Source organism: Polyodon spathula, chromosome 20 (genome assembly GCF_017654505.1).
Source record: "Polyodon spathula isolate WHYD16114869_AA chromosome 20, ASM1765450v1, whole genome shotgun sequence".
NCBI classification, from domain to species: domain Eukaryota; kingdom Metazoa; phylum Chordata; class Actinopteri; order Acipenseriformes; family Polyodontidae; genus Polyodon; species Polyodon spathula.
This window is the reverse complement of record NC_054553.1, coordinates 1,769,605-1,892,890: the sequence shown is the minus strand read 5'-3', so window position 1 is coordinate 1,892,890 and position 123,286 is coordinate 1,769,605. Positions and strand designations below refer to the sequence as shown.

At 38.9% G+C, this 123,286-nt stretch overlaps 3 protein-coding genes across 7 annotated transcripts; 2 read left to right on the top strand and 1 right to left on the bottom strand.

The window, feature by feature from the left end:
* Positions 1–4,737: 4,737 nt before the first annotated feature.
* On the top strand, positions 4,738–62,583 carry LOC121295505 (stAR-related lipid transfer protein 13-like). Of its 5 annotated transcripts, XM_041220196.1 has the most exons (16): positions 4,738–4,935; positions 7,854–8,506; positions 18,416–18,449; positions 48,566–48,637; positions 50,490–50,571; positions 52,849–52,912; positions 53,398–54,713; positions 55,057–55,230; positions 55,335–55,494; positions 56,075–56,273; positions 56,632–56,842; positions 58,248–58,362; positions 58,742–58,963; positions 59,590–59,807; positions 60,232–60,408; positions 60,493–62,583. In XM_041220196.1, the coding sequence occupies exons 2-16, from the start codon at positions 8,060–8,062 to the stop codon at positions 60,608–60,610; spliced, it is 3,609 nt and encodes a 1,202-aa protein (XP_041076130.1). In that variant the 5' UTR covers positions 4,738–4,935; positions 7,854–8,059; the 3' UTR covers positions 60,611–62,583. The 5 variants fall into 5 exon arrangements, with proteins under 5 accessions (XP_041076130.1, XP_041076131.1, XP_041076134.1 ...); XM_041220197.1 differs by lacking the exon at positions 4,738–4,935 and having other exon boundaries at positions 7,722–8,506; XM_041220200.1 differs by lacking the exons at positions 4,738–4,935; positions 7,854–8,506 and adding an exon at positions 15,636–15,821.
* A 65-nt stretch (positions 62,584–62,648) lies between these two features.
* LOC121295857 (relaxin receptor 2-like) lies at positions 62,649–93,651 on the bottom strand. Its single transcript, XM_041220958.1, has 19 exons — positions 93,561–93,651; positions 90,639–90,644; positions 84,086–84,232; positions 83,526–83,597; positions 82,919–83,024; positions 81,043–81,114; positions 79,865–79,936; positions 79,440–79,511; positions 77,959–78,030; positions 76,312–76,386; positions 75,896–75,967; positions 72,649–72,720; positions 72,091–72,162; positions 71,416–71,487; positions 70,779–70,850; positions 69,838–70,067; positions 68,922–69,332; positions 67,085–67,300; positions 62,649–66,386 (listed from the first exon to the last, which is right to left on the bottom strand). The coding sequence occupies exons 1-19, from the start codon at positions 93,649–93,651 to the stop codon at positions 66,193–66,195; spliced, it is 2,196 nt and encodes a 731-aa protein (XP_041076892.1). The 3' UTR covers positions 62,649–66,192.
* A 5,152-nt stretch (positions 93,652–98,803) lies between these two features.
* On the top strand, positions 98,804–114,676 carry steep1 (STING1 ER exit protein 1). The gene is made up of 7 exons (XM_041220923.1): positions 98,804–98,991; positions 103,256–103,373; positions 104,786–104,827; positions 107,002–107,146; positions 109,349–109,438; positions 110,682–110,774; positions 112,221–114,676. Exons 1-7 carry the CDS (start codon positions 98,868–98,870, stop codon positions 112,281–112,283), a joined length of 675 nt encoding a protein of 224 aa, XP_041076857.1. The 5' UTR covers positions 98,804–98,867; the 3' UTR covers positions 112,284–114,676.
* Positions 114,677–123,286: the final 8,610 nt, after the last annotated feature.

The window sequence follows — 123,286 nt, the reverse complement described above, 5'->3', positions numbered from 1 at the left end:
TCTATTTTAATAGTTTAAACTTCGTTGGACCTAAATACTGGTGCTCTAAAACTCTTAAACCAGATGTTTTTTTTTTTTTATTATTGTGTTCTTCAGTGTTGTTTAGGGATCTCCCAAAAACCATGAATGAAGGGGCAGTCTTTTTTTTTTATTTTTTATATATTTTTTAATTTTGTGGGAATGTTCGTGATCACAGAAAACTATAGTAAGTGCATGTAATTTTGTGTCACCAGATGTCTTGTTGAGCTGCGGCATTTATTTTTCATCTTGAAGACTGGAGATGCAGCAGGCTGCAAACTGCCCTGGGAATATCTAGCTAGGAGATATGTTCTTTCTATTGCAAAGCAGAACTCTTAGGTATGCAGAACCTAAAGGTTAAAACATTGAATAATAAAAAAAAAGGTTATCTGTTTGGATTACCTTTAGAACGTCATCACCCCTGAGTTACTGGAACACAGTGTACAGCTGATCATCCATCTAAAATGGTGCCTAGACAAATCTTGATTTAAAAAAAAACAAAACTTTTATTTCTGATGTAACATATTTATACTGCTTTGCCTTTATCACTGCAGTTCTGATGGAAAGATTAAGAGCACCTAGGCAATGCCAGACATATATTTTAACATTCTGTGAAAGCTTTTCAAGGATTGTATGAGGAAGAGCCAGTGCATGGCACATTGCCTTAAAGACTAAGGTCCTGTTTTCTATGTTTGATCGTACTATTGTACTAATTGAAGCTTAAATGGCCTCAAACTCTTTAAAACATTAATTTTGAATAAATACTTGAATACATTTACATTTGGAATTTGATTTTGCAGCTGCATACAAACCAGAGACATAGGCAACTTCCCTGTATGCTGCTCTGCACAGAGTGCAAGTCTTTATTGGAAACTGATTTAAGAAGTGTTTTCTTGCTGAAGCAAGATGCATTAGCCAGGAAAAGAGAGCTAGTATGTGGGAGACCCCACAGGCCTGCAGCTTCCCGTGCAGGAAATGAGATTCTCCCAGCTGTCCTCAAAGGAATGCGACTTAGCTGCAAAACAAGTTGAAACTATATTTAAAATAACATATACAGACTGAATGTTAAAATCTGTAGCTTTGAGGCAATTTTGTATGTATGTATGTATGTATTATTATTATTATTATTATTATTATTAAATAATTTAAGTGTATTTAAATGATTCTTGCTTTTATAACCACCCCAAGACTTGCATGATGCTTTCCATGAACCCTAACGATCCTTTAAAATCCACCTAAAAAAAAAAAAAAAAAACCCAAAAAACTCTAAAGTGGAGTAATCTGCAAAAACCAAGCAAACAAGCACATTAGCTAATGGCACATTGGATCTAGCTTCAATAAACTCTCAAGTAAACAGCAGTGGATGGTCTTTCAGTGTACTAGTGTACTGAGTTCTATGGGTGTTAATGAGATTGACGTGAAAGGATCATTTATTATAGCATTTCTGTACCATGCTCTTAGATGTTAGTCGCTGTTTCATATTGCATGCATCTCTGAGAGGGACTGAACTCTTCTGATCTTAAAGCCTTGGTGGCTTTTATTGTTGTTTAGCAGATGGGATTCCATGATGTGACAGACACCAGGAGATAGAATTGTCCCGGATATTTGGAATCCTAATCTAGTATTCCCTGGATGATTATCGAGTTTCTCTGAAAGCAACCCTTGTTTGCAGCGCTGTCCTGCCTCTGAAGTGTTCCGAGTCAGGGAGGCAAAGCTAAAGATTTCAGCTGTGAGAATGTTGACTATACTGCACAGAAAGCCTATTCCCCTTGAGGACTGGAGTCACATCACTTATAAGCATTTTTGTCTAGTTTTGTAATTGTATGTATTCTGAGTCCACAGTGTCCCAGTAGAACACATACTGTAAGGTGTGTTCAGGATGCTATTATGTGTTTTTTAATTGATTTTGGAGTGGAAACCAAAAATGAAGGAGTTTCTATTTCTATCTAATACAAGACACACAGATTGACAGTATTTTGAGTTAAAAACACCTGAAAATCCAGCATATAAACCAGGAACACTTGAGCCTCAAGCAAGCTTAATGCAGTACCCAATTTTCCAATTTCATACCCATTTTAAAGGCAGTGGATGATGAAAACGATGCCCATGTTAGTCAACTCGAATCAGGGTTTGTTGTGTGTTGATAAAACAAATCTTGATTTACCTTCTGCAATTCAGGATTTCGTGCTCCTGGCAAATTCCTCAAGATAACCAGGAATGTGCTTCAGTGCTTATCATTGCATAATGGCTCTTGGACCTATTTAAGATCTGTGGGGCAACTGATATACTTTGACTTCTTAAAGCTAACAAAACCATTTGTTTTCACTTTCTTGAAGCCTTACTTAATGTGCCCCTCCTAATAAATACAAAACTGTTCTTTCAATTTGACAGTGCTTATGTTTCAGCCACTGGTGTCTTTGTTCAGTTTGCATTAAACTTTTTAAAGACCAAAGGATTTAAAAAAAAAATCTTTATAACAAACTTAACTGAAGGTCACTTGAGATAATTAAAGACAATTCCATGTCCAATACCTGCACCTGTTATAATATATGGACAAAGGCACACATCTCACAGAGCAGCAATCAACGCGCTCACTGCTGGCAACCTGACACGCTCAAATGGCTTAAGACAAGCAACTGTGAGAAAACAGAAAGATGAAAGAGGCTGGCCATGTACTTTCATGTCCTATAATGTAATCAACGGATGTCATCAATATCACCACTTATGAAGGCGATCAATGTTTTCTTCATTTCCTCTTTGTGCCTCTTTAGTCAATAGCACACTGCATGGTTTCCTATAGGGCCAGGCTGGCACTGTGCATTACCCAGTTAGGTCATGTTCATCATGAATTAAAATGTGTGCTTTCATGATGTTTGATGTAATATGTGCACAGTGAATTATTAAGACTCAAACCAGCTTTGCAGATATTCTTTTGACCCTTGAAAAGCATGCTAATATAGTCAAAGCAGAATGTTAATTAAAGGACACTGAGATCCTTTCACCAAACAGGCCCTGCTTTGAACCTCTAGCTGTGAGATGTGATTAAACAGTGCAAGCAGAGATACAATCTCAATAGCACAGTATTGACTCTTCCACCCTTGCACTGTCTCTGGATGTTCACAGTCCCGTGCCACAGGCATGACAAGGTACATGGTTATTGTTTAATCTGCATTAGGTTGTTACTGATGCTTGTTAGTTGTAAAGTAATACATAGCAGAAGGAGCTCGCTTGTTAAAACTCTGGACATGCCATGTTGATTCTGTAACTGTCCAGGACTGCGATAAAGAGGAAAGTGTCTAATTACTTTCCTGTTTCACTTTCTCAGGTAAAAATATTGGTAATAACGGTATGTAAAGGTAGAAGCCTGCTACTTTAACCCTATAATTTATAATGAACACATAATGTTCCTAATTCTAGTCTATCCATGGCCCTGATACTAAATGCCAGTGCCAGTACCACAGCTTTTCAGACTTCAGCTTTGGAAATGGGACTTTTGCAAAGGTTCCATTGATCTGCTCCGAGATAAAAGTTTTGCCCCATCTGACTTCCTATCCACTATACACAGTGTTTGTGTGTGTGTGTGTGCACGCGTGCGTGTGTATGTGTGCGTGTCCATGATGTAAATACCTTATTTGTCTTGCAGACCATGTCATTCTCTGGTACAATATACAATACTGTTAACAACATTTTAATTTCTGTAGTTGATTAACATGATCTAAGTACATGAATTTTGTCACAGTTATTCACGACACCAGACAGTAACAGCAAGTAGCAATTAATTTCCAATTTAACAAAAGACTAGAAAGGAACTACGAATTGCTTAATGCATATACTACAAATATGTTGACAACAATACGTCTGTGCTAGCTTGTCAAAGCCCAATTTGTGTGAGTATATATATTTATATTTTAAATCCACGTTTTAAAGAGTTGTTGTTAAACATGTTACTGATTTTAATACATGGTATTGGATGCTACTTTTAATAACAGTTGATTTTTTTGTTTTGATCAAGGGGCTTTGAAATGTCATGATCCTCTGCAGCCATTGCATTTCCTCTTCTCGTCTGTCTTCTGTCTCTTCTGACTCCATGTCTATCTATTTATCCATCTATTGAACATGCGCATGTCAGTGACATACTGTAATACTAACAGTCCAAAAAAAGTTTAAGTAAGTAATCAATCTTAGGCCAATGACAGCAACTGTGGTACTAAAATGCATTACTGTTTTTTTGTTTTCTTCTCAGTACTTGTTGGCTGGTATGGTATGTACATACCATGACCTCACTGGTCTTGCCAATGCTTACCTATGCTTTTTAATGTTTTCATTGTCCTTTATCACACTTTGATATGCTTTTACTACAAGGGAACTTTAATGAGGGAAGACCATAAATACAATACAGTTAGAGATTAGAAGCAAACAATATGAAATCTTATGCACTTCAAAAGATTATTAGAACTAAATCATTAGGAAAGGCCAGATGGCACAGAGCTAAAATGACACCGCTAACATTTTTGTTTCGTTTTGTTTTACCTTTGATCTGAATTGAGTTAATGGTTCTTTTCTCACCCTTAGCAGCACTCTCTCCGAGAGAGGTGATGTCATCAGTGTTTAGTGAACAGACTCTCTGTTCCACATGTGATTTGACTCTGAAGGAGAGAGAGAGAAAGAGAGGTAGAGAAGGTAGTAGAGGTTGAGAGTGAGGGAGAGGGGGAAAGAGAGAGAGAGAGAGAGAGAGAGAGAGAGAGAGAGCGCCTTGGAACACAGCCAATGGAAAACCTGGCCTTTGAGCTTGTGTGTCTTGACTTGCGCACACACCGGGGGAATTTAGTTACTCCTCTGCTGTTTAAGCCATGTTTTTCCACATCAGCTTTTCTTCAATGAAGTAACTTGGTGTACTCTGTACTCGACAGAATCAAGGTATGTTTTGTTGTTCTTCTTTTTACAGTATGTAGAGCTCAGTTTCAACTTTTCTGCTTAGCCTGTCAGCAAAGCTCTCCTGTGCACTGCAAGACTCAACAGTTCTCCAGGAAGACTGAGTGTGTGAGGTGCTGCTCATTGCTCATGGAAAACACTTTCAATGTGCAACTCGTGTCCTTTAACCCTTTCCTGCTGCGGCCAGCTAAAGAGGTCATTCTATAGAAAGAAGATGTTTAACAATGTACAATTACTGCTTCTACAAGATGAGTCAGGGCTTTCATACGAAGGGCTGTGAACAGATGTTTACTTTCATTTGTTGTGCTATACTGATTTGAGCCAGCATGGGGCGTTTAACATTGGATTTAAGTTTTGCAATCAGAAGGGGACTGAAAACAATTTATCGAGTTTTCAGAAAGTTTATAGAGATTTAAAAAAAAAAAAATCATGAATTTGAGTCATGACTCAATGCTAGTTTGGAAGGAGTTTCTGGTTACAGGTTCACAAGTTTAACTTTGTTTTATTTCTGGGTGTGTTTTATGAATGAATCAGACACATACTAACCTGTAACTGATTTGATTAGTTTAGACATGCTTTACCGGTATGACAAGCACCTTAGTCCAGTGATTTTTTGTGTGTCGTGTCTCCATACTCCAGAGCGTGTGAGAGATTAACACAGTGATCCTGGCATATCCTCATCTCCAAGCCTGTCTGACGAGAGCAGGGTGAACCATGTTGGCAGGCATTGAATGGTGTAGTACCAGACAGATTTCATTCACAATGTTGGCAAAGATCTTCGAAAATGAACTTCAAAACGTCACCGTAGCTTAAGTTTGCCACCCACAGTACAATCAAACTAACATGGCTCCTGTGCAGTTAATACAGAGGATGAATTGTGCAGTCCCTCTATTAAGACGGCTGAAGGAAAGGAGTTATATTTCGTATTGCTGGTCCTAACTCAGGGAGATTATCAGATTGAAGGGGTAGATTCAAAGACAAAAAAAGAGTTAGGTGAGGGAGCTATTTGATTTAATTTGAATTGAATCCCAAAACCTTTACCTCCATCTAAGCTGACTTGACCCCCCCCCCCCCCCCCCGCGTAGCAAACAGTAGTTTTGATGTTTCCACCACTTTTTCTAATTACCCTCATACATTACCCTTATGATTATCATCCAGTAAAAAAGCCTGCATGTATCTCTGTGCGTGTGTGTGTGTGTGTCTACCCTGACACACTCAGCATTGCTGAGCTGTTCATCTCTGTACACAAATTTTGTCACAGTTATTCACGACACCAGACAGTAACAGCAACTAGCAATTAATTTCCAATTTAACAAAAGACGAGAAAGGAATTACGAATTGCTTAATACTTTGTAACACGTTGGTCTCGGCAGATGAAGATGATCAGATTGCAAATCACTTCTTTTTTTTTTTTTTTTTTTTTTGCTTTTGCGGGCGCTGAGATCTCAGCTGTGATGACTTCTCTTTGACTTTTGAAGTGATATGTGGGTGCCTTTTCATGCCTTTGATGTAAGGAATGTGTGGTCCACAACCCCTTACACAGGGTTAGTTTATACGCAGATTGAAGTACAACTTCCTAGCTACAGTGACACTATATGGGATTCTCCAGGACCTTTGATTTCATTATGATTCCGTGCCCATTATTTTTAAAAACGGTAACATTTTTACATTAAATGTCTCTAATTATTGTGCATTTACATAGTAGTTACTTTGTAAATACATGTGCACTTATTCATAATTACAATGTCATTATGCATAGCTACAATGAACTCAATGTGTACATCTTTTTACAAGTATACAATTGTATCAGAAAAGGGTTAAGGTTAAGATTTGCAAAAAGATTTACACGTTAAGTAAATTGTAACTATGCATAATAACACTGTAAGCATGTGTATGTTCATGTGTAAGTAACTATATAAATACTGTACACAGTAAATAGAGACACTTAATTTACAGTGTTACCAGAAACATAATTTGGAATTTACCCACAATATTTGCATAAAAAATTAATTAAAAGTAAAGCCCTTATTTTATGTTGATAAACATTCAGCTGAAACAGGGCTGCAGTATGTATAAACCAATGCAAACACCTCGATGAGGAGATTTACAAGGCTTTTTTAAGGCAAACCCATTATAGTTCTTTACGTGCTATTGATGGAAAGAAAATTAGAAATAAATTCAAAACAATTCCATAACTCAAAGGTATGTAAAAGTTTTAAGGAATTTCCCCCAAAAGCTTTGTAGCTACTTGTAGCATTTTCTATTTTCTGAGTTTTCAGAAGAACAATTCTGAAAGGATCCTCAGTTTGTATTGCGATGGTATCTTCAAAGCAGTGTGTCTGTCTGTGGTATGGGTAAATATTATTGATAGGGGCTTGATAAGCGTGCCCAAGCAGGCACCATAGCTAACTGGCTCACAGGAATACCAATCATACTTCCCTAGCTTTTTCTAAATAATCTACGTTTTGGGAATATATATAATCTATTGATATACACAAGACCGCTATAAAAAAAAAAGATGAAAGCAAATTACTGGAATGAATTTGATTCCAGTGTTCAATAGCACAGGTAGATGTCAAAATCTTCAAGCAGGAAATAAACATGCATGAGTGGGAGTGACTGACACTATAGCTTTTTTACTTCTCATAAACCTTGGCAACATTACTATTGTTGAATTTTTTCACTTGTATTATGTGTGGTATATGCTAAAAAAGAAAAAAATAATAATACATCAGACTATATTTAGAAAGATCATTGCCTTGGGTTTTACTGCTTTATTACTGTATGTTTGTACTGTGCATGTCTGTATATGAATATACTGTATATTGTTGTAACCAGCTCAAGATGAGAGATTGGAGTCTGTTTAGAGTACATCAACAATTATTTTTTCTTTTGTTTTACAGAAACAGCAACTCAGCAACACAAGATGCTGTGGTCCAATCAGGTTAAGTAAATGGGATTAAAAACTTTGTAAAACTTTTAGAACCCAGAGGATTGCCTCCACAGCTAAAGGGCGCAACAATGTAGCCAAAACAAGCCAATGGCAAATACAGACTCAGTTTTGTCTGCAAATGCTAAGCCGTTCTTTCTCTGTTAAACTGCTTCAAACATGGGGGATCCTGAAGAATGGGAGTATGGAGTCCTCTTTGCAGCTGGAAGCAACAGTGATGATGAAGACCCCGATTATGCTTCCATTCCAGAAGACTACCCCATCGTTTTGGAGGATCTGGTCGATGGAGCTAGGCCCTTTCAACCCAAAACTGCCCGAGTTATAAAGCACAAGCCCAGCGCCATAGCATTCTCCGAAGACTGTACTTGGGCAATGGTGGAAGAAACCATTGCCAAGAGGTATAGCAAACCTTTGATTTCTAACAAAGCAGGTTTCCCTGGGCGTTGGGTTCAGAGGACCTGTGAACCGATTAATACAGAGTCTTCTGTAAAGTCCAGGGAACATGCCAAGGAAGGAGTGAACATTTCTGGACCCAGAGATGAATGGTACATGTTGATTGAGTGTCTTGAAGAAAACTATGAAACAGCCACTTGTCAATGCTGCCTGGTAAGTTTTCAATCATACCCGACGTGCTTAGAAAATGGAAAATATAATATAGTTTAGATTTCCTCTCTTGCAATAATTCCATTAGAGACAAAAATATGAGTTAATATGACTATACTTCTGATGCTTTGCTACTGTAAATCTACCTGGAGCTTAGACCTGCTAAGCAACACATCTGCCCAGTCTTTACAGCAATAAACCTTGATGTCTTGTTAAATTAAATTTTCTGCCAAAAACTAAAAAAAAATGTACATGGAGTAAACTGAGGGGGTTTACATTTTTCCTGTAAAGCCATGTTTCTTCAACACACTTTCAGGCATTTGATTGTTCTTGCTGACTGAAAAATTGCATGTTATGAAATGCCAAGAAAATTTAAAACCTGCTTGCTGTGAGGAGATAAGAGATTTGGAAAGGAATTGCTCTTCAAGGTATGTTGCCGAATTTAGCAATATCAAAACCAATCATCTGCCAGCTGCTATAATATGGACAATAAGGTTTTACTTAAAGGAACTGAGAGATGTTATGATTGGAAAGCCTCCTATCTGTGTTCACCACAGCCAAGCCCCATGTGTGATGAGGTTTTGGCTGAATCCCAGATTTTGATGTGCAATTTATTAAAATCCATACCTGTCAAGTGAGAGTTTCAGGAAGCCTAATCAGGATTAAAGAGGAGGAAGCTGTCATGAAGAATCTTTGTCTCCAGCCATCATGTTGCTCCCACATGCATGAAACAGTATGTTTCAGTTTCGACCGGTGCAGAATAAGGGTATGGTGTAATGATTGCTTATAGAAATCCGGTTTTCCTTGCTAAGTTGCATATGCTAAACCTCTGCATTGCTTCTTTAAGGAAATGCGAACATATCTACCACCCTGTTATGGACAGTACTTTGGTCCCGGTTAATAAGATATTGTGGTACTCAAGACATTCTGTTAAAGATCAGTAGAAAAATGTCAATGTTACACTGAACTATAAAGGATGCTAGTTACTAAATATTCTGTAAATATTGTGTCTCCAGCTGCCATACTATTGCTAATCTAATCATCTGGGCTAGTGTGAGGGTGAGGGTTAGGGTTTGGGGTAGGGGTAGGGTTAGGGTTAGGGTTAGGGTTAGGGTTAGGGTAAAGTTTAGGGTTACAGAATACTTTGCAAGTGCCGATTGTATGTCTGTGTAGACATTAGTTAACCACGGATTTACACATACAAGCATTATTGTAAGCTAAAGAAAAACATATATCACTGTAATAGTTGCAGAAGTCATTGAAATCACTGAATATTAAATTACAGTTTATTTTCTTTTGTTACAGGCTTTCCTGTTGAGATTATATCATTCTTTACTGTCTGAGTGTTAAAAGTTCTGTCCATTTATGTAATTAGTAGTCACTTAACCACCTGGTTCCTATCACAACCTGCCAAACATCTGGCTCATTCTTTGTCTTGTTTGGAACAATTGTATTCTTTCTGTGGTATGACAAGACGCTAAAGTTAAATTTAATGACAGCCTGGCTTTGAGTCTAGAAGTCATGTCTGCCGCTCAGCAGAAAGCAATGCACCACTGTAGTGTAGCGTAGTGCTGGGTCTGTGGTTAGACACCTCGAGGGAACTGAAACAGGTATTGTGAAAGTGCATCGTGGTGTACAAAAACTAAACACTGAACATCCATAGGCACTTTTTTTTTTTTTTTTTAATTAGCCCTGTTTTTGGAATCGATAGCCGCTTTTTTTGGAAATGATAGTGAGTTTTAGCGATAGCTTGGTTTTCCTTCACAGAGTTTTTTTCCTTTTACCTAGAATGTGCAATGTCTTCACCTTGTGTGTATGACTTATAATGAAACTCACAAAACTCATTTCAATGGGTACTGGGAGTTTTACCTTTCTAACTGCAGTCAAATGTATTTTCCTGAATATCCAGCTGATACTTTGAAAGGCTCATTACGTTTCGTTCCTTGTCAATGTAGAATATAGAGCAGTTACAGAGATGACACACAAGTAGTGAATGCCTCGTCTTCTCACCTTCCTTCTCAGATAGAAACCCCAGATTACTCTCTCTGCAGACTTGATGCTGTCAGCCGGGTATTTGTGGCTTTTCTCCTTGCCAGCCTAATCTGTCTGTATCAAACCACAACACTAAATTAACAAATGCTTTTTTTTAATGGTGTCTAAAACAGATTACAGACTGGAAACAGTAGCTGGGAAAGAAAACCACACTTTTTTCTTATATTATTCTTTATATGAGTGGCTATTGATTACTATATGCATGCAACTGTGGATCCTGTCTATATCTGCTGTGTCACTGCCTACTCTAACATTTATACAGCTATTAACATGACGGCTGTGTGTATGTCTTCTACTGTATGCTTATAGTATCAGATATATTAAAAGTGTTTCCAGAATTATTGCCGCTACGTTAGGTGTATGTGTTTCGTTTTTTGGTTGTTTGTTCTTTAATGGAGTACGCAACTGTTTACTTAGCTGTTTACTTACTTACCTCACTGTCAGATACTGTATTACTGTATTCATAACGTCAAGCGATGCCACAATCACACCTTCTGTGATTACACCCTTTTCACATGTTCTTTCTGCCCCTCATTTATTTCCATGCGGCATACCCCTGCAACATATAACTTTCTGATAAGTTATCTTGAGTGGTTTGTGCATAACTGGCATAACTGTTATTCAACCAACATAAATAAATAAATACATAAATCGGACAGAGAATGCAGTTAGAATTCCACATAGCATGACGACGAGCACTTTGCTGACCACTCAAATAATATTTATGTTGCACAACAAACCTGCACTATATTGTACTTACATGATACTGCTGTGTTTTAAATCTTTGTTTAAATCATCTTCTGATATCTGCCTGCCGATCAGTCTGTGTAGTATGTCTCTGTCTGCTGGACTGTCTCTTTAAACGCTGAACATATTTTACAATGTAATAATTGTACGAGCAACAAAACTTAACAAACAGAACACTTGTAAGGATTTTCCCTGGAGTAATCAATCATACCTTTATCTTGCCCCATGAAAGTATGAAAAAATATGTTCATTTGTTGAGAGTTATGTTTTAAAACCCAAACTGGCTTTTTTTTTTTAAATACCAGCTGCAGGATTTATACATGTCTCCAAGAAGGGGAGACAATACAGCCTTTTATAAGAAATGTTCCAGTAAGTCTTGGCGTGAGTCCTGTTGTTGTGGGTAGATTCTAAGAAAAGCAGACATCAATTCTATAAGGAGTTCTTCTAGGGAGAGAAGCTCTGTTGATAAACTGACAGGAACTAGCCTATAAGCATTATCAGAATATAAATCAGAACAGCACAAAGACATGCCACTTTGGCTGGGGGGATCATTGCCTGGAGTCTGAGAATTGTAGCCAAGTGCACGAGGTGTGTGCCAAAAAGACTTTGCATTGAATTAATTCTGAAGTGTTAACGATTTTCTTTGCTTTTACTTGTTACAGCGGTATCCTATTTTCCAGTCCAAAACACATTTTCTTTAGCTACAGGCCTTCTGAAAAGACTCCTATAAGCTGATATTCTGAAGCAAGGTGGTTTCAGAATGGTTCTTCACTGTAGTTTCTGCTCCCTTTTCCAACTACGAAAACTGAAAGATAATAAATAATAAAACCTGTCTCTGTTTAATGATAATTAGAGAATGATGCAGAACACATGTCAAAATGACATTAAACAGATAGATAATTATATATACTGAAAGTGGAGGTGATCTAGTCTGTTGATGAACCAGCAGTTTGTTAACTGTAGTTCCTGCAGGTCACACACTACAAAACTACCTGTTCCTTTTAGATAACTTGTCGTTTGTGTTAGACAGTCACAACAGTGTCTTACACAGTCTTGGATGGAGGTCAGCTGTATTTTTGGCTATAAGTTTGACAGCATTTGATTACTGCTTGTCTTGAAAATCACTGTCTTAAAACTTGTGACAGCACCTTTATAAAAATGTACCACTGTCCATCTGCACTGTTTTTATTTATTTTATTTTTTTTGCATTTTTACACTACTTTCTGCAGGGATGCCCTATGCATTTACAATAGTTCACCAGCTTTATAAATATGCAATTATCATATCTCTCTGGGGACTTTACAATGCTTCCCTATGCTTGACCATGCTTTCACTATGTTGTATTACACTTTTTTGTGCTTTCACTATGATCAGTGCTTGTAAGGGTGCAATCAAAAACACAACGTGAATTTCCTTCTAGCTTTCCCCTCAGAATTAGCAAAACATTATCAAAAGCTCTGAACCCCTAACAAGATGTGACACTGCCTGCAGTGTTCTTTTACAGCTGCTATTCCCATTGGTTCAGCTGCTCCCTCACATGTCATTTTTATTTTTGTCAAATCAGCTGTTGGGCTTCCCAGAAGGGGGCTGTTTTAGAAGCAGGGTTAATATTATTATTTTTTTTAAAGTAACAGGTTGATTTTGTTGTTGCTGTTTCATGGCAAAGGGGCCAGCAAGCATGTAATTGAGGATAAATGAACTCTTTATTGTACCATAAGTCTGTGATACCAAACTCCTCAGTTTATTCACATAACCCTGGTACAGCACAGGCAGCGACAAAGCACGGTCTCAAGCATGCTCTGAAGGGGGCTGTCCCTTTATCTGCAGATAACTTGTTAAAAGCATGGCAAAGTACCCTAGAGGTGGGTGAACACACAGTAAAGGCACAGTGAAAGACTCATACTAAACCCACGGTAAAGTGAAGAATCATGTAAAAAAGAGGTTGTGTGGGTAGTTCAGTCATGGACTGGGTGGGACCACCAGGAGCTGAAGGGCTCAACAGCCACCTGACCACAATCCGGTTTTTATCACCGCTACCCTGGGCTGCTGCAGTGGAACTGGCGTTCTAAAGAGGTTTCATATGTGTATTCTATAAGAGGCTGCGTCTGATGGAAGTGTCCAATTTACAATAGAGGGTTTAATACTTAATGTGTCCACAAGGAGGAGCTAGAAGTTAATCGTCAATTCTAAAAATAAAAGCAGTAAAGAGTCACTCGGTTTACGTTGTTTGCTGCATTTCCTTAACGTCAACACCTGTTCCAGGCATGCCCTGAAAAAAAAAAAGTGAAAGCTCTTTCAATAGGTTATTCACAGGTACAGCCCCGGGGGGGGGGGGGGGGGGGGGTTGTGTGCATCCAGTTTATGAGTGTCTGACAGGGTTTGTGCGTATCAGTGTCTAGGAGGAGACTGACAATGGGCTTTGTTATGTATGCTTAATGGCTCCTGCACAAATATACTCAGCTTCTATTGTTGTGTATTTAACTTTGTTCGTTTTTTGTTTGCTTATTGCGTTTTTCCTACGACCAAACGTGAAAGGAAAAGAAATGTGACGTAATAAAACCAGCAGCGAGGTTGCTGTTGATCTGAGCAGCTGGCACTGTGCGAATCCCATTGTAATGAAAGAGCAAAGGTGAGGAAAAGAACAATCCATTGAATAAACATGCTGCCATTTAGAACGGGCAATCACATACCTATACAGTAGAGAAAGGGGTTGGGTGTTTAAAAACGTCAGGGAACTGATTCCCGCTTGTAAACATGCTGCCATTTAGAACGGGCTGTAAATATATAGATATATATATATATATACTATATATCTATGCCCGTTATATATATATATATATATATATATATCATCTCGTCTCATCTCAGAGTCACAATCAGTGTTAACACAACGTTGTGTCTGTGATTTCTAAAGGGTTTAATGACCCCCCCCCCCTCCCGGCTCCCCACCCTGTTGCTGCTCCTTGCTGGTGGCACGTGTAGGGTCAGTGTTTTCCATCTCATGGTTTAACCTCGGAGTTCTTTTCCATGAATAGATTCCAGGAGTCCCAATAGAGAAGGTCATTTTTATTTGTGACCATTCTGCCTTGATAGAGAACATACTGTGTTATTAGCTGAGCTCTCTGCTCTCTGACCTCCTCCAAACCCACGCACTCCTCCACACAATGCCCTTCCTGTGTACAGCCTGCTCAAATCAATGGCATTGTTGTTGCCTGTCCCTGGGAGTCAGGCGAGAAGATTCATGGCATACGTGTTCAGCTTTCGATAAAAATACACATCAGTTGTTAAATTATTTCCCCATCATCCCTGTTGGAAACCTGACTAGATGCCATGATGTGACATGTGGCTTGCCCTTCCCTTCTTTGGACATCTGATTTTATTCCCCACGTGTTGTAATTCTCTCTGTGCGATTTGCTTTTTGAGTTTGCAGAGATGTGAGCATTGTAAGTTAAGTGTCTCTGCCAAGCTATCAGAATAATGTTATTGAATTAATAGTTATGCAAATCCTGTCATTAAGTAAAATTAAAATTCATTTCTCATCAGTGCCTCTTGTTCTCTGAGTCTATTTTTTTTAATTCACTTTGGTGTATTGCTGATCCTGTCCTCCTGCTGATATTCAGCATTCTCTCTCTCGCATAGCTGAAGCACAACATTCTTTTGAAACTGCATCCAGACCCTTGAGCCAAACAGTTTCAGCCTTTGTTGAAATGGACAACAGAACACACTGTGTGGGTGCTGCTCCATATTTCAACCGCATTGGGAATGCAAGGAAAATGTGACTACAAGTTAATAAAGGCAGTACAAAAATGTCAAATCCGAAATCCGCCATTCCGTGTCGATTTGACCTTGGTAGAAGTTAGGGAGCGTGGTTAATAATGCCTCCTCTGGTAGCCTAGAAACACAACTTTGTATTCCTTCATAGGTTTGTGGGCTCTGGTACTGAAAGTTCTCAGAATAACACAGTTTGGAAGAAAGAACCCCTTTTCCACAAATACTATAGCTCCCTAGATAACAGTGCTAGAGACCTGCATTTGAACATATGGAATCGTACGTCAGGACAAAGCGAGGTCCTGGGTTAAGCTTCAGCAGTAACAATGTTCAATTTATACTTCGTTGCAATATAAAAAGGTTAACATGGCTTTGAGAATAATCTAGCATGCTCAGCATTGGACAGTGCACAAGCAGGTTATGATGCATGCAATGCCATCAGAAAGTTCAGTCCAGCATTAGTATGCGAGGAGCATCTCTGCCTGCTGCCTCCCATTGTGAACAGCAGAGAGAGGCATGCTAGTCCCCTGCCCCGCCTCCTTCCCACATCTGTCCTCCATCCATCCCCAGCAGACGAGCAGCAGCAGCAGCAGCAGCAGCAGGCTCAGGACAGTGTATCGACTCACAGGTCCCCCCCCCCCCAAGGGGGAATGGAGCAGTGAGCTAGTCCCTGGAGTCCAGGACACCCCTTCGGACTTTCTCCACCATGCCGTTCCTCAGCTGTTTGTGCTCACTGTTTAGGAGGGCAAAAGTAAGTAGAGGCTTGTGTTTACTGCTGCTGCTGCTATGAATCAGTGCTTCGTCTGCTTCATCACAGGTTATAGTTCGTAGTTTACAAACAGGCATTTTGCTTTGTAGAATACATGAATTAAAAACATGCTGTTTAATGTATTTTATTTGTCAGCTTGTAAATTAAAGCTTGAAAAACTATGACAACTACAATGCTTTTTTTCTGTAAATGTGTAGTTTTGCAATAGTGCTGCTCATTGAATTTGAATGAAATCTGCAGTAGGGAATCTATAGTAACTTTTATTAGAAATATTTAAGCTCTGGTCTTAGTGTGGTCTTTTATAGAGGCGTGAAACTGGCTTGTTGAAATCCTGAGACACAGAAGCACTAAGGAAAAAAAAGTGCTTTTTTTCAAACTGCACAGCGTTGCACAGACTGTGGATCACGTGACTCCATGAAGTAACTGACATTCCAGGCCCTGTGCTGTGGGTGCTGGAATGGAGTGAATGATGAATTGTTCCACGGGAGCATGCTCATAAAGACCTGGCAATCAGGCCATGCTTACTATTAACAGGTCTCGTATTCCAAAGCAGACTTTGGTTTAAATTCCATTTGAAAAGACAAGTCATACCTTGGTTTTAAAGAAAAACAAAACTAATTAAAATTTTTTTTTTTTTTTAAAAAACCCTTCATGACTTAGACTTGCACACTGGAAATGTTGCAATCCACTACCTGGAAACTGTAAAAAACAAACAAACAAACAAACAAACAAAAAAACCCAGCATTTCAGAACAGTTGCTTCTTTGTTGACACACAACTGGCACAAGTGTACAGCACAGTACAACGCAGCATGTGTATATTACACAACGACACAATGACAGTTTGTGAAAAGAAGAGGGTGCTGCTTCTTTGACATTCCTCGCCTGACCAGTCACATGTCATGTAAGGCTAAGTCTGACAGATTCCTTTGTTTTTTATTTCTGGGAATTTATAGCAAAGGTTAATTCCTTTGGATTGGAAAGACCTGCCTTTGACGTCAAACACAAGCTAGAAAACGTGGGAAAATCGGTCTTCTATAAAACGGGATCTAAAATTAACCCTGGAATCTGTGGATGTCATCCAAGAAGACATCTGTTTACAATTGACGGGTCAGAAAAGCACCAGAGGAGATCAGAAAGATCTCCACTGTGAAGAAATGGAACAGTAATATAATACAATATTACAAAATTAAACGTTTCTTTTATTCTTTTACATGTTTAACATTTAAGAGGTAGATAAAAACAGAAAGATCATGAAACATGTTTGTCTTTGCCTGTGAGGTGCATGAACTGCTGTAGTTTTTTAGTATGAAGGTATTATTTAGGATAATATTGAAGAGACCTGTATTGTGACATTGTCCACCGCTGGTAATTTAAAGATACAGAACACACAAGCCCGAGTTTAACAATCTCAATATATATACATATAAAAATACAAAGGAGCTCCATCTTAAGATTGTAAAGGCTCGGAATTTACCATTCCAACTGGGATAATGAATCCTAAAGGCTACCAGACCACACGTGGAGTTCTTAGCAAACCGCTAAACTATCTAAAGCTAGCGCTGCATAAACTCATGAGTAAAAAAACAAAACAAAAAAGTTAAATATCACTTTGTTTAACGCAGTTATGGTTCTGTTGCTATGTGTTTTTGTGTGTCGTGCCAATCTAGGGGGGTGAATTCTGAAACAGCTCAATGTGGCAGAGTATAGTGTACGATTTACAGTCAGAAAAAGAAGATTTAAAAGAATACTACAATGAAGATGTTTCTAGATATAGGCATGGGTGTCTATGGAGCTGGCTTCAGAAGAGGCGGGTTTGTGAAATCATTTTTGTGAGCTGTTTATAAATACTGTTATACAGAATGTCTGACCACATTAGAAGAAAACAAAACTCCAAGCACTGTAATAAAAGATGTGGGATGGGTGGTACTGAGACACCCAGTGAAAGTACTAAAAATAGACACAATGGTTAGAGTAAGAGCTCAGTGAGCTGCTGGGTAGAATGCTGATCGTATCAGTGTGAGCAGGAAGGTATCAGCTAAACCACAGGGATACCGTTCAAACAAGCCATGCAACTGGATCAAATTGAAGCAACACATTACAGCTAGCCGTTTATTCACAGCTGCCACAACAGACACTGAAACATCTATGTTTCTGGGTTTCTCTTTTTCAGTTATGGTGATGCATAACATAAAACATCAGGTGTGGTATGCAATTGTCTCTAAAAAGATTAAAGGGATACCCTCTGAATTTCTCTGTTTTATTAACTCATGATACACGCTTTTAATTGGTTTCTCCAGTTGATATATTTCATAAAGTTACCGGCATATTTTTTTTCTTAGTAATAAGGCTAGTAAAAGAATGACCACTAGCGGTACACTTTGGGTGTGCACCAATAATGTCCTCCCTCGGAAACAGTGAGGGTGTGAGATATTTTTTCACAAAACTCTTTTGATGAACTCACCATTTCAAGGGGGAAGAGATCACTGATATGCACACCAAATCGTAATTTTTACAAGATTATCAATACAAATAAAACCAGGGTGTCTTACCGCGTTCTCTGTGTTTGTTTTTTCAGGGGCTTCCTTCGCTGTGGGATAGAAAAGATGCCGGTGAGTAATTGTCTTTCTCCACATGGGGTGGAGGGTAGAGGCTGGGAATGGGGCTGGTGGGGATGGGGACCTGTTCAAGGTGTTTATGCTGCTGCTAGGCTGCCGTAGGGTTGCTATAGAAACTCTTTTTTTTACATGTTAGAGGGGGTTTGGGAATAAATCCTGATTCTGGCCTGGTCCTTAAATGGTTAAAAATGGTTTTGTGGGAAACATGTGTTTGTTCTTTATGCCATTGTATGGGCATAGAATAGTAAGATTCTCAGCGAGAGGGGGTCATTCCTGCTCATCAAAGCTGGCACCCTGCATACAGTGTATTCTGAAAATTATTTTGAAAATGCTGGTTGTGTCAGACAGATATATGGATAGCATTTTTATATGTTTAAAAGATAGGTACAGAGTAAGTACTCTTCACTTGACATTAACAGTGTGTTGTCACTGATTCTTAGGGTGGAATTAAAAGTTTGCAGACAGCTGTTGTGTAGCTGGAGATCAGACGCCTGTTGGTTTTGTTTTAATGAACATTTACTGTCACCAAACTTTGGAACAAGCTGTGTTGAAATCCTTAAAGAAGGGCGATACTGTGTTCATGTTCCTGGCTGGGGATCAAAAAGGGTGTTTCTGCTTCTTGACTTCTGACTGGGGTAATGGAAACATTGTGGTCAATGGAAACATGCAACAGCCCAACAGTGGGGTAACTGTGTTTGAAGAATCTGCTTTGGTTTTTCCTCTCACATCACTTGAAGAGTCAAGTACATGTTTAAAATGGACACTGTATGAACCATATTAAGGATTTCTTAATAGACACCCATTTGAATTCTAGCACTCTTGAAAATGAGTTTCACAAAATGCATGCCTGATGTTTAAATTGGCATTTACTTTGCTGCTGTGATTATATAGTGGCACTTACTAATTAGCAGCCACGTGCTCAGAAATGTTCAGAGAAGACTTTGTGGGGGGGATTTTTTTTTCCTAAATAAACACCAACACCCTGTTGAAGAAAGAGTGAGAGAGGTAGAGAAAGAGAGAGAACAAGAGGGAGGGAGGGAGAGAGAAGAGATTGAGAGAAGGAAATAGAGAGAGAGAGAGAGAGAGAGAGGGGGGGGGGGCATTTTTAAATGCATTTTAGTTTTTTGTTTTTGCATTTGTTAGTTATTTTTATAAAAAGCACTTTGCACGTACTGAGACTCTTGTCTCTTGGGGCAGTTTTAAAATCAGAATTATTTCTTGGCTCGACATGGACATCCCTTCCGTATTTCCAGGGGTGTGGGTAGATATATTTGTTTTCCACCATGAGCTTCTGTCTTTTAACACAGTGATGTATTGGGGCTTATCCTCCTACATCTGGAAGTGCCACAGAGCTGGGATATTGCAACTCATAAAAGCATCTGTGTTTCAGGACTGAATCCACCTCCTAACCCTACTTCCTTCAGCACTGCTAATCTGATGGGTGGATAGATTGGGGTCAGGGAGCTCATGGCCTCTTAAATGGCACAAGTCAATGAGACCCTTTATTTAAATAGAATCGCGTTTATTTTTGAGCACAGGAATTGGTGTCATGGTCCAAACTCTGACCTCCAGGCATTTGCATTTAGATCTGAGTGCTGGAAAAAAAACCCCAAAAAAACAAAAACAAAAACATTTTGGACTTTTGTGACTGGTTCTCTTTCCTCTGGGAAAACCAGAGGAGTTTGTCTTCAGGGGCCATGCATGAAAGAAAAAACAGGAAGCAGAATAACCCCTGAATTCTTTCTTGGCAAGTATCAGTGGGGCTAGCTAGGTCACTTGGCAATGCCTCTGTGGAAAATCCCATTCCTGGCTGTAGAGTAAGGGGGCTGGAGAGGGTGATGGGCAGCCACAGGGCGTTAATCACTTCACTACTAATGCAATTCTGAAACTTTACTGGCGTGAAAGACTCCAAATGCACTACACTGATTGTTCCCTGAAGCTCAAGCTAATATAGAACAAGGTTTTGGTGTATTTCTCTTTTTAAGGTACTGGATTTGACTAAAAAGTCAGTTTGCGTAGCTTCCACTCTGCATCTGTCTTCAAACAGATCAGTCATTCGGCTTGGCTACAGGATGCTGTCTATTATATACCAGTATTTAGTAAACATATGTAATTTGTAATATGGTAAATTGAGTACATATAGAAGGCACCCTGAAGAATTCTCCTTTGACATCAAATGTCAAGAACGGAGTACCTTTGCACAACTTTTGAACTGGCTGTCTGGGACTAATGACTGAACATTGCTCTGAGTTTGAACAACATGAGCAGGAAATGTGTTGCTTTGTAAATAGCTGTACAGGGCTGGAGGAGAGCTAATATGATTTACTTTTTTTGCCTTCATCAGAATTTAAAAGACTAGTCTGCTTTGAAAGAGAGGAAAACAGACAGAGCACTGTGGGCTCAGAAGCCTGTAGGAAGGATGTGGCCCCTCTTAGCCAGGTACAGCTCATGTAATACTGAAGCCAATGAGATCTCCCCTGATGATGGACACACTTGTTCCAGCTGTGAGGCGCTTCAGCAGGAAAGTTCGATGGAAGAAATCAAAAGGCTTGCGCTTATCCAGATAGAAATTTAAGTATGGAACTTCTTTACCGATCATACAGCTTGACAAAATGATTCTAAGGAGATTGAGAAGAAAACAAATAACTATAGATGGTGAATGAACTTCTTCTTCTGTGTTTGATCTATAAATATCTGTAGAATATCATCTGTTAGTTCACATGGCATTGCCTAGACGTGCTATATAGTCTTGCTTGTTTATGCTAAAAAATGTAAACGTAAAAAGTGTTGTCAAATCGCCTGTACACAGCAAAGACTGAATTGTTATTGGTGATTTTTTAAATTGTTAAGTGGTATATGTACAGTATGGATTTTATATTATTGTGAAATCATGTGATTCCCCTGTGGCTGAGAAGTAAAAACAAACTGCTGATACCATTGTGCAGAGGCAGTGTGGCTGCTCTAGGGGAAGTGAGCTTTCATTGAGGAAGCTGCTTGAGTTTTCATTGCAAATGAGGAAAAGGATCAGATCAAGGGCTGTGTTTTCATTTACCCTGAGATTGTCTTTCTGCAAACAGTGCTGTTTCAGAAGAGACTTCATACAAAACAAAAAGGAATCCCAGATATGAGGAACAGGCCTGGCAGACTTGTCAGGCTCTCATACTGTCTTGAATTTCAGTTATGAGAAATTAAGAAGCCTTGTTCTTACTGGGAAATTAAATCTTATTCTAAATGAATTGGGAAAAAAAGAACTTTAGCATGTTATTCACATGGGAGCCTGGTCAGAGATTGGGATCATGCTAATTCGGATGTGACTGGAGATCCCAGAAGATTCCTGGATCTTCCTGTTCTAAGGGTGGTCAACAGAGACCCCTCTGGATTGTGTCAGACCTGTGATACACAGGCAAATCTCGCAAGCTGCTGTAGGTTGTGGTCAACTGTTTCATTTAGTCACAAGCCCCTCCAATCTCCTCTTATTATAATAACACTCAGAGAGCCAGGGGAAGATCCCTGGTGAATAATTCTAACCCAGTCACAAGCCCCTTCAATCTCCTCTTATTATAATAACAGTCAGAGAGCCAGGGGGAGATCCCTGGTGAATAATTCTAACCCAGTCACAAGGCCCTCCAATCTCCTCTTATTATAATAACAGTCAGAGAGCCAGGGGGAGATCCCTGGTGAATAATTCTAACCCAGTCACAAGCCCCTCCAATCCCCTTTTATTCTCTCAAAGCAAGAGAGGCACTCCAGCAATCCATTTCCACTCAGCCATTGCTCCTGTCCGAGTACCCAGAATTCCCAGCTCTTTGTCCGCAGTCTGAAATCCCAGACATGTGACACAGGGCATTTCGAGACTGCAGTTAACCTTGCAACAACTTCCTGCCCTGGTGAGGCGGAATCCACGACTCCATGTTTGTATTGTCCAGACTGAGACCCCGAGGGATGAACCCTCAATGACTGGACTGGGACTGCCAGGAAACAGCGCACTGACACACTGTCTTGGGAATCTTCTCACAGAGCACTGAGCTCTAGTGTTTGATTAGAGTCATTCAATTGCCTGGCGAACTAAGTAAGAGTCCTTTTAAAAAATAACCCGACACTGCTGGCCAAGCCCAGGAGAGATAGCATCACCACCAGGTTAAACTGTAACTCACAGCGGAGCTCAGAACAGCTGCTGGAAAAGGAGCAGTTTGAATTTATTCAGTATGCTCCTCGGTTTCATTTTGCATTTGTGTTTTTGATGCATAATTGCTGAATTTAATTTTTTTTTATTGATTACAATTATGTTGCAGTTTATTTTTTCAATCTGACTTACGTGTCAAAAAAAAAAAGAAAGTCAATTATTAAAAACCATTCCAATCAACCGTATACATGACCTAACTGCGAATGAACCAAACCAAATATTGTAATAATGAGGGAGCATTTCATAAAATAGAACTGTACCTATTGGGGAGATTAACTTTCCAAAGTCACAATATCAATTTATTTTCCACTAGAGGCATTTATGGCCACACCCTCAGTGTCCTGCCCAACTCCCTCCAGTCCATGCTGCTTGCTCCTTACCTGCATTCAGCGATTGTAGTTACAGGTAGATCGATTGACGTCCTTTACATGCCACATTCCTTTGCATCTATTGCCTTCCCCTGTCAATCTGCACTGGTTTCTGACCACACACAGTCAATCACAAATCTCTAAGGGTGGTTGCCATTCCTTACAGCCACCTGATGCACAAGCCCTTGATTTCTCAGTTGCATTTGCAGTCTCGGGCACAGATGATCCGAGCGCCCATATGCATTCCCCTTTCCTAATGCTCCCTAATTAAAGTGGCCCCTATAAAAATCATACATATACTTGATATGTAACCGCACCTAAAGAACAAGCGAACCCACTGTGTCTCCATTTCCTTAGCCTAGTCAGTGGAAGCCTGTTGAGAGATATGTGCCTCTCTGAGTGCACAGCCCTGACCCAGGCAGCACTACGAGGAGTCGCAATGGAGTTAAACTACAAGCTGCTCTTCTCAGGTCTGACTTTCACTTAGACTGTTGTGAAACATGGAGCTTTCTGTGTATGTATCACCCAGAACAATCAGACACAGAGTCCAGTGGATATTTCACAGAACGGGCTTCACAATATCACACCATGTTGGCAGAAACACAAAGAAACCTTCTGGCAACTTTTCAAGCACCTGGTTGTAGAAAACAAATATTAATTGTTTTAAAACAATACTCCCCATGTGAATATCTTTTTTTTTTGTTGTTGTCAAACTTTAATGAAAAAAGACTTTAAAATATTACATTTAAACACGTGCCTTCACATTGCTTTATCTTAAAAACAGAACCAGGCCATTCTGTTCAGCGTGGCGGGTGTGCATGTGTGTGTGTTGTGTCTGTGTGTAGGGTTCTGTAAAGGCTCCTCTTATGCATATTTATAGAATCGCAACACAGTGTAACTGACTGCCAGCACATGCTAGGAGTTGACTCCAGCTCCCAGGTGTCCCATTAGGGTATTGTTAAAATCAGCTAAGTCCCACCTGTCAGCACTCATGGTTGTGAATGTGTGTTGATTTTCCACAGCAGCAGTGGTAGGTGGACAGATGACTTTGTAGACACCCTCCCCCCTCCCCCCTCCCACCTGTAGTGCTGCCAGCAATATATACACAGCTTGTCAAAAGTTCCCTGGTACAACAGACTGCTTGGATGTCATACATATCATGTGGCATGGGGGCATGTGACACGGCATTGTGGTTAGTCACGTCTACTCATGACATACAACAGAACTGTTGTGGGCAGATCCCTGACTCCCACTGCACTGGAGAAATATCTTGCTTACTGATTCCTCAGTTCCTCTTTGTATTAGTTCTGCACTGCTGGGATGTACTTGTGCTGGCCTTGACCCAACATTAATAAACTAAACTAAACTAAATCAATGTTACGGCCCTATCCTCTTCAAGACACCATATCCTATCGTAATACCTTTTAAAAACTGTTTTTAAACTTACATTTCAAATATTCAAACAACAGTATATGTGTTATAAAATTAGTCTGATTGGTCCACTAATTACCTCTTTGCTGCTTCCCCTATTATTATTATTATTATTATTATTATTATTATTATTATTATTATTATTATTATTATTATTATTATTATTATGTTAAAGATATTGAAAACTATGAAGGAAAAATATACAACAATTAGGAGAATATATAAACTGATCATTAGCAAGAAAAAAAATTGTATCGTAGTAATGAACTCATTCATTTTCTGTATGAAAATCAGTTTAAAAAACAATACAATAGCTAACTCAAATGAATTAATTAATAAACAACTATATATATATAAACATCTATCTATTTATTTATTTCACCAAACAGTATACATAACAGCAGAATCAACATAACCCAATTCAATCCTATCAATGATATTATCAAAGGCTATTATAGGCTAACAGGGACTACCAACACTTACAAAAAATGATTCAATAAAGGACTGTACTGTGTTCCGATGATGGAAATAAAGGACGTGGTGTAAGACGGGAAAAACTCAAAATCCCACAAGCCGCTGCGATTAGTGTGAAGGCAAAGCTGCTGGATTCAAACCGCGGTGTGTGTGCAGAGGAAGCGCGTTAGAATAGAAGTCGAGTTTTGGTTTTGCACTATACTCGGGGAAAGAACGATACAAATACTGAGAAATTAATTTACTTCTTATTATTGGAACAAGTGAGCAATGTTTAAGTGAGTTTTTCAAGATTACAAGCGATCATGAGTGTTGTGACTGACACTAGCCCCGTGTATGGAGAGCGCTGCGCTGAGCTTAGAGAAGAGCAGGGAAGAAAAGTTTGGTAGAACTTTTAAATCATGGACCGCAGGAACTGGGAAACGCTTCGGCCAAGATCATTTACTGTCCATCTCAGAGATTCAACTTACAAAGCACTTGGGATATTTAGGAGAAAGTTAAACCACCGGCAGATTGCAGGTAAGGAAACTAGTGGAAATGTGTGTGTTTTTATCGTGAGATCCGCTACACAGTCGTGACAGCCTGCGTGTGAGAAGGAAAGCTAGTATAATTTCGCTTAATACATGCTGTACTGTGCTGTACTGCCCTGCTGCTGCGGACGTGTGCAGAAAACGGATGCAGCACAAATCGTGAAAAGTGGAAAATGCCTGTCAGTGTTCTTTTAGCAATGTTTAGAATTTAACAATATATTTTAAGTACGATTTGCAATGGCTTAATATGTACATGGTGCATTGTAATACTCTGTTAGATGTATATGTAATCGAAATATGTTGTTCATTTGTTGAATGCCATTATTAAAACTGTGCATTATTAATATTTGACCTCGTGTTTTTTGACAATAAAATGGCAAACCTTTATTAAAACTACACGGAAACGCAATTTCCAGCCTCCTCTCGTTTAAACTTTCTTATGTTCTTATGTTCTTATGTTCTTAACTGCTGTTTTATTTATCGGTTGTCATGTCGTATGCTGGAAGCCTGTATTATCTCAACGTTAGTGCTTCGCAGGGCTAGGGTTATTTAGGTGAGTATGCTGATGGCAGAATGGGAGATGCACGCATAGGAATATACTAGTCACACAGTGTGGCTTTGCGGGTTTCATAGAATCAAAGTTTTTAAAAACTTAAATGAAATCATGGCTCTCCCACGGATATCCGCTGTGCGCAATAACGATGCACCCTCCTTAAGGATGATTAAGCTCAGATAGCGCGTAAGTTATTTCAATTAAAACGATTTACTTATGTGATCGGGATACCTTTGAGCGTACTGTTGGGATGGTTAGCCAAGCTGTACGCTTCAAACTAGACTAGTGTACTTGCATGCTTCGACAAGGAACGGAATGACTGAGCAGCATCGTATGCAGGGATACGGACACAGAGACGCGCTGTGTGTTCATTTTAAACGCTGTGTATAGAACTGTTTAAATATACGCCACGTCTTTAAAATAGCTTTTTATAAAGTTGAAACATGTAGTGCTTGATAGTAATAAAATAAATAAAAAATAAACTTACTGATACGAGTATTGTAAAATATTAATTGCTGGTTGATACCACAAGAGGGCAGTATTAGCAAGCACCCAGTGCTGCTGCTATAATAATAATAATAATAATAATAATATAATAATAATAATAATAATAATAATTATTATTATTATTATTATTATTATTATTATTATTATTATTATGTTTCTTGTACTGTATATGTAAACAATGATCTTTAACAAATTAGAAGTTGTTAATGCTTTGCGCCTTGCCTTGTTAGTGCATAATGGAGATGGACATTTTTCATTGGCTAATGACTTTCAATCCAGCGATTAACAGACCACTCTGTTTAAACCGCTGCTGATCTTAACACCCCTTTATTCATGTGCTTTGTCCTCCAGTCACCGTATGTGTATTGTAACTGGCGAGGTAATACATGTGAAAACACCAGATGGGTCAATAGAGACTTGAATAGGGCAGTATTTAGATCAGTGACTGTTTAGATCATTAAAGTCGACTCCAATGTACACCCATAAACAAAAAAACAAAACAAACAAACAACAAACAAAAAACCCTTTCCTGCCGAGGTTTAAACTGGTTACACACTGCAGCGTTTAGCCTGTTCCGTGGGTCAGTCGAGCCTGTGTTGGTGTTCCCTGTTCCAGAGTGTAATAGATGCCTGTGTGTCTGCAACAGTTTCCTCAAGTGTCCCACAAAAGTCTGGAACTCTTTGAAAGGGAGGGGAGGGAGGGAGGGAGGGAGGGAGGGAGCGGGGTGGGGGAGCGCTTTCTCGACCGCCCTAAAAGGGCGTTGGGAGTAGGGCGTTGGGAGTAGGGTGTTGAGAGTTGGGAGTTGGCAGTGGCCAGGCTCCGCTCCCCACACTGCCCTGCTTGTTTTTTTGCAGTGTCAGTTTCAGATTCACAAGCTGGCAGCCATTCCCCAGTTATTTGTTCTGAACTATTAATACCCAGCGATGTGTGGCCCGGCTCAATGACCCTATTGATAGGTAGCTGAACCCCAGTGATTCATTCACTTTTATGACAGAGCTGCCCTGTAGCCAGTCTAATTACACAACAGACTTCCCACCCACGGCAATAAAAAAATCACTTTTGCTCCTGTTGGGTGACGGTGTTTTTCCTTTATTATTTTTCCAACGAGACGAAGGAAAGATTCATTCTTCCATGACCTGGAGCACTGTTCATTTTGCCCATTCAAGTGCACAAGCCTGTCTGCAGTCCTGAGCTGATGTGCTTGGGGCATTTTTCAAATTTGTAAGTGCCGTACAGGGCACAGTGTAAAAGGCATTCTGTTCAGGCTGTGAAAGAGATGGTGTAACCAGGGGCAGCTGGGCTAACGGTTTTGCAATGTGAGTCACTGGCTGGGGGTGTATGCTTCCTAAAATAGAAGTTACCAAAGCCTGTTCTGGCTGCAGCGCTACGAGACTAATAAGATAAGGTTTATTTTTCTTAACTAGTTTCTTAACAACTACTGATGTGTTTTCCTTTGGCAAATTCAATAATCCGATTTGATAAATAGGGGTCAACTTGTTTGTGTGTTTTTAGGCAAATTTGATCAGTCTTGCCTGTTGTCAGCGGCAGCTCTGTGTGAGTGAGTGTTTTGTGAGGAGTGAGACGTGAATAAAACTCAACATATGGATGAAGGATCGAGAGAGTGCTTTTCACAGCAGCTTCACTTTGGTTCAGGATTACAGAGCTAGCCTTTAGGCATGTTTTCCGTTCAAGTTTTTTTCTTATTTTCAGCTTGAGACTCACATTTTCCGCAAAGGTGAACTGTACTCGTTGTGTATAGAGCTATAACATTCTTCAGGGAGCCTAAAACTGCTTCTGTCAGAATCAGTGGAAAGGGAAGCAGATTCAGAGTCAAGCCCTCAAGTTGTCTGGAAAGCAACCTTTGCCACATAATTGTTTCAAGTGTTGGCAACAGTCTCTCTGAAGAGCTTGTGGCTGCAACCTGAGTCATATTTTTAATAAATGCCGGGAGATTAAACAGATGGTTATTCTCCTGCCCTCAGGACACTCCCAGCAAGACCAATTCCCGGCATCAACTGACAGGTCTTTCTCATCTCACTGGTGCGACTATTTTTAATCAGTCATTTCAGGTATTTTTTTTTTTTTTTTTTTTTTAATTTAATTGAATTTAAACCTTATGCATCTTCTTACAGCTTCTTGGAGCAAAAGATAGCAAAAGTGCATCAAACAAAACCTGTAGTGTGGCAACCTGTACCCAGCTTCACTCTTAGCCAGTGCGTTGTAGGGTATTTCAAACCATTAAACCAGTATAGACCAGTGCATTCCAGTTACTGAGCTATTCAAAAAGGCCACTCTGCCCACGGTGATTGCAGATTTCTTGGATAGCAGGGAGTTGACCCTTGCAAGAAGGCCTATGAAATTCAGATGCTAAAACCTTGTGTGTTTTGTACCGCCTCAGACACAACAACTTTATCTTGCCTTGCGTTAACAAGGCGGCTGGCTTTCACTTGTCCTATAAACAGTGCCTCTATTTATTTCCACAGCTTTCACAGGTCCTGTTACTAAGGAAGTTCCCTGTTGCTGAGCGGTGTGGTGTGAATACAGTTCTTTTTCATCACCGAGTCATTTTAAAAGGAACAGAGTAAGCGTTGTTCGTTGAGTAGAAGTGCAGAATGCTTTCACTTTCTCTTTCAGTGAGGTGTCTCTTCAGACGTGTGTATTTCAGTATGTGTGACAGTGACATGGCAATGGTTTGTCAATTCATTGTTTTTTTTTGTTCGTGCAGTTTCTCAAAAACCCACAATGAACTGTGACCCCAGTGATGCTTTCAATCGCTGAGGTTCTCCTGATTTAATAAAGACGCTACATCACACCATCAGGGGCTGGGAGAAACAGACAGCTTGATGGAAGTGGGTACTGTGGCAATACCCAATCTTTGTACTTGTGCAGGTCTGAATGATTCATCTTATTTGTCTGGGTCTCTTTTTGCATGGTCTGGAATTAGCCAGGTTTAGTTTCAGTTTCAGTTTAGTAACTAAACGGTTAACCTAAATTATGATATTTGCCATCCGATTACTTCAGGAATTGCTTTGTTGTTACTTGAATAGTTCATTTCAGCGCACTGAGCATTGCTTATTAAACACAAAGCCGTTGTCTTTGCGCTGTAGGGTTGTGGCAAAGTGGTTTGTAGTGCTCCGGTGTACAGGTGAGTTGAGGTGCTCCAACAAAGGACAAACACAAAGTCTACCGGTCAGGTTTCTTTTAATGCCCTTTTTAAACCGGGTTTCAAATAATAAAGCTGGCTCTACCCAGCAATGGGTATTGCCAGTGAAAACTGGACCCAAAATAATAAAGCTGGTTCTACCCAGCAATGGGTATTACCAGCTACAAAACAAAGGGGTTGCAGTCCTGAAATAATAAACACAAAAACACGTCTCCAAACTGGGTGCTCTGGTGCAGGTGCGGTGCTCTGAGTGCTGGTGCTCGTGCGCGTTCAGGTCCGGGCTTCTCGCTGCAGCTCCAGCTTCGTATCAGCCGTCTGGCAAAACAAACACAATACTCCTCAATGAACCCACACTTCATTCAAGATTCCGTCCTTGTCTCCTCCCATTAACCACAACAAAGGAGCCGGTTACGGCGTCACGTCCCCCTAAAGTACCCTAAGCCCCGCCCCCTCCGATAGCTAGTTCAATCACGTCTCCTCCAATTCATGACTGAAACTTCGCTCACCGTACTAGAGCGATGACTCCGGGTACCGTAACGCCGCTCTCTTCCTGAATGGCCGGCTCCCGACTGTCCCCAGGATGAACTGCCCAACCATTCAGTAGGAAGCCCGCAGCTCCTGTTGTACAGTGCCCTCACTGGTCGAGAGGGAGATTTTTGATTCGGATTCATTCGCTCTCCGTCACAAGGGTTTAATCACCCAATCTCTCACTATTCGTTTGACTTTTTAATTGCATGGGCTGGTCTGTGTGGATTGCACGTCTTCTTTGTGGGTTTGATGTGTTAAACAGCACTGCTCTACATTTTGTACACATGTACAAAGCTCTGGGAGTGATAGCTGTAAGCTGAGAGCTACTTTGAGCCCCCTATTGATTGTGTGACCCCTCACGGGTCCCTGTACCCCCGACAACATCTCATTACCGCCTGCCCGCCCGCATTCCAGGCATGACAAACATTTAATGAAACAATGTTTCTTTTTTTCCCATCTAAGTTAAGAATTCGTTGTTGACAGTGCACACTTTTACGATTTAATAACATGTAATTTCCATTTCTTTTCCATGCCCACCTATAGAACCCGGGCACGTGTGCTGTCCTTTGTTACCGAGTGTCTCCAAATGAGCCACATGCAACCCTGTGCAAGTTGAATCTTGCAGGTGTTGTACCGTATGATTATACCCCTGTAAATAGTCACACGTTATGATGCAAAAAATAAGATACAGTAGTGATTCAAACCAAAGAATTATAATCTCACTCCATGACTTTTTGAATACTGGCACTAATGCACAGTAGATGCATTTGTATTTCCATCAAACACTGAAGAGGAGTCTTCCTCTGAAGGAATGCTGTGACAGCTTGACATCGCCTACAGACATGTTCCCCCAGTGCAGTGCATGGGCTCTGGTGTACTGTGTGATACTCAAATATAACTGGGGCCCTGCTGTCTTTACTCGCCATGTTTACTCAGGGTAGCCCAACTGTGTTGCTTTATCATTCCTGTCTAGTGTCAGTTTTGCAGCTGGGTGGAGGTAGACAAAAAGAGGCCAAGCGACTTTTATTTATTTTATTATCTTACGGAAGATGTACCAGGGAAAGGCCAATGTTCTTCCACACAGTTCCTGGTGTTTCCTAATGAACAGAGAAACCAATACGTAAAGACAAATATAATCTTCAACAAGGAATATTGAGATGCCTTGACGTATGCCCCAGGTTCACAGGGAAGGTTAAAGGAAACTTCGAGTTACTTCTGCAGCAAATGAAAGATGCCCCCCGTTGACATTGTTAGTTTTGAGGGCTGAATTTCGCATGGACTCTTTCTGAAGAGGCCCACAAGCCCTGGCCAGCAGGGATTGTGCATAATTCAATTCACAGGGACTGCAGCCCGATAAACAACATGACAGCCAGGGAAAACAGTCGTGAAAGAATTGCCAGCCTGTTCCACCACACGGATGACCCTTACCGCATGAACTCGGTGTAATAGCTGTATTAGAAGATAATTACTACCTCAGTGCCGTACAAGCCCGTGCTGTGGGGAGTCTGGAGGGATCAGAGCTCACAGGAACTGCTCACAGTGAACCTGTGTGCAGCCGCTTCCCCTGTGTTGTGTGCTTCAAACATTCCACAGGGAGCGACATCTGGTTTGGAGGCCGATCTGATTGGCTGTCCTGTTGACTGGAAGGGGGTGGAGTAGAGCCAGTGTTTCAAGCACCATGCAGGTTACCTGCCTCTTAGTTCAGCAGGACCATTGACAAGAGCGTGTGACAACAGCTAAGAGTATAGACAAGCTTAGCTGGCAGTAGGAACCTCAGGGGGAAAAAAGATATTATCAAGAGAAGATTTTAGAGCCTTTATTTTTTGTTTGTTTTTTAAAACTTTACGGAACATTTTTTATAGTAAAAGAAGTGCACATGAAGAAAATACAAAGAGCATTGACCTTGTCTCAAGGTAAAATATACATGCTTCTCTTTTTATATACAGTAGGTAGTAACTCTTGAGTCATCAATGAATGTGGGAGTTTTTTACCGAATTTGTGAGACACTAGGAGTACCGTGAGGTTCTAATGTGATTTCCAATGGCATATGTTCACATACGGCACTAAGGGACCTTGCGGTCTCGCCAGGACAGAAAGGGTCAATAATGAATTTTGTTTAGGCCATCGTCAGTGCAGTAAATTGTGGAAATGGATAATTATCGCATGGACCAGGGTCTTCCCTGCATTCCTGACAATTGTTTTGTGCTGTTTTTTTTTTTTTTTTTTTTTTTAGTTAACTGTTTTATTTTTATAAATTAGGATTAGTGGTTTCCTTGTTTCTATGATTTATATAAGTAAAAATAAAGCAGCACTAGAGTACATGTAGACAGATGTTTCACTGAAAAGTGTTTATATGTTATGTAATAAGAAGCAACATTTGTCCTGCAATGTACTGCACCACTGTATATCTTTGACTAAATTTTAGAGCACCTAGCAGCTGTGACTACATTTCCTATTTCAATTGTTTTATATGTTTTCCTTTATTGTTAAAACATATACAATGTATTCAACTACGAAAACTACAGGTGATTATTTATTTATTTATTTATTTATTATTTATTTAGTATTTTTAATTACAATGCCCATGCTGTTGCTGGATGGAGGCTATTACCGACTGACAAGTTTAATTTCTCTTTCTATTTGCGCTAACCTTTGCACTTGGCTTGAATACTTTACCATCTCCACTACTACTCCCTGCCGAGGGAATGAGTTGGATTCCAGTAGGGACGGGGGACGTGGTTAATGATTCGTCACAATGCTTTCATTGTGTTTTGCACAGAAAGAGGCTGGTGTCTCAGGTTTTTCATTAACTAGATTGGTGGTGTTCTAAACTCATTGCTGGGGCTCGGTACTCACAGCTAGCCTACTGTCCCGCCTTCTGTGGATCTTTCAAATATGCAGTGGGAGTTTTATAGTGTGCAGTACGCGGGCATTGGAGAGCACTTAGCCTGTAATTTGCATGTGAGGGCTGTAGATGTGTTATTGTTAGCATGGCACATACACATCATTCTGAGCCTGTTGTAGCTGGAGTAAGCGCATCATTCTGTTAGTAAAGCGCTGTTCTGAATGTTGTGTTTGCTGGAGGAGGGTGGTCAACCCAGTAGATGCTGCTAACACTCATGATCAGATCAGCTGCGTGACTTGAACGTGAAACGTCCTTTTTGGTCCTGCTGTGACCTCCCCAGATGGTTTATCTGAAATTCCCGTAAACGTGCCAGGTTTTAATGGGTAACGTATTTGCTAAATGACCCTTGGCGTTCCATTTTTACGCAAGTCAGGGTCCTTGCTCTCGCTTCACCACATTCCATGTGTTCAGGATCCTGCAAAAACTGGAACAGTGTAACCTTGCTAACTGGCCTCGGTACTTTCCCAATAACAAAACACTTTTAACCTTTTTTTTTTTTTTTTTTTTTTTTTTTTTTTTTAATATAATCAGAGATCTGAAAGTACCCTACTGTACCTTCCACACGATTCAGTTATGTATAAGAAGTGACAACAAATTGAATGCAATTACATGAGGTAAAACTATAAGAGCCAAGTAGACTGACGTTTTGGCAGGCGCCTTCTTCTGTGTGAATTATTTTTGATGAACGTTTCACAGGGTCCCCTTGCAAAGTGATTCAGAAACGTGATCCTCTACAGTACTGTAGATCAACCCCTTGTTTCCCGTTCATGATTGCTGTGCTGTTTTGGAACCTGCTTTTAGAACTTCAGTTAAACTGCGTAAAGATCCCTGTGGTCAGGCCTTGTACTCAGGTGTTTGGAGCTAAATTAAAAAGTCACTCAAGGATTTGTTCAGCCTCCTCTCGGGGGTGAAGGCGTGTCCGGGTTTTGGGGGATTATCCACCTGTTGCTCTGGAATTCTTCGTCATTGTGTTGAAATGTTAAAGCCTTACGCGGGCCCTGTAGGCAGTACCTTATGCCAGCTGATACTGCATGTGATTCAAAAGCAAGCTCAGAGGAGACGCTGGGTTGTTGTTAGGGTTCCTGTGTGGGCTCAGGTGCCCACCTTGCGTTTGCAGTGGCTGTTCTCTTTTTAATTTGTTCTGCAACACCCTTGAGACAAAAAAATCCCCAAACCTCCAGTGTGTAATGCATGTACCGTGTCTGCTATACATATCTGTACAGACCTTGGAGTAGACACAGTTCTTCTAAACTGTGGTGGGTATTTAATATGAAATACTAAAAAATTCCAAACCTGTCAATTTACTTCTCTTTTAAAGACAAACACACACTAAAGAGCCTCATACATTGTTCTGCTATATGTTATTCCACTTCTTATAATGACTTAAACAGCTGCTTTATTTATTATTGAGATCTGCCAGCTAAGCAGACCCTGTTTTCTTTTAAATCCCTTTTAAAAATATGGTTGGAAATAATTCAGATTCCTAGCAGTTTGACCAGCTCTGCACAATTCATATACAGCAGAACCACAGTAGTGACCCAAGCAGCTCTCCACAATGAGGCCTTCTCCGAGGAAGTTAGAGGGTTACTGGAAAAGGATCTGAAATACTGCTTGCATTGTGTGTACACGTAGTTAAAAATAGGGTTAGGAGGGATAGCTTTCCTTTCCGCTGCACAGAACATTGCATTCCTGAACTGAACGCTGTTAACCTCTTGAAGAGCTCTTTGCACATTGCTGTCCATGCCACTGCTTCAGCTTACACCCTTGCCAAGTCATGCTCCTATTCCCCCCACTTTGTTTAATTCTTGCTTAAGAGCAATACTGAGCCAGATTGACTAGTGGTCCAGAATTCTCCCAGTAGCACATCCTAATCTGTCCCTTCAATGTGTTTAGTTCCGAAGCTACACACTGTGCATCTCTGCTGTGAATATGCTGCCGCATACAGCATTCAGAGAGTCAGGTTCATTAATATCAGTCTCTTATGTGTTCAACATGGTTTAAAAACCACAATATCTAACACAGAAGCACTAAGGCAAGCAGGCTGATTCCATTGGTTTGTGAAGTAAAAGTCCACACCACAAGCTTATGGAAAGAACTATGCATTTAAATAGTGTATTTACCCATGTCTTACAATCTGAACTGCTTTTCTGGGGTCCATAATAAAACTGTGAATACATCTGGGGAAATTTTTCAGCAGCCTTTAGTTTAATTCAGCCTGCCCACATGCAGATGTTGAACAGACTGAGTACTCAAAAAACAGAATGCATTAAACATGTGGAAAATTTAAGAGATGTGACCCACAGCCCCAGTGCCACACTGTACACACACTTCAAGTTCAGCCTTCAACTTCACTTCAAGTTCAACTGGTTTTATTCTCTTTTTTCAACCAAGCTATGCAACATGTTTTCATTAGTGTGTGCCTTTTAGTGAGAAAGATTGTGTGAGAATGTAAAAATGTGTTTTCAGTGCTGTGCGTCTTTTATTCAGAAAGACTGTATGTGTAACTGCAGAGGTTTTGAACGCCCTTATCCACCAGTGCTATAGTAATGCTGTGTCAAAGCACGTTGGTTTAATTTAATGTTGGTCTGTATGTTTGCATTTTTTTTTTCCCTGTCAAAAGAATTGCCGCTATGACTCGGTGTGATTTCACACACACACAGATTATATAGATATATATATATATATATATATATATAATATATATATATAGATATAATATATATATATATAATTAGTAGATATTAATCTAGAACTCAGTAGAGGGGAGTGTTAGTGTCGATTGTGTGCAACAGACACGTTGGGTGTAATTTCCCACCCCCCTGCTCCCCACCCCGGGGCTGCTATATATATATATATATATATTATATATATATATATATATATATATTATTAAATTTACCACAGATGGTGTCTTCCGCTGACTTGAAATACCCATATCCAATTAGTACATCCTTTAGAAATGGACAATGCTAATATGTCCAAGTTATTCTTTCCCCCATAGTACTTTACAGCATGGCAAGGGGAGTCCTGCTGAATTTCTTCAGGCTAACCCCTGTATTAATGATGTTCCCTTATTGAGGTGTTAAAGAACACCGTGTGCCTCCTGTTGTTCTATCCTCAAACATATAGCAGAATATCTTGAAACTTTTCATCATGCAGCATCTGGACAATGCAGTGCATCCAGATCACGCTCCCTTCTGCAACAAAGCTGGTTTTCAGTTCCTGCAACATGGCACTCCTTTCAGTCAGAGATTTAGCATTGTGGCAGGAGGGAGCATGCACTGGATCATGCACTGCGGTGTTTAGGAGAAAAAACTCTTTCTCCTGGCTAACATTCCCAGTTAAAAGTAAGTGGCGATTCTCCAGTTGATTTACCTGTGTTGTGCAAATACAAATATCAGAACAATTGGGAATATTTTGTGGGGGGGGCTTATTCCAGTCGTATCTCAACCCCCACACCCCACCCCTGGCACAGACTTGTTTGTTTACTCTGTACGTTTGCAGGAGTGATGGTTTGCCAGTGAAGATATTAAGAAATGACATTTCTGCACAACAAGAAGGGGAAGTATTGAGCGAAGCAATTTCCTGACCATGCTGTTCAGAAGTAAAAGGGAGGTTGGGGTTGTGACCTCGGAGGAGCCCAGACCCATCCTCTGCTGGAATTTCAATAGGAGCGTAAAATAAATATCGTGTGGCAATTTCGATGACAGATTATTCAGTAACAGACCTCCTGAACTGGTTGGTTCCCAAGTGGAAATTCCCATACAACTTACTGGAAAAACGAAGGAACTACAAAGGATGTCATAAAAAAACAACATTATTTGAATTATAGGAATAAATATGGAAATGTGGTTAAAGCCATGAGAAAATTGGGTGTTTCTCAACTAGGGACAAATACCTAATTAGAACTCAAATAATTATCTCATCTTTCCAGAAGAGCTACTGCACAAAGAGCAGTAAGAGCTGCCTGCAATGCTGGCTTGAACCGAAAGAAACCAAAATCTTTGCTAGCACTTCATAAAAGAATAACATGTTTGCAGTAGGCAATTGCATGAGCTGGAAATTGTCAAAACAAAACCACACACACACTGCGTGTCCATGACAAAAACAGTCCAGACCCAACACTAATCAAGAGCCAATTAGATATAAGCTTACCCAAAGTTAGCTTGCTTAATTGAACCTTATTGTGAAAAACTCCTTTGCTGAGCCCTATAAATAGTCATGTACTGTAGTTCCAGTTAATCTTCATTGTCTGTTTTTACATGTCCAGTCAGGAGAGTGTACACATGTCATTTAATTGACTTGTAATGTGTGGGATAACGTAGCAAAGTTATTGCACACAGATTCCTGTTGACAAAATAAGTTGTATTTGGACCGGAGTTTCCACAAAACCAAAACCACTTTTTCCAAACTATATTTAAAAATTTTATATATATATATATATATATATATATATATATATATATATATATAATTTTAAATAAAAACAAAAATACAGTGACACAAGTTCTTCCATGTTTACAAACTATGTATACAGTTAATGTTTGGGTCTGGACTGCAGAGAGCTGACACTAACAACAATTTAGGATTTCTGAACTGTTCCACACCCTTTATCAACTTCTGGTCCATTTGTTTGTATTGTTTTTACTTGGTCGGGAAGGCATCAAATTAAACTGACCAGTGCTGCCAGTGCCTTTTCTTTATAAACAGAAGACTGCTTGCTAGCAAGCCTTGGGTTTTGTTTTCTGAGTCACAGTGGCCAGCTGTGGAAATCAGATCTAATAAAGTTATAAGTGGTGTACAAGAAGCTTGAGCATTTAAAAAAGGGATTCATGTCAAGCCTACTGCATAGAGCTCCATGCTGTGAAGTTCATGTCCAGCCATAACGTGATGTCCTCTTTCTACACTCAACTGCATCAGATTTAGAATGGCAATTGAGATATGTCAGCGTAATACACACTTGCAGATAAGCACACGTCGAGTTTATCGGGTTTAATTACATTTATTGCCACATTCGCCATGGTGCTCTACACTATCATTAACCAGCTGCTTGTTTATATGATTACTATTGGAAGTGACCTTTTCCCGCTAAGCGCGTGGCTGAAGGTTACAGCTAACAGGGACACACTAGCCGGTTGAGTTCTCTGTTTTACAGGGGCAACGCTGACATGAAAGCGTGGCCAAGTTAATCTGCTACACATCTGCAAATATTTGCTTTTCTCACATGCTTTACAATCACACTCAGAAATGTGCTGTACAGGAGTGCAGATGCGATACTTGGGGGCCTATTCAACTGATCTAATCAGGGACAGATCAAGGTACTGCCACGGTTTATCCTATTCAAAACTTTGAATTCCAACATCTGTAACAGAGTATTTTTGTCTATTTAAACAAAAAAGGTAAAAATCTTGAATACTTAAGGCTGGCAGTCATCCGCTGTATATGTCAGTTGAATATAGAAAGTGAACCCTAAGGAGGATTACTGTACCCCTGTCACATGCAAGTAAAGCAGTGACACTTATAAAACCCTCCCTCTCGCTGCACACACACACACATGCACACACAAATACACACACACGTCGAACCTGAGGAAAAGGGACAGCTGGGCAGGAATGGCAGGTTCAAGTACACAGTTGTCAGGTGTGAGATTTTCCTGCACGGCTGTCAGTTGTCTCCTTTCACAGCTACTATAGCCACATTCCTGAAATGCCCGAGCTGCTGTTTCTCTCCTCCTTTGTGAAGCAAATCAAAGACTGTGTAAGTCAACAGGCCTGTTTCTGAATCCAGGCAGTGTCTGCAGAATGTCACACCTGTCACACTGCAGAACTCTGCTTGACATGGTGCAGGCCCACTCTGTTGGGCGAGAGAATGTAAAACATGTGCAGACTCGGTGGACCTGTCACACGCTTTGTGTACTGTGTACACTGTACTCATTGAGATGAGCAGCCTCGAGAACACTGGAGATCTCCAAATATTGAACAGCTTGATTGACTAAGAGTACGTTTTGTTTCAGGAATCGGATATACAAACTGGTTTTGATAGTAAGGATTGTACTGTGCAGCTGCAGTTACTTGTATCTGTTAAAGCTTGTCTAATGTCTTTTAAATGCTATGAGTGAGTGCTTCACTAAATGATACAGAAAACAACGTCTTGAAACTGAGATGGGAAGGGTTGTTCACGGAGCAGGTTGCATGACCACAAGCAGTGATCAAACCACACTTCCCACTGCTGCTTACAGGAACATGCTGGATGCATGCAGGCACTGGCAAACAAGGGCATGCAAGAATTGATCTGACACCAGCACCAGTGCAGTGCGGTTAGCAGTGTAATAGTGTATGAGTGATTTGCTTTGTAGCCCTTTTCCTCTTCATGAGCTTTAAATATGACCTGACCTCTGCCTAAGTAGCTGCTTTACCTTGTTAGTGGGAGCTGAATGTTGGTCCACTCCCTGCAAACAGTACAAGACCAATATAAGCAGGAGAGAACAGACAGCCTCTGGAGCCGTCTGGCTGTGCCGTATTGATTGTTCTTGTTCGACCGCACGTCACAGCTGGACTACACCATGCTGTACACTAATCTCGGCAACACAAGGTCACAGTTAAGGACTTCTGCAGCAAGGAGAAAAAAGGCTCCATATGGTTAATAATGGACTGAATTCTGTTGCATCCTCCTGGCTGAGTTGAAAAGCACCCAAGGAGTGCACACCAAGATTTGAGTGTCCGTTTTCACAGCTGTTATTAGCCTTATTAACACTGGCTTCGAATGACCACGCTATCAAAATAAAAATGGATCCTACTTCCTAGTAAGGCATCGCTTCCTGTGCAATAGCTCAGTTTCACGTCAAATGTTTTGTTGAAGTCAGATATGGGTAGCGTAGTGCATGTAACGGGCATTAGTTGGGTGATGCACTGGCATTAGTCTGTCCTGTCTCTGAGAGGAGGTTAAAAGCTCTAAACCCACAAACGCAGACGAGCTGGACGAGGGAGGAAGAAGCATAGACAAAAGATCGCCTGCACAAGAAAAATACAAGCAGTGCTAATGTTGCCAATGCTGATATTACTGTGATAATGCTGTCAACGGATTCAAGGTGAACTGGTGGGCAGCACAGAAACTATCAAGTAGGAAAACAGACTGCAGTTCAGTCCACAGTCAATTTGATTGAAAGTTTCTACTCATTTGGTTTATTTCATCCTCTTTTACCATGACAGTCTGTTTCCTAAGCTTTGTGTCCCCATTTCAATGGTCTGGTTTAAACAGTTCCCAAGGGTCTGTCCATCTCAGTACCAGTAAACAGTTTTTTTGTTTTCTAAAAACCATTTAATTCCACTTGGCACTGAAAAAGAAATCCCAAGATAGTATGGCTAACAACACCGTCCTTAAAGAAAGGAAGCTTCTGTCGTGGGCAGTCTGTCGCAGTGGAGGATTGTCAATGCTTTGCATGCGTGCTTTAGCTCCAGTGGTTTATATTGAGACATTTAAGAATGCTGCTGTTCCTTTTTTTATTGTGAATTTATTTTCATAATGGGTTTCTAAAGTGGAGCCAGACAGACAATATAATGACAGGAAAGCTGAATAATAATAATAATAATAATAATAATAATAATAATAATAATAATAATAATAATAATAATAATAATAATAATAATAAATATTATATGCAGATAAGTACAGAAACATATGCTATTATACAAACCCGGAGGGTACTACATATAAACATGGTAAATAAAGGACTCGGCTCTAAGCAATATTTGGTATGGTAAATCTACTTTTAAAAGACATGTGCTGGACTTCATACAGATGTGTGTGTGTGTGTTTAAGTGATTGTCAATGGGTATTTTATTTCAAGATAGTCATGTAGGTTACAATGAAACTCCCATAGAAACGTCACTGTCCCGCTGCAGGGTGTCTAAAGTGACTGTAGCCACAGCTGAGCCACTGTACTATTGTGGCTGAAATGTTCCCCCACGCCAGCCTGTGGGAGTGGTACAGCCCTGCACTGGATGAGACTGCTGCTCTTGGGACATTTGCTCTGGAGGAACCAGATGGCTTTTAGTTTGAACGAGGTCAGGAAGGGCAGGGTTTATTATCCTGGTACAGTCGTGCAAACCCGGACCGGTCCCATTAGTTTGAGACTGTGCTGGTGTCAGACTGCGTTTTTTATTTGTTTTCTGTTCCGAACTCTGAACTTTGTCATCCTTCTGACTGCAGAGGTTTTGTACGTCAATGACTTCTTTTCAATGAGCTGCAGGGATAAGGTTAGAACGCTTGATGATAATGGTAAGTCGGTGGTTTGTGTGCATTGCTGTAAGTGTACAGTACGTGTGTATAATGAACCAGGACACTTTCATTAATGTTTTCTGTTTATGGTCCAGCGCTGTGATTGTAATTCTGCTTTAGCTGGCAGATAATGACATTTCATGAAAATTTTGATTAGCAGACATTTGAGACGTTCGTTGCGCTTCACCGGTTTTGATCTCAAGCTGATACTGTGCTTAATTGATTTCTTAATACATTCGTCTGATTAATGTCTTATCTTATTACTTACTCCTGGCTGATGAAGGGCTTCTGTGCTGACTCCAGTGGTGATTACATCAGGGGGAAATACTAGACCTTTCAACACCTGTTAATACTGTTTGAAGCTTTACTTTGTCGGTGGTAGAGGCATGGCTATGATTTTAGGAACTGTAATTTTATGCCGTAAAGTATATGGATTTAAATGATACTTTAATACAGTTAAAATAAGTTTTAGTTTCATCACTCGTTTTGTGTCCAGTATTAGATACGAGGAGAGCAATTGCATTGATAAGCTTTATTATTCTAGCTTGTTAGAATGGGTAATTTTGTTGGTCAGAATTAGAAGTGAGAAATTGAACCATGAAAGCTTATCTTAACAAAGCCAAAATGACCAATGGAAAAGTACTACGTTTTATGCAGGAGTATTACTGTAAGCTTACAGTGATATACATACAATATAATAAGCTATGAATAGCTGCCTGATAAATGTTTTGGTAGTTAGTGCAACCAAGGGATCAGTGATCTTTGACAGCCTGCCTAGCTGTCTCTGTTGTCATACATGTATAATCTTGAAAGAATTTTAATGAAATAATGATGTACAGTAAGCCTTCACTAGTACAGGCTTTGAACTTGTGGACATCAATGGTTTACATTGTGGAATGCTGGCTGCCACTTCTGCACTCCCGTTGGGAAAGTGATGTGACACAATAGTTCCCAAACATTCTATGGATACAATAGCCATTATTCATCGCAAGGAAAAGCTTGATGTTGACCAGAGATTTGCTGTTGCAGAATTGGAAATTTGCAGAAATGTAACTCATTAATACAGTATTGTGTTGTGCAGATGGGTAAAATCTAAAAGGGTTGTGCTGTCATTTTATTAAATGAGAAATGTCTCTTTCCAAAAAGAAAATACAAGACGCTTTTGGCTAGTTATAAATAGAAAACATAATGGGCTGTGGTGGGATGCAGATAATGCCCCATGCCTGTGCCATTGCAGCTGGAAGCCATTGCAAGGTTTCTAAACACAAAGCTTGGTGGTTCGTACAGATTTGCAGGTTTGTATGGGGTCTTTAGTTAACCACAGTGAACCCTCTTGTCTTTTAAACCCTATGAAGAATCCTGTTTGTGATACCGACCCTCTTTAGTTTACACTGGTTCTCTTTAGTGGGCTGCATGCCCTCTTGCCCAGTAATTCAAGGCTGTCTGCTTGAAGTCTAGATTCTAAATGAGAAGAAGATTCAGAGCTTTTGGTACAGAACTCATTTCTTGCCCCTTATAACAATAGTGTAATCAAATAATAAAGCAAGAAATAGCATTGAGGGTGAAGAAAGCAAAGCAGCCAGGGAAAAAATGTATTATAATAAATCTGGAAATGTGGCACCCATTTTTACAAAGCAAGTCAAAGCTTGACTTACTTGCAAAGTGATAAGTGGCTCTTCCAAGTTGTTGCCTCTTAGCACTCTCCAAACTGCCTTGTTGTGGCTAGCCATCTGTTTCTCAGCTGTGGAAATCAACCCTCCCTATCCCCCTTTACACACAAATATACATACAACCCCCCACACACACACCCAAGAAAAAAACAAATCAACACAATTTGAGGCATGCTGAATAATGTAGAACAATGTACTATTTACTTCACTAAATATCTTTTTGGACTTTTAATAGGCAGTGACAGTAATCATGACAGCTTAAAAATGTCTTGCATGAACTCTCTCCTGCCTGTCAAGTCACTGAATTATTTCTGCATTGTTTGAAAAGTCTTTATTTTACCAGCATGTGCAGTTACAGTAGATGTAACCCCATGTGTAATGTACATTCCTGGTTATTTGATTGGTTATGTGATCTGAAACAGCTGTTGGTTCTCTGGGAAAGACTTTTTTTTTTTCTCTTTTTTCATTGCTGGTGTTGACTCTTGGGTAAAAATGAGTTTTTAAAAAAAAACAACATATAACTTGGCAAAAAGAAGGATTCATGAGACTGATTTATCAGTTTATGCGACTGTGTGTTTGTTCTACATAAAATAACTCCTACCATCCCCTGTACAGCTGTAAAGATGATCAGTAGTGAATGTTGTACTGCGCTTGGTTTTGCTAGGAATCCCTCCATGTTGGAATTTTTTTTTTATTTTGTACTAGCTAGCAAGATGCATGCACTAAGTTGTATGGTCAGTAGGTTGCATGACCAGCAGGTAAACCCTTCTCCGTATCATTCCACTGATCCCCTGCCACCCATACTACCCTCTCCTTGTTACTGTACAATCTAGCATCAGTATCTTACAGTGCTGTAAGTCAGAAGCTGTTATGTGTGACTCAGAAGCAGTGGTCTGTGCTTCCTTGTTGAATCAATAGCTATCACAAGTTCTCAGACACAGGAGCCTTTTCAAAGGTGGGCTGTCAGTCGAGCCCTTGTCTAGTGGTAGTTAAGTGTGACCCAGCCAGGACAGTGTGCTTTTGTCAGTTTACACAACAGTTTAGCTGAAACCAGGATTTTTGTTTTTAACAGAAGCATAATGTCATGTTGTATTGCACAGGCTCTAGTGAGCGATGCGTCCCATCGGTGATCCAGGAGGTGCTGCTCTGCTCTGCCACACTGCCCTGACCTCTCTTAGAAGTGGGCTTTTTTTTTTAAGATTCTGAAGTCAACGCAGAGGCCCCTATCAGCAAAATGAGCTGTGGACGTGGAGCCCACGGCCAGCAAAACCAGGTGATGGCCTGTGCTGGTCCCCCACACTTAAGCTGGGAGTGAGGATGGGAGATTGTTTGAAGCTAAGGTAGTCAAACCTAAGTAAACTGCATACAAGGGTTTACTCATAAAGATACCCACCCCATAGGCAGAGCTAAACTGTATAAGTGAACTGGCCAATTGTTCTGTTTATTCCAAGACACTCCTACTATTCTTTTAGGAAAACAAGGAGGCCCATCTTTAAAGCTTCCAGGAGTTCTTTGTCTTTACGTTTGATGCATCTCTAAATCCTCTCCAGTATTTCATTCAGTCACTGTCCCTGGAGGCTGTTTTTATTAAAGCATCACACATCATTTATTTTCATGTTAAGTTTTAACATGATCTTAACTTGTAGCACACTGTAGGAGGAATATGTTGAATTTAATTGTACATCTTTGTAATGCATACAGGAAAGCAAAGGATTAAAATACAGGCATGCAAATTGAAAACAAGCAAGAAACAAATTAGACTGTTTTTATGATGGTCCTAAATAACCCTATTGTTGCATTAGGATCCAGGCTGAATGCCTTCAAGCTCCCAAATAATAAAAAAAAGCCAGATAACAAAGATCTTGATTTTGAATTGGCACCAGCACTGCCCCCCTCCCCAATCTTGAGGGGCTTGGGACGGCAGACAGGCCTTTCTTGTATGCTGTACCATTACACAGAGCTGCAGGGAGGGGGGTAGCAGTAATCCTGCTATGGGCAAGCTTTACTTGACATGTGTGCTATTGGACAGTTTGTCTATCTTCAAGATTGCCCTTCCAGCTGCTCTGCTGGTTTGTTTAGTAGCAGCGGTTGCTGCAGTCTACAACGATGGGCTTTTCAGTGAGTGCAAACCCTTGGAGAGAGAGTGAGAATGCTCTGTGCGCCAAGACAATTCTGCACCTCACTAAAATTTCAAGTATATGTAGTCAGATTAGACTCACTTGTATAGGTATTCCTAGTTTATGCTGCATGTACTGTTTTAGCTGCTTAAATACATTCATTCTGTCTCTCTTAAATGCAGTTTAAAAGCAACGGGCTGATAGTGACAGCTTAGTGAATTGAATCCCAACTCATTCAGTGACTGTGTGGAAGTCAGTTACCTTGGTTTTATTCTTCTGAGTCATTCGGGTCAATTGTTTATAATTAGGCAGTGCATGATTGCAGATGTCTTCAGATTACAGTATAAGGGGATAAAATGGATTGTTTGGTAAACTAGTGGTTTACTGTGACATCAGTGTCTGCTGAAATGGAGATCTTTTTTTTTTTTTTTTTTAATATATACATAAATGTTCCCACAAAATTTATTTTTAGCTCTTCTGTTACAGTCTAACACAAAATACATGTATTACTGGATGTCCATGATTACAAAAATCTGCATTCACTATATTAATATGTGTCTCAACATATCTGTGAAACATCCTATTCAGCTCTGTGTTTTTGAGAATAGAAGTTTGCCTGTGGAAAGCGCGTTGTTACCAAACATTTAGATAGTTGTGAAGGATAGTTCCACCGGAACTCCTTAGCCCAGCTTCTGAAACCACCTTTGGCAGCTGTATTCCTTGGCAGTCACGGCCCTCGCTTCCAGTCAGAGTCTCCCACTGAGCCATCAGCATGGCTCCACTGAAACGGTTGAAAGAGGAAGAGGAGAGGACAGTCTGCCATTCCTCTTCCTGATTCGCTGGAAACACAGCCCACTACACCAGCGCTCGGAGAGCTGACCCTGTGTCAGTGTGACTTTAACTGGGCAAACCCAACCTCAGTCCTCTGCCGAGCCTTTTTGTCCACCCTAGCTTTAAAACATACAGTCAGAATTCCAAGGTATCAGATCACATGTTATTTGTCTCCGTGCTTCATGCTCAATGCATTTTAAACAGGGAGGGTATCCATGTTACAGGTCTGCACGGACAGTGTTTTTTTTTTTTTTTTTTTTTACCTACTTTGAAAAGTCTTGATTGTGGAAATGATGCCTTTTGTGGAAAGTTTTCCTTTAGAAGAATTTCCGTTTAGAAGAGTCTCCACCCACCTGTGTCCATGTCCTCTTGTCTGTCTGTATTGAACCTTGGACGCAGGTTGATGGACTGTATTAAAGCTCCGCCCTGGAGCCAGCCTGTCTCCGAAAAGGAAAAGAGATCCACACGAAATGGAAGCACCACTTCCTCTGGAAATCTCATTCCTCATGGTGTCGCTTTGCTGAAATGTACGTGTCAGGCACAGGACAGAAATAGAGCGCACACGGACTTCCAGACAGTTTTGCTGGAGCTGGTTTTCCTGGAGTTCAGGTGTGACAATCCAACAACAAAAATAGAAGAAGCAGCCAATCGCAGCTGTTGTGGAAAGAAAATATATTCTGTTTGAATTCTTTCTGGCCTTGAACAATGTGCCACTGTTAATGTGACACCAAAGAAAACTGGACTGAGGGATCGCATCTAAAAATACCAGCTTCCCGTTTGGCGATGGTGTTGATTTCCTTGTGGCAGTGTGCAGATTGCTGGGTGCAGGCTTGTGAATTTCAGATGGTGCTGTGCTGCAGGTATGGAAACTCTCTCTCTTTCACTTGTGTTTTTTTATTCATTTCAGTTTAGTCCAGCTTGATTCAATGTACTAGAAACTTGAATGAAAAAGCATGGGATTTCAGGGTGGGACCTGGTCTACAAGTTACCTGGTATCAGGTCAGTTGTACAGTATAAGGTACCCTATTAAAAGGGTAACACTGGTTCCACTGTTAGTCTTGGGTAATAATGACAAATGAACAGATGGCAGACAAACTTTTTGTCCAGAGAGAATACAGTAGATTATTATTATTTTTTTTTTTTTATATTCACAAGCCTTGCTGAGCATCTGGTTTTATTGCAGCCTCCTGGCTACATGAATAACTCTGGACGGTTGTGCTCATGAGCTTTCTAATGCACTGTGCTTTCCAGTTTTTATAATCGATCTCCCCAGCATTCACTCTTGCATGTTTTATTCAATAGTGGTTCTGGCAAGGATGAATTACTGCTTTCTTGAATTGTTCATTTAACTGACTCGTCACGCAAACTCCCTGTGTGCTGGACCTGAGTGTCTGCTGAGCTGGCTTGGGACCTGGGCAGTGAAAGGCTGTGCATGCCATTGCAAGCCTGCTGCACCCTGCTTTAGAAGCACACACTGTAGAGACAAGCTTGGGAACAGTTTTAAGAAATGGCAAACAGTAGCCCATTAAAAGGTCAAGAAATGATGCTGACTTGCCAGTTGCTTGTATTGCAATAATGGGATGAACATTACTTGGATTGTTTTTATGAACTTGTTGTCGTGGGTTAGTTGAAGCAGCCTATCAAGCCACAGAAGTGTTACATTTAAGTATATAAAAAGAAAATGTACAGTAATACAGGCTCCTGAAATTACAGCATTACAAACGACAGCTTCACATCTGAAGTAGATGAAGCAGACCATGTCATTCAAACCCATTTAAATACAGCACATGCATTCATTGCAGTACAGTATGTGTTGACGTGAACGTTAACATGTTTTTTTGTTTTTTTTTCCCAAACCCAATACAGCTGTATTCTAGCAAGCACCTCCCTGGCTGTCTGGATAGAGAGCTAGTACACTGCTATGTGACTGAATTGGGTGAAATGTCAGTTGTTGTGTACTGTGCGTGATTTCCTTTTCATAATGGATGGATTTTTAGGAGGGTCTGTTCTTGGTTTTGTTCTACTGTCTTTTGTACAGTAATGTATAGCTTTCTAAACACAACTGTCTCTAATGGTGAGAGCTGCTGGCAGAGATGGGACTTTCTCCTGCAAGCCTCGTTGTAAACTAGTTAAGCTGCTATTAACCTAAAGGGTCGATAACAGCTCATTCATTTTTGCTGTAAAGCAGGCTGCTGCCTGGTAGATGTGAAACCGTCCATGAGCAAATTTGATTGGGGGCATATGTGGAGCCTGTTTGCTATCCAGCTGTGTCTGTGATACAGACAGTTTTCTTATCCATCTGCTTTTCCAGAGCCCTTAATGTAATCGTTTTTGTGTCAGATAAACAATGGGTATCTCCAGATCTTTTTCTGGGAATTATTAGCTTGCAATTACCATGCCCTTGTGTACAGCTTACCGCCCACATGCTTTCAGAAATCATGTTAACTCTTAAAGCATAACAAAAAAAAAATGATTCTCATATGCCAAAAGCATGTCTAAAGTTTATGAAAGGAATGTAAAAAAAAATAAAAATAAAACGCTGCTATATTAGTATTATTATTTTTGTTTTCTTTCAGAACTTGAGGCTACAGAAGCTTGTGATTGGCTTCAGGCAGCTGGATTTCCGCAGTATGCACAGCTTTATGAAGGTAAATACGGACCGTGCACATGCACAGTAAGGCACTCGATCTGCTGCTCTGCAATGCAGTGCATGAGGTTCATTTCATTACACAGTTTGCACATTCAACACAATAATTCCGTCTACAGTTACAGTGGTGGAAGGCTGATTTTCATTGCCCTTTACTCCAAGAGTATTGTTTCTTCTTTTTGTAATCCACGGATATTTATTGTAACCCGGTTTCAGTAGGTAAGTAAGTTATAACTTTTGAAAAAATAGTTACTGACACTTTTGAATAACAAAACTGGCGCATTAGAGGCCACATGCAGGCAATTGCTGAATAAATGACATAGTCCTATACCTGGATTAACAAGGCCACACATCAATCAAGACCTCCGGCATAAGTGTAATCAAGCAAGTCATTTACATTTTCAACATTAAACTACCATTAAATAAAAAGCCTTCTCTTCAAACCTCAGTTAAAATTTAATTACAGTAAGAAAAACAAAATCTGCCAGATATGCTAATTTGACTTTATGTGATTAGCCAAGTACTGTGCTTTACATAAAGTAATAATTATAAGAGATGCAGATTCTCCGTCCCCCCCCACACACTGTCCTTCCTCCTCTTCCCTATATATTTATTCCTTGGTTTGAAAATGTGTTTGTTTAAAGAGCAGCAGGAGTACGTTTCTGGATTTCGATGCTAATTTAAGTTCTGGCTTGCAGAACAAGAATGCAATTCCAGTGTGAGCTTGTGAACTTGCAGCAATCGCTGTGCAAGCCGCTGTGACTTGTGGGCTGCTCTCTGCAGAGTGGTACCTTTCCCCTGCTTACTGTCACATTCAGCATGTGGCAGCTTGTCAAAAATCACACATTTCAACTCTGAACGGCCTTGGGAGGAAGGAGAATAGGGAAACAATAGCTGGAAATGATGCATCGTGGGGATGTTGTGGGAAACAAATGTTTCCATATATATTTAAGATTTTTTTTTTTTTTCAAGTGGACAAAAAAAGTGATAGAATACACACTTTTCCAAATCGGTTTTTCAGTACTTGTATTTGTCATTTAAGCGCTGACCCTTTGTGCTGCTTGTGCTGGACTGAGGTCCTCTTTCTTTGGACCCTTGGTCACAACTATAACAGTTCAGTTCCTCTTTAAAAAGCATTGTTTGACACAATTTACTGTGTGTGATTGTGAAACCTGAGCAAAATGTTTTTTGCATTTTCATAATGTGTCTCGAATGAATTTGTACGCAAGTCTGTATTTTTAATTAGATGACTCAAGACAGTTGCTGGCTGACGCTGAAGTGCACTTAATACAAAAAACGCAGACAGAATGATTTGCGTTCTCTAGACACAAGAGAATCCAACCAGCTGGTTTGTGGACAGTTTGAGCTGAGGTACTTCAGGACATTAAAATAACATAGACGTGAGAAATGAGAAACTCATTGCCTCATAAGCTCCAACCCCACGTCACGAAACTTTCTGCAGTTCCTGGCAGATATTGTTATAAATGAATCCTGTAAGAAAGGTTATGTGTATGTTCAGTAGGGTGATTTGCATCTCTTTTTATAATAATTTGATGCAAAAGGTATACTGGTGTAAAAGCTTGGTACATCCTATGTATTTGCCATTTACTCAGTACCATGCTCTACTTCAGGACATGCTATACTCATTACTAAACTCTGATTATGAATTATGAAACGTAATAATTTTACGTTTCTCTCATACAGCTAGCAGTTTGGCAAGGGAGGTCTGTGAAAATGCGTTCGTTCAGCACATAGCAGAAGTTCGGAGATCCTTTTAATTTCCCTTGACCTGTTTGCAAACAAAAGTAGGAAGTGTGTGAGTTCCGAGGCTGTAACTCTGGTTTGTTTTACAGACTGTCTGTTTCCCATCGACATCGCCTCTGTGAAGAAGGACCATGATTTTCTGGACCGGGACTCGCTGAAATCCCTTTGCAGGTAACCAGAATCTTCTACGTTGAGCAATATGAAGGACACCCTGCAAACAAACTTTCAGTGTCCAGCTCTTTTTTTACATGGTTTAAAAAAGCAAGGATGGGATGCAGTGTGAAATACCATAACTCTTATCTTCCCCTAGATTCGATTCAAAATACTATACCTGCAGTACAGCGGCTTTTAAAAAATACCTAACGACAACAAACTGTGGTAAAGATCAATGATTTTACGTAGTGTGCTTTATACATTAGCAGGAATACATAGTTGCATATTTGCACACTGTTTGCAAAGTTTTTATTTATGTGGTTCTTGTTTTGAAAGCTACTGTAACATTCATTTTGGGGCTTGATTTGTAATTGCTGCAAAGCGTCACAACGCTGAGATTTGAACAGTCCTCCTCACATCCAGTGGGCCAGGGTTGGCAGGCAGGGATTTCTGTCTTTCTTTCACCGCTGTTGCTCTTTGTGTTGCGTTTCCGCCATTCATTGCATTGAGTGACCTATCAATTGCTTCTGCAGTTTTTTTCGTCCAAGCATATTCCTTGCAGTGCGACTGTAAACAAACCCGTTATCATATAAGCAAATAGTACAGTGCAGTATAGCTCCCTGTGGAGTGGCTGTGGAATATTTGCTTTAGAAGGTGTTAGATGTTGACCTTGCTTACATTTGGATTGGGGGATGGGGGACCCCCTAACCCCCTAACCCCCTAACCCCCACCCGGGGGTGGGGCACTACTTTACACTCAAAGGTATGTAGCCAAGCTTAGGCTAAAATCAATTTGAAGCCAAGACTGGTAGTGAAAGATGCAGAGTGCCTTTTTTAACACGCACTCAAGCTTGTTTACGTCCCACAGATGTGTGCTGGTGCTGCTCGAATGAGACCAGAGCTTTAATTGAGGTGGAGTATTGCAGGTCTGGCAGGTCATTTTGTAACAGTGTATCAGTTTAACATCAACGTGAACTTTGAGACAGATTTCTGCTGAGCAGACTGGATGTTCTTTGTGAGTTGGGGAGGGACCCTGGATTAAGATACTGACCTTTTACCGAGAACAAACTGCAGTTAGCAGCGTTGAAACGTTACCCGAGGTGGGTCTGAGTATTGCACAAACATGCTTGGGCTTCAGTTGAAATTTCCAGTGAGCTTCCTAATACAGATCGTGTTTGTTGGTGCTGCTAATCACACATGGTCCATGATCAGCTTTTGTGCCGATTTCACCACTTTCCAGAATCATATTTCTCATACTTTCCGTGTCCACAAATATTTTATTAGTTTTTTTTTTTTTTCTACTACCAAAAATGCTGCACTGACCCCTTTAAAAATACAGAGGAAGGCATTATACAGAATATTTGCATGCGTTTTACATGCCATCGTTAGTCTGTATATCTGGCATCTTTGCAGATTATTGCCATTTTACTGGGGCTTCGTTTCAGGCGGACTGCAGGGGCTAATGAAATAAGCATATTGATGAGACCATGCATTTTCTTCCAAAGCACTGTACTGATGTGACTGCCAGGGGGAGCCACAAGCTGAAGTGTTGTCAGTGAACATATTTCTGTACAGTTTTCCATTCTTGCAGCTGAGATACCTGTCCTGTTTTGTTCTGCAGTATGTGTGGGAACCACTTGAGTTTCCACTCATCACTGTGAACCTGCTGACAACCCGAAGGGTTTCCATTCCCTGTCAAGCCATTCTCTTTCCTTGAAAGAATAACCTCACATGCAAAGGACAAAACTCCTTGAAATTTCACCTTAATGTATAGACAGAAAAGATCTTGCAGCAGGTCTGGCTTATTAAACCACGCAGAGCACCTGTTATAATCAGGAATGCACAACACAATATAGGCCTATGTTTCCAGCAAATAAAATAATATTTATTTGCAATTCCAAGTTTCAAGACCTAGGGGGAAGTATTTTCTTATTGACATACACTTGCTGACAGTGAATCGCTGCTCCGCTGGGATGACTACAGTTCTGTGTCAGATTTTCTAAACAATTAGCTGTGTTGACTGGAGCTCTTGTTATTGGTGTAAAAGGCTTACAGTCTGCAGGCTTGGTTGGTTTACTCTAAAGGCCTGCAGTCTTTGGCACAGAATGCTGTGCCTCCAAGTGGTGTTTGCTTAAATATATATTGACACTACTGTTGCTTTTTTTAGCAAGCTGGCTTGAATTGACAGCACGTGATGATGTCGTGCTAGAAAAGGTTTTAATCTCATTGCTTACAGTTTAGGGTTACACATTTGCTTGTTTCTTTTCATTAATGACATTTGCTCTTTTCATATTAGGAGACTGACAGTTCTGAACAAGTGTGCCTCTATGAAGCTGGAAGTCCATTTCCAGCGCAAACAGGTTGGTGGTGTTTGTCATGTGTGTTTTTAGGCCTCTTTGCGCAAGAGTTTTTAGCATATTGTTTGAACCCAGGCAGACAAAGAATCTCCCAGCGAGTCAGTGGCTGAGCTGGGAAATGCATCTCTTCTGATTATCAAAGCTCGGCACTAAAAAGTAGGCCATACTGTATCCATGCATTTAAGTATATGCTTCTTCCTAGTCAGCAGCTTCTGTGCCAAGTTAAAGAGAAACAAATACAGTAAACATGTAACATTTCAATTAAATCTTGATTAAACTTGAATAAATAAATCAATTTGGTTTATTCTACCACAAATGCTGCACTAGTCCCTTTTAAAAATATATTTGAAGGCTTTATACAGAATATTTGCATCTGTATTACATACCATCATTAGTCTGTACAAAACAAATCTGTAATTATTTTTGGCATATATGTCTGTTTCTGTACTGAAGCTATAGATCAATATGTTACCATTTGTGCCGTTTAGAGCGAAGACTCAGAAGAGGAGGATCTGTGTGCCATCAGTGACCGTTGGGCCTTCCAGCGGGACAGTAAGCGATGGTCCAGACTGGGGTCCTTCCCTCCTCCCAGCTGTAATAGCCCTGAGGTCCTCCACTCTGACATGAAAGCTTCAGCCAGCCGAGAGAGCGTCCTAAGCGACTTCAGCGACCTGGAAGGTGTGTCTGTTCGCAGCAGCAGCAGTAGTGCGGGGAGCTCTGGAGGAACCTCGGGGAGTCGGCTCACTATGGCAGAACCCTACTCCAGATTCTCCTCCCATCACTTGGACACCACCACTGTGTCCAACCGCAGCCTCACAGAGAGCCGCTCCTGCAAAGACCTGCTGGCTCGCAAGGAGAAGCCCAAGAGGCACAGATCTCAAAGCTTCCTGAGGAAAATTGGATCTTTCAGAAGAAAGGATAAGGACAGAGAAGCAGCCAGATCAAAAGACTCTGACGCCCAAAGCTGTGACCTCCAGGAAGGGCCACTACAGTCTTCGATGAGCTTGCTTTGCACAACCAACGAGAGCCTTCCAGGCTTGAAACAGAACATACCTGAAAGCTCTCAGTTTAAAAGAAGGATGAAGACCATCTGTAAAGCTACTGTCGGACAGCCTGCTTCTGAAGGCAGTGGGAAACAGAAACAGAAAACCACAAGTGGAGGGATTTACTTAGAGGATTATGAGATGAGCTTAAAGGTTCCCAACTGGACACAACAGCTTCACAGGCCACTGGGTCTGCAGAAGGACTGTGTTGTTTACCTCCCCAGCGATCACAAGCCAGGGACCTTCCCAAAGTCCCTCTCCATTGAGAGCTTATGTCCCACAGCGAATGACGATCTGAGGAACTGGAGATTGGGCAACCCGTCATTAGAGATGTCGATGTGCAGCAGCAGTGAATCGCAAGGCTTTGGCAGGTTGCGTCCACGCAGGAACTCGTGCAGCTCCATGGGAAGCATCTACGACAACGTACCCGAAGCGTACGGCAGCTCAGAGGACCTTTTCAGTTTAGGAGCTGGAGGCATTTGCGACCTGGACGATATCCTGCAGCATGTTCACGGGCTCCAGAACACGATCGATCTGTGGTCCAAAAGAGTTTGCCCCGAGCTGGATGACCTGGAGTCTGAACTGCCCGGTGACCCCATCTTCCCATCCAGTGTCCATTTCGAAGAGCAGTCCATGTCAGATGTGGGAACAGCAGCTAGTGACTTTGACAGTACAGGGAATTCTTTAAACGAAGCAGAAGAGATGGAAATGAGGGAACGGAGGGATTCAGGAGTGGGGGCCTCGTTGACCAGGCCTAATAGGTGAGAACTTGCAGAATAAATAAACTGATGTTTCATCTCTGGATATTAGATTGTTGCTTTGTAACAACCTTGTATAATGGCTGGTGTCTTTTAACAGGTGGGAATAGCAAATAGCTGTCATTGTAACACTAGGGCAATAAGCTGCAATTTGTTAACAATCTTTCCACTTTTACCTTATAGAAAGTGGAATTGTGAACTGCAAATACAATATCTTAATATTCACACACAAGGTAATGCTATGCTTTAAAAGCAAGATGTAAAAGTAAAGTTAAACCTTATAAGAATCACAGGCAATGTGCAGTTGTTTTTAAATGGTTTCTCATGCTGTGCCTTGCTGTTTCAGGAAGCTGAGGTGGCACAGTTTCCAGAACTCGCACCGTCCCAGCCTGACCTCTGCGTCTCTGGAGATCAACCGACAGTCAGCCGCTCAGCTTAATCTGCTGCAGAAATTCTCACTGCTGCGACTCACTGCCATCATGGAGAAGTACTCTGTGCCCAATAAGCAGGGCTGGAGCTGGTTAGTAGTACCCTTCCTCTCACAATACCATCCTGCTCATGCCCTGGCCGCTTTCCATTTGTTAATCTGATCTGGTTTAATCGCCGAATTCTCCTGCTTTACAGGGCGGTGCCAAAGTTCATGAAGAGAAGTAAAGTTCCTGACTACCGGGACAAGAACGTATTTGGAGTTCCCCCGATCATCAATGTGCAGCGGAGCGGGCAGCCCCTGCCTCAGAGCATCCAGCAAGCCATGCGATACATCCGCAGCCAGTGCCTGGACCAGGTAGGGGCAGCCGGGACCACTTCATTTAACACTGCTGGTTGAGGTCCGCTAGTAGCGTTCCCATTACGAACTATGTGCTGTACCACAGGGCAAAAGGACATTTGGTCACCATACTCTCAACCCCCCCCCACCCCCCAAACATACATTCCCCAGATCACTTTAATTAGGAATCTCTGCTGGGAACAGCTATAAAGTTAATACGTTGAGAAAGCCAAATTCTTTGGAAGAAAACCAGTACAGAGAAATTATTTTTTCCTACTGTCTTATTATCAGGTAGTGTTCTTTTGTGCTTTTGTGCTGTACAGTTAAAGGGCAGGGCAACCATATTGCATTTTATATGAATGCATCGCTCAGCAACAGCTGTCAGTTGCAAGCCTGAATAGCTTTGTTTTGACTTTAACATGTCACAATATACTTTGAGGTTATAATGTAATACCAACTAAATGTATGTTTAAAGTAATGACCAAGAGATACTGGTCCAGCAATGAAAGCTGCATTTCAGTTCCTGCTGTTGAGTCTAAGAGGTTTAGCAGTTCAGGTTGCTCACATGGTGCTGAGCCTCTCCTGTCCTGCTCTCCAGGTCGGTATCTTCCGGAAGTCAGGTGTGAAGTCTCGGATCCAGATGCTGAGGAAGATGAACGAGACCTCGCCCGACCACGTGAGTTACGAGGGGCAGTCTGCCTACGACGTGGCGGACATGCTGAAGCAGTATTTCAGGGACCTTCCAGAGCCTGTGTTCACCAGCAAGCTGACTGACACTTTCCTCCAGATCTATCAGTGTGAGTACGAGAGAGAGAGAGGGGCTCGTATAAATAAACGTTTGATCATATGCACAGAATAATTATAACACACTATGTGTAGACTTTGTAGTTGTAGTAGTCGTAGTAGTACCAGCAGCAGGCATTGCCTTGTATGTACACAATCCATGAATAGAGACTTGGACTTGAACTGCTTCTTTATATAGATTCGATGATTTGGAAGGTGGAGATTTTTTTTATCAGGCATGGGAAGACCCTGTTGAAATGCCTTTGCTCGCTCACCCCCTGGTCCCCCTTTCTGCCAGAATCGCTGGCCAAGCAGCACCGCAAGTGTGCGTCTTAACTGCTGTGCAAACCTTCTGCTCCCTCTGCCTCTCAGGTGTCCCAAAGGAGCAGCGTTTGCAGGCTGCACAGGCGGCCGTCATCCTGCTGCCAGACGAGAACCGGGAGGTGCTGCAGACGATGCTCTACTTCCTGAGCGACATTGCCTCCGCCCAGGACAACCAGATGACCCCTGGAAACCTGGCCGTGTGCCTGGCCCCCTCCATCTTCCACCTCAACGTGTCCAAGAAAGAGAGCACCTCCCCCAGGTAAGGACCCCTGGGCAAGAGGCGAATCAGGTTCAAATGATGAGCGATTCATTTTTATAATACCCTTCATGTTATTATGTGAATGAATGCTGTTTCAGACCGGGGTTTTTGATCAGAAGTGCTTAGTCTACACTGACCACCATATCTCGTTCTTGTATTCTTTGTCATTTTATCTTCAGCTTGTGAGGCTGTAAAATGAAATGGGTCAATTGTATTTGTATTTTAGGCTCCTCGAATCCCATTGTATTAGGGATCACTGAAGGAGGGATAAAATAAAAAGAAAACTTAAGGGAACTGAATGGAGTCCCATATTTCTCTTGGTAGGAAGTTCAATAGGGGTGGGTAGGATATACCACTCCACCTCTTTTATAACAGACTTGTGATTTTTGACTATAACAACATCTTGTTAATCACTTCCTTTGTGTTGTCTTTGGTTATCCATGCTCAGAATGCTTGCATGTTGCAAATTGGATGGTGTATGCTATACTGTGACACAGTTATGGCATTATTGCTGAAAGCCCTTGCTTTCAGATGATGGTTTGTATCTCCACTGCTGCTGCGGACAATGGTCTTGTTAATCAGACTCCTGTCCTTTAGGAGGAAAAAGCTGCAGTGTTCTTTCTCACACCATCATCTCTGTTAAGCATTGAACAGGGGGAATAATATGTGTGTTCTGTATTCCCTCTGTCTTTCACACTGTCTGGAGTCTGGACAAGTAAACCTTGTGATGAAGCCTTGTGAAAGGTTGTGGCAAAGTGGCTTGTAGTTTACAGGTGCAGGAGTGATGCAGTGTTTAATCAGGAGACAGACAATTGGAATCCACTCAGAACTGGGTTTTAATTATATCCTGGTCTGGTGACCAAACAGTAATTCCAGGCAATACACAACAATGTGTAATGCACTGGAATAAAGAAACGGTTGCAGTGCCAAATAATAAACACAATCAATAGTACACGCACAATATACAAACACGGTCACCAGTCCTGGGTGAGTGCTGTAGTGCTAAAAGCAATTAATCGTGGTAACAAGTGAAGTGCTGTCCGGTTTGTTCTGGCCTCTGGCAACAGCTCCGGACGTGTTTCTCCGTCTACTAAATAACATGTAACAGTTAGAGACAAGACTAAACAAACAAAATGCTCATGCACTTTATAACACAGGTCCTTAACCAAAATGAAAAAACAGATTACGTCGATTTGCCCCCTTGTACCATCACACATGACCCCTTGGTAAACGATTGCAACTGCTCCTCGGATCCACGGCTGCCACATTGTTTCCCTTCGGGGTCGATGAGTCGGTGAACCGAAGCTTCGCCCCCTTTCTAGATGACCGACTTCCTTTTAACCCTTGGAATGAATTGTATGTGTGGGAGGCTAGATCTCTAAAATTTGTTGTCTTATTCTGTCAGATTGATACACAGGAGGGCGGCTGCATGGAAGCCAGACCAGAAGGACCTGAATGAGAACATGGCGGCCACCCAGGGACTCGCTCACATGATCATCGAGTGCAAAAAGCTGTTCCAGGTAAAACAGCCTCTTTGACCGTGCCTCAGTCCTCTGTAGACATCACTTTTTAACCATCTATTTAGTTTTTTCTTGTGCAGTCCGTTCGAGTGTGTTAATTCGCCCTTGTAAGTTTTTTGTAATACCCAGTTAATTAATTTCCTTTCGTGAAACTCTGATTGGTATAGAACTAAAACTTTTCATTGCCACATAATTTTTTTAACCTCCAGACCATATCCATGGTTTGGCTCTTTTTTCGCAATTTCAATTCATTTCATGTTTACAAACCGTTTGATCTGATATGACATTACTTCATACTACCAGTGATTCATTTGTAGCTTTCTCATTGTGTTTAAAGCAGACTCGCTGTGTGTGTTTGTGTTTGGTTTCTCTTGCATAGATCCCCCATGACATGATGTTGCAGTCCCGAAACTCCTATGTAGCCGCGGACGCCCACCCACTTCCCTTGGAGGGGCTCAGCAGGAGTCTGCTAGGCGAGCCCAGGGATTATCGGGCCTTCCTGGAGGACAGTGTCCAGGGTCTCTTACGAGAATCGATGGAGAAGTTTAAAGGCTGGCTCACCACACCAGGACCTGAGAGCACTGAATTATCATACAAAAAGGTTTGTGGATACGAACTGCTCTGCTCTGCTCTGAGTTTTTTTTTTTTTATTGGCCATATTAAAATGATGCATCAAGATTTACCTGTTAGAATACTGTAAAACGTTTATCTGACACGTTTAATTGAATTGAATTTAAATTAATTGAGTTAGCTATTGTCCCACAGGCACTTTCAAGAAGGAATTTGAAACTGGTGTTGGTAACTGTCGTCTGCTAGTCTTGCGTCATTGTTTTTGATGTAGTGCCAAGGAATACCTTGGCTGTCTGTTGCCTCCAGTACCATGTTAAAAATGGGGCTTTTGACAGACAAGTCTATTGTGCTGCTAAATCCACCTGCAAAAGGATGGTTCAGGGATTACTGCAACAGTGATTATATATGTTTTGTACTGTAGATTTCAACAATCTTTCCAGGCTGTTGTATTATCTGCATGATGACTTTTGCAGTCTGACCTGTGGTTAGTCTCTAAAGACAACCCAAAAGGACCTCCTATTGTTTCCTAAAGGACAGTTGTTGTTTTAGGCTATGGACGAAATAACTAATCCTGTGAATGTTTGTGGCTTTGATAAGGTTATTGTTAAGACATTAATAAGAAGTGAAGTGCCTCACCTGCATTGCTCACCTTCACAGGTTGGGGACGGGCACCCCATTCGTCTGTGGAAGGTCTCCACGGAAATCGAGGCTCCGCCGGTCACAGTGCTGCACAGAGTGCTGAGAGAGCGCCACCTATGGGACGACGATTTACTGCACGGCAGGGTGATTGAGGCCCTGGACAAGAACACTGAAATCTATCACTACGTCACAGACAGCATGGCACCTCATCCGAGAAGGGATTTCATCGTGCTAAGGTGGAGTACTGCACATGGTTGCAATTAATCATAAACATTTTCATGCAAATGTATATTGGCAGGCTTCTGCAAATGTAAGGTTGTTATAAATAGAAATAAAACATTATTAAATGTATATTAAACGCTGGAATAGCTGGTCATGGTCTGTATATACCAAATAGTAAATACCACAGTGCTGGTCTACAATATCCCCTTCGGTCACACATGTTTAATAAAATTTTTAGAAATGTTAAGAGTTTGTATGAACTCTATGGAGTTCGGGGAAGTAGCCCTGCCATATATGCATATAGATACATGTAGGGTTAGGTTTAACATGGTGCAATTGTGCACACTGTGACTGAAGGGAATATATAACTTGTGTTATGTCTTGCAACCTCTCCTGTGCTCTGCTGCGTTTCTGACTGGGTTTTGTTGTCTGGCTCAGGAAGTGGCACAGTGATCTTCCGAAGGGGGCGTGTGTGCTCGTGTGCGCCTCGGTGGAACACGACAAGGTGCAGCTGGAAGGCGGCGTGCGCGCGCTGCTCCTGAGCTCCAGGTACCTCGTCGAACCCTGCGGGATGGGCCGCTCCAGACTGACGCATGTCTGCCGTGCCGACCTAAGGTGAGCAGAAAACGAACACCTGTGCTCCTGCTTGCATGATGTCAAATTGAGTATCTAAAGGTAAATAATTTACATTGTTTTTAGGGGCCGCTCTCCTGAATGGTATAACAAGGTGTTTGGACATCTCTGCGGAGTGGAGGTTGCTAGGATACGAGACTCTTTCCCTGTGTTAACAGCCCGGGGGCCTGAAACCAAGCTGTAGAGCGTCTCCAGGATTCCTGCTTCTGAGAATCAGTAAAGGTCTACACAGCCCGGATCTCCTTCACAGTACACCGGGACTCATTTAACTTCTGTCTGACAGAGGAAATGCAACCAGTGTGTAATAAAAAAATGCAAGGCTTAAAGCTATTGGAGGCATGATCCGATTTGCTGAGTTTTTAAAATTGTGTTTCATGAAAGGAAAAGAGTTACGTGGGTATCAGAGAAAAGTTACAAGTGAGGCAAATTAACACGCTTGAAATGTCTAGCGCCCTGCACAAAAACAAAATAGATGGTTAATAACTGATGCCTATACAGGACCATGACACAGTCAAAGAGGTCAGGCATTACAGCAGCAACATGAGATGGTTTTGTGCTGGGGCCTTGGGACTCAGAATGGGTTTGGATGTGGTTTGGGATTTCCATTTTTTTGTGATGTAAGCAACGCAGAGTAACAGCTCCAACATGTGATGAAAGCAGTGGGGATAAACCGAAATCCCAGGACTACAGGAGGGGTAGTAGAACACGCATAGGGAATTCTATACCACCGGTGTCTGTCGACACACGTTGGGCAGCCAGTGCTGCACCGTTGTTGGATGGCAGTCAGAAAAAGAATAGGGGTATTGAAAGAAATACTGAACAGGGAGGGAAATGTGTTTTGTATGAAGATCCATTTTTAGGAAGCGCTTGTGAAAATCACTCAAGCTATTTCACAAAGGCCTATGAGATGGATAATTTGAAAAAGGAAAAAAAAAATGCAGCATTTATCCAATGGAATGTTTTTATATATTTATTTCTTTTCGCCGCTATGCCTGCTTGTCGGATTATCACCAGGCATTAACCACGTGTACATACATTTACTTGTACCTAATTGAATAGTGTTTGTTTTTGCAGGCTAGTTTTGTGAACTCAGGATGGGTTACTATCTTGCTGCAATGCGCACTGTAACTCATTGCTGCATTTCTGCGGGATGTAATTAGGCTAATCCCCTTTTTCATATATGACTGCACTGTACAAACGTGAAACATATTTTTTTAGATTTCTTAATTGTAAATAAGATGCTGTACTATTTTGTTAAAGCACCTTTGTGTTGAACTAAACACCAGCAGGAGTGCTATAATCAGTCATGTTTAATGAGACAGCCATCATTGTGCCAAAAAGAAGATAGGTAGAATATTGTCCATTGTTATTGACTAGGACTAGGCAGGGAGTCAAAAAGACCCTTTTTTTTAACGCTGTTCATTTTCAGGCATGTGTTTGTTTACTAATGTCTGCATAATGAACTATTTAGAACAGGTTCAGCTAGTGCTGTTGCACATTAGACAGTCATAGCCTCAGAATGAGCTTCTGAAAGTAGTGATGTTCTGCTTGTGCACCATACACTTACATGCAGGTCATTAATAATAGTAATAATAATAATAATAATGAAACGGACTCACGAGTCAGGGAGAAGGTTTTCTGACTGCACAATGTACCAGGGAGGTTAGATTTTATTGTATTATAATAAAAAAGGCATTGATTGCGTTTCATCTTCACTAGACCATAATATAATGTATGTGTAGTTTTAGTTTATTTATATATGTTGGTCAATTTGTTAATCCTGGGCTTTTGGACACATTGACTCCACATTGTATATAATCATTTGTCAAACTGCCTCCTAGTTGGATTTGTTCAAAGGCACTGGTTGATGGTATGACTGACTGTAAAATGCAAACATATTGTTATATGAAAAAAATATTGGGGGCTGCAGATTTAAAGTTACAGTAACTTGGATATTTATCATATCTCTGAGAACACCATCCACGACAAATTAAAGGAAAGCACCATTACACAATGGAGCATTTATTTATTTTTATTTTTGTTTGCATTTACTATAGCTGCACGGTCTTTCACTAAAGTATTAGCTTCACACATGGTAACATTAATATTATTATATATACCAGGAACTAAAAAAATGTTGATGTTCGTCACCATGGTTTCTTGACTATTATTATTATTATTATTATTATTATTATTATTATTATTATTATTATTATTATTATTATTATTTTAAGTGTTACTGTAGCTTTAATGGCTGCTGCTTTTTTCTTTTTTTTTCTTAGGAATTGACTTGTTCTTTTGACAAAGGTTATCTGAGGCAACCCTTCTAAGGAACAAAAACTAATGGAATCTCTCATTTTTTCTTTAAAGCTGTCTTTCTCCCAGTGGGTAGCAGGTGTTCTGTGCAGTTACTCAGTATAATTGCAATTCCTTTAGGCTATGTTGCCATGAAATCGCTAAAACTCTCCCGCCATGTGCTGGTCTGGTTCAAGATGGGATACTCTTAGTGTAAATAAAATAATAATAATGTCTTTATACGCTTTGAATATTGTATGCGTCAGTCGATTCTATATGTATGTGTATATAATTTGCAAACATCGCTGTTTTATTTGTTTTAATGTGTTGGGCATTATGTGTAATATGTAACACTGCTCGCTTATGATTCTTGTCAAATATCTGCATAATGTGAAACTAACACACAGTAGAAGCCGAAACTTGATTGGGATGGGCTTCAGAATTCATTTCCATTTTAAATCAGAGAGATTTTAGCTGGAAATGCCCAAACTGCCAGTCTTTGTAAAGCACCATACTCTGTTTTATTTTTGACACTGGAAAAGGAAAACTCCCTTTCTTGTCTTGGTGTTTATGGAAGGCCCAGTTTCTTGTCCTCTCCATCTTTTGTTGACAACAAAGTCAGATTTCAACATTTTTGAGAAGGTGTTTCTGCTGTGCATTATGTTTTGTGTGTGTAAAGTTACATTGTTATATTTCAGGGCTTGATGTCTTGCATCTTTTTTTTTTTAAATGGGATAACTCTTATTTCTTTGCTCTACCTTGTACGGCAGCTAATGTTTCCAAATTTTCATTTTAGAAAGTTTATGAAGAAAATCCAAAAAGGGACGTCTAACAGCGGTTTCAACATGTTTAAACATGTGTGAATCCTTAAAGCAACAGTACCTGTGACTGTGGCAAGTATTAAGTTCCCTGTATAAAACTAATAAATGTATTAATGTCTATTGGCTCTTTGTAACCTTGTTTATTTTTGCTACTGCTTATCAAACAGAATTTCTATTATATATGATTTTGTATTCTATAATTACATAAAACTGCCATTAATAGGCTAACCATGATACAGATTTTCTTTTTTTTTTAATTAATAAATATGTAAATATTTTATTTGTGTCAGGGATTTTATTTTTTGAATGCGCTTTCCTGCTACCTGTATATATTCTGTTGCCTTGAATGTCCGCAGCTTAACAATAACCCTGATGTTTACAAAAGGGATTTTCCTTGCATCGCCTCGTCCGTTATACATGTAAAGACGCGCGTGTATCGGTCTCTCTATGTGAAAATTTATACAGTGGTTACCAGACTTTTAATTCCATTCTGTTTCATTTGCTTCAAGCGTATTAGAAACAAGCAAACAAAAAATTAGGTCTGCTTAGAAAACATTTTGTTGAATGTAACATTTTATTGAAAATATCTTCATTCGGTTTGCTTTTGCTGTGAACAGTTTAATAACCTTTTTTTTTTTTTTCTTTACATTTAATACATTAATGACACACAATGGCATGTTCCTTTTGTTAGAAATTAAATAGCCAAACGGATATCAGATTTTGTACAGCATTTGTGTGCTAAAAACAATTAAAAGAAAGAAACAAAATGTAAACGACATCAATCTGTAGCATACATCCACCCATACAAAGCAGTATGTGCCATGTATGCGACCGCAAGCCACAGCATACAGAATATAGCGCCCAGAGTATGGCTGTGGAATGTAGTTGATTAGTTATCTTTAAAATAATTACAGTAGAGAACACTGGCATCTGCAGTAGCATTGCTTGTGGCATAATTATCATCTGTACAGACATTGTGCAAAGCCATGACATGTTCTGGCATTCAGCAGCATATATACAATCCTGTATCTGGAATTTCAGCTCCTCGGCATCGACCCTGTGGTATTCAGCCCCTGCCTGTACTACTCCCCACTATCGTTTAGTTTTAGAAAACCCCTCCTACATCTTGTCACCAGGTACATTTCTGCTTATGGTCTGCATCTGTGTGTCACAGGGCAGGATACCATGCACCAAACTGTAAGCAACTACTCTCTGATTGCTATTGTAGCCATACTACAAATCATTGTCCGATTTGTTAACTGATGGATTATCAACACAAACAGATACCTCTATCGCTTCTGGTTGAAATTCCAAATACAAGATTCCTTCTGTTACAATAAGAGTAAACAGGCATTCTCCATGGTTGACTGATCGACTCGTCCCAGGCAAGGGGAAGTTCCTCACAATGTGAAATTGTTTTTACTCCTGAAGCCCCCACCACACCCAGGACCTCCTTAACCTCAAGATGCCACTTATCACGGGGAGTCTATCCACAGATCTCTAACACTGAAGGTGTCTCCTATTGGCAATGGCAAATACCTTGCTTTAGCATTGCTATGTTGTCCTCGCCATTCACAATCATGTGAAAGGACAGCATGCAGTAGTTCTTGTTTGAATCGCTTTTTGATGAGGTAGAGGTTTGTAAGACAGAAGCTAGACGACACAGCAGGGTTCGTGTGTGAAGAGAAGCAAATGTTTCCTATTAATCTCTCTGGTGTTTGAAACGGAGGAACCAAAACTGCAGCTTCCTTCCTAGTTCATTGCCAACCCGGTCATTCTGTGCTTTGTTTTTTTCTCACCGTTTTGCTGAAATGGCACACTTTGAAATCTCAGCTGATGACTAACTTTCTGTGATCATGTGTTGCAGTTCCCTTTGATTGCCACTAGGAGGTAGCATTTGAACAGCTCCAACTTGGCTAGGCAGTGACAAGAGTAACTGAGAAGTTGAGGTCTCCCTATTAAAAACACACAGCCATAGATTTCGATGGGTGATGGGTAAATACTCCCTCTTGCCCCTGGTGTCTACCTTTTCATTTTATTTGTAATTCATCTACTGTAAATAATCTAGTTTACAAACCCCAAAGGGACAGTGAAAAAGCAAAGAAACTTGTACTCACATTATAGATACCGGAAGAGTGTAGTGCTCACAATACAGAAACACAAGAGCAGTGAAAGGTGGGGTTTTTTTTGGTATTTTTTTTTTTTTTTTTTTTGTTTTGCTACAAGAGTCAGGAATCTGTATTTCTACAATTTGCGATTGTGAACTGAGAGGTCATGGAGGAGAGTAACTCATCAATACAAAGAACAACTCTATTTAAATGCTGTAGCAATTAAAAGCCTGGCTAGTTTTACATCCACCTCCCAATTTTGGTTCCATGTAATTAAGCAAAGCTGTCTTCAACACACAATCTTGGAGTGAGTTCAAGGTGCTCCATCGCCGTGTACACTGTCAACACTGTTGAAAATAAGCTGACGACAATGGCAGCGATTGAGAATCGGGGAGGCAAAAGAGCGAACTCAGTTCAGTGACATCTTGGGATCCTGGCTTCATGTCTTGAGTGACTGGCAGAATGATCCTCATTGAATCCCTGGTGAGTTTACAGGACAGGTGGATAGCCCGCCCCGCCCCGCCCCGACGCTGTCAGACGCGTCATGACATTGCTGTGTTTATGGTTGACATGGCAGTGCTTTGGCGACGGTCTTTGACTCCCAGCTGCTTCCATTTCATCTGCAGGCAGTGCTTGAGTCTCTCCTGAAAGGAAGTGGTGGTGATGCTGTACAGGATGGGGTTCAGCGCACTGTTGATTGGCAGGATGAAGATCACCACCCAGGAGGTTATGGTACCTGGTCAAAAAAATAGACACGGGATTCATGTTGCACTGTGCACGACAAGCAGAAATCCAGGGTAAGAATCCATGGTCACAGGAAAATATATATATATATATATATATATATATATATATATGGTATAGATATATATATATATATAATATATATCTACTAATCTACTACATCTTCTGCAAGGTTTATATGTACTTGCTGATCCTGCAGTGAATGCATCGCAGGACTCTTCCAGCCACTTTGAAGCAGCCACTATCACTGCTCCTGTACACTTTTATCAACACTTACAGAATGGCATTATTTGCAATATTTTATCTAACACTATAACTGTCATTAGTTTAACTTATTGGCAAAATTCAAGACAATAAATAGGGCACTGCTTGCAAAGCTGATGAGCAGCAGCAAGTTTATTTTTCTTCTTGTTTGTAAAAGAGCTGCTGATATTAATCATCATGTTAAGGACACAGTCAGGAGATGTCAAATGCTGCTTTGCTGAACGAGTGGTGCTGCTAGCTTTAAAATGTGTCCCATTGCTTTGTTTTTTTTAATGTAAATATTATGTTCATTTTGACTATGTAAAAATACATCCTTTATACAGATTTCATGCAAGATATTTGTCTGTATTTTGTTAATTCCTTAATTCCATTTTCTAATGAGAGCTGCAGGCTAAATCAGCACAGTGAATTAAACAGCACACCTACCCGGTATTTCCACCTGCAACAGCGAGAGGATTTTGAGTAGAAATATAGGAATCCAGCAGAGGGCGTCGGTGAAAACGATAAAGAAGAAGCGCTTGGCGATGGCCACCTCTCGGTGGAAGACGCTCCGCTTGGCCGTCTGGGCTCCAGTTTTCCGAATTGAATAAAACATGCTGGTGTAGGAGAAGACTATGGTGATGAAGGCAAACAAGTTTAAGCCTGAAAAATGGAAACGCCTGAGTTAACTTTACTGAGAGAGGCATGACAGTCTTCATTTAATGCTAGACATACCTTCCTTATTCAACGACAACAAAAAACAAGAGCAGGGTTTTTATTTTTTTTATAAACCTTGAGCCCATATCACTTTTAAGACTTGTTGCAAGGACACACTCCACACACAGAAAAGCTAAAGGAATTTGCTTGTTTCTGTTTTACCCTTTGAGCTCAGTAACACTCTAAATTTCAGTAGGCTTTTCTCTGAATGTTAATTCAGCTGCATCATGATCAAGGGTGTTTCTTGCTTCTTAGTTTTTTTCACTCTCTCCTTTTAGAATAAAATAAACCACATCTTTCTATTGAAACTCTCCAGCACCACACTGCACCCTGAGTCAGGAATTAGTATTACCAGGATGATGCTAAGTGTTTTAGAGAGTTTCAAACCCCTGCTAGCTGCTTGCAGACTTCCAGCCAGTGCATAGAAGCCACTCTGCCGGAGGTGATGCACATGCTTAAACAGGACCAGTCTTGATAGGTTCAATGGTCTTTTATCATCTCTAACTGTTCCTGCAGCCTTAGAAACTGTTTCTGCAGCAGCCCTCGAGAATGGAGCCAGAGTAGAGACCCAACTAATGCAGAGGTCTAACACAGTGTTACTGAATCTACCCATTGCAGAGAGAATGAATGGGATTGCAACCTGATCTGATTAATCTTTGGGATGCCAATGTGCAGGTCTAGGTCACAGAGAACAACAGCAGCATGTGTATTCAAGAGGGTAGAGAGACCTGAATTTAAATTGAATTCAATGGCTGCAGTTCTCCTATCTATAAAACAAATGGGGCCGAATTTCCCTTAAAAAAAAAAAAAAAAAAACAGAACAGCAACATTTCAGAAGATTTTCAAATCCTCAGAATGTCTTTATACATTAAGTCTTCTGGAGAGTTCAAAATGCTGGATTCTAAAAAAAAAAAAAAAAAAAAAACACACACACAGGGATTATTGATTTTTTAAAAATAGAGCATTTGTTGTTATTTACTTGTTAAAAGGTGAAAACGACCCATTATGGAGAACCAATCTGTATGTGCACAAAATCCATACATAAATCATTTGAAAACCATGCAGTAAATATGAAGGTAGTGTTTCATCCCCATCGTTGTAAATACATACCTTCAGGGAGAGCTAAAAGCGCTAAAGCTCATTGTTACGGCATTTCATTTAAACTACTGGTTGATAAAGCTGTGCTATTATGACCCTGTGTCTCAGAGTCAAAGAAGAAGAGATGACGGCCAAATCCATAGACAGAGGGAGCTTTAGCTTGCAATAAAAGAGCAGCACCGGTTTAAACAGATAGTTTTCTTTCCTTTCCTACTGCAACCATTCCCTACGATGCAAAAGGCTAAACTCACAGAGACCCCAACCACTAAAATGAATATGGTTCCTGGATCCAATTTTTCTTGTTGTTTTGCACAACATGCTTCTACGAATTAAAACATCCGATTTTAGTGGGCGCTTAATAAGACTCACCACAGGCCTTGGTAGATGTATGCTTACAAGTAAGGCTTGCAGGAAAATCTGGAATGGCTCAAGCTGATATGCAATATACCCTGATTTGCATGTTTCTCACCAAGAAATATCCCAGTGGAATAGCTCCTCGCTCCAGGTTTCCCAGTCCGGTCGGAGTGGAGGGGGAAGCAGACTCCGTTCCTCCCGTAGTAGTTCCCAAAGGAGTCCTTGTCCCAGAAAGGGATCACTGCAATGATGAAGCCCAACACCCAGATAGCGATGAGGGTGGAGAGGGTCTGCTTCTTGCCGGCACGGTAGTTATTGAAGGGGAAGACTATGCAGAGGTACTTCTCCAGGGTCATGTATGTCAACAGCATGACTGATATTTCAGTGGACAGCATAGCCAGGGAACCAATGAGCTGGCACTGTGTGCTTTCCATCCAGTTCTGGGCATGACGGTTGTACTCCCCATAGTACTTGATGTCAAACGCGCCAATGAAGAAGAGGTAGACCCCCATCAAGCAGTCTGCGCCTGGGATTCAAACAGAACACACAAGGTGGCTCGTTCTCTGCTGCAGCCTTGCACCAGTCTTGCGTCATTATACAAAAGGCTATACACCCCTTATAAAAGTTTATTGCAGTTAAAGCATTGTGAAAGCATGGTAAAGTGCAGGTAAACATTATAAAGCCCAGAGAGGTATGGTAAAGCATATTAAAAACAAACATGGCAAACCAGGGTAAACCTGCAATAACACCATACAAATTTACAAAGGTAGACTTTTATAAGGGATGCTGTGTTCATTCAAGTAACCCTGCTTCTGCAATTTTCATGGCACATACTGTATGTGTGTGTGTGTATATATATATATATATATATATATATATATATATATATATATATATATATATGGAAGTTGCATTTCAGACACTCTCCTAAACTCAACTCTGGTCCTGTGCAATGATCTGCAATCTCATCACCCTGCCCTTCTTACTTCCCTGACATCTGCAGTAGTGCAGAATGTGTTATGTAGACTCACAGCACAAAGACTTGATAGACATGGTGTGGTGCCTGTTCTCTGAAGCGATGCAGGACCTCAGGCAGATCACAAACACATTGCCGAAGCAGGTGATGCAGGCCACCACCCAGACAAACACTCGCAGGATGATATTAGCCAGCAGGTTCTCGAAGGAGGAGATGCCGTCAGTGTTGGGCTTGCAGCTGCGCACGTTCGGTGAATAGCCACAGTACTCAAACTTCTTAAAATATCTGAACAGGAACAGGCAGAAAAACAGGGGAAAAAAAGACAGTGTGTTTTGTTTGGGTAAAAACAATTATAGTGTCTTTGCATAGGAGTTACTTACTAAATACATGTTTATTTACACATAATTACAATGTTGTTATGCTTAGTTTGGCATAATCTAAACCAAACCCTAACCCTAACCCTAACCCTTTTCTGATACAATTGTATACTTACATATATCATGCAAAAAGATTTACATGTTAAGTACAGTAGATGCCAGTTTTTAGCAACCCTGATAAAGACAACTTTCAGTTATTAACAACATTTTCACGGGAACCAATCCCATTCCATAGACTTTAATGTTAACGGAATTCAGATATTAGCAACTGTCTGCCTCTTAATGACAACTTTTGTTTTACAATTTCTATGGCTGTTTCTACAACTATGGTATACATTGTTTTTCTGTATGCATACACTTCAAAATGTGGCTTTTCGCTTAATAACAACGTTCGGTTAATGACAACTTTTTGATGGAAGCCGACTGGTTGCTAATAAGCATCATCTAGTGTACATTGTAACTATGCATAATAGCATTGCAATTACATATAAGTATGCATGCATTTGCTAAGTAACTACTATGTAAATACACAGTAATTAGAGACACTTCATGTAAAGTGTTATCACATCTGCATTGCTGTATTGTAACTGAATCAAATCTGTCACTGTTTTATACTTACATGTGTGAAAGGTTTCCCAGATTTTTAAACATTCGATTGTGCATGTTTTGAATTTCTATTCCCTCTATACTTCTGGAAAGGAAATAAAGGGGAAACAAACACAGTCAGTCAGAAATCATCCCCTGTATAACCATGTAGTGTTACACACTGAAAACAAATCACAGGCACACCAAGCTCTTTTCTAAATTGCACAATGTATGGGCTGTATTATATGCATCGGCTAGTCTAAAGTTTAACTTTAACAGAAAGTCAAGTGATGCATTTCAGAATACATTAAATATTTGTACATTGTAAATGCAATGCAACTACAAGTAGAGGCACCTGTACATGTGTGTGGGCTTGCAAATTATAAAGTGCATTAGAAGCTCTACATTTAAGAACAAGGCAAGCGCTAGATTGAGTGAATCTCTTAATGACTTAACTACAGATGCTAAAAACCAAGACAGATTTTTACTGGCAGCTAATGAAAAATACTTCCTGTTTTCTTTATTTTTTCCTTTTAAAAATGAAAAGCCCATCACATTTTATCAGGGATAAAATGTGATGTTTCTTCAAAGCTCCACCTCCTAGCTATTCCTTTCCCTGTGCTCCCGATCCTTGCATGGCTATAATTGTAATTCAACTCCAAAGTACTTACAGTGACTGCAAATGAACGAGGCTGTCAAACTGATCATCGTGGATTTGAGACAGAGGGTTGTGTGAAATATTTCTGAAAAATACCATGTTAAGAATATGCAAGAGGAAGGAGAATTCATATTCACATTATTTCTCAATGTATCGCTTAGCTTTGGTGATATCATTGAACTTCCCTAGTACTGACTGCTGTAATTAAATTTTGTTTTGCAGACAGTGGTATTGCTAGTAATAGCTAATGGTACACCACAATAAAAAACAAAACAAAACATGTGTCTGTGATGCATTACCACTGTTATCAAGAACAGGTTATCTCAAACTGATCAAAAATCAACAGAAACGATAGCTACCAGAAAGCTTGGTGACGAAACCAAGTACGGCAAAACCTTGCAAGCCTACCCTTTATGCAATAGAGTGTTAACTTGGATAATGACAAACCGCCATGACTGTTCATTTATTTAAAAGCAAAACATTCAGGTTTTTAAAGGGTGCAATCCCCATTCATCTGATGCAAGCCTGTAACTAAAGCTTCAGTCTAATAAAATCAGCACATGCTATACACATTAGATACAGGTTACAGATGTCTGATCAAAACACTGAGTGGCATCGCCTGCTTTCTGCCACACGTCGAGAGGATTTTGTTGTTTTATTTGAATGATATACTGGCACAGATACTTACAGCTGCTTCAGACTGTGTAGGTTTCGGAACAAAGCAGGCGGCAGCTCTTGAATTCTATTGATGGACAAGTCTCTGAATAAAATAAATGAACAGTAAAATAAAGGGAAAACGGGCAATGAAAGTGTCTTGTGTAGGTATAGGATCGAATTCACAATTAGTCTCAATTAGGTGGACGACGTTTTAATTGTTTTGTCTGAACAATTGAATAATCGGGGTGACACTAGATAAAGCGTTTGAATATTTATTTCAGGGAATGGTAGGATTGCTGTGACCTAGTATATCACCTTTTGGCCTGAAAGGCGCTGCCCGGAAAAAACAATTAACTTAGCACAAAGTACGAGAATTAGAGTTGTGTTTAGACAATTAAACTGTCCTCTGCATAAGATCCCTGGCATGCACTCAAGTGGAAAGAAGAGGCTGTCTTCGTCCAATAAAAGAGAACACAGCGAGAGAATTATCCAGAATGCACTGCAAAGAAGCCTCCAACCTATGTTTATTATGTATATATTTTTTACAAATGTTTTTATTTAATGGACTGGTGAGGTTACCAAGACTTACAATTCTATGAGCTTGTGCATGGCAGAAAATGTGTCTTCTTCAAGCATCCTTATTCGGTTCCTGCGCAGCACTCTGAAAAAGAAACGCAGTCTTTCATGACAGGATTGAGGATTAGCCCTTGTTAGGTGTCACCCTTGGTGAGGAGGTCTTTATATGCCAAGCTCTTTGAAGCAAAGAGCAGGAGTGCTGGAGAGCTAAAGCTGGGGACTTCTCAATGACCATTGAAACTCTATTGTCCTGCCAAGCAATAACTAAAAGGATTATAATTATGAGTGAAAAACAAATTGCCATCTGTATGAAAAGTTTCTGAAAACACCAAGGTCCAGCTCTCCCCTACACATTGGTCCGCATCTCCAGTATTAGTATTAGAGTACCACACTAAGAATATGTTTTAAACAACAAGTTGCTTTCACAGTCAACTCTAACTTATTTATGATTTGTTTTGGAATCATTCTTCTGAGTGGTTTGTTTTTGTTCTTCTGCTCTAGTTGCATGTCATTGACATGTGTATCCCAGGCTAGAAAGGGTCTGATTTTTTCTTTTGTAACAACAGTAAATTAATGAAGTCCCAGAGTAAGGACATCAACACTGACAGTTATAAATGTATTATGTTCTACTTTTCTGAATATGGAGTAATAGCGTCAATCTTTTTTTTTCTGCCACTGAATGCTGTATTAAATGTGCACAGGGTACAGAAAAAAAAAAGAATTCAACATTGTTACTGTCAATTATGGCAATAAGTGACAGAGAAAGAAGAGCCTTCCCCTAGTCCTTAACCTGAAAGAACTCCATAGAAGTTACCAGCATTCAGCAACAAAACAGTTCTCTTTCAAAGAAGTTGCATAAACTAAATCCAGACACATAATCAAAGCAAGACAGTCCTTTGAATGTTTATATAACACAAGCTCCCTGCAGTATCGTTTTGCTGAAGTTCTTTGTAGCAGCTGTATAACATATTTAATTCTCTGTCTCTTCTTTTGTTTAAACAGTAAAAGGGACTCGAATCTCAAAGGGCGGCTGATTTAAGTGATGTGTCATATTCACTGCAAGACAAGAGACTGGACAGCGACAAGATGGATGTTTTTTTTTTTTTTTTTTTTTTTTTCTCACAGTGTCACCATTAATTCTTCTGCTGGGAATGAAGTCATGAAAACAAGGAATGGCAAATACATTCCCATCTGAAATGTGGAGCTGGTTTATTAAAAAAAAACAAACAAACAAACAAAAAAAAACAACTGTCCCTTTCCCTGATATAAACATAGGGGCATATTTCTAAAGTGTTTACTCCAATTAAAAAAAAGGCAAAACACTGGTTTATTTTATTAAACTAGAACCAAAGCACTGTGTAATATACTTCCAAATTCTCTTAAGCACTTTCGAGGTATTTGGTTATCATTCTATAACATTAACATGTTTTTTTTGTTCTCTTTAGAATTAAAAGAAGATAATTAAATAATGGAGGAAACACTTTGAGAATATGTTTTTTATATGCACCATTTAACTGCCTATATATTATGGAAGAGTTTATGTTTGTTGGGAATGCAGTAAATATTGTGGTTTGTCAAAAAACATTCTTCACAGCTGGGGCTGAACTGAAAATAAACCATTTCCCACTTGTTCTGTATCAAGAAAGTCATAAGTGTATACTAATTAGACTGCAGCTGTGAGATTGGAATGTCCTTTTCCTGATTTTTCTCATTATTATCACCAGCGGACAATGTCTTAGAGGTAATGATCTGTGATAGCAGTTGGCTACCTCATTATAAGTTATTTTCAGATCAAGAAAATCTTCTTGACAGAACAGCAGAGTCAAATGTGTTACAATTAGGGCAAGATCTACAAAAGCCTTGGGGATGAAGAATGCAGTTAGTAGCAGGGTTTCATTAGATAAAGCAGCAAGGTTCTTTATACAACATGTGCAGGTCTTCCAATGGCCCCTTTAATGCTAATAAGAGCGTGGCAAATAAAAGGCATACCATTTTTAAATGTGTAAATATATAGGTACACTAATGGATTCCAAAGCTGTTGCTACCACCCCTTTGTGTTTACAAGGACTGCGTTTGAGTTTCACTGCCTCCCAGATCGGTGCATAAGAATGTGCATCCGTTCCCTGATTAACCTGATGTTTACAGTCAAACCTTTTGCAATCCTGGCATTTTGAATCCTGAAATCCACTTATTAATCTAAGCTGACAGGTGTCTGACAAATGAAACAAACTCTGTAGTAGGCATTTCTTTTTGTCTCTGCTGCTAATGTCCCTATTCAGCTTAAACAATTTGTCAAAGAGTGATTTACTGATTAACAATCTCTGTTTTTCTACAAGACTAGGCTAAAATACCACTGCACTGAATATGGATAATGTAATACGCTGCTGTTAGAATTCCAAGGCAAGATCTTTGCTTGTTTTCTCATACAACACTGTGTTGCCTGTTTATGTGGTTCCTATGGTATTTGAGTAAAATATGATATTACAGGATTGAACAAATTAATTGTGAAACAAGCTTAGAATGCACTTGACAGCTAAGCTTCCATCATTTGAATATTCCGTGTGTGTATGGAACCCTGTTGTGTAGAATCTTCTGGAACACACAAAGCAAGGTCATTGTAATTATTTTTGTGCCTAATAGTTAATGCAGAGCTACTGCCACAATGCAAAATATATTAACCTTCACATGAAATACGAGACGTTCAGTTTGAAAAAGGGTTGCATAGCAGACAAGCCAGATGTTCACATTCCAGCATCTTATTGCCCCTATGGTTCCGTCTTTTGAAGATACTGTACAACCAATGTCAGTGTCCCAAAAGATCGGTCGCTTATCTAAGATCCTAAGATACTCATACAATATAGTGACAGCCTTTGTTTACAAATTGCATTTGTGTAGGGTTAAAAATTGTAAATCTCGTAAAAGACTATTTTCCACCCAAGACGTTTATTTTTTGATACTGTGCAGTCTCCTTCCAGTAAGAACTGCTCATTACATGTAAGGAATTGAAATGTCCTATTGAATGGGATATTCCATCTTGGAAAAAAAAGCAACAATTGGGGAACTCAAAAGCTGGGGGACCAGCACAGTGTTGGTTTAAAAATGGAAGAAAACAGACAATGGTGGGACAGTGAAGCTAACTGAGATCGTTAAGTTACAAAACAATACAAGCTAACAGTTGACTGGAAAGAGATGCACCTAATTCCACAGCAGGTCCATGGAATGATAGTGTAACATAAATAAAGATGCTTTTCTTTACTCACAGCACTGTCAAGGCAGCACATTCTCTGAAAGCTGAACAGTGCAGGGATCGAATCATATTTCCTTCCATTTCTCTGTTAAAAAACAAAGAAACATGTAAATCTCTTTATTTAGCAGCTTGGAGTTAAACACGTTTTACTGTATTTATTTTAAAAAATGAGTGAGCTTTCTAAGTGTTGTTCTGCTGCTGGCAATGGCATTTAGCCCTGTGGGGCAATCTCCTTAGTCAGCCCCCAGATTGCAAAGTCAAAACTCAATTCATTATCCTGCATGCCTGGCTGACTCACTTTTGTTTTTTGTTTTTTTTCAACACACGTTCAAGCTAAATATGTAGTGTGAGCAGTGAACGGTGTTCCAGGTACAGCTGGAGCTCACTCAGCACTGGTTTGCTTTATCAGCTTTACCCTGCTTTACTTACAGCCAGTTTAATCTTGGAATTTCCACACAGATGGACCTCCTGGGGACTTGCTCCAGTGAATTGTTCAGAAGAGATCTAAAAGCACAGAAAAAAAAAACAACTACATTTTGACAGGCACTCTCTCTTAAAAATATTTGTCATACCCAGTATGTCTCAGTCCAGTATAACAAAACTGTTAAAGCTGCCAAAACACTATGTTGACTTATTGTCCCATTTTTTTCAGGTCAGGGTCAGAACAGTAAATACAGTATTGTCTGGCATGTTGAAAAACTTGGATTATTATTTAAAGAGTTGACCTTTCCATTACCTTTACATTGTCGTGCATACTAACCGAAAAACCTCCTCTTATATTACACAGGCTGGTTCACTTTCAGCCTCTTTTTTAAATGTAATCATCTGTCATTACTATTAGAGAGCTCTCCAGAACCCTCTAATGATGTTGGGGCTGAAACACTGCCTGCACTGAGTTGTCTCCAAATGGTCATCCAAGCAACCGTCTCTGCAATTGATAAAACAGCTACTGACAACCATTTCCGAGGGGTGCTATGGAAGTGTGTGCCTTGTCAGCCACGCTGATATCAAGCAGTGTTGCCACATGCCCCACTTTCTCAAGAGGACATATCCTTTGCTGACCCCAATTTATGACTCTTGTCCTGATTTCATAATGGGAATTTCAGTGCATAGTATTTCTGTGCTCACGGTCTATCTGCACACCTTTTGACTGGTTATCTGTCTGACAGCAGCTCAAATAACAAGGCCAGTAACCTATGAATCTCTCTCTCTCTCTCTCTCTCTCTCTCTCTCTCTCTCTCTCTCTCTCTCTCTCTGTCTCACTCGCTCTCTCTCTAAATATAAGCGGTCCCTGGTGTAGAGTGAAAATGTGTTGGTAATGTTAAAACCAGTGTGCTGAAAGTGTTTTTGGCATAACTAGAGTTGCAACTTCACTTGGCCTTGGGCTTAAAGTGATGAAATATAAGGCATGTTCACAAATGTATAGAAAAGGAGAAATATGGTAAACAATTAACCATAGTAACCTTGTAAAAGAGAGTGGTTTGTGGTTGGTTGCACCTGAGTGGACTAACAGATGAATAACTATTTTCTATTATAATTAGTAAGATAACATTATAACATATACCCTGAGCCTACTAGAGTATAAATACCAGGCATAGAGGCATAGTCAGACAGAGAAGTGCCCAATAGCTCCAGATCATTAGAACCATCGATGTAGCATCTGAGGGCTCTCTCCAGGGCAGGTAGTCTTATTAATTGTCTATCTCTGTTAATGCTAGTGGCGCGTATTGTATCCAAACAATAATGTTCAACATAGAATGTTATAATATTTAATTTTATTTAATATTTTGAACTATAAAATGATAAACATTGTTAAAATTTGAAACATGGTTATTTCATAACAAAGTAATAGTCCATGTTTACTTTTATTTTAATACTACTATAATAATAATATAATAATAATAATAATAATAATAATAATAATAATAATAATAATAATAATAAATGTAATTTATTATAACTCCTTTCACACCAAGGTGTCTGAAGGCGCCGTACGAAACACAATCTTACACTGGAAGCTAATTGATCTATGTCTATTAGGTCCTTAAAGGAATATGTTGACCTGGAAATACTTACAGAAAGAAAAGGGACTGGAGTCCTATAAATGACTTCTGAGTGATCGTGCTTATTTTGTTGTCATCCAGAATTCTGAAAAAAAATAAGTAAATTAAAAGAAAGTCCTGAAAGCAGATTAGGCATGTTCTAAAAACAAATAACTTTAATTGTAATTGTATAACAACAATAAACAGATAGTTGTACCAGTTTTCCATTGATTGCGGTTTTAATCATTTTAGTATCATTGTAATTAATGTCGGAGGGCAGTGTCAACAGTTGGTTAACTACGGCACAGCCACACTTAACATTCCCTAGCAGTCATTTGAAACACCATGAAGGTTAGGTAATTGTAATGAGTAATTATGAGAAAATACAGAGAAGATAGCAACAGAACATGATGTATTAAACCAAATTAGTTAAGGTGAGGCTACCTGAAATGATGTAGAAGGAACCACTATACTGTCTAACTGAATAATCATTTCATACAGACAAGCATGAAGGTCAGGCTAGTAAACACTTAATACCCATTGTAAGGTATGGTGTAGGGAACAAAGCTATATGTGTTCCATGGATAAGGACAACCCTGAATGATCAAAGCATTGAAACTGAAATCATGTTATACCAAGAGGAGAAAAATAACAACATAATGCAATTGCTCCAATAGCTAAGATTGGAAGCAAGCATAGATGAAACTACCAAGCTATATCAAAATACAACTGTATTTACACAAGGTCCATTACATTGCCACAGAACACAGCAAAAGCATCTACTTTAAACAGGATTACAAAGATGCATGAGCAGTTATGGCACGCACTTACACGTCAACGACTCACCACAGGTACACCACATTTACTCTTTTGTCACGTGATTTGATTCACGCAGTACTAACATTGCTGTAAATATAAGTATGTTGTAACTACAGTATAATTACAAGTACAATGTCCTGCATTTTGTAGTGTATCCAAATTATTTTCTGTAAGCCCAGCTAGATTTACATACGGTTAGTCTAGCTGTTTATCTCCTTTTTGCTGTAGCTACATCTATTGGGAATATTGACTACAAAGAGCCTGCAGGCTGTAAAACCCCAAACTGTCACTACTGAAGGAGTACCGACAACTCAAACAACAGCTTGCTAACTTTTCCTTTGCGATCTCGCCAGCACAACGGTGCCATTAAACAGGATCATTTCCCAAGAGAACATTCCAGCTACAGTGTTTAAGAGACCTTTCAAAAGCAGTAAACAGCAGTAAATTAAAAAGAAACTCATGAGAAAGATCCCACTGTGGGAGGAATTCATTCAGTTCATTGAAAGGCTGGCAGATTTCTTGAATGATTAACACCCAGTATCTCGCTCTTCAACTGGACTCATTGAGGTCAAACTCCCTGAAAGCGGTGATGGGAAGCATCTACACCCAGGGATATTGCTGTAAAGGAGAAAAATGTTGATTTGTGAGTTCTTGCAATGCAAAGACAATATTGATATTCACGTTGACTCTACTTACAGCCATTCGAGGTGATGAAGATCCCGGAAGACCCCTGCCTTCAGCGTGGTGATGTGATTTTGGTTGAGGAATCTAATCAGAATTAATGTGAAATATTTTCATGTCTCAATAATTGATGTGAGTAAACTTACTTCAATGGATTTTCAAATGAGAAAAGAAAGAAAACTATTTTGAACAGTAAAAGGACATGGACAGTATTACAATGTGTCACTGAAAACACAATCTAAAGCAGATATACATGAAAATAATACAGATAAAACTAAAGATACAGAATCACAGCTCTTTCTCTGTGTCTTTAAGGAGAAAGACTTTTAGTCAAAAACTTGTCGTTTAACTTTGAAATTGTCTTGCCTGTAGGCATTCGATTTTCGTATTTTTCAAAGTATACTCACTTCAGCTTGGTATTGTATGTGTACAGTACTCACAGTTTCTGAAGTTTGAAAAGTCCTGAAAAGGCCTTGTTAGATATGATTCCAATGCTGTTATTCTGCAAGTGTCTATAAAACAAAATACAAATATACATTTATGTTTTGGATTATCATTAGTGTGATACATGACAAACTGCATGTGGGAGAAACAGAGAGTCAATAAGATCCAAATTAGAATTTGGAATGCTTAAAAATTCTGTATTCTGTCTGCATGGAAGACAGTTGTTTATTTAAATACACTGTGCAGGGTAAGGCAGGTTATTTATACACCATTATCAAACTATTCAAACACACAGAGAAGTCATGAATAACTTTAAGCACTCTTTGCTCTACTGTGAACATACCAATGCAATCCAAATGAAGGCCATAGAAGGGGAGTAACTACTGTAGCTAGCTGAAATGGAAAGTCAGTGTTCTGAACTTAAATGTGTTGCTAGTGAGATAATAAAACATTTTTCAGACACACTGAGAACATTTAGAGTATAACCATTTTGAAAATGCATTTCAGGTTTGTTGCAGTGAATTTTATCATAATGTATGCTTCTCCCTGTGAGTGCATCATAGCAGCTTCTAATTCCAGAAGGTTCTTTATTTGCAGATGAGTGAAGGGCTACCTGCTGTTCACAGCCAGGGCCATGTGGCTTCTGTTTGTGAAAGAATGGTTCCCTCACAGAGTAATTGTTCCAACGGTACGGGGAGGAGGTTTATGTGCACATTTTTTAAATATTGTTTAAAAGCTCTTCAGATTCTGCTTGTGCAGATGGACATTGAGAAAGGGCTGTTTAATCATATAACACAGAAGTGTATATGAGACGGTGTATATTGGATTCTGGGATCAATAAGCTTCTAACAACCAAACGAGCAAGATAGGCCGAATGACCTCCTCTCATTTGTAAACTTTCTTATGTTCTTATGTTCTTATGACAGACAAAGGATTTGATTTCCAAGTATCTGGAGTCTGCCGTATGTGGTGTGCATCATGCATGAGACATTGAATAGACTCTGGAGCATTACCAGGACACTAATCGAGGGCTCAAACACAGGCAGCATTATTAACATTGGTCCTTGCTTTATTTCTACCATCAGAGCCAAAATTATAGTACATGAATAAACAACATGGGCAGCTGCATTTACTATTTAAATAAAAATAAAAATAAAATAACAAATGGACTCACAGCCTCTCCAGGTTTTTGTATCTGATAAATAAGTCAGCTGATAAAGATCTGATGTGATTGTTCTTCAGATCTCTAGGGAGAAAAAGACAGTAACATGTGAATGCTAAGGTATGCGCTAATATTCAAGGCAGCTTTAAACCACACACCGTATAACACTGGGGTTTGTTACAAATCCTTGATAGGAATATGCACGGTAGCAGTGGTGAAAATAACCTTGAAACTAGGTATGATGTATCACGTCTCACATTATCCTATAGATGCACACATTAAGGCTTTTTTCAAAGCCACTAATGAATAAAATCTACTAATACTTCAATGGCACACTTAAGCCATGTCCCTGCAAGTGATCAGAGGAAAGAACACAGAGACACAAAGTTATACAAAAACACGCAAGTCATTTGAAAAGCAGCAGCTGGTTACTAAGGAGTCAATTTGTATCTCAGATTTTACAGAGAACTCAACCCAGCAGAAGCCTCATGCTTTGTCTTTCAGTTTACTATGATGCATGTGCTTTTGAGTTCTTTCTTGTGGTCTCAAATCAGTAAAAATCTATTTATCTATTTGTTTTCCAAATGTCACTATATAATTGTTAAAATATTATTCCAACCAAAAACTCCCAGAATTTGTTTCAATCATTTCTTTTTTCTGTTTAAATTATAACTATACCTGCACTATACTGTAAATACTGCAGTATGGGTTTTTTTACGGTTTTCCAATGCTTTTCACACTTCCCTATGCATTTACTATAGTTTACCATGGTTTGCCCTTTTTCTTTGTAATACTCTATGATTAGCAATCCTCTTTGCATCCCTATGCTTTACCATATTTTTAACTTAACTATGGTCATCTTTTATAAAGGCACAAGCTGTAGTGTTGGATACATTATTACAAGATAACTCTTCTGTCAGGGTGGCTCTTAAAGCTTTCATTATACATTATGCTTATCTGGAGGTAATTTGCCATCAGTAACTATGGTAGGCATTTTCTCTCACAGCGGCTCTGTACGCTCAATGACCATGTAATGATAATTGCCTTGAATTGCATTTGAGGCTTGAAATGCATAAGTATACATTACAAAATGTCATTCATTCTGAAAATACAATGATTCGGATGGGCCTAATGGATTTCTTACATCCACAGATCATGCTTTTGGGAGAATGAACAGGGTTACATCAAATGTGTGACTGAGACCACAAAGATGTTTTTCTTTTAAAGACAGAAGGTCAAATGTCAGTACAAATATCACTCTGTTCTTGATTCTGAAAGCGTTCGTTCAATGATGCATCTTGTTAGAAATATCTAGTGCAACCTCTTTATTTTCACTGTATCTGAAAAGCACCTATGAATAATATCTGTTGAATGTCAGAATGATGCAAAAATCTCTCCATGTGTCATTATTAAGGTTTAATCACATTATAAAGGTGCACTGAGGGTCGGATTGTCAGAGAATGAATAAGACCACAAACATGTGATACTTTTTTATTTTATAGTGGACCACCATAACAAAGTGTTTTACAAGATACGAGACTAGGTTGTATGAATTATGCATCAGCTGCAGAGTCACTTACAACAACGTCTCACAATGAGTCAATGGCTGAGCTGGGATTTGACCCAGGGACCTACTGGTTATAAGCTTGTTTCTTTAACCACTAGACCACACAGTTTACGATATTTCTACTTATTGCATGTTTGACTGCTGTTTTATTCCAAGACAGCACATTTTACACCTATTGGAGCAGCAGTAATAAAACAAAAGCTATTAAATTGTATCTCTGGAGCCCAGAGAAATGATAAAATATTGAACTAGAAAGAGAGGAGTTTGTCGCTGTAGCCTTGGGACGGGAGCGCTGCACTTCATTATTCAGAGTTTACTCACAGAGCAGTCACGTTGGAGGAGACCGCTGGCACAGCATGCAGGTCCTTGTTACTGCAATCTATTCTTCTGCCCTCGCACTGACAGTCCTCAGAATTGAAATCCAGCACTACAGCAGAAACAACCACGCTTAATAGCAGCTCCCAGGGCCTGGGCACAATGCAAATCATGGACGAATACTGACGCTTACTGTGCAGTCTACACCAAATCCAATCAACTTTTTAACTGATCACAAATTTTTATAGAAATTAAAAGATGATACAAATAATATAGTGAACATAGAGCAACATTTTTTTTTTTTTTTTTATGAGGATTTAAGTAATAGCGAGCCTTTAGTTGAATCATAGTTGCAGCAAGCTGTATGTCTTTATCAAGTCACCTGTAGATTGTACTTATTATACTGAAGCATAGAACTCAATATTCTACCATTTTCAGAACATGCCCTTATCGGTGCGTCTACTGTGGGTTCTGAGATGGGAATCTGTGTGAATTCTTTATGCTCTCATGTTTCACATTTGAGTTGGATCAGTGAAGATCAACAGATTGTATTTGACAAGTAAAATCCTGCATTTGTATCCGAACTGTACAGCTCAGGGACTCTTTTACTTACAACAGTCCTTTGTCTCTTCAACATTTTTCTTTAAAAAGGCATCAAAAAGATGAGGCCATCCACTGTTATCAACTGCAAAAGGTGAAAAAAAGAAAACATGGTTCAAGACAACTTCATGTTCTAGTTCTGAAGATATATATATATATATATATATATATATATATATATATATATTATATAGTATATATATAATTATACTATATATATATATATATATATAACATTGTTCCAAGTTAGACAGTCTGTTCTCTAAATGGATTTACCTAAATTAGGACGATGTTATAACTATATATTGATACGTACATTTAGTAGATGTCATTACATGTGTAAAATGTGTTACCATATATATATATATATATATATATATATATATATATATATATATATATATATATATATATATATATATATATATATATATATGTATATGTGTGAGCGTCTGTGTGTGCGTGTGAGCATCATGTTTGTCTGTTGTGTGCATGTTGTGTGTGTGTGTGTGTGTGTGTGTGTGTGTGGCTCTAGAAGAGCTGGTAATCTGTTTCTGAGATATGCTGATTTACCGCAGTTCTCCTCGTCGGCTCCATTGACGCAGTCCGCGACCCCATTGCAGTGTAGCGGCTGGGGCAGGCATTCCGTGAGGTTACCACAGGGGAAGTGTCCCAGGGGGCAAACACCAGTGTCAGGACTGGGCTGAATAACAGCTGACTCTATAAACAAATACTCAGGCGTTTCTAATTCAGATAGAGAACATGCACTCAAGAAATAGCACTGCATTATTTATGCAATAGAAAGACAAAACCAGAGCAGTATCATTGTGCAAAAATCATTTAGAAATCCTTTAAAAGGAAAAATGCTGTGAGCACTTGGTGTTAATAGCCCTTCATTGGATAAAAATGCCCTCATCTATCATTCATAATTAGTTCCGTTAAATATTAATACATCATTAAATGACTCGGTTGATATAACCCATGAGATGCACTTGCTGCAATGAAAAACAATTGTCTTTACAGACAATGTGGAATAGAACAAATCCACAAGGGACTGATAAGGTATTTTTGAAAAGCGTCTGTCTCAATTTGAGGAATTAATCAGCCTTCGGTTCTCATTAACTCAAAAAATGAAGATCATTATAAAGACATCCCTTATTTATTTATTTTTTTAAATAAAGCATTGCTATTGTTAGGCATACAGTAAAATTATTTTGACAGCATCTGCATGGCATTTCTCTTTTTAAAAAGCAGTCATTCAGATTCATAATGATAGATTAGAGCTGTCACTGTAGTCCTTACTATAGTTGAAGTACTGTAATGTAAAATGACAGTTAATGAAAAGTGATGTATAACTGATATATGCAACATGAGCATCCACTTATTCAAACTGCAGAAAACTAGTAGGTGTATAGTAAACAGGGTACATGCTACTGTGCAAGATTTATCTTAGATTATACAAAACAACTGTTTTTTATGGAGATTAATGTAATGGCAAGCTAAGCTCAGCTGAGAAGACCCTAATTAACAACATCTATTTAAAACCATCATTTCAAGCCCTGCTCTCAGGAAGCTTAGTCACAATATAATAGTGAGGATAAAATCATTAATGGAACTCTTTAAATAATGATCTCTAAATAATGGTTTTGGGTTTATTAACAAGTCTAATATTTATTTGTCTCTGGGTGACATTAGTCTTTGTTCTACAGGAATAGATTCAGGTGCTCATAGATAATATAATTACACAATGCATTCTCTCATATATAATGCATAAACTGAGAGACTGCATTGTGTAATTTAAGATTGAGCATGAATGACTAATATTTCATTTCATTCTTGAATGAACCATAACTATTCTACCACATGACCTGCGATGTGTGTGTGGAAGGAAGTGGAAGGAAAAGTGTGATTGCTATGGAGATGAAAGCGATGAGGAATAAAAGAAGGGGACACACACACACATAGTAAATACATAAAGTGTTGATATTTGAACTTAACAAAATCTTTCTTTTTTTACACCTTATTGAACCCATCTTTGATCAAAAGAGCACAGAAAAAAATAATTCCAGACATGTCCAGACAAAACCTGTGCGTCTGGCTGCTCTGCTACCTCAGGCAGCAGCTAGCCATGGTGCTGAATGTCTGTCTGCATGGCATGCTCTTGCAGTGTGTGTAAGACAAGGACAGGCTGCCTGCAGGGTAGCAGAGAGACTGACGAGTAGAAGAGGGGTCACTGGAGGTACCAAAAGAAGATCTGGACAAAACATGGGAATGGCAAGGAAAGAGATGAGAGAAGATGCAAGAAGAACAAGGTTAGCATCAATCCACACAGAGAATCTGGACAAGGAGAGTAGTTTAGCTAGCTGTATAGTAAGGTTGGGGCGTGCGTCCATGTATCTGGGGATTTCTAAAAGTTCCATTATTCTAAAGCAGCGGAAAACAGTGACACAATCCTGCAAGCAAAAGGAGGAGGCAAAAAGATAATTGACATATAAATAGAAAAGGGGATATGACATCACAGATAGATAAGGGGAAAGTATGACATTGTAAATTGGTGGCATGTGCCATTGAAATGGACACATTGACACTGAAATGATAAATTAGAAACATCATTCCATTTGTTCTAAATGTTTCTGTGGCTATTAAACTGCCAAGACAATTATCCAATTTCCTCAGAGGAGCCTTTATTCCTTTTTGTGAATCCAAAGGCATGTCTCTTATAAACTGATGAGTTGAGTGCATAATCAATCAAACTAAATGGATTTTCGTCTTCTTCAAAAATGCATGAATGCATGAATTTCAATGGATAAAACATAACTAATTAAGCCTGTGGGCAGGGTTTTTTAAAAATGGATTCTGACATTTCAATCGGTCACAATAGAATAATTGAGAAGTCTTTAATTGTGACACCATTAGCGAAGACATGACAAATGCAATGTTTTTGGGGTGAATGAACTTCTAGCATAGATAAATGTTTGAAGCTTCCCTGTTGCTGTTCTGTATAGTCAAAAAGATGAAAAGAAACATGTTGTCCCACAGTAATCTAGTATTGTGTTCCATGTGGAAATAAATAAGATGCAATCTGCCACTGTTAAAAGCTGAGAATGTTTAGAAAGACTGAAACAACAGGGAATACTACTGCGACCCTGAAACATAATATTTAGAAATCTCTTTTGTTAAAGAAAGTGAAAGTACTGTATGTCCATTTCAGTCTGCAAAGCCTCCTTCACTTATACAATTAACTTTGTACAGGTTGCTTATTTTGAAGAACTGGCACTGTATATTATAGGTTGAAATAAGGAAGGTGAAGGAAGGGGTTAGTGAGATTAGAACAAGACCAGGAAAAAAAAAAAAACACATATCATTAACCTTAGCATTCATCATTTTTATCACCAACTCTCAGATATAATTTCTTAATTTAAAAAAAAAAATATATATATATATATATATATATATATATATATATATATATATATATATATATATATATATATATATATATATATATATATATATATATATATATATATATATATATATATATATATATATATATATATATATAAAAACTGAATGGGTTCTTATAAACAAACTGCTCAAAAGTTTTGTGAGCATTACTTTTGAAGGGGGGTGTCAAATTAATCGTTTACACAACACTTTGAATGCTTTCCTTTTACTAACCCTGAGTAACTACATGTCTACAGTAATTTGTTTTTGGTTGAGATTGAGTTATTCCAAAGCTTGAGTTATGCATACAATCACATAAACAAAAGTCCTGGAACAACATTCCAATAGTATGATTCAGACCCAGCTTCAAGGCATTCTTGAAGACATCTACTGGGCTTCGTTCCAAGGTGCCTCAGTTCATGATGCTGTCAGGTCACATGACTGATGGAAGTAATCCCAGACTAGAGCCCCATTTCTGCCACCACTCGTGTGACCTCACAGCCTCAAGACTCATCCTCCAGTCACATGGTGGTCGCACAGTACTGGGGTAAAGATTTCGATATTGCAAAGCGACTCTCATTTTCTCAGTATTCCAAATCCATAGCTCATCATTCTTCATGAGTATTCCAACAGAACAGGCTTCCCTTCCAATATCAGGTCTTGCTTGCAGGCACTCTGATAAAGACTTCTTGCCAAAACTGCTGCCGGAATGTATCCTTTCGGGTCTTCACAAATCATTTGAAAATTTCCAATATGGTTTTACAATATTTGAAAATGAAGATGACTAATTAACCTCCTGATAGAACAAAATGTGTGTGTGTGTGTGTGTCCAGTATTTTCCATGATAAGCCATTTATGGTATGCAATTTCTTTATTGTTACTGTCCCATTTGTCCATTTAGCATGACCGTATCAAATGCTTTTTAGTGACCCTGATACCTGTAATGTATAAACCAAACCCAGTCGCTAAAGACAAATGTCTTTAGGGACTATCTATTTGGATTAATAAATCTGCAGCTCTGAGCTTGAGGAAAGTGTGACATACTGTATTACCCATCACAGATGTGCTGGATGCAGTTTACATTATATGGACCTTGCAAATTGGTTATATATTGTGAGAGAAAATAACCTACGACCAGGTTGCCATACAAGTGGTTTGAATGGTGGGCATCAGAAAAGTCATCAAGAAAGAAAGTGACCTCCTTCACTTTAAACAAGTAGAGTCTCTTTTATAGTTCTACTTTATTACATAGACCTGGTAAAGCTTGGGAAGGAGCGAACATATTTTTCCTATCTATGTTTTTGTTAAGCTGATAACATTTTAACGCCTACCTGCTTCGCTGCTATCCTAAACATTATTATTCATTTTATTTCAGTAAAACGGGTTGCAAATGTATTTGTTGAGGATCTTTGCTCATTTGAAGGCGTGAACATTTATTAAAAAAACTAGCAAGCACAGTAAAAATCATAGCATGCTGCACTTTCTGCTGCTCGATAAAGCTGAACTTGCAGCATTGCTTTTGCAAGTTGAAAGAATATTTTTGTTGTTGGCTCCAAATCATGGAAAAGTGTAAGTGAAAATGTAAATCTGGTAGGTCAGAATCATTATTCGGTAACAAAGGCACTGCTGTTGTCAAGATTTGTGAGTGATTTGGGATGTTATATTCTATTAATCCCTAAACATAGGAGGTTGGTGTAGTCATTTTCAAAGTTTTAAAGTTAACCAAGAAGGGTATTGTCTGAACTCATAAAACAGAACTGTCTCATTGGTGATGTCTCAGCATTCATCCACAGCTGCTTCATGTTGAACCAATAAAAAGGACTAAGAAATTTCTAAATCTTTATTAGTCTTGTGAAACTCTAGTAAAACAAAGTTAAACTTATTCAGGGCAAACTAATAGCCAGAACATGAGCTGCACTCAACCAGCCTCAAAAGAACACGATCTTCCTCAAAACCACTTCCTATCTCTGCCTCACCCCAGGTCACTACACTACCTCTCAACACTACACAGGCTACATTTCACCAAGAAACCAATCTGTAACCAATCTCATCTCATTTCAATACCACCAAGTGACTGCCTCTGGTTGCATTTATGCTGTGAAACTGATTTACACAAAAGGTCACCACTGCTGAATGCTTCTCCTTACAGTTACACTCAATGTATTAATGTAGTCTTCTGGATTGGCAAGGGCATTCCCAGTGTGATCCAAGGACACTTAGAATTGCATCTCACTGATCGAATGCAATAAATATATTAAATGTACCTCTAGGCTCGTACCTGGTCTTATCTTTCTTTTGCTCGGCTCGGTACAAACAAATTCAATCTAATGAATATTTGACATGGAGAACAAATCAAACCGTATTTTCACTGTCCCTCTACATCTAATCTCTTAATACACCAAACACACTGTCGTTTGCAGAGGGCAATGGTCATAGCATAGTGTGGTGGCAACATGTAATGCTTTTTTTAATATTATTTTAGGCAACACAATGTTTGTATGTGTGCTAGTGCTGGAGATTAAATTACATGTGCTATATTATACACTTTCTCCAATACTAATATTTAGAAAAATGAGTAATAAAGGTAGTGTTGGCAATAAGAAATCTAATAATGCTTTTCCATGCAAGCATATGCAACCGCACTTGGATTGACATCACATAGGCGTTTATTTATATGGGATATAACTGATACATGTACTGCATGGCAGGGTTAAATCGTAATGGTTTTGAAAAGAATGGATTTTGAACTAAACAGTCATTTTTGATAGCTTAGCATTTTAAAGTTGGGAAAGAAAAGCATTCCATAGAAATGATTTCTTTGTCCATTGAATATCTTGCTAACACTGCTTGGTCAGTGTATTAACCTTTCTAAGGGCAGTATAATTACACTTATACAACAGACATATTTTACCAGTACAGTTTTTTTTTTTTTTTTTTTTTTTTTCAAAAGATGCCAATGAAGATGAACCCTATTTTTTGCCCCCTCTCTGAATGGTGCTTGGGCAACCTCAAACCCTTATTATCAATTGATCAAATGTGTTTAAAGAAAATGATGTTTCATAAAACCCAAACATACTGGTTATTGTAAGGAATGCGATTATAGACGGCACAAACACATTAGTAGATTTAAATAGAAATATGTGAGTGCAGTTGTCATGACTATAAGTACACCCACTGTTTGTTTTCAAACACACATTCCCTTGCCAAATGTATGTTAAACATACCGAAATGTTGGGAGATTAGCACTTTTGAGCAAAAACACACAAACACACACACACACACACACACACACACACACACACACACGCATATAACAGGTAAGGCATAAAATAGCATGCAAACATTATTTAAAGTCATTTCTAGTAATGCATGACGATCAAGATTATTATTATCATCATCATCATCATTATTATTAAATACAGTGAAACCCCACTGTCTCTGTGTCATTTAAACCCTTCAGTCTTACTTTAGAAACTAATCTATACTCACGTTTTACAACACACTTCTATTTGTCATCATGCAGAATAATTCAATAAAAAAAAGCCTTGGACAGTTTTCAGCTGCAAAACAATTGCAGGTCAACAATTTCACTCAATTAGTTAGAGAGACGCAACTACAATTTGGAAAGTATTGAACGCAAGGTCTGTGCATTGTTGTTATGATAAAGAGAATGACTTACCTCGGACTGCAATGTTAAGAGACAGACAAGGAATAATCAAGAAAAGAAGCATCACAGTGGCTCTATGTTAATCCAAGAAGTGAAGTGGAGCTGCTGGTGTAACTGAGTCTCCAAGCTTGTGTCTCTCTCAATATACACTCTCCGTGAAGCGGTGCTACTGGTGTAACTGAGTCTCTCTCTCTCTCTCTCTCTCTCTCTCTCTCTCTCTCTCTCTCTCTCTCTCTCTCTCTCTCTCTCTCTCTCTCTCACACACACACACACACACACACACACACACACACACACACACACACACATACTTATTACTTATTCCTACCATTGACCCTGTGTTCATGGTAATGCTGACACTTTCATGGTGACTTTGGGGTTCGGAATGGATACGTGTGAAATGCATCATTAATAATAGTTACATACTTTATGTTATCACTTTGTAACAAGTACATAGTTACAAAGGACGGTGTGTTATTGCACTGTTATAAATATGTTGTGACACAGTAATTACACACAGAACAATAGATGGTGGTGAGTGTGATCAATGTGATCTGATGGAGAAATTAAAACAAACAAACAAGAGCATAGATCATGTGTTTCTATGAATCCTGATCTGATAGAATGATGCTGCTGTAGTGATTTGGTATCTCAGCACACTGAATTAAATGAAGAGGCGTAGGCTGGACTGGAAACACTAATCTCACTGTTCAAAGACAAACGTCTTACCATTCAACTACAAAGCAAGATCTCAAGTCAAGGGGTAAGTTTGGCTCTTATGCTGATGTCAATGTTATTAACTCATCAGCCCTAGTAGGAGATCCGCTACACCGTCAAACACACTTATTCATCTATTTATTCTTTATAGTATATGCTGTTTTTCATTAACACTTTTGATGCTGTGTATTTAAAAAACTCTTTGAAGAGAGAGCAATATGGTGTTAAATATAGAGATGCATTTATGTAACATTTCTACAGTGGTAAGGTTTCAATACACACACACACACACACACACACACACACACACACACACACACACAGACAGACTAACTTCACTATAACGAACCCTTCTTATAACGAACACCCGTTTTTAACTATTCCAACAGCAAGAACTGATTTTTTTTTCAATGCAAATTAACCCTATTAGAAAGATCACGTACAGGATTGACCCAGATACAACGATCTCAGTCCTGACTGACAGTGAACTTTCTCCAGTGTCAAATGTGCTATTCTCTCAGTGAAAATAAAGACCGTGGTTGACTAATTCAAAGATGACCTATTGTAGTACGAATCTTGCATAACGAATGCAATCGTTGGCTGTCCTTCATCTTCACACAAACTGCAACCAGGCCACGGCCATGATAATAATCTATGCTGGATAGTATTTTCAAGAGAAAGGACATGTAATATATATATGATTGGCTGTGCCGGCCCTCAATCAGGTGCAGCAGGTTCCTAGGGCGGGACACCTCATTCAGTAAAGCTAGCGCTCACCCTGTTTGGCACCTTTTATATGTAGTTTTTGCACTGTGTTTTATTTTACCTTTTGTAAAGTCTTCTGTCTGTGTCCTCTGTGTGTTACCATCGTTGGTAGAGTCACATGACACGTTTGTTTACTTTTTGTTTTGTGTTTAATAAATCCTGCGCACCTGTGTCAGGGTTTCGGCTCCAACTCCCATGTCTCCCTGTCTTACAATGCGGTTACTCACACATGTGACACAAATACCTTGTCACAATACCCTTTAAAAGTTGATCAATGTGAAGGAATCTTCATAAAAGCAATATATATATTGATGCTCAATTCAAATTTGCCATTTTGTCATTATTCTGATACAGAAAAATGCCAAACTCTATTATAGTGAACACCCTGATACAACGAATATTTCTCCAGGTCCTATGGGGGTTCGTTATAGTTAAGTTAGCCTCTCTCTGCGTGTGTGTGTGTGTGTGTGTGTGTGTGTGTGTGTGTGTGTGTGTGTGTGTGTGTGTGTCTAAATATGTATTTATACATACATTTACACTTTATATGAAGTGATTCTAATTACTATATATTTACATAGTAGTTACTTAGTAAATACTTGTACTTATTATGTATAGTTACAATGTAATTAATGTACTTTTTTGGCATGATATAACTCTAACCCTAAACCTAACCCTAACCCTAACACTTTTCTGATACAGTTGTGTACTTACATACAGTATATCATGCAAAAAGATTAACTACATTGTAACTGCAAAATAACAGTATAATTATGTGTAAGTAAACATGTAATTACTATGCAACTACTATATAAATACACAGTAATGAGAGAGGGCATTGTTATGAATTGAAGCTAAAATAAAGCAGATTTGTTTTTGCTGGTTTGGAGAATTTAAACACAGGCCTGCAGAGCAGACAGGCTTGTACATGTTTGCCAAAACCCTGTTTAATGAACTGATTTTTTTAACCACTCCCTGGGGTCAGTTGTAATAAAAGAAAGTGATAATTATAATGAACACACAACACTTAAATGAATAGCCTAACCTCTATGGATATTACATATGATAATGGGTTATCATTTTACAGCGGAGGACAAACACCCAGGCTTCCCAGAGTGTATTCCTCATGAATCAAGATGACAGAATATGGTGTAATTGGCCCCTCAGGAGGCAACATTTCCTGCTTTGCAGATCCCTGTAGTCACTTAAAAACTTTCATTAGCTGGGCTCTCTTCAGTATCTCTGCATGCGACCCAACACATATGATGTAGTTTCTTATCTTAATTTTACACATAAGTGTATGCAATAACACTTGTGTATTTGTGCTCATCAAATGGTGCAGGTGCATGGATATGGAACTGTGATTTTCTTGACTGGAATGAGAGCCACTGGCTGTGCTCTTTCAAACATATGGGATTTGATTGTGAGCAGCCATTCAGGATGTACAGAACTTACATGAAGATGCTGATCGGTTGAATACAAAGGAAACATTGATATCTATGGTTTGCTCAGCCTTAGTGGAAGCATATACCTGAAACAGAGTCATGACGCCTAACACATGTTGAGTTTCAGCCATACTGTACACATGCAACCACACACATACATGCACATGGCCACACAAGCAAACACAAGTGTTATCCGAACCCTGATAAATAGCTGTTGAGCTGACATACACTTTACTGTTTAGATGTAGTTATCATTTGTTAATGTGTTGTCTATCTTTAGATAATAAATGTTCATGCATTTGTCATAGTTTACACTAAATGGCTATATTTTTAAAATATGTTTTCCCATAACTATCTGGGCTTTACAGTGCTTGCTTAGGCTTTACCATGCTTTCACTATAGTTTCTTACCTTTTGTGATGCTTTTACTATGGGTAACTGTTATAAGGGATATTATACCTAAAGAAACACATACATTACATGTGATGGAGTATGCATGGTATAACACAGGCTGCTACTAACACTCCCAGGACTGCTATCCTCAATGTAATAGTATATATTTAAATTAGAAATAGTTTCATTGCCATCAAGTTGAGCTACATTATAAGCTAGCAGAGGCTACAGAGATTCGGTGTGTACCTGAATTACCATTTCTGACCGAGATCAGCATCTGATTCAACAGGGAGGGAAAGGGAAATTATACTGTAAGATGCCAGCATCAGAGGCTTTATCACTTTAGCCACCTTGAGTTTGTTTCTTTGCCAGAGAAGTAGTCTGCAGCCCACACATTTCAAGTGTAAAATAGGTAAATAAGTTGTCAACTGTTCTGGAGAAATGCAGCTGTTAGAATCCAGGCATCAATCATTTCATAATTCATATTGATTTGTCATAAAGAACTGGGTTTGCCAGATAGCGAGTGTAACTAGTACATTATGTAACCCTGATCTGAACATCAAAAGGAGGAAAACCAAGACTAGGTTAGTCATTTTAGGGCTGATGTCCTATATAGAACATGCTATTGCAATTATAAATACACAAAACAAAGCAGCATTTAATTTATTGATATTATCAGAAACAATAATGCATGTACAAACTGTTTGCAGTATAGTTTAATTTGCACATATTAAGTGTAGTGATAGATTGTACACTGATAGATCTCATAAAAAAAAAATAATAATAAACACACATTCTGATAATACATACATTGTGATAATTCTGATCAATGCACTCCAGTTGCAAGATGATTATAATGAAGAGATGGAAGCTGTATAAAGAATGGCATAATTCCATCTTTGGTTCACCTGATAACTGATATTAATTTTCCTAAGGAATTGAGTAACAGTACATTGCTTCCATCTGGGGTCACAGGCAATCTGGAAATGTGAGAAAGACCTAAGCTAATGCACTTTATTTTTTGATGTGGTAAGCTGTCATGAGCCTATGATGACTGTTGTTACATAATAAATTGCAGTGCAGAAGGATTACACATGAAACCTGTGCAAACACTCTGTCTGAGAAGAATCAATCTACACTACATACAATTACAGAGCAAGGTATTTGATAGGATGAGCCATTTAGGTTAGGAATAGGGAGGTCAGTTGTCGTTTCATTTCTTAAACATTGAAATTGATCTTATACCTAAGTGTCTCATTCTATCAAAGACATGCGGGATATTTTTTATATAATATTATTTATATTTTATATAAATTTGTTATTTTCAGGTAGACTAGTTGCACAGATTTCAATATACAGTTTTTGTGCACTGCAGTTTATTACCTAAGCACGGTAGTCATGAGTTTCACAAATACAGTAGACTGACAAGACACACAAAAAAACAGAGAATGTATGTCAAATTAGAGGATGCTCCAAGCTTTATTGCATGCAAACTGATGTGGCCAAAAAAAACCACCTCAATTTATTAGACATTTGTCAGTCTGGTCCTGTCGACTTGAGAATTTACCCTGGAATTGAATTAATAATTTGTCTTTTGACTTGTCTCAAATTTCAAAACAAAGACCCACACTAACAGAGAAAGTAATATAGCTAATGAGCCACAGCTTTTTGTTTTGAATGGACTATTGCTGGTATCAAGTATTTATTTTCTATCTAGAAAGCAAATGCAAGTGCACAGGAGCGCTGGCAAGTGCTTCTTGTTTGTGTTTGAACTTTTAATTTGTGTGGCACTCACTCTCCTGACCATGATATACACAGACCTACTGCAGGTTTCTTAAAGATCTGGGACACATCCATCGGGGCGAATCACCCCTAACAGTATTACTGCAGTTTCACTTCTGATTCGCTGCACATGCCCTGTGCATGGCAGACGAATAATTAAAACCTGGCACATGTTTCTTATTGTTTTGAGTAGTTCTAGACTGGATACAGGTGGCAGGTTATGTGACTAAACAAATACAGTGCTTGCTTGTTAAAGGACAGTCCTTTACATCATGGAACAAGTATATGGCAATATGATAATGGCTTCCATTTGTTCCATTCATTCGCTCTCTGTCACATGTCTATGAATATGTGTGTATTGAAGGGTTATTAAAACCAAAGCAAATTTCCAAGAACAACAAAATCATTTTACATAATGAACGCTACAGGAGATAAACGGACTTTAGCAGTAGGCCTCTGCATTGGAAAAGACGGACCTTTCATTCAGTGCAACATAATTATGTGAACAGATTATTTTCTTGCAGGGAATGATAACCCTAATCCCTGCTCATGATCTAACAAAGCATGTTCCAGTATCTGCATCAACTGAATGAAGATAATAATAATTACAATTCATAATTAACTGTAATGTGGGTTATGCTGATGAATCCCAGGAGGGACAGTTACTAATAAGAACTGGCATTTTTCTTGGTGCTTTGTGTCATTCGCTCAGTGCTGTTACATGCACACAGGAATTTCGTTTTGTTTTAGAGAGCTCTTTAGTTTTCCAGGAAGAAACAATTCCAATTTCAAAACTTTTTTTTTACACAATCAGGTCAAAGATTACTGTTTATTTTATTTTTTAAATCTGAAATATACAATGAAGATACCTGACTCCTGTACCTACTGTACATATCACTGGGCGTTGTCAGTTTTGTACTTTCTACAGGCAGCTCTTAGGAGTCTGTTCCTCCACAGTGTTCATTTGCTCAGTCTTGTACAGAAGAACCTGCCTATTAGCCCTTTATCGTTTTCAAATCTCATTCCTGGGGTCTAAAGCAGAAAGGCATTACAGCAAGTATGTCATTTATTTAAGCTGTGTGCTAAGCACAGTGTTTCTATCCAATGCCTCTGGTGTTTTCTTAAGCTCTGATAGGTCTGTCCGTTGATCTGATGACTCGTTTTAGTTCTCCTTTCCCACTCACCTTACTGAGTCATTCCCAGAGCTGAGAGCAAATCACTTAAAAGGTTTTCATTACACGGGTTCTGTGACTGGAAAGTGTGACCTAACACGTACAGTTCATTTTTCTTTTACTGCAGCATCAGGACACAATACTGGAAACCACATCTTAAAATAAAAGTGAAGAGTGGCTTGCCTCTACTTTACTAGCATTATCTTGGTGAATTCCTTATATACGCCTTATATTTATCAGTTCGGTACATTTTAATTTCTAATAAAAACTCTGACATAGTGGTCTGCAAGAGCACTCAACCATTCAACCAAAATGCTTGAAGCATTCTCACATGTAGTTAATAAAAACTCTCAGTGATTCTTTACACCACACGCACACACACACACAGAGCATATTGTTTCCTTCAACTTCTAGAAAAAAGGAACAGGCACAGCAAGACATCAAAGTGTTCCTTTTATTCCGCACTATACCCCAAGGAGGATTATCTGGTGAAAAGATAATGACAGACCTTTTTGGGATGTGTTCCAGCATCTTATCCCTTTATAAGAAACATATTATAATATAAAGTGAACTGTTATTTGGGGGGGGGAGAACTCTCTTCTTCAACAATGGTAGTTAATCTACCATACAATAATAATAATAATAATAATAATAATAATAATAATATAATAATAATAATAATAATAATAATAATAATAATAATAATTGCACCTGTACATTTCAAATTCTAAAATAAACAGGAAGACTTTCCCCAGACAATCACAACCTTTTTATGTTGTGAAACCATTAAAAGTGCCATTGTCCTCATTTGAGGACAAGTTACTTTATAATTGTTTGGAGCATTTTTAACTGGCATCTACCTGTTAGTTACAGTTTCTCAAACTATATTGTTATAACTTACTATAATTTTGTTGACTGCAAAAGTTAAGTCTAAATGTAATGTATTAAATTACACAAATTAATCTTGTTTTACGATTTTTCCCAAGAAAAATATATTTGGTACTGAATGGGTTATAACAAAAAGAAAATTGTTAAATTATGATTTATTTTTAAATCCCAATAAACGCTAAATCTGTAATTAGTGCTTGTTATGAAAGTGTGTATTAAATAGATTACATTCACTGAGAAAATTAGTGGCCTACTCGAATTACATCATGGTGGCTTTATTGTACGAGGCAAGCGATTAGTACTATAGAAGAATATATTTTTATTTAACAACTTATCTCTGTGAAAATGTGTCATTGTATGTCAAAATTAACTGTATCATATATGGCATGTAAACCTCAATACAATACAAATACAAAAAAAAAAAAAAAAAAGCTGTCTGATTTAGATAACACTGTGTAACAATTTTTTTTTTTTTTTTTTTGTTCCTGGGTAGTAAGTGTTATTTCCTAATTGCTTATGCCTCAAAAGTATAGAACATGGCTATTATTCCCCACAAGCTTTGCTTTTGTGACCAGGACAGTAAATACACTATAATTATAAATCTCGAAAAACTACTCACTTCTAAATCTTTTGTAGTCATCTTTGTATTACTTTAGTATAAATACATGTTAATTTGGATTCATATGTTGTTTTTTTTCTGACTTTATGTGAACGAAAAGACACACATTTGCCCATTTTCCCATTGGAAATAGTGATATTTTGAAATATCACTGTCCTGGTCACAAAAGCAAAGTTTGTGGGGAATAATAGCCATGTTCTATACTTTTGAGGCATAAGCAATTAGGAAATAACACTTACTACCCAGGAACAAAAATTGTGTTACATAGTGATCACACTGAACCCCAAAAGACTTGATCCGAATTATTAGTTTACTGGACGAGGGGAAGGGATTGTGAAGACGTTTAACACGTGTTCCAACTGTGCTGTCATGTGATAGGTCCGTCTCTCGACGTCATCAATGCGCGACGGCCCGTGTGTGTGTATGTTGTAGTCTTGTGCTGGTTGTATGTTTGTGTCTTCAGCATGCCGAAAGTTGTGTCTCGCAGTGTAGTATGTTCTGATACTCGAGATCGGGAGGAGTACGATGACGGAGAGAAGCCGCTACAGGTGTATTACTGCCTCTGCGGGCAAATGGTTCTGGTGCTCGGTAAGTTTATTACAATGGAAGGCCTACACAGCCTGTGCCTCGGTTAGATCGCTTCCCTGAATGCTAGGTGTATGCCACCTTTATATAACAGCGGTAACTTGCTTTGCAAGGGATGGTTATTTGCACACAGATGTAGATTCCACTTGTGTCAGAATGCACTACCCGTACTAGGAAAGCCTCATATGATGGCTTGTAGAATTATGTCAGTTACCTTTAACAGTATAATTTCAGAGTTCTTGATAAATTACACAACGTAGGAAGGTGAAAGTCAAATATAGAGCCGGCATTTTTACGTTAAAATGTACGCATGTTTGTACTTTTTTATTTTGTTTGTCCCTTCTCATCATTGGTTAAATTCTGATTATTATGGTTAGGAATAAGGCATCGGGGCTGAAGAAAGAGAAACCATATATCATTAGTATTTATAGAACAGAAAAGAGGAGGAGGGACAGGGGGCTGTGGACCGGTACTTCAGTATGGAAAAGGGATTTAAGGGGTCTGGGTTCCAGTAATAGATTCTTGGCTCAGTTACTATTGTATACCCTCCCAGTGTACGGTGGGTTAACAAACAGAGCACTGCCACGTTAGTTATTTACTTAGTTGGGAAAACTACTGGTACTAGTCACATGGTGTAGTTTTAGTTTTCATGTAACTGATGTTTCTAACGAAGCAAGTGTACACCTTGGTGCCCTATCCTCTTCCACTAGATTAAAGGCACAGGAATATAATTTAGCCGATACATTTTCCACAATCAGCAGAACTTTAATGCCTGCTTGTTGTAGAGGGTTATAAAATACAATGCAGTCTGCTAGTATATCTTCTGCTACTGTGTCTGCCAGCACTGGATTAAAATCTCCTGAAGTTCAGTCCTGCAAGATTCGTTTTATCTGCTTGAGCAGGTAAAGGTGCTTAATGGTGGTTTCACAGACCCTGATTAGCACTATTCTTATACTGCCTGTGCTGCTGTTGCATATACATGCAGACTTGATTCAGATCGCTTGTGATGTCATATCTCACAACAAGTAGGCATTGACATTTGTGCTGATTTCACCAACAGCTTCCCCAACTAATGTTTTTAATTGGTTTTCAGTGGAAAATGTCCTGTGCAGTATGTTTGTTTAGCCCTTTATATATGGGAGATGATAGGGAAACTGGGCCTAAGGAAAATGAAGAACTCTCCAAGGGCAAGACTACCCCCCCAGTCTTTACTTTTTAAATCTGCCAAGGATGCAGCTTGGCTGTCTGTTTCTTAAAATAAAGATGTCATTCCGAGTTGCTCTTGGCCAGGATAACTAATTACATGTTACTAATTTTAATGTTGCAAACAGCATCTTTGGCTTTATATCCAAGACAAAACATATGTAGTTAGACACCATTACAGCATTAGGTTTAAAAATAATTTTGAAAACTTATTTCTTGAAAATATAATGCCTTTCTGTTTAATCCCTGGCAAAACAAATCTATTTAAAAAGATCTATAATGTGTTTTTTTGTTTTACATTTTTTTTGTTTTTTGTTTTTTTGTTTTACATTTTCATTCCCTGATTTTAAGTTCATTAAACGTCTGTCTGCTGAATGGAGACGCTCAAGCATGATTATTTTGTTTGGCTCTAATGTGGGTGAAGGGTGACTAGAGTAGACAGAATGTATTAAACTGGTCATGGTGTTGGGCACTGCAGCTTTAACCAGTACAGTGTCTGGACAGTTCTGTGATCTTCCTGTTAACTGGATTTGTCAAAAAAACAAAACACAAGCATCAGACAATAGCCAATTCAACCTAATTGCAGATTTTCTATCCAAAAGTCAGTCAATGGCGAGTTGAGGTGTTTACTGTTCATCTAAATGTTCATAAATAACTTTAAACCACTGTCATGAGTAGGTGTACAGTAGTATTTAAAGTTGTACCAAGAAATAGTGCTGTGACAAATTTAAATATTTGAACAAGCAATGCTTGAAATGTATTCATGTTTGTGTTAGGTGTCTCACTTGAATCAAGTTGATTTATTTGTGGCGCACTCCTTGCAGTGTCGACCCGCAGGTGAAGTAAGTCCTTAACTTTGCCTGCATATTCATGACTTATTCTTCCTATGTAAATGTTTCTTGGATATAAAGACATGTTTTACACTAACAAGGTACCCAGTTAATATTAAAGCTGTCATGTTTTCATAGAGCCTGTTTAAGAAAATGGAATATGTGTTTCTTCAGTTTGCTATGAATTACTCATACAATCATTCTTTTGAAATGCAAATTGGTATTGAAACTGCTACTTTTTTTCCCCACTCCAAAGCATTATGAAGGTCTAATTAGATTTCGTTCTGTGGACGTCTCAGTGAGCCGGTAATTGTGTTGAAGGATGCTTGAAAGTGGTGAAGTTTGTTGAAAAATAAATGCATTTATTGTAAGTAAAAGAAAAAGCAGATTCATATTTAATTGGATTATGTGCTTTGAAAGAGCACATTTCCTTTTACATCTCGCAATTTGGTGTTATTTAGAATGAACACTTATTATCCTGACCCTTTCATACATTTTATTATATGAATTGTACCTTTAAACAACAGTGGATGTTTTTTTTTTTTGAATGAGCCAGTAGTGTTGCAGTTTAGTGTGACGTGGTTCTTCTCAAATAAGAATCTTCTGTGTGGCTGGTTGTTAAGAGAATAGCTCTTTGTTCTCAGTCGTCTGATATCATTGGAGATGGGTGACAGATTAAGGTTGTTCTTGTTTTGCACATTTTATTTTCTTTTATAGGTTACTTGGCAATTAAAAAATGAAAGATAAAGCCACCCCTAGTTTGTAGATTAGATCAGTTCAAAGAATATTCTAGCAGGCACACATGTTAAAGAAAAGAGAACGCCAGTTTTGATTTCATGGTTATTTGATCATCGGACCGAAAGAAATCATTTTGGTGTTAATGGTGAAAAATCTAATCTGTTTTCTGAGATTCTGCAAGCTTCAAATATTTTGGGGTTCTGTTGAACTAAGGAATCAGAAAAAAAAGTTGTTTATTTTTCTCTTCTTTTACAATTAAAATCAAAGTGGTCTTTACTTTAGATTTGTCTGTGGCTTCAGTTATCAGTCTGCTGGTGACGTGATAAATAAATAATTGATTTCAGCAACAGCTGCAATGGCTGCTCAGGAAAGCAGGAATATCTGCATTTAAACCAGCACAGCACTGAATTGTGAATTATTTCCCAATCTTCCACAGGAAATTTGATAATGCCCTAAAGGTTGTTTTCCCAATATAGTGTTCTATTCTGACCCTTCATGTATATAGTAATTGCTTATTTTCCTGTGCTTGGTGGCACAGTTTTGCACAATACTTTCATGTGGCTGGTCTCCATTAATAACTGAGGAACCTTCTTTTGCTGATGTAATGCATTTTTTTAAAGGTGTTTCTTATTATCAACATATCCACATGTTTTATTTCAGTAAAACCAGAAAGCAGGTTTTCCTCCATTTTTGGCAAACCCTGATTATACAACATTATACCCCTAAAAGATACAATAATTAATCTATTTACTGACTATTGAGATATACCTTCAAAATCTCAATTGGTATAAGTGTCTTTACACATGTTCTAATAAATAAACTGCAGCCCTGGGTTACCAAGAGTGCCCATTATTTTAGGAACTTCTGTGGTTGGAATAGTCTTTTTCTTACTTCAAACTGTAGTGAATCCATCAGGAGAGACCTGCAGAGAAAGACATGTGCTACTATATATGTTCTATCAATCAGTATCTGGCTTGGAGGATGACAGAAATCCCCATTAACCCAGGACCTAAAAGGACCATAATTTTCTCATCAAGTTCCCTGCATTTAGAATGACCTCATCGGTTATGGCTTATAGCTTGCCACCTGGCGATTCTGCCCTGAATACACAGTGATTGTGCTCTGCATCTCCTTAAACGATGTACCTTGCAGATTGTTTTATGTACCATTAAGAAGTCTTATAAGACTATTATATTTTATACAGTGTTTTCTTCTTTTTTTTAACAACACTCATACACGACGACATCAAAAGCTCAAAGTAAGAGAAGCGGCTGATATATAATATAAATTGCCAGTGCCTCGTATCTATAACTACTGTCTTTTTTTAAAAGTTATTTTAAAAGATTCAGACACTAACATCAGACTTACTTTTCTGCCTTCAGGCCATATAATACCAGATGTGTTGATACAAGTTTACATCAACAAGCTTGGCTTTCTTTAATCTCAGGTTAGTGTTTCATTACTGAACAGTAATCCTGATCTCCTTGATTCTACAGACTGTCTGGTGGAGAAGCTGCCCATGAGGCCACGGGACCGAGCGAGGGTGATAGATGCAGCCAAACATGCTCATAAATTCTGTAACATTGAAGAAGACGAGAGCGTTTACCTTCGAAGGTACGGCTCACATCTTGAAATGGGTTTCCTCTGCAATCGGTTCATAGCTGGGGGGGGGGGGGGGGGGGGGGCGGGGGGAGCAATCAAAAAGGTTGCTTCTCGGGGAAAATCAGGGAATATCATTTTCTGAAAAAAGAAAAGCAATAAATAAAACACAATTGTGAATCCAAAATTGTATCAAAATAGAGGAGCTAACAAAAATAGTTGAATTCTGCATACTGCTAGCCAAGCCTTACATTACTACCTGATCTTTATAAGGGACCATAACATGGAGCTGTAGAGATGATTTACAGTTGAGTAGTACCGTTGACATCTGCACAGTTAATGTTACATTTACATTCATCAGACAGTAACTTCACAAAAAAGACTACCCCAGTATTACTAATTCAAAATGTCCAGTGTTTTATTTACAGTTGCATTGTGTGTGTGTGTCTATAGATGGATGGATGGATGGATGTGTGTGTAATTTGTATGCCAAGATTTAATTTATAACCAAGCAATAGGCACGCGTGTGAAAATGTTTGCGGTTTGGTACGATTGGTTTGATGTTCAGTTGTATGAACTGCAATAAATACACCCGATATTTATTTTTTAAACTTATTATTGTGTTATTTTATATGCGGTTATTTTAACGGTTTCAGAGTTGCTACGGCATCAGTGAATATAAGAAAAAAAATAAACGCCCCAGTTTTTAACTCGGGTAATCCTAAACTACATGGACAGTGTGAGAAACTGATATATGAAAATATGGTCAAATCCAAGCTGAACTGGACGAAACTCACAATAGTAAAATATATTCGGTGTTTTCTTAAATGGCTTTGTTTAATGCCGACAGTAAGAGAACGATAAAAAAAAAAAAATCCCTTTGGCTTGCATCCAAACGAACTGAGTCCCTTTGCTCGCAGGTAACTGTGAACAGCAAGCACATTGATACATTGTTTCAAACTAAACAAACCAGACTGCGTCCGTTTGAAACTGACCCAGTGTGAATGCAGCCTTAAACAACCTCTAAAAAGTCTCATGCATTTTACCATTTGTGGCTGTGTTCCTTTTCATTTACTATTTAAATGGATTGCATGTGTGGCCTATTGTAGTAATCGATTACATTAGACAATCATTAATTTGCCTGTTTTGACAATTTTCCAAGATTCAGTTACAGTGGCTTGATTTCATATGCCCACCAAATCAAAACAGAAGCAGTGGGGTGTTAAGATACATTTGTACACTAATGTATATAGATTGATATTGATGTTCTGATTTGGGTAGCGATATGTGCTCACTCATTTCAATATTCTTGTTTGAAATACCAAGGTGGTGTGTACTCTTTCATAATATTCTCAAGGATGGTAATCATGGTGATTAATAATTTTATAAATAGTGTGTTTTTTCATTTTTAAATATCTCTTTTTCAGGCCTGAAGGTATAGAAAGACAGTTTCGAAAGAAGTGTGGGAAGTAAGTATTGCAGTTTAAATCCTGAAAGATTTCTAGATACAGTATGTTATTACAAAATACAAACCATTCCAATGTGGGTTTTTTTTCTACTGATAAGTCTAATCTAAAAAAGCAAATGTAAAGGATTTATTTCGTAACAGTTTTGTGTTTACTTGTATCTGATAAAAGTTGAAAACAACTTTGACAGTATGTATAATGCTGTGCCACGTGTTTTGGCTCCACCCTGCTTTCCTTGTCAATCTTCTCCTATTTAAGTCTGAATCTGGCACAGCTCTCTGTCTAGCATTTTCAGTTTTTCTCCCCCTCATCCCCTCCTCATTCCCATGTTGCCATTGCATCAAGGTAACCTCTGAGGGTTAAGTGAGGCTCGCTTCCCCGACCTCTATGGATGCTGCCATCTATGCCCCCGCCTAGGGGGGTTCTCCCCACGTGAGTCGGGGAACCCCCGGCCACACACTCTATTCTTTAGCAGCTCCTCCTCTTTATCTTCCTCAGAACTGAAACTGGGCTCTATTTCCAGTTCCCTATTCTATCATTCCTTTTCCAGGTTCTGCAGAATAGCCTGCCTTCGAGGCCTCTCTCTCTCCCTGGCCAAGAACGCTGCTGCCAGTCGGGAAACACTTTCTTTTTTTCTTTCTTTTCCTATCCTGTCCTGAGGCCACTCCTCAAACTACCTCTCCAATTAACGACCTTTCACTCTCACGCCGGTTCTCGCCCTGTGCAAATGGCTGAGGCTGTTTCTGGTGATGCTAGCTCTTTGTTAGTAATGGGAAATCTTCCATGTGTTTCAGATAAGACAGGCCTGTCAATCAACTGATAAGACCTTTTTTATTTTTGTGCCATTGGTAATATTTGAGAACTGTCATTCTGAATAACTGACAGCTGTGTTTCTTTGCACCTGGGAGGTAAAGCCACAAAGGCAGCTTAAGCCCAGTAATAATGAAATGACAGATCACATACTGCAGTGTGAGACTCTTGAATGTGTTTCCAATTTTAGTTTTTAATTAATGCAATAAAGGAAAGAGTTTGCCAAAAACTGTCAGTCTCTTATTTTTATTACACTTCCAAGTTAGATTATACCAGGGAATGTTTACTCTAATTTCCTTGCAGAATTGAATAGTGGCACTATTGACTAAACTAATAAATATCTGTTCTATTGTCTGCCACAAGTTAAGTCTTGGTATCCTGGGAGAGTGTTCATGAAAAAGGGGCTGCCTGTTAGTATTCTGTTGAAAGCATAACCACAGCTATTCATTTTGTGAAAAATAGGAACAATCCTGAGCTTTTTAAAATTGTTTTATTAAAACAACATTTTTGATGTCGTTATGCATTTAACAGAATGTCATGGTTGTCTAACTCTATTCTCTGTCTCTTTCTCTCTTTCCCCTTTATGAATTTTAAAATATGCATCTGTACAATGTGGTCTATATGGCATTTAAAGCTGGACAATGTACAGTAGACTTTTTGGAACAAAATGCTACTCTTCTTTTTGTCTTTTGTAAAAAGCTGCTGTTCAATTATATTCTTCTAAATTACTATTCATCAAGTACGCTCTATGCTTTTGACAGAGACCTTGACTGAATTTCACTTTGGCTGCTCTGTAAATATAGCAGATTTATAGCCCTGTAGTCAGTGATAGATTGCCCTTTACCAAATGTATCAATTATGTCTTTGTGAAAACCCTCTATCGATGGGAGGTTAAGCATGGTTTTGATGTTAACGTACTGGTACTGTTCATGTCAAAGTTGTATGCATACTGTAGAGCCAAAACAATACATAAAGACAACCTTGAGGTCTTTGATTGCATACTTGGATAATAAATATGTTCAGCCTGGTAGAGCTTTTGTATTTCCCCTTTTCCACTCTCTTGTGATGACTAATTTCTTACAACTTGTATTATTCAAGCATTACAAGTTATCTTTTTAAATTGATTTGCAAGATTACAACAAAGGGAAATAAAATGTGCTGCCCTGAGGTTCTCAGCAAAATTCAGTTGTAACCCACCCACCTAGTGCTTTGTGAGTATAAGAAATAGCTGTGAGGTGGCACAAAGGGCAAATCATTACTGACCTTAAGCATGCTTTAGTTTAATTGTTTTTTTCCATTATCAGTTTGAAAAACATCTCTTCAGACACAATGTATGTATGATTTATTTTTTTTATTTTGTTTTGCAGATGTGGACTGTTGCTGTTTTACCAACATCAAATGAAAAACACACCAGTAACATTCATTGTGGACGGAGCACTAGTTAAATTTGGCCAAGGAGTTGGGACTACAAGTGTATACAGTCAGAAACAGGAGGCTCCCAAGAAAGTCAGAGTATGTAAACCAGGTCTTTTCACTTGAGTGTTTCAGGCAGTAGCCATTGAAACCCAGACCATGGCAGTATTGCCCGGTGTTGGTTTTGCATGCTTGAAAATTCCAACTTCCAGTATGAAAAGTGTGATGTGTTTTATTCAGTATTGCCTTTGTTGGAAGTGCTTTACTGTCTGCCCAGCAGTGCTTTGCAGGGCATGTTCTTCCACTTATAAATAGTAACCTGCTAATAATCTATATTTGGGCTTTCGAATAAAGCGCCTGGATGGCTTCCTGGATTGGAGAGGGAGTACTTTTTTGTTAATTTATTTTTTATAAATAGTATGGCAGTACACTGTTGTGGTCCCCTGGCAGCCGAACACCATCCATTGAAAAGCATCCATCACAATAAATAAGAAACCTGTTATTAGCTGTTAAAAACCAAGTGAGCAAAATATCCAGTGTCAGTAGTTGTACACAGAAAAGCAGTTACATTTCGGTAGTGTATTTATTATTAATTAATTTATTTTTTTAAAATCAAAAGTAGGTCCATTAAACTGTCATTTTCAGAGGCACAGTCTCACCAGGTGTTATTTACTTAGTGTTTTGCCGTGGGCTGTCGTTGGGTAATTGAAGCAGCATAGTGTAATGTTCTGTAAATGTAAGATTGTATCTGATGGATCAGTAACACCACTAGACCTGGAATGAGTAGGTGGTCACCAGCTGTAATTCTTGGCACATTTTGAATCTGTCATACTGTATCTATTTGAATAGATTCTGTAACGGTCAGCAGCTCACTTCTAACCCTGCTCCCATTAATGGGAATTGTAGAGGGTTTAGAGGAGAACTTAACCCTGCTTTTAGGTTTGCTTATTTTTTGTATTTACTGTTTTGAATGCATGTTACAAAATGCCTTTGGTGGTTTTTAATCTTTCAATGCATGTACAAAGGGCCTCAGTGAAAATGCAGGGTATAATATATTTGCAAAGGACTGGGGTTAGCACATATCTTTATTCAATAGCGATGAACCAAATTTCAGTTTTAAAATCCTTTTTTTTAGAAAGGTGCATACAATATTTACTGGGTGTGTGCTTTTTTCCCTCACAGACTTTCAAACTAGCATTTCCTGTAAATGTGTTTTGAGACCTTTTTAGTTGTATCAATTTCATTTTTTTTTATTCTATTGTAATTGCACTTGTGCCCGAGGACACACATTATCCCCAGAGATGTTCTCTGCAATTCAATTTCCTTGGTCGCTTGTGTCTGTTAACTGATAGATTTTAATTGGCAAAAGTTGATACCATCATTATTTCGGTGGTTAACTAAACGCACCAGTGAAAAGAACAAATCTGTTGCCGATCACAGATAAATGCTAGCTCTGAAATTGAGGGCATTTTCTTTATCCCAGATACCTCCTTTCTCTTCGGAAGATGTGAAATGTATTGCATTGGGGGAAGTAGCATTAAGAAGCGATATAAAAACAAAGAGCAGAGCCGTGCTGTGAAGCACCTGTGGACTTGAGAAATAAAGTGTTGTACTTTGTAAGAGGTGTCAGTTTAATTATCATGCTACCTTACCTTTAGTAAGCAATGATGTTGGTTGTGTTCTGGGCTAGAAAAAAAAAGCTTGTTAAGTCTGCTTTTTCTTAAGCTTTCCCAAAGTAGTGAAACTTGCCAATTTCAGTCAATTTGTGAGGTGCAGTTTCAATTGATTTTGCCTTGTACCTTTTTAAGGGGCAGTTTCCCTGTGCAGACAGTATTCCACTCGAATGTTTAGCTAGTCGCATACAGTATGCAGTTGCTTGCATACCTCTTTTGGTTTTGGATTCCTGGAAGAATAGGCTTACAGGACTGCAAGGAGGTGAAAATATGTCCTGTGTGACACTATCGTGGAAGTCGTCTTCTTTTTTTTGTTTTCTTTTATATATACTGTCATTTTATACAAAGCAGTGGGAAGATATCCTAGCACTGTTGCTGCCTGGGCTACACATGACCTTTAAAATGCTCCATTCTCAGCTCTCTGGTGCATTATTCCTACACCTCTGGGGCAAGTAGACCCTGTTTCCTATTTTTTTTTTTGTTCTTGTCTTGCAAACCTGACATCCCAAACGGATTGGACAAAGATCCAAAGCAAACTAATGGCAGCCTAGCTTGATGCACAATAATATTAATAATAATTTCAAAGAAATCTTACATCACTCACAACCTTTTCTTTTCACTCCTGAAGGTAATGATGACAAAGCGGACAAAAGATATGGGGAAGTTCAGCTCTGTCACTGTGTCGACCATTGATGAAGAGGAGGAGGAGATCGAAGCGGTGAGTTCTCTGCAGATTAGCTTAAATTCCAACAGCTACATTAGATTATTGAAAGCCAGTGCTTTCACAGTTTAACGTTGTGTGCACTCATCACAAGAGTACATTTAAAATGGTCAACACATCTTTTACATTGTACAATACAAAGTGTGCTGTCATTTTACATTCTTTCATATTACTCTGGGTTCGTAGTATGCATTCCAACAATAAATCAATACACAACTCCAGTCCACACACCGCTCAGAAACAGTGTTGTATCTACACTGCAATTTATTTTGCTACAGATCTGGTTGGATTTTTCCCTTGTGCAACAATATCCTTATTTCTTTAATATTTAAGATTGCTGAATAATTCCCTAAGGTTCTGATTCAGTACCGCAGGTGCAATGACGTGTATTCTAAACACTAAAGAGTAAATAAGATATTAAAAGGCAGCGCTGTTACAATATAAAGCAAGTCCTTGCATCTTCAAACAGAACAGTACAGTACAGGGAACAAAATACACAATTTGTACTTGTATTTCTGTTATTAATTTCCTATTAACAGTGCCTTGTCTTGTGGGATCAGCTCATCTCTTTCTGCATTTATTTAAAATTGTATACAGCTTATCATGCTGTAGTACAAGATTTCAAAAAAATACAGGACTGACATTGGTTCAGGAAATATTTCTATTTTATTTGGCTATTCATTACTTGCATTAGATCAGCAATCTTAAGAGCTACAGTTGGACGATATGTTGAGTGTTAACCTTTGTTAGATTACAAGGATGGAGAGTGGGGGAGGTTGGGAAGTCTACATATTGTGGTACTTGTGCTTCTTTGAGCTTTTGTTGTTGTTGCACCCTTAATAAAATAAACCAGAATGCTTTAAGATGCAAAGAAAATAGCCTTTTCTCTTTTATATAAAAGAGAAGGCTCGGAATCAAAATAAAAAGGTATACCTCTTCCACAGAGCTTTGACGGATTCATTGATCTATAGTCATACATTATTCAGAAAAGTCCTTGAGATTTACATTTGTATTTTTTAAAGGCAAAGACTGCAGTTGCACATTAGTTGAAACACACCCAAAGTGATTGTTTAAATTAATGGAATATTCTTGCTGTTGCATATAATTATACACCTAACAAGCGGATTCAGAGGGACCCGTATGCAGTTACTATCCATATTAGCTCTGCGGAAGGTAAAAAGTTAAATTTAAAGGAGTTCTGAAGTTTGCAGGATTAAACGTTGTTTTCTTGTTCAAACAGAGGGAGGTCGCAGACTCATATGCACAGAATGCCAAAGTCATTGAGAAGCAGCTGGAACGGAAGGGCATGAGCAAGAGGAGACTGCAGGAGCTGGTAACTTCCCATGTCCATCTTCTGTACCTTCAGTGTGCATGTCTGCAAACCATGACGAGATTGATACTCTGAATGTGCAGAGTCCTGCAATCACTCTCCGCACATTCAGGAAGTATTCTATTTGCACAACGTGTGCTGTGTATTTAAGGAAAGTTTTCTTTCAATTTAAACGGGACTACTGCCTTCCTTATTTCAAGAGATTCATTCAGACATTTCACCAGATGGATTTCAAAATTAGATGCAAGCTGTAGTGTAATCAGTTCTGCGCCTTTTAACCCTTGTTGTTTATTCATGTATTTTAAGCATTATGAATCCCCATATAACCCCTACAGTCATTTTAACACAGATGTGTCAGATGACGTGCTGAGTAATGGTAATATGCAAATATCCAGCACATTGTATTCTTATTACAAAGGCACCCCAATTTCCCAACCTCTGTATGTCGATATCGTGTTAAGCCTCTAGGCTATGTTTGAACATCCGACAGTTTCCTTTTTAATGTGATTGTCCCGCCATCTACCCCCATCTCTACGCAGCATTTCTACATTTATTTATTAAAAAAATAATCGGCATCATACCCTTATTGAAGATGGTTAACACATGTGATATCCATAACAAGCTTGCAATCTGCCTTGGGAAGATTTGTTCTCTTTCATCTCATAATCCTATATTGGTTTTGTTTCTTAATCCCATTAACACACGCTGGCGTTCCGTTCAGTAACACTTTTACAAACACCTTTCCAGTTACGCTTTGCAAATTACTGCATTTAGCATTCGTTGTTTTGTTTTTTTGTCAGGAGGACAGCTACTTTATATTCTTGTGAAAGCTTTTCTGCCTTTCAGATCTACACTTTGATTTTATCTAAACTACACATAGTTTATGCAAACCCATCGTTCACCTCGAGACTGCAGTCATCTAGCAGAGCCTGTCTTAAAATGGTCTCTGAAACCTGTTTTGTCTTGTTTTTTTTTGTCTGTAACTGGTTCCAAGTAGCTAATGTTTTTCTTCCAGGGACAGTACTATTTGGTCATGCTCAATTTGTATCAAACCTGCGTATGTGGTTCCCAAGATAGTGTTAAATATGCCAGCCAGGTTTGTGGCAGTACCTTGAATTGGAGGACAGTGCAGTAGCAGTTTGCATGACTTTCTAATTTTGATTATACTCTTCTTTCTTCAAACAGCAACACAAAGCTTCAGTAGTGTTGTGTGCAATCATTTACAGACATTTTGAAAAGAAAACAAAGAAGTTCCTATAGCTGCCAGGCATTACGAATGTGTTACATTGTGGGGTTTTTTTTTGTTTGTTTTTTATTTTGTGTTTTTTTTTTTGTTTCGTAATGGTTAGTTGCTGTTTTATTAACTTACCATTATTTGTGACAGGGCAAGGTGATGTGTAATTATTAGGCTTTTTCACAATGTTGTCTTATCATTTCCTCCTCCATCAGGCTGAATTAGAAGCAAAGAAGGCGAAGATGAAGGGCACATTGATCGACAATCAGTTCAAATAAATCGATGCATTCATGATGACTGCAAAATTAAACCTCCTCTCTTGCTGTGTTTGTCTGACATTACGCAGCTGAGCAATGCATTCTGCTGTTAGACTTCCTCCAAATTCATTCATCTTCAGACCAAAACAACCTTTTATTGTTATGTTTGTACTGCATTGTTGCAGTGTGTTGAAGAGTTTCCTCAGTAGTCTCTAAAGCCTCAACTACCACATGTCAGAGGACTATCTGGGCACAGTTCTGTAGTACTGGACAGCAAATACAGGAATATAAACAGACACACTTTGGTATTAGAAATGATATTAATATGTAAGTGCAATGCTACTCCTGTAAACACAGTCCAGGCCTGTCAAAATAGATTAAAGAGTTTAACACTGGAAAAGTCACAAAGTGCAAGCTGTAGCTGTGATTGTTTGAACGAACAGAATGGGTCCAGTGGTAAGAACTGCATCAGTAATACCTTTTATTAGTAATACCTTTTTTTTTTGACAGTTTTGTATTTGTTAAATCTGTCTCTGATTTAATTTTTGTAAAAGTTGTAAATGTTTAAGAATACTTTCAAAATAAAATGTTACTAAATGGTTTTCTCAGGGCTGAGTGTAATGTGATCTTGGGAGTAATATTTGCATGAACTGTATTTTAGTATGATTGTTTACAAACATAGCAAAAATCCCCCTAAGCCGCCTTCTGTTATAACGCTGTGCTGTTTTTCGCTGTAATGGTATATACTAATGTACAGTATGCACAGTATTATTGTAATGGATAAGTGATATTTCCTTGGGAACTCATTACACTTGTGTTACTTCAAAAAGTACCAGTAACACTGTCTCTGTTCTTAATGGTGCATAACATGCTTCATTGCTTTCCTGGTCCTTTTTAAAGGTGTGCATATTCTCCCTTATCCATGGAGCTCTGCTTCCATTATACTCCCCCAGGCTTTCTTTGCTTTGCAGAGTCTTATTAGATTGAACTGTGTTTAACACATGCTGAGCCATCCTGCTTTGCTGAAGTTGAGGAAAGGGTGAATCTCAGTACTTCCTCAGTGAGGTTTTGAGGACCAATATCTTTGCATCATTAAGATGGAGAAGGCATCTACTGAAGAAAATCTCTGTATTCCCTCTCTCCTTTGTCTTCCCCAAGTTACACTAGTGCCATTGTCATACTTTGTTTAATTTTTATATTTGTTTGCCAAGCACATTACTGTGCGAAACTAGCACAAGTCCTCGAGGAATATGCAGGGAGAAATTCTGTGCTGTGCTACATGAGTTATACAAGAATATAAGCAAAGACAAACTAGAGTTCTTAAATATTAATAATAAATTGGGGATAATCGGGTATAGTTTCTGTTCTGTTAAACAAGACAATAGACTTTAATATTAGAACAATAACATGACTTTTTATTTTTACCTTATGTAACAACACTAAACAGTTTCTTGATTTTACAAATAAGCAATGGTATGTACTGCTATTTGAGGTGATTGGTGGGATATGAAAAAGTAGAATAAAAAGTAATTTAATTTAGTGTATTAGCAGACAGATGAACCAAACAAAACATACACGCTGCTTCCTACCAGCTTTCTTATGCTCAGTATTATTAGTAGTATTTTATAAAAGTATGGCATTAAAATAAGTAATCACACAGCGACGGCAAGGTAACTTTTTTTATAAAGCTAAATGAATGTTACTCCCATTTATACATGTATAAAATTGTTTTGGCAGCTGCCCTACCTCTAATATACTGTAGCAGAGATAACACACCAACTCCCAGCAAAATCACAAAAATGCATAAACTTGGTGCACTTGCAGTAATGAGGATTAAAATACATTTCCAATTGGAGTTTCTTGATTGCAATCAATATGGATATTGTCTCATATTTTACCTGCTGTTAAATACTTGATCCAATACTTGCACATATATAACAATTCCACCTCCCTTACATTACCAAACATTAGACAGCATTTGTTCAGTAATGAGCATTTGGACAAGAGCTTGTTTGCCAAAGCCTGCATTTCTAAATATGGATTGTATTTTTGCCATTCATGCCCATGATAAAAGTTTATTTTAGATGCTCGTGATACAATTAAAATACTGTCAATTTAAATGTAAATCGGAATTATATCAAGCACAGATATTTGAGTGCCTGTCTGCAGAGTTGCACTCTTTCCTCTTTAGGCATGCTGCAGCGGTAAATTGGATTGCTGTCTGTCTAGCAGGTCATACAAGTGTGTTCATGCATCTCTTAATGTATCCAGGCAGTGCTGAAGTCTAGTCTTTTTGCTGGCGTTGTATTTTAAAAGGCCACCTTCTCTTTTACATGCATCGATGGCTGAAAAAAAGAAAAGAAAGATGCTTCTGCCCCCATGTCTTTAGGTTTTAGTTGGAAGGCCAATGTTATTTTCTGATGTCTTCTGTTTTGCTTGCACAAGACAGGTAAACTTGGAGTTGTGGGGGGCGGGGTATAGCTGGATGGAACCAATTTCTCTGGTGTTCCATGCTTAGCATTTCACCAGATCATTGATCCTGAAGATGTTCGCTTCTGATGTGCTGTAGACCAAATAATGGAGTACAGATCCAATTTTATTCTCAAAAATGATTGTCAGCATATCACATCTTATATTACTGGTTTCCAAAACTGAAAACTCATTTTCCCATAAATATGGCTTTTAAAGCTACAGCCTGAAGTGAAAAGTGTTTTTTTTTTTTTTTCTGCTGTACATCTTTTCTAAGCATGTAATCATTTTTTGAGTGATTTATTTTCACTTTTCCCACCTAATAAACACTTTCCAATATTTGAGTTTTAATGCAAAATCTAGGTAAAGTATTTTATTTTGTATGAATCAGTTTTGTAATAGAAACATGATGTTATACTGTAAGTACTTGGGTTGACATGTTGAGATAGAAGGAGGTGTTATTGGATTGAGGCATACGATGGTAAAACATGTGAATTCTGTATTACTGCAATGTGTTTGAGCATCCATTTGCAATGCCCCCACCATTCTCACAGCAACACCACCATGCATCATCTGCATGACATGCCCCCCTGTACAGCATGATGATGGACACACTAATCCTTTAAAAGAACAAAATCATTCCTGCTGGTTTTCAAGACACCATCTATCAATAAATGTGTCCCTGTGAAAATGCATCAACTTTTTATATCACCACACTGTTTTAATGATTTTTTTTTTTTTTTTTTTTTAAACGCAAAAACACAAATACATTGGCCACAATACAGTGCAGTCGATGATTGCATTTGAAAAGGGCAACTTGGCTGAAAAGAATCTCTTCCGTCTGGATAGAGGGGGTTTTATTGACGCTGATCAAATCCTTAACCGCCTACAGTTACCTCATGTCAGAACATTACATTGAACACAGCAGGATGAGAGGACACCAATAGAACCTGATTAAAAGCACATTGAACACAGCAGGATGAGAGGACACCAATAGAACCTGATTAAAAGCACATTGAACACAGCAGGACGAGAGGACACAAATAGAAGATTAAAAGCACATTGAACACAGCACGAGAGGACACAAATAGAACCTGATTAAAAGCACGTTGAACACAGCAGGACGAGAGGACACAAATAGAACCTGATTAAAAGCACGTTGAACACAGCAGGACGAGAGGACACAAATAGAACCTGATTAAAAGCACGTTGAACACAGCAGGACGAGAGGACACAAACAGAACCTGATTAAAAGCACGTTGAACACAGCAGGACGAGAGGACACAAACAGAACCTGATTAAAAGCACGATGAACACAGCAGGATGAGAGGACACAAATAGAACCTGATTAAAAGCACGTTGAACACAGCAGGACGAGAGGACACAAACAGAACCTGATTAAAAGCACGTTGAACACAGCAGGACGAGAGGACACAAACAGAACCTGATTAAAAGCATGTTGAACACAGCAGGATGAGAGGACACAAACAGAACCTGATTAAAAGCACATTGAACACAGCAGGATGAGAGGACACAAATAGAACCTGATTAAAAGCACATTGAACACAGCAGGATGAGAGGACACAAACAGAACCTGATTAAAAGCACATTGAACACAGCAGGATGAGAGGACACAAACAGAACCTGATTAAAAGCACGTTGAACACAGCAGGACGAGAGGACACAAATAGAACCTGACCTGATTAAAAGCACGTTGAACACAGCAGGACGAGAGGACACAAACAGAACCTGATTAAAAGCACGTTGAACACAGCAGGATGAGAGGACACAAACAGAACCTGATTAAAAGCACATTGAACACAGCAGGATGAGAGGACACAAACAGAACTGGAGTCAAAGCACATTGAACACAGCAGGACGAGAGGACACAAACAGAACTGGAGTCAAAGCACATTGAACACAGCAGGATGAGAGGACACAAACAGAACCTGATTAAAAGCACGTTGAACACAGCAGGACGAGAGGACACAAACAGAACTGGAGTCAAAGCACATTGAACACAGCAGGATGAGAGGACACAAACAGAACTGGATTCAAAGCACATTTTTACACATTATTATAAACACAGAATAGTCTGGAGGAGGCGTAACATCTAATGCACTCGGAACAACAACAACAAAAAACACAAAGATTTTTGTCCTGTTAAATTAGATTTTGTACTATTACTTATTACCACACTTTTCTTATATAGAGAATTGCCAGTTCATTTTATAACCAAAATAATTGTTTTAATTATTTAGGCGTGCTTTTATGTATTTCAATGTTCCAAAGTGTAAGCTTGGATGAAATGTACATTTTACAGTACCATACATCTGCATTGCCTGTCAGTTGTTCATTGCAATCTGTTCCTAATTTTTGTTATTTTGTTAAACGATTCAGTTTAAAATATAAACACTCGGTTCCACGGACCAAAACAAATGCACATGATTTTTGGTTTGGTCATAAATAATAATTTCCATGGGTTTGGGCGAATGTGCAAAGGGACTGTCATAGTGCCACAAGGGTTCTGTACAAATCCGGCAATACAACTGGTTCCAAACTTCTATTGCTAATATGGAATTTTCTCAAATTATAAAATTCGCACACATTGTGAATGTAATCAGAATACAAGTGCGAACTTCAGCTAATGACCACTTACCTCTGTGTATGCATCATTGATTGCTGGTATAATTACAGTAGTAATCAATCAAATATTTTTTTGTTCATCAACTATGATTAAGCCTGTCTATTTTTAACGTTTGCACTTGCATTGTTTAAAAAAAAAAAAAAAAAAGATGTTTGAAAGTTCTGAAGTCCTGGTAAGAATCTGCCAGGACTCCTCTTAGATGATTTATACTGCCAGAAAGCTAGGAGGCAGAAAGCAATTTGTTTAATATTGAAGTAAAGATTTTAATCTTTAAAGAAATCCTTGAGCTATTATGTTAATTTAAAATTCACTTAAATGCCAGAGTCAACTATTTGCTTCAGCAAAACTGATCTCAAGTGTAAGTTTGTATGGCGCGTGACAGTATTTTCTTATACCTGTGCTTCTTCTCCATTGAATTAATTCCTGGCCTCATTGATTTTGGATTTTTTTTTGCTATATCCAGTTGGAACACATTATTCATTCCCGTGGCAAATGCTACCTGTCAATGTGGCGTGTTTAACTGTACCAGTGCATGTATAACTCAAATACAGAAGAATGATACAACAAAAAAATGCTTTTTACAATGTTGCATGACTTTCATTTAGATTTAGGTGTGTTTTTAGCATGCAGAGTCGATACGACTGGTAAGATTGTGTATGCTAACATTCAGATCCTTCCAGTGACCCTTTTAGTCTCCTGGGCTTTTAAATTGCCCGGATGTCAGTGCATCTGCCCTCCTGCGTCCCCTTTATTGCATAGTCCGAGGGCAGTCAATTCAATATATCATTTAAGAAAGTTCAGAGGTATTCACAGCTTCAGGCATATTTTTAACCTAATGTAATACAGTGCAGAAAACATGTCTTTCAAAAGGACCACTGACATTGATGAATCCGCTAAAACCTGGTTGTCAAAAGTGGTCATTGTCTCCCCTGTAATAGCTCTCTTTGAAATCCAGTTTAATTGAAATGTTCAGCTGGGGAGTGTTATGGACTGCACACTTTGTGTGTATCATTGTAGCTGGCTTCCAAGCTCTAGAGACAATACAGCTGTACATTGAATAGGCTTTAAGCTTTCAATTCACATTGAATCGACTGCTTCCATTATGTTTTTACTGCTAATTTACCTGGGATGTGGAAGATAAAGCAAAGTGATTGAAGTAAGGCCATGTTTCATCTGAGGATAAAGAGAATTCATTCTTGAAAATCTTTGAGACACTCTGGATAGAATGGAACACCTTGTGTCATGAAATTACAGATTTACAGCTGGACTTAATAAGGACATAGACTAAGTGAATCATGGCAAGCAATTGCATTCGCATGGATGCATCTGCTGTTGACTGGAATGCTAAAGCGACTCACTGTAGTTTTCTGAATGGACTGGTGCTCCTCATCCTCTCTGTAGCACAGAAGAGTGCATGTTTTTAGTTTAGGCTGCCTTCAGTCCTGAAGCAAGTCACAGCAGTGCCCAAAACTCAATTCATTTCCTCCCTAATTTAATTTGGGACATTGGCTCACAAATTCAAGATCCTAATCTCTAATCCCAGCAAGATGCATCTAATGTGAAATATAATTTCTCAGCTGCACTCAAAGACGTAAAGCCACTATTTCAATTGAATGACCAGCAGGCACACCTGTCCTCTTTACAGCTTTCTCTTGGCTTTCCTGTGGTGTCTTGGCAAAAGGACGTACATAAAAAAAGCAAGTCCAGACATCACTGGCTACACTTCCCAAGAGCACTGATTGTTTTTTTTTTTTACTTCTTCAATAAATACATCTGTACAAAAGCTACACATATTTAACAAGTCATAATACAAACCTATAGTTGTCAAGTGACGTGTACACTAATCCCTAACAAGTATATCGGTACTCTCTAGTTGTTGCTTACATATATCCTTGGCCACTTTCGAAATATTGAATATATAAACTATAGAAGAAAACAGCATCGTGAGATCAACAGAAGAATTAGCCAAAATATATTTCCCAACAGGATTCTTGAGAAGCTTAAATTCATAACACATCTTTCAACAGAATATTCACTGTAATTGACTAAGCAGGTATATAAAAAAAAATCTATAAAAAATAAACAACTGCATTAGTCTGCTTATTAATCAAACAGTAACACTGGAAAACCCACAGCTCTTGTGACACAAATGATGTGACCTACACATTGACCCTGAGATATTTGCTGCACCACTTGCAAAATTTATTTATTTATTTAATTTTTTTAATGGGAAAAATCTTAGCAATCAATAAAGCAACAAAGAGTATAAAGAGTGGGCTTGCTAAATTACTTAACTTCACAACACCTTTGAGAAAAGTGTTCTAACATTCTCCCCAAGCCACAGGGGACAGAGGAGAATCTACAGCAACCAAACTGAGAGTGACCTTAATGATTTGTAGTTATGAGATGGAAAATGCCAGCTGCGTTCCACTTTACTGGTATTAAAGTTTGCCTGCATTTCCAAATGCCTCAAACATAATTACTTCAGGGCTCTACTAAATGCTTAAAAACCACTATGCATCTAGCAACTGCTTGGATGAGTAAAACAGGCAGCTGACAAAAATATGGTACCAGTTTCCACTGAGTGTCTCTAAATTACACAGTAAATACACTGTACTTATACATGTGCTTCCGGGGGGGATGCGATGCGATTGCTCCTGTATTTGAGGCACACGTCCCCACAGACAACAAACTACATTTTTGGTCTTCCAAAGTGTTGGGGTCGCCTGAGACATGCAAGGTTAGTTTGTTATTTCCTTGTGGGCCAGGTGTAATGTACCATGAAAGAGCAAATAAGTTGAATGCCCACAAAGCTTTGCCATTGCACACAATATGCTTTGAAGCTTATATTGTAATACTCTACTCCCTTTAGTGAATGCTACATAGTGTCAGCTTGGAAGAGGAACATGGCAGAATTGTAGCTTGCTGGTCTTAATAAATATCCTATTAAAGACATGTACTATTGAAACATGATGGCTACACTGCAGTTGAACAATATCAATAGTTTTGCACAGCATGCATTTTCTGTGTATGGGGGTGCACAGCATTGCTAGGAGAGGTACACCCATAAACAAAACCTTCATCAATACCAAGTCTTTGGTTTCACACAAGAATTATGATCTACTTTGCTACATATTTAATGCTTGATTCTGACATAGTATGATGGCAAATCCAGAGACAAGCCTATGAACATTCAAGTTTATAATAAATAAAACAACACAATGCGAAGCAACTTTTTACTGAAATATTGATGTAAAAATGTAGCCCATATTCCAAATGTGCCGTAAAACGGAGAGAGGGAGCACTTCACTTCACGTAGGCTACTAATATCAGACTATACTTCCTTTAATCTATGTTCAGCTGCTCCACACTGCAGCCAATCTGAATGGTCACATGGCTCAGGCATCCCCGAGGACAGCAGATTAAACAAAGTGTACGCTTGAGCATATGGAGCAAAGTTTGATTTCACCTGGTACCTGTGGATAAAATGAGAAAGGTGTTGGCACTGCTACAACTGCTAACTGACAACTATTGACTAATGGGAGGGGGCGACCTAAATACCATGGATTTTGTTTTGTGAAGCTGTCTATACAGATAGGGTATAATAATTTGATATGCTCTTTCTTTAAATAATTTAGATAGCCCTATTTTTAAGAAAAAAAAAAAGTGCAAAGGAATAAACAAAATTAGTGTAAACGAACAAGGTCATGTAATTGATGCACGGTCAATTCCTTTGTTCTGTCTTAACAATTACATTCTGTAATACGCTTGATATGTGCCTTTCAGTTCCTGCCCTAATGGAAAAACAGTAATGAAAATATGATAATGCATCTAAAATAAATTATATTGCAATCTTAGTACAGACTTAACAATATTTGCGCCCTAAAATGTCTTTCAATATATTTTACACGCTAACATTAATTAATTCCTACCATTTATCAAAATCCAGTCATCGTCTACGCCCATGAGTGGGTCTTTCGTTTGTTTGTTTTTGTGTTGATGAAAAGCCTGTCTTCTGTTCTGGTTTTCTCTGGTTGACGAACGAGTGGCACAGATACTGCAATTAGGGACAAACCAATAGGGAAGAACGGCATTGCTTCATGAGCTGAAAATTGGAAAACCCCAAGATTGAAATAAGATTTTAAAAATAGAAAATGCATTACTTTGGGATCGATCCCTCTAGCCCCTGGTGTATTCAATGGATAAGGCTGTCGCATAGGCTCTGAAGAGAATACATCAAAGAGTTACCGATGGTACAAATAGATATCCTAAAATAATGCTGGAGAGTTATTTGAGTAGATCCAGACTGCTGAGTGAATTGATTCCACAGCTAACAGAAACGATGTATTCAAGTCCCTAGTATGCTGAATTTCATTTATTACTGATCAGCCTCTGGGTCCACACAGGTAAAGTAAAGAATCAAAGCATGTAGTGTTGTTGAGGACTGCCTGATTTTCCAGATCAGTATTTTAAACAATCCACCCAATTTCATTTTTCTGTTTTTACAAATACTTTCTTTGTTTTCTTATATAAACCTCATTAAATATTAAAAGGGTCATTCATAATAAATAACAGTAATACATTTTTCTTTTAGAAATCTCATTGCAACTTTCCTTTAATTTATTTTACCCCATATGCTCATTAGAAATTTATTTTTTTGTTTGTTTTATTTATGTAATGATGTTTTGGGCTGAGAACTGCCACAAACAGGTGCAGCTGGAAATAACACATTAAAGCTCTAGACAAAGATCAAAGTAACTTCAAGTGTTCTTTTGAATAATGTCATCATTCCTGGAAACGGAACAACTGAAACCCCAATACCTGACTCCATATAAGTAAAAATAAAAATCAAAATAATTTCCAGATCCAGTGTAGATCAACTGTGCAACAGAGTCGACTAGTTGTTTCATAGCTGCTTTATTATGATAGTCGAAGATCATGCTTTTGAGCTGTCAGGAGCTGTTCTGTAATCCAGATAACCATCTCCCTGCTTGTTTCAATGAAATAAACAAATTGGATATTTGATGTTTGCTTTGCCCGTCTAGCCCGTTTAGGTTTGATGTTGATGCACTGGATAAAAGTCATGACGCCCCATCAGTACCGGATAACATGTTACATGTAGTGTCTCTAATTACTGTATATTTACATAGTAGTTAAATAGTAAATATATTGCACTTACACATACTTACAATGCTATTATGCATAGTTAAAATGTGCTTAATGTGTATATTGTTTGCATGATATAACCCTAACCATATCCTTAACCATATCCATAACTCTAACCCTTTTCTGATACAATTGTATAGTATAAGTACATTGCAACATTGTAATTATGAGTAAGTACACATATATTTACTAAGTAACTACTAAGACACTCCGATGTCAAATGTTACCCAGTACCGTTCATTCATTTTCTTAAAAACAGTTAGCATGAAATAAATAGTATTTTCCCTGCTTTTATTTTGTATTAAACTAACTTTACACTGACAGGCAACTAGACTGACGAGTCTTTCCTCTTGTGCAGCCATTACAACAGGGTGCCTCCACCACCCTTCCCTGCCCATTAGTGTTAGCAGGTCCAGTGTCACATAGCTGAACCAAATCCCTTTGCATTACCTGCTTTTCCTTTAACACTGGTTACATTAGTTGGCATCCATTTTGTGATTGTGCATTTATGTTGACACTTTATCTAGCTATGAATGCAGAAGACAAAATTACTAGGTATGGTGGCAATGTGGAAAATCACCTCTTCTGAGGCTATGACCCTGGTCTGTGCAGAATAACCAGTGTGCTTCCTTCAAAGGGACTTCAATCACCATGAGGATACAAGAGTTTAATATCAAAGCGCATCAGCCGAAAACGGATCCCATTGCTTTTTGTATGTTTCTAAATGCAATCTCTATCTCAC

Coding starts and splice junctions, on each gene's coding strand:
- LOC121295505 (XM_041220196.1), top strand. CDS start 8,060: ATGGGGGATCCTGAAGAATGGGAGTATGGAGTCCTCTTTGCAGCTGGA. Junction 18,450..48,565: donor GTGGGATAGAAAAGATGCCG/GTGAGTAATTGT, acceptor GTTTTCTTTCAG/AACTTGAGGCTACAGAAGCT. Junction 59,808..60,231: donor AGGGATTTCATCGTGCTAAG/GTGGAGTACTGC, acceptor TGTCTGGCTCAG/GAAGTGGCACAGTGATCTTC.
- steep1 (XM_041220923.1), top strand. CDS start 98,868: ATGCCGAAAGTTGTGTCTCGCAGTGTAGTATGTTCTGATACTCGAGAT. Junction 109,439..110,681: donor AGGAGGAGGAGATCGAAGCG/GTGAGTTCTCTG, acceptor TTGTTCAAACAG/AGGGAGGTCGCAGACTCATA. Junction 110,775..112,220: donor AGAGGAGACTGCAGGAGCTG/GTAACTTCCCAT, acceptor CTCCTCCATCAG/GCTGAATTAGAAGCAAAGAA.
- LOC121295857 (XM_041220958.1), bottom strand. CDS start 93,651: ATGACTCTGTTTCAGGTATATGCTTCCACTAAGGCTGAGCAAACCATA. Junction 79,512..79,864: donor CTTTTCAAACTTCAGAAACT/GTGAGTACTGTA, acceptor AATTCTGATTAG/ATTCCTCAACCAAAATCACA. Junction 75,968..76,311: donor ATTCCAAGATTAAACTGGCT/GTAAGTAAAGCA, acceptor GTTTTTTAACAG/AGAAATGGAAGGAAATATGA.